Source organism: Odocoileus virginianus, chromosome 31 (genome assembly GCF_023699985.2).
Source record: "Odocoileus virginianus isolate 20LAN1187 ecotype Illinois chromosome 31, Ovbor_1.2, whole genome shotgun sequence".
NCBI classification, from domain to species: domain Eukaryota; kingdom Metazoa; phylum Chordata; class Mammalia; order Artiodactyla; family Cervidae; genus Odocoileus; species Odocoileus virginianus.
Window position 1 is genome coordinate 14073876 of NC_069704.1, and position 144179 is coordinate 14218054.

The following is a 144179-nucleotide window of genomic DNA, read 5'->3' on the forward strand; positions in this document are numbered from 1 at the left end:
TGTAGTCATGCTTTTAGCCATCTGCAGGAACCTTGTTCGCTAAACCATCAGGGTACAAGGACAAAGAGAGATCGTTATGTCACTGATTTCCATGTTCAATCCTGTCATAAACTGTTCAGTTATACTTCATAGAAAGAAAAAAATGTATTTGGTGAAGAATGGAGTCAAGTTAGAACAAGAAAAAGAGCATGTTCTGTTCTTTGGTGAATTTTCCTCTGCCAAGTGCAAAAGTTCCACAGTTTTTCAGGCTATATACAAGGCTAGGGGCTAACAGGGCCAAGAGCCGCACACAAGGCCACCCGGGGTAGACAAAGTCATGGGGTTGCTGGGGGTCAGGAGGTGGCATGGTGGCTGATTGTGGAGTGTAATTCAAAGAACACCTGAAGTTAGCTCTTCTGGGTTGAACAACTTTATGGCTCAAGGTTCCTTGTCCTCTCTGCCTGTGGCAATGATAGGAACAAGCAAGAGGCATCCAAGCAGAGCAGAGAGATCCCTGACTGAGGTGGGTTATCTGATTTCAGGGTCAGTTGTCAACCCTAACCCCTGTGAGACCTTGGCAAAGTCGCTTCAACTACCCAGGAGTTATTTTCTCCATCAGTAAAATAAGAAGGTTGGGTTAGAGCATCTCTAAGTTACCTTTTGCTCTGACAAATCTTTTGCTCTGTGAGGCCTCATCGATGACGTGTTACCAACAGCCAGTATGTGATAGTGAGGGCCTTGTGTCTTTCTCATTAAACAGGAGTGATACCACCTCCAGCACCAAGATGGCTTGAGGATCACATTTAAAATGAGATCGTGAGTGAAGTGATTAGCACTAAACCTGTCAAATAGTGGTTCTCAGTAAATCAGAGTGTCCTCTGTCAGGTATCCCATTCATTAAAATGTTTATTGAGCACCTACTGTGTACCAGGAAGTTTTCTAGGAGCTGGATGCATAATAATGAATAAAAGATAAATTTGCTGCCTCCATGGAGCTTTTAGGAAACAGACTGATAAATATACATGAGCACAGCATTTCTTCCCTTCCTTCCTCCCTGGCTCCCTCTTCTCCCCTCCTCTTTAACTCATTTGCTCTCAATTCCTGCTGCAGATCCTGTTTGGCTAGAATCTAGCCCCAGGAGTGATAGATATGAGGTCAGGTCTGGCATGTGAAGCCCAGTGTTTCCATTTGATGGCTAGGGCTTGGACAAATGAACATCAATTGGGACAAGAGTAGGAACAGAGTTAAACAAAGAAAAGGGACACTGGGACTTTAGGATTCCCTACATCTGAGAATGTTGGCAACACTGTACTGATTAGTTCTTTAGATGAAACACCTGGAAAGCCATACATATAGAAGAGTGTATAAAGAAAACCAAAACATTTATGGCTCTACAATCAACCTACGTTTACTCAACACCATCTGGAGCAGGCTGAACAAGGCATTGGCCTCCTGGAGGTGAATAATACTTAATTTCATACTTCAAGGAGCTCACATTTTCCTGAGGAAGGCAAACATGAATCTCAATATACTGTGCTAAGTGCTCTTAGAGATGTGTAAATCCAAGAAGCTACACAATGTATAGCAAAATATTTTGACCTCATCATTTTGACATTGCCGTTTTAATGCTATTGAGGTAAAATTAAAAGTTACCCTGAAATTTAACAGCCTCGAAAAACATTGATTTTATTTTTCCACCTGCAATGCAGGAGACCCCAGTTTAATTCCCAGGTCGGAAAGATCCTCTGGAGAAGAGATAGGTACCCACTCCAATATACTTGAGTTTCCCTTGTGGCTCAGCTGGTAAAGAATCCACCTGCAATGCAGGAGACCAGGGTTCGATCCCTGAGTTGGGAAGATGACCTGGAGAAGGGAAAGGCTACCACTCCAGTATTATGGCCTGGAGAATTCCATGGACTGTAGAGTCAGACACAACTGAGCAACTTTCATTTAATGAAATCACAACTAAATATTGCAGGTAGAGATAGTGAACACAGGTAATATTGATAACAACAAATATATGTAGAGTTAAATTTTATTGATTAAAAATTGACAAAAGATTCTATTACCTTAAAGAGATTATCTGAAAAATTTATCCAGATGAAGAAAAATGCACTTAATAGAAATAATAACAGTAACAACAACAACAAATCACCGTGCAGCAGGTATAATTTGAACATTTTAATACATTTGAACATTTTCACATCAGGGGAAAAAACCTGATAAATTGAAAAATGTCTTTGTTGTGATGTATAAAGAAAAGACTGTGTGGATCACAACAAACTGTGGAAAATTCTTAAAGAGATGGGAATGCCAGACCACCTTACCTGCCTCCTGAGAAATCTGTATGTAGGTCAAGAAGCAACAGTTAAAACCAGACATGGAACAACAGACTGGTTCCAAATTAGGAAAGGAGTACATCAAGGCTGTATATTGTCACCCTGCTTATTTAACTTATATGCAGAGTACATCATGCAAAATGCCAGGCTAGATGAAGCACAAGCTGGAATCAAGATTGCCAGGAGAAATATCAATAACCTGAGAATCAATAATCTGAGAAATATCAGGTATGTAGATAACACCACCCTTATGGCAGAAAGTAAAGAGGAACTAAAGGGCCTCTTGATGAAAGTGAAAGAGGAGAGTGATAAAGCTTGCTTAAAACTCAACATTCAAAAAACAAAGATCATAGCATCCAGTCCCATCACTTCATGGCAAATAGATGAGGAAACAGTGGAAACAGTGAGAGACTTTATTTTCTTGTGCTCCAAAATCACTGTGGAAGGTGACTGAAGCCATGAAATTAAAAGACACTTGCTCCTTAAAAAGAAAAAAAAAAAAAGACACTTGCTCCTTAGAAGAAAAGCTATGATCAACCTAGACAGCATATTAAAAAGCAGAGACGTTGCTTTGTCGATAAAGGTCCATCTAGCCAAAGCTGTGGTTTTTCCGGGAGTCATGTATGGATGTGAGAGGTGGATCATGAAGAAGGCTGAGTGCCAAAGAATTGATGCTTTTGAACTGTGGTGTTGAAGAAGACTCTTGAGAGTCCCTTGAACTACAAGGAGATCAAACTAGTCAATCCCAAAGGAACTCAATCCTGAATATTCATTGGAAGGACTGATGCTGAAGCTGAAACTCCAATAGTTTGGCCACCTGAAGCAAACAGCTGACTCATTAGAAAAGACCCTGATTTGGGGACTGATTGATGGCAGGAGGAGAAGGGAGCGATAGAGGATGAGATGGTTGGATGGCATCACCAACTCAGCGGACATGATTTTGAGTAAACTTCGGGAGATGGTGAAGGACAGGGAAGCCTGATGTGCTGGCAGTCCATGGGGTCACAAAGAGTTGGACACGACTGAGCAACTAAACAACAAAGGAGAAAACCATGTGGGCATAACTTAAGTAAATATTAAAATACACAAATACATGTGGTTTCACTGTGCTATAAAGATTACTGATCAAAGAATTCAAATGGCATAAGAAAGGTTTGCCTATACAAAACACATTTTGGAGGAAAGTTAATCAATGTTGACGTCAACTAAGAGTGCACTTTGTGGGTCACGGAGCAGAAGGAAAGGATAGATAATAGGTCTTGGCGGGGGGAGGACATATCTAGCATGTGTGCTGTCTCTCTAGTAAGTCAATAAAATTGACACAGGATTTTTTGCAGACTATTTTATCCAGTTCATCTTTGTATACCCCTGAGCAATTAATAGCACATCACAAATTGTGGTTACTTTGTAAAGATTTGCTGAGTGAATGGAGAATAAAACAAATGAAAATTAAACAGACAGAATACCACTGGCCCTCAAAGTATCACAATCTACCTTTGGACAATAGTACTTCCTATCACTTTGTACTGTAATCATCTATTTTCATGGTTATCACTCCTATCAGAGATTGATTTTCTGCAGGGCAAGAAAGATGTTTTTAATATATGTTTATATACAGGCATTCAGAGAATGTTTGCTAAATAAATGAATGACAAAATTTTATATTAAGGATCAGGTTACTTAGTCTAAGATTTCTCAGATGTTTCCCTCATATTTCATTTTCATCATAGGATGAGTTCAGATGAGAGCCAAGGGCACGTGGTTTAGGGGACTTCTAATCCCTGTAGAATCAAATCTGGTTGGGAAATGTACTTTGTAGAGGTAACACCTACACCATTTAGGGGAAAATATGAAATAAGAGGATATCTGCTGAGGGCTCTCCCTAGAGCTGGTTTCTACTCTACCCTTTCCCTGGAGACCCCTAGCTCAGTTTGCTCTGTTCTGAGCAAGTTTTTGGCCTCAGCCTTGACAGCAGCTTGGAGGCAGACAGGAACATTATTTCATGAAGTAATTTAGACATGATTTTTAAAAAATCTCATCTTGGCACAAGCCCCACAAGAGCTTGGATTTAACCTGTTATTATGACATTTCAAGGAATAATAAATAAGTTGCAAAATGGAAAACTGTAGAAGCTGGGGAAGAAAGAATTTACATTGCAATTTGCATACAAGCCACTCAACATGAAATAAAAGGGCATTCAAAGGAGCAAGGTATGCTAGTTAAGTAGTCTAAAGTTCTCATTTTTGCATATAATTACAGGAAAAACACTTGTGGAATTCCTTCTGTGCTCTGATTTTTAGACAGGATAGTTTCTTTGAATTTTACAACTATGGATAGAGTCTTTAGCCAAGGATGGTTGGAAATAGTTGATTTTAGGCCAGGAGTTTTAAGTGTCTAGTAATGCTATATAATTATAAAACCTCTTTAGAGCTTCCACCTTTGGTTTGGTCTCAGAGATCTACTTTATTATCTAGCTCAATCCCACCTTCTGAAAAAGCTAATACTTAAAGAGATGGGAGATACAGAATTTAGCTTTGCTGTAACACAGATGAAATATAAGAATTTGGGCAATCTATTCAACTTCTTTGAGCTGTTTCCTCAACTGTAAACGGAGATTGAAGGAGGAAAAGCATGTAAAGCCTGTAGCGCAGAACCAGGCACAAAGATAATAGGATTTGATTTTCCTTGGAAAGTTGAGAGCTTGTCCTGACTTTTCATGTACATTATTCATCGTTGCTCCTCAACTCAATTAAGTAAATCCAAGTGCATCTATTTTTCTAGCTGAAAAAACTGAGGCTCAGAAAGATGAATGACTTGCCCAAGATTACTCCGAGGACAGAGAGATGGCAGCACTGAGAGTAGAATCTAAGTTCACCCTCCAAAGTCTAGATACTTTCTTCAACCTTCTATCTCCTGCAGAGATGATGTGAAGACCCAGGCCCTTTATTCAGATTCATGAAACACTGGGAGTTGGGGCTTAAATAGGGCCCCAAACAACACAGAAGGGACTGTTAATCTTATGAAGGACATGTTGATGCCACACAACAGAAAGCGTACATATCAATTGGCTAGTACAAATGGTTAAGACTTAGTCAAATTTTCATCTCAGCAGAAGAGAAACTGGAAGGTCATAAACTTTTCTTCTCAAGATATTCTCAAAATTCATAAAAGAAGAAAATTGGGAAAGTATCAAGTCAGAAGAGAGATAAAACTTTAATAATTGATGGTTTAAAGTGACCTTGAGAAAAAAATTGGCTGATTGGGTGACAGGAGTCTGATGAAGTCTTCATATACTGAAGTTCTAAGACATTTTGCGGGGGTGATGAAAACTATACTGAATGGTGTATGAAATCACATAGTTTCTCAACCCGCTTTTCTGACCTTACAACTTTTACTTGTTTTTCTTTCTTCCTAGATTGCCCTTCCTCCCACTGGTCAGTGATGAACTCCTATTCATCCATCAAGACCCAGGTATGATCACATGCTCAGTGAGGCCCCTGTGTGCCCCAAAGAGTCCTCTGCTCCTCCCTCCTGTGAGTCTTCCCTCAACCTTGGCCATATTTCTAAGAAATGGGATGCAATAATAGCCAAATGTATTTGAAGTATTTGTATATATCTAACCAGTTAATGCTAGGTTCTTAAGGCAAGAGACCATGTCTTAGTCACCTCTTTACCCCAGGACCCACATAAATGCTGGCACACAGTGGACTGTCAAAGACTTTTGCAACAAACTGAAAAAACTCACCACTTGGGAAATTCTGTTAAACATATCTTATGTAACTGGAGGAAAACTCATATATATTTGCATATTGTCTCTAGGTTAGATGCACTGCTAAAAAGAAATAAATGTGAGCATTTAATGAAATTTCTCTGTCTATAGTCATGCTATGAAAAGAGAACATTGCCACTGCTTGTAGAATTTATTGACATCAAGATTACATGTTGCTTTTGGAATGCACACCATGGAATATAAAAGGGTTGGCTAGGAAAATGGGCTGAAATGTGAACATGTTGGTGAAAAAAAAAAATTTAATCTCTAAAATTATATTTGAGTATATTTTAATTCACACTGATGTTCATAAATTATGCATTCACCTAGGTGACAAGTGAATAGGTCCAAATGTAATTCTTGACTCTGCCACATGTTTCCTCTGTGAGCTCCCAAGCCTTTTGAACCTTGTTTATTTTTAGAAAATGTAAACTGTTATTAAAATTATTTTGGTGTGAAGAGGTTAATTATCCCTATATCGATCCATAAATTCAACCCTATCCCTATTCCAGTGGAATTTTTAGAATTTAATGAAATAATTTAATGAAATATTTTAATAATTAAAATAGTTTAATGAAATTTAAATTCATCTAGAATATAAGGGTAGACTGAGCCCAGAATACTTTGGAAAAGAGGACTGATGAAGGCATACTTACACCAAATGTATGAAAGCACATTATAAAAATCAGAATAAAGTGTTGGTGAAGGGATAGGACTGGATATACAGATAGTATCCTCGATTTTAGTAAATGATAAAAATAGGATTTCCATTAGGAATGAGAGCAGAGGTTATTTGGTGAATGGGTTGGCACAAGTGGCTAGTCACTTGGAAAAGTACAGTGTTATCACATTTTCATAAACTTACAATATAATCCTATTTTGTGGGGTAGGGGGAAAAACGCATATGGATACTTGTGTGTGTTAATGTACATATATATAAGAAAAAGCCTGAAATAGTGACATCAAAAATATCTCTGGGTAGTGTGGTTATGGATGATTTTTACCTTTTTTTAAAAAATTCCCTTATTGATTGTCAGAATTCCTGTATTTCTTCAATTATGAAGTGTTTAAGCCTTGAATTAAAGCCTTTTTTTTTCTTTCCAGTTCTACCAGCTTACTGCTACCAACCCATCTCCCTCCACCCTCATGCACGCATGCTCAGTCATGTAACCCTGTGGACTGTAGCCCACCAGGCTCCTCTGTCCATGGACTTTTCCAGGTAAGAATATTGGAGTGGGTTGCTATTTACTTCTCCTAAAGCCGTTTTTCATGAAATTAATAGAAGAGGAATATTCTCAGAGCACAATAAATTTATGTATTCCTAGATCAGAGTGATCTCTATGATGTTTTGATGGAAAGCTTATAGTAAAAAGCCAATGAGACCATGTAAGTTATTAATTGCTTCATTTAAATTTCACTGTGCTCTGAGAATATGACTTGTGCAATTCCTACATTTAGGAATTTATGTGGCTTTATTTTTGCATCCAAATATCTGATCTATATGTGTAGATGTTCCATAAGATCTTTGATGAAGGTATTTTCTCTTCCCCTGAAATTTAATATATATGTGTATATATATTAAGTTTAACTTTATTATTCATATCTTTTATATTCTTCCCTGGTTTTTATAAACTTGAATGGCTAAAGCTGGAGTGGTATTTCAGTCTCTAATAGTTGTGTTCCTGTATATTTTGCATAGTATTTCTAATAGATATGCATTTTTGTTCTTGAAATCTCTGCAGGCTGTGCTTTTCGTCAGTATGGAAGGATACTCCCTGTCCTGTTTAGTGCTACCTACTGCATATTCTTTTTTGTCTGAAATTAGTACTATGACTTCTCATTTCTTTCTGTTTGGGCCTCCTAAAATCAAAGTATGCCTTTCCCTGTCTTTGTGTTTTTAATTTTATAAAATAATTTAAAACTTTGGTTTTAGAGCTGTTAGAGACAGCTTTTGATTTCTGACCATTTATATTTATTGTCACAATTGATATATTTGGTTTCATTTCAATGATAGTCTTTCTGTTACACTTCCATACTGAATCCATACTGATTTTTTTTATTCTCCAAAGTAGGATGCATATACTTCAGCTGGTTTACGAAATCATTCATTTGAGACTCTGAAGAAAATCTTATTTTTTACTTAAAAATTAAGAAAGATATTAAGCTGTAATAATATTTAATATGAGTTAATACTGGTACTTTGTTCTGGTCCACATGTAAGGCAGACTTAGTCAGTTTAATCCTAATAATTGAGGTAGAGAGAGTGACTTTAAGAAGTCAGGATGAATAGCAGTGATACTTTAACATTTTGCGCACTTTTCTGGACTCACTGGAATTTTAGTGTACTCAGTTAAGTGAATTTAGGGTTGTTTTGTTTACTTTATCTAAACTATGTCACAGAATTGGCAAGGTTCTTAAAATGATTCCTGGTGGGGGGGGGGGGTGGGGGGAAGCAGGCTAAAAGTAATGTCCATTATGTAAAAGCAAACACAAGAGAATAATAACAACAGTCCTCTCCCTGCCTCCACAGAAGACCAGCCAAGCTCATACTTTCCCTTTTCCTGGCAGGAATTCACCATTAGCCACATTATGAGGTAAGAGAGAGCATTTTCAGAACGGATGTTTGGAAATGTTTCCCAGTGTGTTTCCACTGCTATCTGATACATTGCTGAAAACGATGTAGATGTTATACCTATAAAATATAATCTCTCATATCAACACACTTCAAAAACTTGAAATAGAATTTTTATTCTGTTTAAAGGTTTTGGAGAATTTTAAACCCATTTGTTGAAACATAAAAATATAACATAGACTAATTCCCTTTGCAAGAGCAGTTGATGTATAACAATGGAAGGTGGAAATTTACTACCACATTTCAACAATAACAATTACATAATTGGTGGAGGGAATAGGACATGAGCGTCATGATTATTAATTATAGACAATGACATACTTCTTCACTTTGAATTTGTCTGTTTGTGAAGGATTATTCAGCTGTTGATGTCACTAAAACCAAGTTTGAAATAAAAATGGACCCAGAATCACACCTTTGAATTGCCATATTGCGAGAGGTGGAACCAAGCTATTTAAAAACATTGAGAGGATATTAATCATTGACTCCCATTAAAAATTATTATTTTAGTGAAAGAAAAAAAGTTGCTTTGTTATTAATAAATACAATTAAATTTATTTTAAATGAGGATTAATTTCAAGTTTAGCTCATCCTTTTGATAATTCTATTAGCATCTATTCTATAATGCATACACATAAATAAGTACATATGATGGAACATGTGTCTCTATATAATTTATTAAGCAATCACTGAACTGGGGAAATATTACTCAAAGTCTCACTGATAAAAAAAATGTAATCTTTTTATTTGGCCTATAATTTTCCTTATAACTAAAAATATATTTGAATTTATTTTCTTTTATTATTGATGTTGAGATTTAAGCTATATTCATTTCCATTGCATAAGAAATTTAACACAGTTTTGTATATCTTTTCCCACACATCCTCATGTCCTATTTTTATTGATAATAATTTTTTACTTTAACCCAATTATTGTTATGTTCATCATACAGCTTCTCTTTTAAAAATTTTGGGCTTCCTGGTGGCCCAGTGGTTAAGGATCCCCCTGCCAATACAGGGGACACAACACTTGATCCCTGGCTTGGGAAGAGCCGCTGGGAAACAACGAAGCCCTAGAGCCTGTGCTCCGCAGCAAGAGCTGTTTTCCTGAGTTCTGTAAGGCATTTTAACAAATTATTGAACCCAAGGAGGCGGTCATGGGACTCCTTGATTTATAGCTGGTTAGTCACAAGCACCAGTGGTCATGTATGGATGTGAGAGTTGGATTGTGAAGAAAGCTGAGCACCGAAGAATTGATGCTTTTGAACTGTGGTGTTGGAGAAGACTCTTGAGAGTCCCTTGGACTGCAAGGAGATCCAACCAGTCCTTCCTAAAGGAGATCAGTCCTGGGTGTTCATTGGAAGGACTGATGCTGAAGCTGAAACTCCAATACTTTGGCCACCTCATGCGAAGAGTTGACTCATTGGAAAAGACCCTGATGCTGGGAGGGATTGGGGGCAGGAGGAGAAGGGGACGACAGAGGATGAGATGGCTGGATGGCATCACCGACTCGATGGACATGAGTTTGAGTAAACTGCAGGAGTTTGTGATGGACAGGGAGGCCTGACATGCCGTGATTCATGGGGTCGCAGAGTCGGACACGACTGAGTGACTGAACTGAACTGAACTGAGTCACAAGCACAAATGACAACCTGGACTGGTGATAGGCACCTCAAGTCGAGGCAGTCTTCTGGGGCTGAGCCCTTAACTTGTGGGACCTGATGCCAACTCTGGGTAGAGTTTCAGAATTTAACTGAATTATACCACACAGAGTTGGTGTCCACAGAGAATGAGAGAGTCGCTCTGTGTGGGAAACAACACACACATCTGGTGTCCGAAGCGAAGTACTGGTGTGAATGTAGTCGACTATGGAAAAACAGAGTTTTCTCTTAGTTGGTGAAGAGAATGTAGAGAGGAAATAGTTTTTCCTCTCTGAAGGCACAACGAGGTCATATTGTGGTACAGTGTGGATAACTGGAAAGGGAGGAATTTGCAGCCATTAAACCATCTCTCACACTAACAATCTCCGACATTCTATTTAACAGTAGAAAAGTATTTGTCCATCCTCTATGTGTTGGTTCTAGGTCCCAGATTCTTCCATCCTCCATCCCCTGAGTCCTCTGTTTCCAGCCAGACAATGTAGAAAGATTCAATAGAGAAGGCATACTGGCTTCTTAAAAGCCTAAACCCAGGGGAGACATTTCATTTCTGCTTATATTCCTTTACCAAAAACTATTCATATGGCTCTATCCCAATGTCAAGGGGCAGGTGCCTTCTGAGAATAAAGACGGAAGGGGGACTGAATATCTGATGATCAATCAGCTATCTGTCTCACATTCAACAACTATGTTTTTTACTTCCACTGCTGAGTTTGTTATCAGACACTCATTCAGAAACCCTCTAGTATCTTTCTGACACAAACTGGCATATCTGTGCTCTTATTTCATAGAGTAAATATTTGAAAAGAAGCATTTCATTTTTTCAGTGTGATTTTTTTTATTTGGACTTGCAGCGTGACCTCCCACTTGAAGGGGCTTCTTGCTTCTGTTGTGAGCATTTTCTTCTTTAGATGGCCTCTGGCTCAAAGAGAAAGCCTAGCAGCAGAACTAGCATTTTGATTATTGAACTTTCCTATCCTAAGGTCCCTTTTCACTCTTGCAAATTAGTTGGTCTCACAGGAATTGTCTGGGTCCCTCCACCTCCTTACTATCCCTTCTCTATTACAAGGACATTCATGACTAGAGCCTAAAAGGTACCCTTCCATTCATTACCACCAGTCTGTGTGAAATATACATCCTCTAAGGTGTTGGGCATGTACATGGCATCCTTCCTATTTTCCAGTGCTGATGCTGGTTTTTCCCTAATTTTATATCCATTGGTCATCCCATTTGACTGAGGGTGGAAGGTTGAGTGTTTGACGCTTGCACTTACATCATCATCAGCAGCAGAATTACACAGTCTCACGTTGAAATGCTTGTGGAAATTATATGGCCTGTGATATCAGTTTCTTTAAAACACCTTGTAAACTTTTACTTTTGCAGAACTGTCATAAATCTGTTTAATTCAACAGTTTATACTAAGTACTCCAGTATTCTACTTAGAAGTAAAGCATTTTTCAGCTTGATTGCAACTTTGTACCATTGGAAGTTGAGAATACCATTTGTTGTGCCAAATTTCTCCATATCTGATTATCAAAAATTTTGATAGCTCACCTGTGAATCCATTTAGTGAGTAGTTCTGAGGCTGCACAGCTGAGTCAGAAGTACTGCTGGGCAGTGGTGTGGTGGCATCAGGAGTGGCACTTCTGCCCTCAAGAGGCTCATAGTCATTGATGGCCAGATAGCGATTGAATTAGGTTTATGTTTTGGAAGATAAACCATCATACTTTCTTTTTCTCTTCTTCCTTGCATATGACCCTTTCTCAATGGTTTTCACACTAACTCTGGGGGAAGCAGGATTGAAAGGGTAAGAAACAGCAGATGGGGTAAGTTTTTCTTTTTCAACCTTCAGCATAGGTTTTTGAGACCCAAAACGGAAAAGGCAAGCTTGAGGGAAAGTGAAAGTGAAAGTCGCTCAGTTGTGTCTGACTCTTTGTAATCTATGGAATTCTCTAGACCAGAATACTGGAGTGGGTAGCCTTTCCTTTCTCCTGGGGATCTTCCCAACCCAGGGATTGAACCCAGATCTCCTGCATTGCTTGAGGGAAGCAGGGGGTAAACTGTATGCCAACACAGGAAAATTTGAAAGCATTCTCTGTGTCACTGGTGGCTAGATGTGCTTTGTGGAGAGGAAGAGCAATGACCTTCTGGAGCTGCCTGGCGTGAGATGGAGGGTCAGATCTGGGCATCCATGTGAAGGATGACAGTGTCCACACAGCAGTTCTCTACAACTTCTTCAGCCCAAGACCTTGTAAGGGGTGCCCTTTGCCATCTTTTCCATGGCTTTTGGACAGTGATATATCCTCTAAAACAATAAAGCAAATGAACAAACAACTCATCCCACACGCACACTCAAAACCAAACCAGGTTGAGAGTCATTGACACCTGAGAAGTAGTTGATGGATTGGCTTTAGGACAAGAGTGGGTAAGGGTGGAGCCTACTCCTTTTTCGCAGATAATTATAATGCAGGCTTCTGAAACAGATTTTTATGTAGACAGTTATTAAGCAGAGAGGAAAGGAAATGGTGCTGAGAGTTGCCAGCAAAATGGGACTTCACCAACTTGTGTCCTTTTGGTAAAGGCCAGCAAGAGGATATGTGATAATACAGTGGAAGTGAAGACAGTTGTGGGGTGTTGGCAATGTAGTTTTTGAACTCAGTATAAAGACACCATCTAGCAAAAGACTCTCAAATGTATTTATATTAAAAGATTTTTGAAGGCATATGAAGCAAATCATGTATAACCATATGTTTAATAAAAACCACATTAATTTAAAAAATAATTTCATAAAATTATCAGCATCCTGGAAAACCCTAATCCCCATGTGCAGAGTAGAGAAAATATTATGAGCATTCTAAAATTGAGCTTAAAATATATATTATATGTGTAATATATGAACATATTTCTACTCATAGGAAAATTATTGTAAGATTATGGGAGAGGTTTCCTTCTCATTTTTTCAAGTTTCAAATGAATATGTATTTTATAATTAGAAACAAGGTGATTATAATTCTTAATGAAGATATCTTCTGATGAATAAAGAATTTTTCTATAAAATTTTCTCCATAAATTATCTTGGCATATCTATCAAAATAATAACTAAGAAAACTTGATGTTAAGGTTGGTTTATATGCAAAACAGAAAAAGAGACACAGATGTATAGAACAGACTTTTGGACTCTGTGGGAGAAGGCGAGGGTGGGATGTTTCAAGAGAACAGCATCGAAACATGTATATTATCTAGGGTGAAACAGATCACCAGCCCAGGTTGGATGCATGAGACAAGTGCTCGGGCCTGGTGCACTGGGAAGACCCAGAGGGATCGGGTGGAGAGGGAGGTGGGAGGGGGGATCGGGATGGGGAATACATGTATATCCATTGCTAATTCATGTCAATGTATGACAAAAACCACTACAATATTGTAAAGTAATCAGCCTCCAGCTAATAAAAAATAAAAAAAATAAATAAAAATTATTTTGATAAATTTTATTTTAAAGAGGAAATTGTTTTTTATTTTGTCCAATGTCTATTGAACTTGCAACTCTACCTTAAAAATTTGGCATTTTCAACATGACTAATAAGTTCTAAATACAATTGCTTTGAAAAAAGAAAGAAAAAAAAGCAATTCTTTGTTCTTGAAACTAAAGACAAAGGGTTATATGGCCCAATTTCCTCTGACTTACTTCATTTGGTTTGACTTAACTTTGACATCTATTCCGTGTCCTGTTTCAGTAATAATCTGCTTGACATTGATCTCAACATTTCATTAGGAATTCATGCTGGAAAGAAATTACTCTGAACATTTGTACCTTGTTCTTACAGTAAATGAAGTGTCATTTGCGTTTCATATCTTTTTTTGCTAACCTGTAACCCCTTGAAGACTTTGGTACTTTTCCATTATTATCTCAAAGACATTTGTTATCATTTTCCCTCTTGATTTATCCTGAGACTTCAGTGATTGAGCCATGATTCTCAGGGTCATTATATAAAATTGCATAAGTGTTCCATGAACAACAAATTTTCTTTAAACTTCTTGACAACAAGCTGAAAGGAGTTGGTTTCTTAGCTTTCCCCTTTAAAAGGGACTTTGTTATTTTAATAGAACAGTTTTAGCTACTGTGGTTTGATTTTCTGGATGTGAAAAGGTACAAATTTAGATTTCAGAAAATGGCATTTTACAGTGAAAAGAACACCAGCTTTAGAAATGACAGACCTGAGCTCTCATCCAGTACTCAGATAATTACTTACCGTGTATTCTTGGACATATTATTTCACTTCTCCAGGCTTCTGTTTTCCCATCTTAAAGTGAGATTTAAACTCTGCCTCCCCAACTGTCTTTCATATTGTTATAAGGATGAAAAGTATAATGTCCCAAGTACCATGTCTGTAGTAAACGCTCAATAAATGGTAGTAATCATTCATATCTTTGCTTTCTCCTTTGTCAGTTTCTATGTTGGTGGAACAACTGGCACACAAATGATGCATTACCAACTGTGTCTCTGAGCTTGGGAATTTAATTTAGGAAGCTATGATGTGGGACACATGAGCCCTTATCTGTACAGAAGCCTTGAAAATTCAACTGCTTTCTTATTGTACAAACAGCAGGGTGCTCAGTCACACATCTGTAGTGACTATGTCCAACAGCTGTCATAATTGACATGTTAACTATTTTAAAATACAGCCAAAAACCTATGACTGATTAATGTTAACTGTGAAACCCATTGGTTTTTAAATTCAGTAACTATTCACTGAGCCATTACCAAGTTCTTGGATACAGAATGAAAAGGACAGGCAAGACCCCTAGTTGCATGGAAATGGCTTTCAAGGGAGGAGGGAGTTAAGAAAAAAGCAAATCTGTGAATAAATATAATAAGTAGAGCTTGTCCACAGTATTGGGGGACTCAGCTGGGGAGTAACAGAGAACTTATTGAGACAGAGTGATCCTACTTCTGGAAGGCCTAGGGCTGCGGCTGACATTTAAGCTTCAATGAGAAGCAGCAACTTCTGCAGAGCAGGGACAAGTCTGGTCCAGGAAGCCCGAAGAAAGTGTACAAAGCCCTAAGTCTAGAAACATGGACCATCTGATGGAGAGCCAGGTTGTTTTCAGGGCCATGATTAACCTTTTCTTCTATCATCCCAGTTGTTGAACAAGTATTGAAGTTAGGCTTGGGATAATTTGATACTTGTTATCCATATATTAGAACATTCTGGAATAAGATAGTCCAGAAGATTACATACAGGCAGGCATAATTTCTACTAAAATAGGTTTACAAGTCACTAAATAGAAGCTATTTAGCACTCTTGTTTTTATTTTAAATAATGATGATGATAGTAATAACACCACTGTTTCTGTATAGTGTACTCGTAGTCCTCAGAGAGCCATGGAAATATTAGAAAACTAAGCAAAACTGGGGAGTTTGGGTTGGTGTCTTTTTCCTCAGGCTCTCATGAACGTTATTGATGTTCTCATCCTCCAAGTCTACAGGCTGTCAAGTTCAGGTGGCTCTGGAACCTCCATCACAAACTTGACTCCAGATTTTTGCTTGTCTTGGGAGCCCCAGTGACTAGATGTTACTCAGAGGACCTCTGCCAACTCCAGCACCTTCCTTGCCGTAGGTAATCTCTGTCTTCTGTCCCTCTGTGTTCCCCTTTCTCTACTCAAAGGCATTCACTGCTCCGGTTTCCCCAGCAATATCCTCTCAAGGTCTCACTTTTGGAGGACAAGAGCCAGAACGGGAAGTTGACTGTGGGCAAGAGAATGACCTTGACTATCTTTTTTGAGTAGGTTGGAAAAAACACAGGTGAGAACCAGATCCTCATATTTGCCATCAGGAAGCACAGAATGTAATATATTTTCTGTTTTTTGAAATTGACTTTCTGTTTTATCAAAGCTATGCTGCTGCTGCTAAGTTGCTTCAGTCGTGTGCAACTCTGTGCGACCCCATAGACAGCAACCTACCAGGCTTTTCTGTCCCTGGGATTCTCCAGGCAAGAATACTGGAGTGGGTTGCCATTTCCTTCTCCAATGCATGCATGCATGCTAAGTCGCTTCAGCTGTGTCTGACTCTGTGCGACCCTATGGACAGCAGCCCACTTTCCTCCGTCTGAGAGATTCTCCAGGCAAGAATACTGGAGTGGGTTGCCATTTCCTTCTCCCTTATCAAAGCTATACATGCACATAATTCTATGAAAAATAGCACTTCTCTATATTTATATTCCTCTTCTTCTAGGCAACAACTTGCAACACTTCTAATAGTCTTTTAGCCTTTAGTTCTATATATTTAAACCAAGCTTATGTTGCTATTTCTTTGTAAAAACTACTTTAAGTACTAATATTATTTTAAATACTACACTATGGTAGATGCAGATTCATTGCTGTCCACATTTCTCATTTTTTCCTTCTCTCAATGTAATTGTATGACCATATAATGATGATTGGGGGACTGCAGTACACGGGGTTGCAAAGAGTCAGACGGGCTGAGCATAATGATGATTTATAGCTGGGCATGCAGTATTACGGGACTTCCCTGGTGGCTCAGCAGTAAAGAATCCGCCTGCTAATGCAGGAGATGTGGATTCAATTCCTGGTTTGGGAAGATCCCCTGGAGAAGGAAATGGCAACCCACTCCAGTATTCTTGCCTGGAGAATCCCATGGACAGAGAAGCCTGGCAGGCTGCAGTCCATGGGGTCTCAAAGAGTCGGACACAACTTAGCGACTCAACAACAACAAACTTGAAGTATTATATGATTAGTTTCTTGCACAATATTTTCTTGTCCTTGGAGTGAATCTTGTTATTACCCTTTGCTTAGATTTCTATGTACTGATCATTCATTCATTCATCCCCAAACTTAACACTCAGTTGTGTAAATTTAAAACATCTAAGGTAGTCTTATCAATTTCATCTCTTCAAAGAACTTTCTTCTGGACTATTTTAGCCTGCTCCAACTTGGGCAAGTAAGGTGGACACGGAGATGTGTTGCCTAGAAGCCCCTCCAGGGAAGAACCTTTAGTTCCAGCTGCTGGGAATGAGTCAGCAGACAGCCTCCAGCTGTCAGCATCTTCATCTTTTGTGTCAGCTGCAGTGAGCTGTCCCACCCAAGAGCATGCCTTTGGGTGGTCCATATCTAGTGACTGATAATGGAGAGGTTATAAAAATCACTTCAGCCCACTGAGGAGCAACTCAAATGGGCTCTAATGCTCCAGAACTCCCTAAGGGATTGGCCAAGACTTTATTGTATCTGCATCATAATTCAGCTTCTCCTTCTGCTCAGTTTTGTTTCTTCTCTCTCACTTTCCCCCAATTCCTGAGAAGTACTGATTTCTAATAAATTCTCTACATTCCAAACTCCTTCTCAGCCTCTGCTTCTGGAGAACCCAACCTGAACTAGTTACTCTCTTAAGGCTTCTGCCCAGGAGTTTTCTTACAGCATCCCTCACTGTCACCCTGGAGATTCCCTCTGGTGTATTGCTATGTTGGATTCTCTATTTCTTGGATCTGTTGCCTTTTTCTCTTTGGTTTACTCTCTTGTTTTGATGTGACACATTCTCTAGTAGTTTCCTGAGGAAAATACATGGAAGATCAAGTTTTTTAAACCATGCCTGTCCAAATATGGATTTATTTGCATCACATTTAATCACTAGCTTGGTTGGATATAATCTTCTGGGTAGGAAATAATTTCCCTTCAGAATTTTGAAAGCATTGCTCAATTTTCTTTTGGCTCCAGGATTTCTGTTTGAAACTATGATGCTAATATAATTCTTGAACTTTTATATGAAAGCTGTATTTCTTCTCTGCAAACTTGTAGGATCTCATTTGTTCTCTTTGTTTTAAAATCATTGCTTCCAGTTTAGGATTATGCTAAGTCTATTCCAACTGATCCAGTTACTTTCCAAATGTTCCAAAATTCTGTTGCTCTTACCTTCTTCCTATTTCTTTGTCTTTGTGTCTTTATATTTTAAAACAAACAGATATTCAGACAGACAAATAATAACAAAGCACTATAGTGCCTAATGGCATTTAGCGACACTTTTGGGAAAGAGAAAGCAGAGGTTAAATATGTGTGTTCAGCTTAGCATATTTAAGCAGAAGTAGAATTTGATTTTTTTGAGGAAAAGTTTATCTGGTGAAGCTGCTGTTTGTATCTTTCTTCCTTCGCTTCTCCTCCCTCCCCCACTTTTAAAATTTTTATTTTCTGGACTCTTTTCCAGTAGCACTACTGGCATAACTATACTACATCACCCCTCGTGTCTATAAAGTCATTGATTTGGTGCCTTTGACTCTACCTCTCCAAGATTAGGGTGAAGATCTCTGCTTTCTCCTGATTCCAATCCTGTGCAGACTGTGCTGAGCTTAACCAAGTTGCTGCTGACAGTGAGGAGTTCTGTTTATGCATTAGAATTAAGCTGGATAACTGTGAGTTTTCTTAGGACTCCAAGTCAGGAATGTCTGTCTTCAATAAGAGTAGAGAGTTACAGGTCCCTCTAGGAAACAGAAATAGTGGAATAGAACCTTAAGAATACTATTGAAGATTTCTAAGAACAGTCACTTTTTTGGTGGGAATGACTGACAAGGTGAAAACCAGAACCCCTTTATCTGAAATGAGTCAATAATTAATCCTGAGAGAAATGACAGAACATGGATTCTAATGAATCAGTTGCCTAATTCTTTATATCTTTTGGAATTAGATGTGATCTATATCTCAGATACAACTATTTAGCATTATGTGTCAAGTTATGTGAACTCATAGACCATAATTGTTATGGGGTTTAATTAGTTGTGAAAATGAGGAATAAAGCTGAAAGCTTTAACTTCTTGTTCTGTGTGTTATAGTGATAAAAGCAGTAGCAGAAGAACAGAAATCCCTGTTTTGTTTTTGTTTTAATTTCATCCCCTATGCTTTATAGCTTTATGACTTTGGGTAAGTTACTTTATCTAAGATTTATGTTTCTTAGTTGTAATTTGGAGAAAATATTAATTTCTCCAATAGGGTTGTTATTAATGAGTTAAAGTATGTAAAGCTATGAGCACAATGTCCGTATATGACAGATGTTTAGTCAATGGTAGTTTTCTTCCCTGTGCCATCTATATTTGGCCAAGAACAGGAATTTTTTGTGTGCAAGAAAATATTGGTGCCGCACTTCCTTCAAAGAATCCACAAGATAAAGAAGTTTCATCTGTATTAACTGAGTTGTGAATTCAGATACATCTTAAACTCCTCCATACACATTCAATCCTCAAATTAAGTCCAGTCAGTTTCAGGTGGCATGGAGGCCTCAGAATCAGGGAAGATTTCATAATTAGAGTTAACTGCAGCACAGAAAATTAGATCTGTAAATATGAATGGACAGCTAAAGCAAAGATAAATTTTAATGGCATGCATTAACAATATGCAGTTTGAGATTGGCAATGGAGAATTCTCCCTGAGAACTGGCATTAGGCAGTATGGGTCTTGACAGGGGAATTCACATGGGCAAGCGCATTTATTCAATACACCTTTTCTATCCCAGACATTAGAGTACTGAGAGACCCATAGTATCAGGGAAAGTGGCCTATTTATTCACATCTAATCATATGTACAGTCTGTTTCCATTTAATACAATTGTCAAGAGTAAAGACTCTCTTGGTATAACTTAGAAGTGACAGGGAAATTGGATGGAACTTTGTATGGTTGACTCTAGAAAAACAATGAAAGAGTGACTAGAAATCCTAAAGTTAAATGCTAATATCCATAAAGGCTGGGAGGGTTTGTGTCCACATAAACAGTGATGGTGGAAAGGAACCCAGTTATTTATTGAGGACTTTCACAGAATCCTTGTTTTGGGTTAGATTCTGGGCTAAAGAATGAAACCACTATAATCACCAGCTCTTCTTCATGATTGTGGATGGGGAAAAACCAAAGAGCAGAGAAATGCTGAGGTACCTAGATGTTTTAGAACATCTGCTTTAGAACTGTTCAACTAATGTTGATTCTCTGGGCAGGCCAGAAAAACATAACTTTTTTGTACTTCATTTGAAGAAATCCAGTTACAACTATATTTGTCCTTGCTAATGAGAATGTTAGAAAAGATAAATGAAAGTTATCTGAAAGTTTTAGAAAGGGGAATATGCAAAAATACAGTTTTCACATTTCAAACTATACATTTAAGTAATAAATTGGTCAAAATCTTATTTTATTAACTACACTTCCTTAGCTGAAAGATATTTTTTTCTAAGTTCATATTTTCTAAGAAAATGCAGTTCCCCATTTTTTGAGAGTTCTCTCTTATTCCTCTGTTAAACCAAGTATAGATTTTTGGTGTATAGAAAATTTTTTTTCTAATATCACATACCCTATATTTGGTATGTTTTTACAGAAAATGTAAATATGTGATTAGTGTTTATTGAATAGACAGGTATTTGATAGATGGACATAATCCTGAGAATCAAGGATGAGATGGGGATTTTTTTTTTTTTTTGGTGGAAGGGGAGGCTTTTCCCTGTAGAATTATGACAAGATTTGAGAAACCTATTCATGTTCTAGGAACTATCTGTAGATTGAATCAGTATCATGTATACACAGGGAATATTGGACTAGTCCAGGAAAAAGTTTCTTTCACTTTAAAATGTTGTCCTCGCATTTGAGGAATTTTATAGCCATTTTTTCTGTTCTGAATTTTCAATATAATCTGTCTGCCACCTCGTCTGGTGCATACAGTTGTGGATGGGAAACAGATACTAAGGTCTCCTTGGCCCAGAAAATGAAATTAAACTTACAAAGGGTCTGTAATGTGGTCAAGACCATGCAGCTGGTTAGCAATAGAGCCAGGTTTAAAGCCTGAATTGGTCTGATTTCAAAGCCCAAACTCTTTTTACTCTACCATGTTGCCTTTAAACTGAGCAGATTTGCTTTTTTATACCATGCTTTCAAAGATTCAGTTCCCATGAGAAGGCAGCAAGAATATATGTACACAGGGAGGCAGAACTTCGTTTCTGGTGTTGCTTTAAGTCTCGGTAATCAGCTATTTAATGCAATAAAGGAGAAGGTTAAGTGGTGCCCAGTGTGGAGGAGGAAGAGGAAATGACTCTGAACCACTAAGGAGCTCCTGCAAGCATGGAAGGAACTCTGCTTGGGGAGTCAAGGGGCCAGGCATCTTACTGCAAATCAGTCATCAAACTTACATGTGACCTGAGGGAAGTCCCTACCCTACCTGTCTTTTATTCTCCCATTTGTGTAATGGAAAGGTGAAACCAAGCCCCAGAAACAAACTCAGTATCTGTTCTGGTTTCCTAATCCAACTGTACAAGACAGCCACAGGCTATGGAACAAAATTAGACCCAAGACTTCATTGTTATCACTGATTGTATTTCTTGAGCAAGTAATTTAATCTATTTTTTCTCCCCAATTTATATTGATGAAGAAATCACGATATTCTCTCATTTACTTTCCCAAGAGGCAAGTAGCACTATAAACCCATTTTCTGATTGGATTAGCATGATATTAGTTTCACTGTTGAAAAACAACATGGGAAAATATACATAGAAAAATACAGAAACTTTCTTTGCAAATCAAAAGTATTATGAAATAGCCACGGGAAACATTGTATTATTGAATGGGTCCCAAGGACCCACTATGGACAATATTCACCATAGAAATATCCTGAATGAGATTTTCAAGGAGATTTATTAACAAATTAATATATATATATTTTATAAGCAAGCTATTAAAAATATCATATTAAGCTGATTAAGCACAACTGCACAAGTATAACTGGAACTCACTGATACTTGAGGCTGGTGAGGTATTCTTAGGTCTCCAGCTCTCAAGGGGTGGGTGGAGATTGAGGAGCCTGCCCTGGGGCAGACCTCAATTCCCAGGGCCTCCGTGGGGAATTTCTCCACAGACTTTCTCTAGTCCCCTGGCCCCTCCAGTATCAGAGTGTCTGGGAACCCAATCAGCTGTCCTCATTTTGAATTGTAGAGAAAAGGGGGTTATAGATATTATTTTTTTCCTGAATTATCTGAGAGTAGAAGCATTGCCCAACACTGAGAGAGAAACACATAATTTTGAATCTGAGCATTTTATAGTTAGAGAGGAGTCTTACGGTTATGAAGTTTTACAAACCATAGGAAAGAGATAAAGGCTGCAAGAGTGTGACTTTCTGACTTGTGCACTGAGTGGGAAAAAAAATCGGGCAGAAAGGAGGCAGACCAGTGTCAGATAGATGGTCAAATTTCATGTCAGTGTAAGGTCTTGGTAAATAAGCCAGAAAAACTAAAGTTTCAGTTAGAAATTGAGAGAGCCTGAGGTGATGATGACTGCCACCTCCACCAATCATTTAATAAGAATGACAACAATGACAAAAAGCAATAATAACAGTGACTCTTTTGCCCTTTTTAGACACACAGCATTGCCTTGAGAGGAATCTCCTCCCCAAAAAAAGAAAGAAAAAAGGAAATAGGAGTTCAGGAAGATGGTCTTGACTTGGATCCTGTTCCCATTATGCCTACATACAAAGGGGACCTTTCATCTTATAAATAAAATCCAAATTTAATGGAGTTCCTCTGCATTATGAAACTGCTTCCCTTCAGCACTTTGAAAGGGGAGAAAGAAATTTGGCTTAAAACTGCAGCATGTAAATGTGCAACAGTGGGAACCAGGGCCTCACTGTTCAACCCTACACGATTTTCATGGAGAAAACTGCTCTGCTTCTCAGGCAGTCTCCCTTCTAATTCTGGAAAAGCCACTCTTCATTACAATTCTTAAATGTCAGGTGAGCGGTTGTTGATATTATCTGCCTAAGCTGTCTGAAAGGATCATTAGGGGATAAAAGGAGACCAAGGGTGCTAGAAAACCCAATTAACTCTTGCTTTTCAGTACTTAAGCCAAAGAATCACTTCTGTACAAATGTGGTGGAGAGAATAATTGCTAAACTTGGTCAGTAATTTTCAAGGAAACAGGAAAAGAAGTGGAATGACAACCCCTCTGTTAAAACCAGGCTTAATTGAGGCTGACCGGTAATGAGGGGTGACAGGCCCCAGGCCATGATCCTTCATACCTTTCCTGGGGCCAATTCTACCCTTCTTAGAAGCCTAGCCTTCCAAACAGATTGAATGGTGATTCTCTGGCCAACATACCTGTTTCCTCTTGGTGCCAGCCAGCAGCTCCTTACCATGCAGATAGTCTGGGGAAATGGCTTTGACTAGTTTCTGGAGAACCAGGTTCTTGTTCAGGTGGTCCTGGTCTTGCCCAGGATCCATGTTGTGATTGGCCGTTACTGACCATTTGCATCTGGTAGTAGGTCTTGGTGAACCTGCAATCTGCCAAACCACTGAAAAATAAAAATCACCATTTTTTTGAGAATGAGGGCTCAAGACAAAGACCAAGGTCATTGGTAAACTCCTCCTGGTTGACCCCCACAGAAGCAAGAGTCCAGGGAGTCTCCTTTTCCGGGTAGTCTGCCTCAAGGAGAAAGCCTGCTGAAGGAATTGCCGTGAGTGGGAATTACTTGGAGCCCCCAGCACCACCTTCTGTCTCTGTCAGAGGGAGGAGATGCAGGAGATACTGCTGGACTGGGTGATGAAATGGTGGTTTCCCCAGTGAAGTGCTTCTTTACATCCCAAGGCAAAGCTTCATGTCTGCCTTTTGTGCAAGCACTATTTATCCAATTGTGATGTCCTGGGGTCTAAGCATCTTTCATATATCAAAGTTGAAATTTCAAACAATGGGAGAGAACAGAAGTGTTTCAGGGGCTATAAAATCTTTATCTAGGGATAAGCCATCTTAATAATTTTAAAATTTGCTGAATATTCATCTTTCTTCCAGCTACCGCTAGTTCATCTAGCTTCCCATCTAGCTTCTGTCAACTTCTAAAAACCATAATTATAAAAACCCCTGGAGTGGACAAATTGGTGGAAGAAAACCTGTGTGGTAAGGACATGGCATTTGGGTTTCCCAGCCAGCACTCAGAAGAGCTTCATCATGCCTCTCAGCCCTTCAGGCAGGTACAGGCCACTTGGCCCATCTCCTACCCCGTGTGAGGACATCCTAGCCTGGAGGAATATACACCACTGGTCCAGTAGTCAGCCCTCATGGGAAGCAGTGCAGCAATGCCTCTCCCCACATTAAAGTTTCTGAACCTTAGCCTTCCCATGTGTAAAATGAGTGCAGTAACAATAGCTTGTGAATCAAGCAAGATAATGTGTTTAGTTTCCCAGCACAGTGTCTAATTGATTCCATTCTTTTGCTTCATCTCTGCTCTTTTCATTTTTGAATTAGAACCAATCTAAAGTCGCTATGGAATCACCCTCCACACTCACAATCTTCTCATTCTCCTCTCTCTTGAGGAAGACAAGAAAAGTCTACACTTTTTCTCTCATAAAACTGGAGCTCTGAGCTCGGTGCTCTGTGATGACCTGGAGGGGTTGGGAGGGGTCTCCTGAGGGAGGGGATATTTGTGCACTTACAGCTGATTCATGTAGGTGTGCAGTAGAAACCAACGCAAGACTGTTAAGAAATCATACTCCAACTAAAAAAAAGAAGCTGGGCCTCTTTATGATCTGGTCTGGGTGATCTCTCCCCATCAACCTATCTCCCACGTCACTGTGCCCTCAGACCCTGAACTCCTGCCAGAATCACCTCTGCATTAATCGCCCCTTGCCCTGGGCCACATCTGACTGCTGCGCTCCTGTCACTGCAGGAATCATACGTTCTGTAATGTGCCACGTCTGCCCCCTCTTCTGTACTGCAAGCTCCTTGAGGGGAGCTAGATCTTGTTTGTATTTGATATCAAGTGCCTAGGAGGTAGCCAATACACTTAGGGTTAATAAAACATTCAAGCAGACTCTGGGGGGGTTGTAATAATGGCCTGAATATTTTAGAGGGATACTTTGATTTCTTTGAAGACTTCTTGCCAAATAAATACATATGATTTCATTTTAGAAGGAGGATAATTGATTTTTCTTTTTGAGCAAGGAAGACACTAGCTTTTTTTATCCTTGTTACTGATGTGTGGTGAAGGACATAAATTACACAGGAAACAGGACGCAGAGACATAAACCTGCTTAATCCAATTATATATTTCAATCAACAGACAGGGTCCCAAGAGAGGAGAGGATGATGTGCGGATGGAGACCACGGAAGGGGAGCTGGGAGGCTGTGTGCTTCAGTTTTCTTGAGAAAGAGAGAGAGAGAAAGAGAGGAGCCAAGAGAGGAAAAGGAGATGGAGCAGCTGTCATAGGAAGTGAGAATCCATGTTATTTGTTACACAATAGAAAACAAATCTTGAAGAGGATGTTCAGTCTTTGGAATGTTTAACAGTGAATACATAAATAATTTTCTGAAGACAAATGAAAAGAGTCAAGGAAAAAAAAAAGAAAAAAAAGCACACAAACAAAATAAAACAAACCGAAGTGAGGAGAACAAAAACCAGGCTTATAAAAGGAAAGACGGTCTAATTACAGCCATTTGACTGAGAAAAAGTGTGCTTGTCCCCTGATGCACACACTACACAACTTCACCTCTCGTTGCCGAGGCGGGGAGAGAGAGAACCCGAAGACCACTGGGGTCGGGGAGACAGAGGAGCAGTGCGGACACTGATCGTTGGTGAACACACAACCAGCCGTTTTCATTTCACACACTATGTCAACGCAGCAACTCTGTAAAGCTAGAGTTTGTTACTTGCATCTGCAAATAAACTGAGTCCCAACACTACTTCAAGGTCAAGGATGTCTGTGTGGCTAGTTCATGGCCTAGCTGAGATTGAGCCCATGTCTATTTGACACGCCTTCCACAATTCCTCCACTAACTGTCCAGTGCTCCTTCCACAATGGGACGTGACTTGTACCACCCTGTTCCCCTGGCGGCAGGCTGTTTGTACTGTTGGTTTTGAGTCCAGGACAGGGCCTCCCAGTTCCCCCTATGGTGTTACTGCTAACTGAGTGTTCTTTGCTTACTCTGTAGCAATGGAACCTCTCTCTTACGCATAACCTTTGCCCTTTTTTCCTTCAGCTGAACTCTTGGGTTCTTACCTGGGACCCAGATTAATAGAGCAGTCATCATAACAGAGACAAGAGTGCCCTGGAGAGTTTCAAACTCGTAATTATGTACCCCAGAAGTGACACTGCTTACCAGTTATTTGCAAGAGCCAGACTCATGGAAAGCTGAGCACAGGAAATACTTAGTGAACAGCATCAGTGACTGCTGCAGCATTTGTTGTCTTTAACATACGGTATAATATATGTATTTATCATGTTTATTATCCGTGTCTATGTCTAGAATGTCTGTTCTACAAGGACAGAGGTCTTTGTTTCATTCATGAATGCCACTTCGGTGTCCAGAACGGGGTTTGGCAAAAGCAGACTCTCAAGAGTTGGTCAAATGAATAGATAAATTATTGTCAGTTCTATCCTCACTTGCTAAACAGTCTTCGGCAAGTCTTTCATACTCTGAGCCTCCAAGTTTCCTTAGATAAGCAGGAAATTCATGAGATAAACAGGCTAAGGAGTAATACAAGACCTAGCCCATGAAAAGCTCTAGACAGATATTGGTTTCTTTTCACCTCCAGTGGCCAAAGTAGTAATCCAATTTTCAGGAAATTTATGTAGAGAAAGGAAGAGAAAGCGAGAGAGGGAGAGGAGAGAGAGAAGGAGAGAAAGAAAGAGAAACAGAGCAACTGTGTAGTTTGAATACATTCCATAACTTTTCTGTTTCTTGCCCAGTGTGCAAAACAATACTGATGTTCCTCCCAGAAATTTTTTCCCCTAATTGCTGGAAAACTCTGTATGTGGAGCAAGCTTTATAACTCAGGGTGGGAGTGAGGCTGGGTACAGCCACTGGCCAAGCCTTTCAAATACTATAACAAATGATGTGTGGGTATAGCCAGGGAAAATGCACACATTCTTCATGGGTCTGGAGAAATCATGTTTGGCTCCCAGGTGCACTTGACCTGTTAACAATATTTAGACAGATTTATCAGCTGTAAACTTTGCACCAAGCAAGGAAAAAAAAAAGAACACTAATTTTTTTTTTCCTTTTAAGCATAAAGCTGAAAGATTTGTTAGCAACAGGAGGAATTCAAACCAGCTAAGGAGAGGGCTTGATTCTCTCGCCTCAGTTGTCTGCTTAGGGCACAAGGACTCCAAGCATGAAATTCACAGAAACCTGGAGAATTTCCAGGTATAAGCATTTCAGCGAGGGCTGGTGAGCCCTAGTTATAAGAGCCTGGAGTGAGTATAAAAAAAGGACAGCACATTTTAATTAGCACCATAACAAAGAGGGAAAAAAGAAATCACATACAAAAAAAAAAAAAAGCATACAAAACTTTCCAGAACTTTTTGTGGTTCTATTCTTTATGTATTTTTATGAGATCATCTGCTTGGAAATGTATTGTTTGAAAAACTAGACGAAGTTCCTTTTAAAACGCCCTAGATCAAACTGATTGCAACGTCAGAATACCATAAGCCTTATATTTATGAAACATCTTTCATAATATGGGGGAAAGAGAATGGGATTTGAACTCAAGAAGTGAATCCATGCTCCACAATTTACTAGCTATGTGATTCTGGGTGAATCACTAACCCTCTAAACCTTAGTTTCCTCATTTATAATATCAGTTCAGTTCAGTTGCTCAGTCTCTGCGACCCCATGGACTGCAGCACGCCATGCTTCCCTGTCCATCACCAACTCCTGGAGCTTACTCAAACTCATGTCCATCGAGTCAGTGATGCCATCCAACCATTTCATCCTCTGTCATCCGCTTTTCCTCCTGCCTTCAATCTCTCCCAGCATCAGGGTCTTTTCCAATGAGTCAGTTCTTTGCATCAGGTAAAACCAAATTGAAGGAGCTATTGTGAGAATTTGATGAGCTAATGTTTGTGAAGTTGTGTTATCAATTTTCAAGTGCAATAGTGGCATTTATAAATTTTCTGGAGAATAATAGTAAAAAAATGTTTTCCTGTTTGTCCTTGGAGAGGAGGTAGACTCCATACCCACTTCTCCCTGAGCCAATCCACCCCATAGAGCAGTTAGTGTGTGTGTATGTATTATACATTATATATGTATTACAGTATAATTATATGCACACATTAATATTATTATATATCAGTATAGCATATATGCTAATTATCAATTAGTATATATGTATATATCTATGTAGAGAGCTGTATATCTTTATCTATATGTTTATTTGTATCTATGTCTTGCTATTGCTGTAGCAAGGACATCCTTTCTTTAGCATTTCCACTGTCACTCATAATCTCCTCCCTAGATGGTTGAAACAGCCAGATTGGCTGTCTTTGTACTGACCTCCTAATCTGAAATGACCTAAATTAAATGTATATCTGACCATGTCACCTAACCTTAGGCGTCTGTAGCCCAGTATAATGTTCAAGGTCCTCGATTTAGTCCATTGATTCTCAGCCAGGAGATTTTGCCCCTTCAGGGCCATTGACCATGTCTGGAGACATTTTTGTCTGTCACAGTGGAGAATGGGGTGTGCATGTGCTGCTGACACCTGGTGTGTGAAGGCCAGGGATGCTATTAAACATCCTGTAACACTTAGGATAGCCACCATAACACAAATCATTCTGCTCAACATGTCAGCAGTGCCGAGGTTGGAAACCTGAGTTCAGCCCATGGGATCTCCCTGACAAGCTTCTACTCACATCAGGGTCCAGCTTCATTGCTGCCCTCACATCTTGGCCTCTAGCCAAGCTGAATTACTGTCAGATCTCTTGGTCATTCAACAGATCCCAAACTGTGTGGCATCTCTAGGCCTTTGTCCTGGCTGGCCTTCCTGCCTTGAACATGCTTCCCTTGGCTTCTTCAGCTATGAGCTCACCTTCTCATTCTCTTGTGTATCCCCTTGAGTCTTACATTCCTTAGGAGGTCTTTCACCCCCTCGGGACCCCTTCTCTGCATGTCCACAGCCCTCTGCCTTCTTCTCTCACTTGACTTATCACACTGTAATGAGATGGATTTTCATCTACCATGACATCTTTTTGGACCTGACTCTCCCACCCTTCAAGTGAGTTCAGAAGTCTGGGACCATTCCTCCTACGTCTTTGTATCCCCAGATGCTTGGAGCTATCTGGGTACATAATCTTGGTAATTATGTGTTGATTGACAAAGAGAACAAATCCAGATCAATAGCCATATTATAACAGAAGCTATTGGACTCTTTTGCAATGTTATAAGGTGAACCACTTGAGCAAGGATTCTGTCCCATCATTCTTGTGGATGCTGTGTGCCCCAGATTGTCAGGATAGTCCAATTTCACTAATGGGAGTTAAAACATATTGATCCTTAGCTCCTCTAAGCCAGGAACATGCAAGGATTTAATATTGTTTAGAAAATTATTCAATGTAAAATTCTACTGAATCCCAACTCTTATACAACTTCTCATTATTTCAATTTTACAGATGTGGAAAATGAGGCTGGCAAGTTAAGAAAATAAGTTATACACAAGTGAGGAAGCCAGAGTTTAATCCAGGCATTCAGACCCCGGAGACCACCCTCTCAGCTGCTGTGTTGTACCCATTCTTTGTCAGATCCACTGTCCTGATTTGTGGTCCCCTGGAGACATGGTTTCAGTGGGTCTGCATTTTAGAGATGAAGAAATAGAGCTTGTAGGAAATAATTGTCAATGACACATCCCCGTATAACATCCAAACTAGAAATTGAAGTCTTTCCACACAACAATATCTCAAGGATCCAACTAAGCCTATATTTGTCAAAATTTGCCATCTGTTGAGGCAAAGAAGCCTGCATTTGCAGGTCTCACATGAGAACAGACCCTCAGAGTCTTACTGTCCATCTTGGGGATCTGCCACAAATAGATCTTTGGTAATTACTTAAGTCCCTAGAAATCTTTCCCAGATCTGAGACAGCTTTGATTCCTGTCTGGGACAAGTTCTACATCCTGGGAGGTCTTTGTGCTGAATCCCATTTGCTACAGATCTCTAAAAGCTTCCAGGCTGCTTAACTCTTCCCAAACTTTTTGGTTTAAAAATACATTTCTAATCAGTGGGTCTGGGTGCATTCTTTGTGCCTAGAGAATGCCGTTCCCTTCAACTTTGGAGCAGGCTAGTACACAGCACAGACCAAAAAATGTGACACTCTGTTTCCAGACTGAGTGGGCTAAAATCACAGTGTGGGCTGAGGGGTTTCCCACACAAATCTGAGAAGAGGGCTTTGCTTTTCCAGGGTGGTCCAGTGGCCTTGGATTGCAGTTGGCCCTATTTGCTGGGGTCCTTTGGGAAATCTCTTACTGCAGAAATTCTTACTTTTTCTTTCTTTACTCTATAGGGCATTTTTTCCATAGTGGAAAAATAGCCTACTTTCAAGACGTGCTGTAGATGTGCACTTTGCAAACACCCATCTTAACATCAGTAGCAGGAAGTTCAGTTCAGTTCAGTTTAGTTGCTCAGTTTTGTCCAACTCTTTGTGACCCCATGGACTGCAGCACGCAAGGCTTCCCTGTCCATCACCAACTCCCAGAGCTTACTCAAACTCATGTCCATTGAGTTGGTGATGCCATCCTATGATCTCATCCTCTGTTGTTCCCTTCTCCTCCTGCCTTCAGTCATCCCAGCATCAGGGTCTTTTCCATTGAGTCAGTTCTTCACGCCAGGTGGCCAAAGGATTGGAGTTTCAGCTTCAGCATCAGTCCTTCCAATGAATATTCAGGACTGATATCCTTTAGGATTGACTGGTTTGATCTCATTGTGTCCAAGGAACACTGAAGAGTCTTCTCCAATCCCACAGTTGAAAAGCATCAATTCTTCGACACTCAGCTTTCTTTATAGTCCAAATCTAACATCCATACAGGACAACTATAAAACCCATAGCTTTGATTAGATGGACCTTCGTTGGCAAAGTAATATCTCTCCTTTTTAATATGCTGTTTAGATTGGTCATAGCTTTTCTTCCAAGGAGCAAGTGTCTTTTAATTTCATTGCTGCAGTCACCATCCACAGTGATTCTGGAGCCCAAGAAAATAAAGTCTCTCACTGTTTTCATTGTTTCCTCATCTATTTGCCATGAAGTGATGGGACCAGATGCCATGATCTTAGTTTTCTGAATGCTGAGTTTTAAGCCAACTTTTTCACTCTCCTCTTTCACATTCATCAAGAGGCTCTTCAGTTCCTCTTTGCTTTCTGCCATAAGGGTGGTGTCATCTGCATATCTGAGGTTGTTGATATTTCTCCCAGCAATCTTGATTCCAGCTTGTGCTTCATCCAGCCTGGCATTTCACATGATGTACTCTGCATATAAATTAAATATACAGGGTGACAATATACAGCCTTGACATACTTCTTCCCAATTTGGAACCAGTCCTTTATTCCATGTTGGTTCTAACTGTTGCTTCTTGACCTGCATACAGATTTCTCAAGAGGCAGGTCAGGTGGTCTGGTATTTCCATCTCTTGAAGAATTTTCCAGTTTGTCATGATCTACACAGTCAAAGGCTTTGGCATAATCAATAAAGCAGAAATAGATGTTTTTCTGGAATTCTCTTACGTTTTCTATCATCCAACAGATGTAGGCAACTTGATCTCTGGTTTCTCTGCCTTTTGTGCATCCAGCTTGAACATCTGGAATTTCACAGTTTGAGTACTATTGAATCCTGACTTGGAGAATTTTGAGCATCACATTGCTAGTGTGTGAGATGAGTTCAATTGTGTGGTAGTTTGAACATTCTTTGTCATTGCCCTCCTTTGGAATTGGAATAAAAACTGACCTTTTCCAGTCCTGTGGCTACTGCTGAGTTTTCCAAATTTGCTGGCATATTGAGTGCAGCGCTTTCACAGCATTATGTTTTAGGATTTGAAATAGCTTAACTGGAATTCCATCACCTCTGCTAGCTTTGTTCATAGTGATGCTTCCAAAGGCCCACTTGACTTCACATTCCAGGCTGTCTGGCTCTAGGTAAGTGATCACACCATCACGGTTACCTGTGTCATGAAGATCTTTTTTTGTATAGTTCTTCTGTGTACTGTTCCCACCTCTTCTTAGTATCTTCTGCTTCTGTTAGGTCCATACCATTTCTGTCTTTTATTGTGCTCATCTTTGCATGAAATGTTCCCTTGGTATCTCTAATTTTCTTGAAGAGATCTCTAGTCTTTCCCATCCTATTGTTTTCCTCTATTTCTTTGCACTGATCACCAAGGAATGCTTTCTTATCTCTCCTTGCTATTCTTTGGAACTCTGCATTCAGATGGGTATATCTCTGCTTTTCTCCTTTGCCTTTAGCTTCTCTTCTTTTCTCAGCTATTTGTAAGACCTCCTCCAACAGCCATTTTGCTTTTTTGCATTTCTTTTTCTTGGGGATGGTCTTGATCACTGCCTCTTGTACAATGTCATGGACCTCTATCCATAGTTCTTTAGGCACTCTGTCTATCAGATCTAATCCCTTGAATCTGTCTGTCACTTCTACTGTATAATAGTAAGGGATTTGATTTAGGTCATACCTGAATGGTCTAGTGGTTTTCCCTACTTTCTTCACTTTAAGTCTGCATTTGGCAATAAGGAGTTCATGATCTGAGTGACAGTCAGCTCCTGGTCTTGTTTTTGCTGACTGTATAGAGCTTTTCCATCTTTGTCTGCAAGTAATATGATCAATCTGATTTCGGTATTGACCATCTCATTATGTCCATGTGTAGAGTCTTCTCTACACATGTTGTTTTGAAGAGGGTGTTTGCTATGACCAGTGAGTTCTCTTGGCAAACTCTGTTAGCCTTTGCCCTGCTTCATTCTGTACTTCAAGGCCAAATTTGCCAGTTATTCCAGGTGACTCTTGACTTCCTACTTTGCATTCCAGTCCCCTATGATGAAAAGGGCATCTTTTTTGGGTGTTAGTTCTAGAAGGTCTTGTAGGCCTTCATTAGAACTGTTCTGCTTCAGCTTCTTCAGCTTTACTGGTTGGGGCATAGACTTAGATTACTATGATATTGAATGGTTTGCCTTGGAAGTTGTCAGATATCATTCTGTCGCTTTTGAGATTGCACCCAAGTACTGTATTTTGGACTCTTTCATTGACTATGAGGGCTACTCCATTTCTTCTAAGATATTCTTGCACACAGTAGTAGTTATCTAAATTTGCCAGCTAAGATGAGGGAAACTCAAGAGGTAAAGTAGGTAAAGTAACTTATCCAAGCTTGCATGCCTATCAAAGCAAATACAGAGACATGATTTTAAACCAGTATCAGAGTCAGAATTTTCACACAGCATTCTGTAGCTTCAAACTCATTTTCACCAAATGTTAATACTCAACCCCAATATGTTGTAATAATCCCCTGTGGTTTGCTGTTTCTCTAATTTTTGTTCTTTAAAGAAAAGTGGGTGTGCATTTCTATTTACCAACATGAAACCTCCATCCCACAATGCTTTGCATCAAGGACGCTGTGGCTACAGATCTTCTACCAGAAACATCTTCTCATCCCAGGGTGTACTGCCTGCCTGGCCATGTTCAAGTCTCTATTACATCCGTGTTCAGCTTCCCAGGTGATCAGCACAGGTGCCTGGGTGAGCCTCCCTGTTCCCTCATAGAGTGATACCCCTCTTTTCTTTGGAGCTCACTGTCTATCTTCAGGAGGAGTGTTGACACCTACATGATCCTCGGATTGTAGAACACACCATCCTATTCTTGAAGTTCTTTTGAACTTACCTTAATCTTTTCCAAAGTACCACTCCCAGCCAGTTTGCATGGGTAAATTTAGTTGCCAAGAAGAAATATCTCCAGTTATCTCAAATATGGAGCCAATGTGGTGCTATGTATGCAGAAAGCTGTGCTTTGACTCTGGTCCCCAGCTTTGCCAAATAGCTGTTTGAACTTGAGCTAGTCCCTTAAGTTTGCTGAAGTTCATTGTCCTCATCTGTGTTTGGGGATCACAAGGCCTACCTCCCAAGATTGTTTTGAGAATTGCTTGGATAGAGCTTGTCGCAGTGCCACCTTATAAATAAATAGTGCTCATGATGCCCATTATTATTGTGAGCACCCCTTCCCTGAAAATCTAGGTGATGCTTCATCCTAAGCAGCTTTTATAATTCGTGTGCATGGTGTGTGTTGGGGGGGCGTGTGGGTTCTTGTCTCATTCCCTCCAAAATAGGTTGGAGTAAATCCTTTGTGCAAATGATACACTGGAGCTCATGAACAGACTGTGTGATTCTGTAATTTTTTTCACAAGTGAAGCTTGTATACATGCTTATTTCACATGGTGTTAAAGATTAATAAGATCAACTGAACATTGAAATGTCTTTGTAAACTGTAAAGTAGCATGTGTTTCTGTTTATGATTTTTATATTTTCAATCAAATTTTTTCCATTATAATTGACATAATACAATGCTTACATTTTAAGTTTACACTTTGATGAGTTTTGACGAATGTGTGGTACAAGGACAACTGCCCCCTCAATATGACACAAAATAGTTCCATCACTGCAGAAACTTCTCTCATGGCTCTGTGTAGGTTCCCGCCCTACCCCCATCCTTGCCTTATCAGATTTCTATTACAATTAATTAGCTTTGCAAGATCAAGAACTTCATGTAAATGAGATTATATTGGGTGTGTTCTATCATGTCTGGCCTCTTTCACTCCATGTTTGAAATTCATTCATGTTGTTGCATCTGTTAGTAGCTCATTCCTTTTTATTGCTGAGTAGTATTCCATTGTTTAAATATACTTCAGTTTGGTTATCTACTCACCAGCTGATAAACTTTTGGGTTATTTCTAGTTTGGGGCTATTATGAATAAAACTTACTTAAATATTCACATAAAATCATTTTGTGAATATATGTTTTCATTTCTTTTAGGCAGTTACCTATGACTGAAATTGCTGAGTTGTAAAATAAGTCTACGATTAACTTTGGAAGAAACCATGTAGTGGTTGCAACACTTTACTATACCAGTAGCAATGTGTGAGTTGCCATCTTGTCCTTGTCAATGCTTGGTATAATTATTGGTCTGTTAATTATAGCGATTTTTGTAGGTATATAATGGAGTCTGATCAATGATTAAAGATGTTTACTATCTTTATTCACTTACGGTCATTCGAATATTTTCTTTAATTAGTATCTCCTTAAATTTTTGGTATTTTCTTATTTTTATTTTTTCTCTTCTTATCAAGTTGGAGGAGTTCTTTTTATTTTCTAGTTGTTTGTCATCTATCTGTATTATGAATATTGTCTTCCAGTGGTTGGCATTTTCCATTTCTTAGTAGTGTCTTTTAAAGAACAGAGCATTTCAATTTTGATGATAAATTTATCATTTTTTTTCTTTTATGTCACATGCTTTTTGTGTCTTGTTTAAGGAATTTGCATTTCATTTGCCTACCCAAAGTTTGTAAAGGCTTTCTCCTTTGTTTTCTTCCAGAGTTCTTACAATTTTACCCTTTATGCTTATGTCTGTGACTCATTTTAAATTGACTTTGTGTATGGCATGAGGTAGGAATGGAGATTATGGGTTTTTATTGGGGGAGGAGTTTGGCACACAGATGTACGGTGGTTGCAGAACCCCATGTTGAAAATACTCTCATTTCACATTAAATTACACTGGTGTATTTTGCAAAAATCAGCTGGCCGTATATGTGTGAGTTTATATCTGGACTTTCTAGTCTTTCTTGTTGATCCATTGATGAATCTGTATCCTTAGTCAATAGGTGAGGTCTTGCTTAACAAAATTTATGGTAAATCTTTGCATTATGTTGTGTAACTCATCTAACCTTTGTCCTTTTTTACTACTACTTTTGCTATTTCTGGCCCTTTACATTTCCTTATATGTTTTTGAGTCATCTTGTCTTCTAGAATTTTGGCTAAGGTTGCGCTAGATCCATAAATCAATTTGTAGAGAATGGACATATTAACAATACTGAGCTTTCTGACCATAAACATAGACCTGTATATTTATTTAGATTTTTAAAAACCTGTTTCATAAAATTTGCTAGTGTTCAGTGTGGAGGTTTTGTACATCTTTCATTAATTTATTTTAAAAAACGTTATATTTTTCATGCTATTGCAAATGCTATTTTAAAATTTAATTTTCTCATTATTTGCTCTGAGTTTTAAAGTTTATAGAAGGAAAACTAGCTTGGTACCAGATACTCTATCATAAGCCAGAAGCAAGGTTTTATTTTTAATAATAAATAGGGGAACATTGAAGTATCTCCTCATGAACTGCTATTTTTCTTCTTTCTAAAACGCTTCCAGGACTCTCAACAAAATAGACATTTTTTTTGTCTCTGTTAGATTCCAAAGCATTAAACAGATGGGCAGATTGTGTGTGTGTGTGTGTGTGTGTGTGTGCATACACACACGTGTGTGCTCTTGATGCTACTACTTGAATTTCATAAATTCTCTTCTGGAGAAATTTACCAGTATCACTTTTTTGGGGGGCAGGGAAGGGCATCAGTAAACTAAGACCAATTTGTGAGCATAGTAGGTATAATATTATTTTTGGTTCATTCACAAGTCTGAGAAGCATCTCAAACCTCCCAATGCCCAGTTAGAAGCATTGCTGAAATGTTATGTAAATGGCCAAGCAAGCCCTGTGCCCCCCCTCCCCAAAAGGATAAATATTGACTTATTCAACAAAGTTGTTATATTTGAATTTGAGGCACTTTTGGAGACTTGATGAAGGTATTAAAAAAAAAAGAATAAGACTGAAAAATAGCCTATTCATGTAATTTCTTTATTGTTGTTTAATTGCTAAGTCCTGTCAGACTCTGCAGTCTCATGGGCTGTAGTACACCAGGTTCCTCTGTCCTCCACTGTCGCCTGGAGTTTGCTCAAATTCATGTCTGTTGAGTTGGTACCATCTCATCCTCTACCCCCTTCTCTTTTTGCTTTCAATCTTTCCCATTATTAGGATCTTTTCCAATGACCTGGCTCTTCACATCAGGTGGCCAGAGTATTGGAGCTTCAGCATCAGCATCAGTCCTTCTAATGAACATTCAGGGTTGATTTCCTTTAAAATTGACTATTTTGTTCTCCTTGCAGTCCAAGGGACTCTCAAGAGTCTTCTCCAGCCCCATAAATCAAAAGGATCGGTTCTTCAGCACTCAGACTTCTTTGTGGTCCAGCTCTCACATCCATACATGACTCCTGGAAAAACCATAACTTTGACTATAGGGACCTTTGTTGGCAAAATGATGTCTCTGCTTTTTAATATGTTGTCTAGGTTTGTCATAACTTTTCTTCCAAGGAACAAGTATCTTTTAATTTCCTGGCTGTTGTCACCATCCGCAGTAATTTTGGAGCCCAAGAAAATAAAGTCTATCACCGTTTTCATTGTTTCCCCAACTATTTGCCATGAAGTGATGGGACCGCATGCCATGATCTTCGTTTTTTGAATGTTGAGTTTTAAGCCAACTTTTTCACTCTCCTCTTTCACCTTCATCAAGAGGCTCTTTAGTTCCTCTTCACTTTCTGTCATAAGCATGGTGTCATCTGCACATCTGAGATTATTGATATTTCTCCTAGCAATCTTGATTCTAACTTGTGATTGATCCAAGTTGGCATTTCTAATTATGTGCTCTGCATATAAGTTAAATAAGCAGGGTGACAATATACAGCCTTGTCTCACTTCTTTCCCAATTTTGAACTGGTCAGGTGTTCCATGTCTGGTTCTAACTGTTTCTTCTTGACCCTCATACAGGTTTCTCATGGACGGTATCCCACCAGGCTCCTTCTGTCCATCGGATTTCCTACACAAGAATACAGGAGTAGGTTGCCATTTCATTCTCCAGGGATCTTCCTAATCCAGGGATTGAATCCATGTCCCCTACGTTGGCAGGTGGATTCTTTACTACTGAGCCACCAGGGAAGCCCACTTAAGTTCTTAGACAAAAGAACTTCACGTTATTGATAATGACATATTTTTGTGTCCTACCTTCTACTTTTTAAAACATTTTCACTTTCCACATTAAACATATGTTTCTATGTACATATATTTATTCTCTTCCATCTGCCTTGAGCACCACTCCTTTCTCTCTGAAGATTTAGTCATTCTCCAACAATAATCTAATTTGTTCCCAACCTCCCCACCTCTACCTCCATAACTTTATTACAACTCCTGTCATAATATTCCTCCTTCTGCCTTGGTCCACAACTTCTTGATGTCCCCGTGATACTTTTTACACTCAATCATATTATTAGCAAATATTACTTTTGCCTCAGTTTTGCTCAAAATACAGTGTCATTGAAACATCACAGGCATTTTCAAATACCTGAGGTAGCATTGTAGAGTTTTTCTTCCTTTCTATAAGTGTAATTCTGCAGCATTCAGAATTTGTTTTAGGTGTCTTCTTTTCCCACATTCGAAGAAGGGGAATCAATCCTCACTGCATGCAGACAGAGGTACGCAAGATATGCTGGAGGTCACATGATGATTTCTGAAAAAACTAATTCAGGGGCAGCACTGAGGGTGGGAGTAGAAGGAGTTCAAGGTCAAAGGTCCTGGGTGCTGGTTCTGACTTTATCAACAACAAACTCTGTGACCAGCCCAATGCTTGCCACACAAAAAAGTATTTATTGATGAGTAAATGAACTTAAAAAAAGTTGCTAACCTCTGTTTGCCCTATTTTCTACAACTCAAAATAAAGGAGTAGGAACTGATGGTCTCTAATGCCATTTAAACTTTGTAATTCATAAACTTCTTATGATCCTTTAGCACCTAAATCTGTCATTATAGTAAAACTTATTGTTTAGATAACAGGGAAAGGAGACTAGAAATGGCATTTATAAGAGTGCTTATTGTGTATTAGATATTTTTTGCTATCTTTGGGGATGTTTAAACATAAGAAATCATACTGATTCATCCCACCCTCTCATTTCTATGGGTTCTGTTAGATTTTCATTATCTTTCAAATTTCTCCAAGTCAACTTTCAAGTGAGCAAGGATTAAGAATCAATCTTCCAGGATGAGACAGAAAGGGAATGAACTGCTCTATGAAAAGGGATGAGTGCTTTAGACTTGGTACAGTCATTATTTACATGCAAATGTGTATTTCTAATGCGCTGGAAGCTGAGCTAAGTAAATATACCATTTCCTTGAAGTTGATTGATTGATTTCCTTAATTACCTCATTTCTACCTTCTATAAAGATAAATTTAGTATAATTCCTATCACAGAATTCAAGTAAGTGGAAGGTTTGAGTTAATGAACTCTTACTGTGTGTGTTTGTGTGCATGCTCAGTCATGTCTGACTCTTTGCAACCCCGTGGATTGTAGCCGGTAAGGCTCCTTTGTCCATGGGATTCTCCAGGCAAAAATACTGGACGGCATTTCCTTCTTCTGAATGAACTCTTACTTCATATGCTATATAAGGATGTCTGAGAGAATAGACATTTTCTTGGGCAGGATAATCTTTGGATTTGGGTTGCTCCGTGAAATATGACGGTGTTCCATGGCTGCCTACAAGAAATCCACCATGGTGCCCGGCCATTGTTCTTGTCTTTCACTGAGAGATTGATTACCTGAGGCTGTGCTCCTTCTGACGGGAAACTGGTCAGATCTCATCATGTCAAGTGACACACAGCACAGGGCTTTGTGCACTCTTTGATGCCGGGTTCTAGAATCAAGGTCTAGATCTATGTTATCTTCTGGATCACCCTACGTATGAGTTTGCTAGGGCTACCGTAACAAAATACCACAGAGTGGGTCACTTAAAGAGCGGAGATTTATTTTCTCAGAGTTCTGGAGGCTAGAAGTCCAAGATCAAAGTTCAGCAGGTGTGGTTTCTGTGCAGGCCTTTCTCCTCGGCTTGCAGATCTTGGCCATCTTCTCGCTGTCTGCTCACATGGCTCATTCTCTGGTGCCCACGTCCTGGTGCTTCTCCTCCTTCTTATAAGGACACCAGTCATATTGGATTAAGGCCCCACCATTATGGCCTCATCTGACTTTAATTACCTCTTTAAAGATCCTATCTCAAATACGGTCATATTCTAAGAGAACTCAGGATTAGGATTTCAGCATACAAATCTGGGGAAGGGACACAGTTCAGTCCATGACACACTCTGGGGACCTGAGTGTCTGCATTGATCTGATAGCACATCCATTCTCTCCTGCCTTCCTTAGGGAAGGTTCAGGCCGATTTTGTGTGGTTTATGTTAGATCCAGACCCCCTGGGTCACTGAGAAATAATATCCACTTCTCCTGTGAGAGGAAGCCTAGGGAAGAAGAACCATTCGCCTCTCTTTAGACCCTAACATGTCACAGAGGTGAAACACAGTGACCCTACTGAAAGAATTGTTTAAAAAAAGAAAGTAGCCTGGTTTCTGTGTTAAGTGACAGTTCTAGAACTTTAGAGGATGTACAACCTGCAAGAAAGAGACTCTCTCTCTGAAGGGAAGCAGTCCTGGGTCTATCAGGAGTGGTGCAATTCATAATTCACAGCCATACTGCTGTGTTTGTAAGCATATGCAAGACTTTGTCACAAGTCCTAGTTCTGTGGTGTGTGTGTATTTAACCATAGATTCATGATGCTTACACTGGAGGGCTGATCAGAGTCTAGTCCTAGGCCTGCTGCTGTTAGACATGGCATGGCAGGAAAACCCACTGGAACCTGGTGGGTCACATGCAGAAAGCTACAGCCGTACAACCAGAGGATAAGGTTAATAGAACCCTGTATCACAAGGACTTTCCAGGTAGTCCTAGTGGTAAAGAACCCGCCTGGCAATGCAAAAGACATAAAAGATACGGGTTTGATCCCTGGGTCGGGAAGATCCCCTGGAGAAGGGCATGGCAACCCATTCCAGTATTCTTGCCTGGAGAATCCCGTGGACAGAGGAGCCTGGCGGGCTATAGTCCACGGGGTTGCAGAGTTGGACACAACTGAAGTGACTTAGTGTGTAAACATATATTACTCACAGGTGAAGCTTGAGTGACTTTGTTCTCTGAGGCCTACCTATCATCAGACACAGGAAATCTGATGGATCTGGGAGGCTCCTTGCCCTGGCTCCACTTACAAGCCCTGTTTCATGCAGAGTGGTGCCAAAGACTGCGACTGTGCTCGAAGGCCTGAGGCCCATGCGATAGTAATGACAAGGATGTTGGATAGGGAGGACGGCTGGATTCTAGGACTAATTGCAATACTTTGAGCAGTTTACTTAATTCCCTGCAGGTCTCAGTTTACTCCTATAAAAAATAGAATAAAAGATCTCTGTGGCACATTCTAGCTCTAAAACGCACATTGTTCAGGCAGAAATTCTCTTAAAGCACCTGCAAATGTTAGAACAAGTGGATTTACCCAGGATTTACTCAGGATCTCAGAGTCATATGAACAGTCACTTTACTAGATGGGAGTTTATGTTTTTAAAGTACATAGGTCTGCAGGGCAGCAATGGAGACATAGACATAGAGAAAAGACTTGTGGATATAGGAGGGGAAGGAGAGGTTGGGACAAATTGAGAGAGTAACATGGAAACATATACACGAACATATGTGGAATTAGATGGCCTGTGGAAATTTTCTGTATGACTCAGGGAGCTCATATCTGGTGCTCTGTGATAAGCTAGATGGGTAGGATGGGGTGGGAGGTGGGAGGGAGGTTTAAGAGAGAGGGGATTATATGTGTACCTATGGCTGATTCATGTTGATGTATGGCAGAAACCAACTCAATTTTGTAAAGCAATTATTCTCCTATTAAAAATAAATACATTAAGAAATAACACTGATTTTTACAAATCTCTTAAGAAAATGAAACATAAGGTTTTTAAAAATATATCTTTAAGAATGTTCTCAAGTGGCTTTACGGGAAAAAAAATCATGCCTTTTAAAAAATGCTTACTTTTTAATAGGTCAGATTACTGGTACTGAGTGATCAAGGTGCTTACTCATATAGAAATTGTATCTACATATAGAAACATGTAGAAATTGTTTATGTAGTAGACATTCTTTGTGTCTGAAAAACAGATAAAGGAATTAGAAGATAGGAATTCCCTGGCAGCCCCGTGGTTAGGACTCAGTACTTTCACAGCCATGGTCAGGTTCAATGCCTGGTCAGGGAACTAAGGTCTCGCAAGTCGCCATAGCATGGCCAAAGAAGAAAAAAAAGAAATTAGAGGACTATCATATGGACACCTACGTTAATTATTTTTGCACTCTTTGTGGTAGAGAGGACAAAGCACCTGTCACCTTTAAGGAAAGGCTCCGGCTGAGTTTTCTTCTTTTTTGTGATCACTGAAAGCTGATCATTTCATTCAAGTATTTAAAGTATTTGTTGTTGTTTAGTCACTAAGTTTTGTTCAACTTTTTGCGACCCTATGGACTGCAGCAGGCCAGGCTCCTCTGTCCTCCACTATCTCCTGGAGTTTGCTCAAATTCATGTCCACTGAGTCAGTGATGCTGTCTAACCATCTCATCCTCTGCTGCCCCCTTCTCCTCCTGCCTTCAGTCCTTCCCAGCATTAGGGTCTTTTCTAATGAGTCAGCTCTTCATATCAGGTGGCCAAAGTATTGGAGCTTCAGCTTTAGCAACAGTCCTTCCAATGAACATTGAGGGATGATTTCCTTTAGGATTGACTGACTTGATCTCCTTGAAGTTCATGGGACACTCAAGAGTCTTCCTCAGCATCACAGTTCGAAAACATCAATTCTTCAGTGCTCAATCCTTTTTGTGGTCCAAGTCTCACCCCTGTACAGGATTACTGGAAAAACCATAGCTTTGACCATGTGGACTTTGGTCAGCAAAGTGATGTCTCTGTTTTTTAATATGCTGTCTAGGTTTGTCATAGCTTTCTTTCCAAGGAGCAAACATCTTTTAATTCCATGGTTGCAGTCACCATCTGCAGTGATTTTAGAGTCCAAGAAAAGAAAATCTGTTGCTGTCTCCACTTTTCTCCCTTCTATTTGTCATGAAGTGATGGGACCAGATGCCATGATCTTAGTTTTTTGAATGTTGAATTTTAAGCCAGCTTTTTTCACTCTCCTCTTTTACCCTCATTGAAAGACTCTAGTTCCTCTTTACTTTCTGCATATCTAATGTTTGCAGAAGGTATCGTCTGCATATCTGAGGTTGTTGCTATTTCTCTTGGCAGTGTTGATTCCAGCTTGTGGTTCATCCAGCCTGGCACTTGATGTCCTCTGCATAGAAGTTAGATAGGCAGGTGACAATATGACAATATATAGCCTGTCATATTCCTTTCCCAATTTGGAAAATATAGGTCATGAAAATAGTTTTCTACTATAATACTAATAAAAACAAATTAATAATACAGTCATATGTCACATCTTATGAATTTGTCATTAATAAAATGACAAAACTAAAAGCTATGATGCATTAATTTAATGAAGGTGATTGCTTCTTATCAGTGTAAATATTCTACATCTTGCCTTCAATTCAACAGATCAACGTGTCGTTGGGGTGAGAACGTCTTTTAAAATATCTAGCATGAGCTTCAATTTCAGATTTTCTGGTAGGTACAGTTCCTGCCCTCTCAGCCCAGATCAAGCTCACCTCCATGGTTTCCTCCTAGTCACTTAGTCTCAGGCTCATCACTCCCCGCCACCCATCATGCTTCCCTTTCTTCTCACCAGGTCGTACTGGCTCTGCCTAAATTCATCCTCTCTGCTACCGCACTGCTGTTGCCCTGCACTCAGCTTTCCTTAACATCACTCAAAATCTCTTGCCATTTGAATCTCTTGCCATTTACAGGTTGAACTGTCTAAAGAATAAGTCTGGTCATCTCATTGTGCTTCAAACCTTCAGTGACTCTCTAGGCATGTGGAGTAAAACCCATACTCCTCCATTTGTCAGCTCATCCCCATCTCCAGATCCTTCACTTAATTTATGTTTCATATATGTTTATATATCCGGGTTCGATTCCTGGGTCAGGAAGAGCCTCTGGAGAAGGAAATGGCAACCCTCTCCAGTACTCTTGCTTGGAAAATCCCGTGAATGGAGGAGCCTGGTAGGCTACAGTCCATGGGGTCGCGAAGAGTCGGACCCGACTGAGTGACTAAATTTTCTTATATTCACTGGTTCCAGGGACTAGGCATCTTTGGGAACTATCACTTAGACTACCTAAGTAGGGATTTTTTCAGGCCTCTCCCAGGTTTGTAATTCTATGGTGAGGCTTTTAGAGAGATGACTGAAATTACTGTATTAGATTCAGAAAGATTTAGGAGAGCAAGTGGAATAATTGACAGAAAAACTGACTCGGGACACTGGGTTAGCTGTAGATCTGCCACTGCATTACTCTGCATCCTGGGCATCCACGGGTGGGCCTTTTATTCTGGAGCAGCATCCTCAGGACTGTTGAATTTTGCATGACCTTTGAATTGTAGCACTGTAAGTTGTATAAATTAGAAGCAACTAAGTTGTGTTAAAGAGGTTAATGGGGGGCAATGTTTGTGCAGTATCCCAGGGCCAGACATACAATAAGCGTGTTTTAATAACTACAAGTCTTGGACGAAAGCATCACCTCAGCCTTAATTAATTAACTATTTAGTAAACATCCACTGTGTACAGGATGTTTCCTACATATCATGAATACCAATCTCGTAAATTAGGGCCAATCTGTACACTCTTCAAACAGTTTAAGTACTGTGTTCAAGGCTCCAGTTAGTAACAGAATTGTCGTATCCATTTGAATCCAAGTTTTGGCTTTATCTCTTAGGTCCCGCTGCCTGTGCGTACATGGTATAGACTTGATAGCAGCAGTGGAGTTGGACTATATACCTGACATTTCTAGAATAATTGGTAACATCACATCACTGGGGGTTTGGGCATTCTTGATGCAGTGAAATGGTTAGTTCTTCATGAACCTGCCTAGCAGGGTGGAGGAGAGCTCCATTTTTCTTGAAAGCAACAACTTTCCCTGCTCTGGACTGCACGGAGGGACCAAGGGAAATTTCTTCATTCCCTCTGGCTTCTTATGCTGGTGCTCGTGGTCAGGATATGCACGTGCGGCACTTACGTGGCCAGTCATTCGCCAAGTTCCCTTGCCTTATGGAAACCAGATGGGAGCTGGAGTTGAGGTTCTCGGCCACAGAAGCGAGACTGGGCTGCTTTCTGGACAGAATCGCCGAATGTAGGCGGCATAATCCTCTTTCCTCCTCCTCCTCTGCCCCACTTCTTCTTCTAAACCTAAGAGTCAATTTCAGAGATACAGCTTTTCTCTGTTGCCCAGATACTTTTTTTTAAATTTGTAATTGCAACTTTGTTTGTAGTAAAAGCTCTGTTTGGTTGTCATAATTGTAACCAAGAGGAATAATATCCACAAAACAGTCCATGCTAGCATATGCTTTGAATAGCCTAGATTGATAATGTGAGGTCTTACACAACTTTAGTAACTTCTACCAGCATTTTGGAAGAATTAAACAAATGCGCAATAAGACAACAAACAAAACCAAAAAAAAAAAAAGGAAGCTGGGAGAACAAGGAGGGAGGGAAAATTTCACAAATGTGTTGGTTACCAGTGAAACTCAATAAGATTGGTTCTGAGCCTTATCCTGGAGTTTTCAGGAAATCAGCAAGCATCTCAAAGAGTAGGAGTGATCTTAAAGCTCACCCAATAAATAAATATCTAGCTGTTCTCTATTGGAAAAGCCCAGGAGTAGTTATTTCTATCATGAAATATGATTGTTATATAATAACATCCTGCCTTCTAGTTATTAACTTTCATAGTAGTAGAAGGAGAAATGATAATTATAAAAGTAGAGCAGTTGTGGAATGTAAGATATGAAGGACTGAGGATTCCATCAATAGTCACATACTAGTTACTTGCCTTGGGGAAAGTCCAGTACAGTGGTGAGAGCAATAGAATATGAGTTGGAAAGGCACTGGGCTCTTACTTCTTGGCTGTGTGGCATTGAGGAAGTGTTTAACTTCTCTGAGTTTTCATTTTGGCATCAGAAATAAAGTTAGGATGAACTTAAAACATGACAACGCTCAGTCCTGGGAACATGATATGTGCTTTAAGAAGTGGTAGCTTCTGTGTTTGTTATCCTCATCCCATAAATTCTCTACAGGTAGTGTATCTACATCTGCCCTTCAGGTAAGCCTGCAGCAGAGACTATAGGGGAATTCATCTTTGGACACAAGCCCTCTCCTCCACCCAGAGCCCCTCTCCATTTCTAGAGGGTTTTGGTCCTCTGTGGAGGAGTCCCAGTATGGTACAAGTTGGTACCAGATAGCCTTGAACTTGGCCTTCCCAGGTGGTGCCGTGGTAAAGAATCCACCTGCCAGTGCAGGAGACGTGTGTTCGATCCCTGGGTCAGGAACATCCCCTGGAGTAGGAAGTGGCAGCCCACTCTAGTATTCTTACCTGGAAAATTCCATGGACAGAGAAGCCTGGTGGGCTACAGAAGGAGTCAACACAACCAAGCAACTAAGCACAGCATAGCACGGCACAGAGTCTGAGTAGTGTCTGGAGACTGGTCACTTAAAGCAGGCCCAGGCATACTGTGTAGACACTGCATAAATCTCAGCTGGATAAATGAATAAGGGAATGAGTTGCTTTTTTCTATCCTTGTTTACTTGGAAATTTTTTAGCTCCTTCTTTAAGGTCGCATTTACATTATGTCTCCTAGACTTCCCCCCAACTCCAAATACTGACATATATCACAGCACAGGTCACGGCCTGTGTTCTTCAGTGATAGATGAATGTGGTTTGCAATGTCAGGACTGTCACTTCGCGGTCTCTGAATGTAGCCTGGCTTCTGGAAATTGAGTTTTAAAGAAATTAACTAAAGAGTAAATGAAAGAAAGAAATCCTAAAGAGAGCATCCCAACCTCTCCTCTGCCCTCCCTTCTGGGTTACTTCTGTGGTTCCCAGCCTCAGGACCTTTACAGAGAATTGGTTACCTATTGCTTACTTCCTGCCCACTGTAAAGTCACCGTGATTTACTGCCAGTACTTAATGCTTATCTTGTCAGGAAGGGGGCCTAGAATATTAAAGTATTTCCTGAGCAGAAGCAGAAAGCCAAGGTGTGTCTCAGAGCTTAAAACAGATTGATTGATGAGGCAACCATGATTTTGGCTGAGTATTTTCAAGATCTTGGCCCACTGAAGAGATTGAGTCCATGAGCTGCTCCAACCCAAACAATTCTTTCTTCTTAATTTCTCTATTTCTTTTCAAGAAAGTGTTCTGCTCTCAGTCAACCCAAAGCCCATCTTCTCTTTCTTCCTCAGCACATTCAATCAGCTATCAGGTCTCATTAGTTCTACTTTGTTAACTTAGGTAGATTTGCAGTGTTGTTCCATGGCTTTTTTTTTTTAATTAAAAAAAAAATTTAGGGACTTCCTGGTGGGCCAGTGGGTAAGATTTTTGCCTTCTGAAGCAGGGGATATGGGTTCAATCCCTGGTCAGGGAGCTAAGACCCCACATGAAAGTGAAAGTGTTAGTTACTCGGTTGTGTCTGACTCTTTTTGATACCATGGACTGTAGCCCACTAGGTTCCTCTGTCCATGGGATTTCCCAGGCAAGAATACTGGAATGGGTTGCTGTTCCCTTCTCCAGGGGGTCTTCCCAACCCAGGGATCAAACCCAGATCTCCTGCTTTGTGGGTAGATTCTTTACCACCTAAACCACCAGGGAAGCTAAGATCTCACATGCCTTATGGACAACAAACCAAAACAAAACAGAAGCAATATTGTAACACATTCAGTAAAGACTTAAAAACATGGTCCACATCAAAAAATTTTATTTAATATCAGAGTAGAGTTGATTCACAGTGTTGTGTTAAGTTTCAGGTGTATCCAGTACTCATGAACTTTTGGATTTGGAATAAATCACTATATTCTCTGAGCCCTGGCATCTTCATAAGTAGAACAGGTTGATAATCCATTCAGCCTTCCTTACACGATTGTTGCCTCAATGAGATTTTATCATGGAAAGGAAAGAGCTTTGTCATTTGTGAAACACTGGCATCATTAGTGGTCACTGTTTCTATGATTTAATCTTCCGGTGTGACTGATGATCCCAGTTCGCCCTGGGCTGTTCAGTTTTATATCCTGAGCCTCAGCTCTGTGAAAACCAGGACGTTTGATCATCCTCCCCCTTCATCTCTGTTTCCTTTGCCTCTTCTCCAGTTCGCTTCCTTCCTATTGAGCATTTGAGACTTTCCAAGACCTCTCAGGCCTGTCTCCACCAATGTTACTCACCTGTTACCACTGGCATGATTTCTCTGGAGGAGTGTATAGATGGAAAGAGAGATGCTTCTGCACAGTAAAACAGAACAGTTTCATGGGGACAGAGAGAAGGAGGGAGACAATGTAGGTATGATCGAAATTGCTGCTTAGGCAGGAAAAATGGTGGATGTTCTCCAGGCAGCTGGTGCAGAGTTGTTCTGCCAGGTTCCTGCTGGTGCGAGGCTGACTGAAGCCCTCTGACCTCAGACTCACACTGTGCTGTGCTGGCCCCCAACCTTGTGGGACACTGCAGGAAGCAAAAACATTAAAGTCACTCTGGTCTGGGTTTGGGTCAGGGCCTGCTACATAACTGGCAGAGCCCGCAGAAAGGACATGGGCTATGGAAGGTGAAAATGAGAGGCTCCATGTGGGGAATTCGATCTCTGCTTCCCATAAGATCATGCCCTAAGGGACTGCAAGCTCTCTGCAGGGACATTCCTGGTACCTGTGTGGGGGTGTGCAAGAGGCCCCCCTCTGACTCACCTGCTGAATGTGTGTGGCACTGCTAGCCCATGGCAAGGACAGGCACTGCCTTGCCTTATCCAGAGATGCTGAATGGCACACACCTGGCATGAATTCTTCCCGTGCCCACAGGCCCACTGTAGGCAAAAGGCAGGCCCCTTCCTGCCAACAAGACCTCCTTGCTGGCCTGGGTGGAAGACCCAGTGTCTGTGGGTGGAGCGGGCAAGTCCAAGCAGCAGGCATCTGGGGTCAGGAAGCAGGAGGCCAAGAACCCATCCAGGGAGTCAGGGAGGTGGTGGAAAAGGAGAGTGCATATGAGCTGTGGGTTCCAAGCTCCAAGAATATGTGCCATTGGCCTATTAGACTTCATTTATAAAGCTCAACTTCAGAGATAAGGTTATTAAAACTTTCAAAATGGTGACAACTGGGACCCTTGACAGCACCAGGCACCATACGACTACATGGATTGCATACTCATGAAGCCAGCTGGTCCTAATTCTAGTTTGTCTACCTATTACCTAGAACAAGTCACATCTCCTTTCTGCCTCAGTCTCTTCACACGAGCACTGGACTGTCACACCTACTTCTCAGGGCTACTGTGGTAAATGGTATTTTATATATCATGCAGGACAGAAACTTCATATATAGTGCATTGACATACAGTTTAATAAGAACTCTAGCTTCTTGGTTCAAAATTGGGAAAGGAGTACAACAGGATTTTTTAACTTCAATGCAGAGTACATCATGCAAAATGTTGGGCTGGATGAATCACAAGCTGGAATCAAGATTGCCAGGAGAAATATTAGCAACCTTAGATATGCAGATTTCTCTAGTGGCAGAAGTGAGGAGGAACTAAAGAGCATCTTGATGAGGGTGAAAGAGGAGAGTGAAAATAGCTGGCTTGAAATTCAGCATTCAAAAAATTAAGATCATGGCTCTGGTCCCATCACTTCATGGCTAATAAAAACAGGGAAAGTGGAAGCACTTAAAGATTTTCTTTTCTTGGGCTCTGAAATCACTGGATGCTGACTGCAGCTATGAAATTAAAGACACTTGCTCATTGGAAGGAAAGCTATAACAAACCTACCAGCATATTAAAAAACAGAGGTACCACTTTGCTGACCAATGTCCGTATAGTCAAAGCTATGGTTTTTCCAGTGAAAGTGAAAGTCATCCAGTCATGTCTGACTCTTTGCAACCCCATGGACTATACAGTCTATGGAATTCTCCAGGCCAGAATACTAGAGTGGGTAGCCTTTCCCTTCTCCAGGGGATATGGTTTTTCCAGTAGTCATGTATGGATGTGAGAGCTGGACCATTCAGAAGGCTGAACCAGAAACTTCAGTTCAGTTCAGTTCAGTTCAGTCGCTCAGTCGTGTCTGACTCTTTGCAACCCCGTGAATCACAGCACGCCAGGCCTCCCTGTCCATCACCAACTCCCAGAGTTTGCTCAAACTCATGCCCATCGAGTCGGTGATGTCATCCAGCCATCTCATCCTCTGTCATCCCCTTCTCCTGCCCCCAATCCCTCCCAGCATCAGGGTCTTTTCCAATGAGTCAGCTCTTCGCATCAGGTGGCCAAAGTACTGGAGTTTCAGTTTCAGCATCAGTCCTTCCAATGAACACCCAGGACTGATCTCCTTTAGGATGGACTGGTTGGATCTCCTTGCAGTCCAGGGGACGCTCAAGAGTCTTCTCCAACACCACAGTTCAAAAGCATCAATTTTTCGGTGCTCATCTTTCTTCACAGTAAAAACTTGATCAGGGTCAAATAGCTAGGAGTGGCAAGGCTGGTGTTTAAACCTCATTTTTTTTTCAATTTTTCCAAAGCCAAACACCTTACTACTACATTCTTTTCCAAACTTCTTTGGTGCTTTGAATGTTATTTAGTACACTCTGCTTTGCTGTTTAGGTATGCGGGTTCTTATCTCTTTCTCCTTCTTACTTGGAAGCAATGTGTCTTTAGTGGCTGTGGTTTGCCTTGGATTCCCACAGAACCTCACAGGCAAGACGGGCTCAATAGGAACCACATGTGGGTTGAATGAATGCTTGAAAATGAATGAAGAGTGGCTCCACCTAACATGATGGTAAAGTTTATAGCCAATACCATCTCTCCTTTTTATTGTAGCTACCTCCTGGAAGGACTTGGCTATTCTGCCAGGCGTTTCGCTATGTGTGCTTCTCAAAGCAAAAGCAACCTTTTATTTTAAAAAGTGTTTTTAAATATCAAAACAGTGAACATTATTTTTCATTTTTTTAATTAAAGTTTTTGTTTTTGTATTGGAGCATAGACATTAACAATGTTGTGATATTTTAAAAAAATAAACATTAAACTGGAGGTCATGTGCTTAAAAGCCAAGGTTGTTCTCTTTTGTTTGACCCAAATAAACTTCAAAATGGATTAACAAGTGCTTTGGCTTCTGAGGCATTATGGTAGTTGGAAGAGATTTTTTGAAAATAATAATCTTGGTGTTCAGGTTGGTGGCCTTAAAAAGGTCTTACAGCTTTTGGGAGATGTGTATAGGATAGAATCAGAGCTTCTTTGAAACTAGAAATTACAGGAGTAAGATTCTAGTACATTCTAACCATACCATTCTTCTTATGAGCTTCTGCCAGTTGGTGCTAAGCTCACCAGATGAGCCATAATCATGGTATCTTTGGCCTAAAAATTGAACATACATGAAATAGTGTTTCATAAAATATATATTAGAAATTTGAGTGCATTTATTTCTTAGGGTATAAAGATTTCTTTTCCTTTTCCCCTTCTTTCATCCCTTTCTCTTTTAAAAGTTTTAAATGGACTCCTGTTGATTCTATGTGTTCCTCAAAGAAATGTGCCTAAACCAGCCAATCATGTTAAAGGTATTCATTGACTTCACTGTCTAATTGGAGGAAAAACAGTGCAGAGTGGGAAAATATTCTTTGTTTCTCTTGAGAGCAAGTTAGACTTTGCATGTGTGGAATTTCAGAATATTGATTTGCATAAAATAACTGCCACTTAGCTGTAACTAATAATTTTCCACTTGGTTGCATCTGACTGGATGGATCAAAGATGGATATCTAATCCAATCAGATTATTTCTGAATTGTTACCAAGGTATTAATTGTAGTCTGGAATATTTATTTAAATTTCTGTATTGTTACCCTGAAATTTCTGAATTGTTACCAATATGTTAATTGCAGTCTGGAATGTTTGTTTAAATTTAGATAATGAAATATTAGGAGCTCGGGAGAAAAGCGTTAGTCACTAAGTTGTGTCCAACTCTTTGTGACCCAATGGGTTATAGTCTGCCAGTCTTCTCTGTCCATGGAATTCTCCAGGCAAGAATACTGGAGCGGGTAGCCATTCCCTTCTCAGGAGAGGCAAAGAATAAGAGACACAAAGAAGGAATGAGAACATGAGAGACCCTGGGAGAAGTTATGTCTGAGGTCTTCTAGCCCATCCCAGGGAGTTTGGTTACTTTCAAAATGTGATTTTGAAAAAAAAAAATGTGATTTTGAATTTAATGCATTGTTTTCTCCTTCTGACAAATTTTCTATCTTTATTAAGCTGCTTCAAGTTGGTCACTTGCAAACCAAAGAAATTTGTGTATATATCCATCACTACTCTTATCATTTTGTTTTAAACTAGTCCATGGATCACTTTCCCCCATTAAATTGAGAGTTTCTCAAAGTTACAGACCTGTTTTTTTCCTATCCTTTGTACTTTGCATATGTCTGGCACAGAAAGAAATTCAGTGATTGATTGAAAAAGATAAGGAAAGGGTAGGGAAACAGATGGCGCCCTGTAAACTTAATTCATTCATTGAGAAGATCTCCCTGTTAGAACAGTATACATAGTTGTCTGTCATTTTTAGATGGTATGAGTATACTATGATTCATCTCAGCTATATATCAAGTCATAACAGTACGTACACACACATATGTCTCCAGGATTCTGGGAAGTCATTGGGGCAATAAAAAGGGGAAATCATATTTCAAAAGCAAACTGGTGTTAGAGAGAGAAACTTAGCATATTGAGATATATATCTAGAAGTATTGATTCTTAAAAGGGAGTGAGAACAGAGAAACTGGCATGGGGACAGATAAAAGAGGAATGACTTTAGGCTTGGGAAGGCTTTAGTTCCCAGAACTGGCTCTAAGAGGGCTCCAGAATCTTCAGCATTTAGTGTGTGATATTGGTAAGTCCCCAATACCCAAGTCGGGGGCTATATGCATAGGGAACATTTTGTGTGGTCACATGGTTCCCTTGGGAGAGATGGAGGGTTGTTAAGAGCTGATTACCATGCCCAGGCACACTCATATGAATCTGCCAAACTCAATAGCTAAAGAGGCCTTGACATGTTTCCATTTCTGATTCTGTCCTTATAAAATGTGTTGCTAATTAAAATAACTGCCAGCTCAGACTTCTGCAAGAAAACCCATCCACGTGCTCAGAGACTGTTGTTTTCCATGTTCCTAGCTTTTGTTAAATAAATAAAAACTACAGAACCCAGCAGCAGAACCCAACTCTCTGGGACAGCTCAAGTGGGGAGGCAGGGGGCGGGTGATGGTGGTAGTGGTGGCTGCCCCGCATCTAAGTAATCAAGCAATACAATCATTCAACCTTCCTTTCAATAGAGAAGGAAAGGGTTAACCAGCAGATCCTACTGCTTCTACACAGTGCTATAGGCATGTTTGATTTGGCAAGTGGAAAAAGAAGTACAGAAACACATGTCCTGACAAAGTCAAGAATTATCAAATTGAATTCAATACTGTTACTGAATTGAATTTGGAGTATGTCTTTCTTCTTCATTTGAGCTGTAGTTTGTGCAGTGGTTTAAAAATTCATATCTATTCATTTTACTCCTTGCTATACTGCCTTCACTGACTTCCCATCACACTTTGCATAAAGTTGAAAGTCTTTTAACATAGCTAGAGGACCTTTTGTGATCCAGACCTCACTTGCTTCACTGGCTTCTGGTCTTATTGCTCACTCTTTAGCCATGCTTACAGTGCCCTGAAAATGATTGTCTCTTCCCTCTGTTCCTTTCACATGCTGTTCCATATACCTGGAATGCCCATACCACCCATCCTTATTCCCCTGGTAAACTCAAACAATTCTATTAATAAACTCAGATCAGGAGTCTGTTCCTTTTGTATATCATCCCTGACACCTCCACTTCCCCTACACCAAATATGGAGAGATGTCTCCTTTGAACTTTCCTGGCTCCTGTCCTATCCCTATGATGCCTGTGTGTGCTCAGTTGTGATATTATGTCTGACTGTTCGTAACCCCATGGACTGTAGCCCACCAGGCTTCTCTGTCCATTGGATTCTCCAGGCAAGAATACTGGAATGAGTTGCCATTTCCTCCTCCAGGGAATCTTCTTGACCCAGGGATTGACCATCTCTCCTGCATCTCCTGCATTGGCAAGCAGATTCTTTACCAGTGTATCACCTGGGAAGCCCTCCTATTGTGTCTACCATGTTATAATGGATATGAATGAAGGAAAGAATTGCTCCAGAGCTATGTTTAGAGTCAAAATCTCAGGGCACCCAAGACCCTAATGTTGCAGACCTCCCAACTGTCAAATTAGGGATTGCAAAGCTGAAATTGTACAAGAGGACTGAGGACCAAAAGTACTAACCAGTTTTAGATGTGATGTTTGATTAGCTATGAAATGATAAATTTCATAAATTTCACTCATTCATAGTTTCAATTTTTTTAATTAAGAATTGCTTTGTGCTAGACCTACAGGGAATACTAGGGATTACAAATATGACTTTAACCGAGGTGGTTCCTTCTAGCCTGAAACTTACAACTTAGAAAGGCATATATATGTACATACATACAAGCAAAATTTTTAAACCACAAATTTAATTAAACCAACAAAGTAATAGCAAGGCATTAAATAAAGGCTATAATAGGAAAATCTAACCCGATCTGTGAGTCAAGGAATGCACCCCTGAAAAAGTGCTATTCAAGGTAAAATAGTAAGGATGCCATAGGAGTTCAGGGTAGGAGGGAAAGGACATCATAGAAAAGGAACAGCACCCGCAAAGACTCAAAAGCAGTCTTTGATGAGGGAGCAAGGAAAGACCAATGGAACAGAGCTACAGATACAAAGGGAAAAGATGAGCCTGCAGCAGTCAATGGGATGCGATCATGCAGAGCCTCATAAGATAGGGTAAGTCGCTTGAATTTTACCAAAGTATAAATAGAAATCACTGAAAGGATTTTAAGCCAATTTTAAATCCACTTTGCAGTGTTAAAAATTATTTTGGCAGCGTTGTAGAGAGATGATTGGAAGGTGTAAGAATGGAAGAGTAGACCAATTTAGAGGCAGTTACAGTATTTTCAGGAGAGACTGTGGCTCCCCCTAAAGCAGTTGAGGAAGTGATGCAGAAGAGTAGATACAGTCAAGAGATATTGAGGAACTAGAACCATTGGCCCCAGGAATTGATTAACAGTCAAGCAGGAGGAGGTATCACCACTTGCCACAAATAAGTTCATTCAATTAACAAATAGTTATTAACTGGCTCTTATGTGCCAGATAAGCTAGTTGAGGGTGCTTTTCATAAGCCTCTGACTGCCTTCTCTCAAACATTACAATACAAATCTGTTTATAAGAGAGCATTAAAAAGTTTATTTCTGGTGCCTAGTTGATTGTAATACAAACTTTTAAAGGAAGATTTCCCACTAAGCTTTTGTCAGGTCATATGTTGAACTAATCACAACTCATAACCCCATTCCCACCCACTGCCACTGAAGACAGTTAATTCTCTTTCCATAAGTATGCCTTGCAGTCTTGCTTTGATGCATCATCATACACTTCTAGTGGTCCACTTAGGATATTCTGAGACTCTGTCCATCAGCCCTCTCTCCCTGACTTTTATGGGCAGGTAACACACTGAATTATGCCTCAGTCTCTTACTAACTGCATATTAAGCATGTTACTAACCTCCCTAACTTCAGGGTTTTCCTCTCTAAATAGGGTCAATTTATTCGATGTCAATATTATTAATCTCCTTTATGGGCAGTACAATGTATTGTGCTTCCAAATGTGACATAATATGAAGTAGATCTACTCACCTATGATGTTTTCTTGTCACAGACTTTTAACTAGATTATAGTCAAACCTTTAGGTCCATCTCCCAGCCTGCTGGAAACAAAAGCTATAGACAGTATAAGTGAATAAGTCCAGATAGTGGACATTCTACATAACAACATAATTTAAAAGAATTAAGAAAAGAGACATAATAACCAAATACAGTTCATTTGGTTATTGTAAAATAACCAAATGTTGTATGTAAAACTCAGATAACGTATTGATGTTTGGATTTGTTAAAAAGTGGAAAGATCTTTGTCTACCTAGAAACCTGGTCCTCACATACAAGTTGTGATACTGGCTTAAACATAGTTCTGCAACTTGCATTCATAAAGAAGCTTTACTGGTGAGGTCAGATTGCCCACTAATTCAGGTTTCCTCCAAACAGAGGACATCTCTTAATAGCCTCCATCATTTTTCGTGCCTCTCATATCACGTGTCCATGGTATCAGTTCAGAAGGAATGTCATGAGCTAGATTTTAGGAAACCTTTCTTGTGTCCCCATCATCATGCTAGGCCCTTCACAAAGATTATAGTAGTTAGTCATCACAACAATGTCATGAAGCAAGGGTTCCTGTCTCTGGTCTATGGATGGGGATAGCCAGGGATGTTATGTAACTTGCTTAAAGCCACACAGCTAGGAGAGGAATGGAAAAGAGCACCTCCAATGTTTAGGGCAATTAAAACTTGACTATGCTGATTATAGCCCTATTCCCTACCCCTCCTAAAAAGTTGTCACAGACTGGAAATAAAAATAGACTCATGCAAATATTTGCATACCTACTCTGGGTGTAAAGTTCATGCAATAAAACATTGTTGGGGCAGCATGGGAAGAGAGATACTAAATGATGCACAGGTGGGTTTAGAAGAGAAAGCATATTCTCTTAAAAAATACCCTTCAGGGGATAACACGTCAAAATTGAAGTACCATGTTTGCAATAATGCCAAAAGCCATAAGACTGAGGAACCCCAGCAACAAAAAAAAACTGTCTCCTTAAACTTTCCCCAAGCCAAACACCTCTCCTGTGTCTTGTGCCCCTAACTCACCACAGTTAGGTCTTTCTGAGTGGAATAAGGAGGAGAATGAGATGGTTGTGATGATGATTTTCTGGAGAAGTAGCTGTCAGGTTTTTTTTTTTTTTTTTTTTGGTGCATTTTCTTTTGGAGAAGATGCATACTTTGGGGAATAAGGAGCGCAAATCTCAGTTGTATTCTAATGTGTGTAAACAGAGTCTCGGCCTTCACCTAGCACACCCACTGAGGTATGGCTGGGGCCTCTCATTTGGCCTCTTTGATTTCTTTCTTTCCTGGACAAACTCCTATTGTGTAGGAGCCCTGTGAAAACTTCAAAAAGCCCATTCAGGCTGAAATGTTTCTCAGTTCATTTTCACATTACTCACTCATCATTTCCAAAAGCCAGTAACTGGGGGAGCTCAAGTAATCTCAGTCACGTTTTCCCAACTGAAGCCCCACTTTCTATGACAGAGTTACAAACGTTTTTAGCTCCGCTTTGCATACATTCTAGAGAACTTCTTGGCAGGGTCTTTAAAGTGTGTTTTCATATTCTTTGGATTTCATCTTTGTAGCACAGCCTCATGGAAAAACATCACATTCCAAATGTGACTGGGAAGTTTCATTCACCACAGCGGTTGCCAATAACATGTGGGGAGTTTATTGTCCCTCTAGCGAGCTCATCAAATCCAAACAAAATGTGTGCACTGTAATTTTAGCTGATTCATTTCCATAAGATGCAAGTTGATGCTATTTACAAGATACCCCAAGATCAATTTAAGAGTCTAAACTATGGTGGAATTAAATATACAATAGTTTTTGACTCAGTATATATCATTAGAATCCTAGTAGGAAACAAATGGCATGCTCAAAAGGGTTTAGTGGAATATAGTTTTGTGAAAAGAGTATTTAAGAGGCATGGGCGTAGTTAAGGGAATCGACAAGGAATGGTGAGGCACTCAGCAATTGTCAGCATCAGGAAGCTCTTGCTGCCTCAGGCAGAAGGGGTAAGGGGCAGGGCTTGGAGGGTGAGTGCCTAGGAAGTACTCTGGAAGGTCCAACGGGACCTGTAGCTGAGGAATGCGGCATGGCTCAGTACAGCAAGGCTGGATGGAAACAGGAGAATAAATTCCCCACCCTCTCCACTGTATCCTTTAAACACTTGCTGATGCCACCCATTGACCAAGCCCAGCTAGAAGCCAGAGAGCAAGGGAGACTGGGAATCATTGAGGTCAGTCTCCTGGGGGTAAGGGCAGAAATTGTCTTGGGGTATCCCATACTAACTTATTTCAGATTTTACTATGACAGAGTGGCATAATAGTGTGAACATAGGTTTAGGTGTCAGAAAGATCTGGATTCAAATTCTACCTACTAATAATCAGATATTGGGATCTTTTCTGGAGAAAACCAGTTGAACTGCTTCATGAGAGTTTCAGCTTACCTTCTCTGAGTTTCAGTTTCTTCATCGAGTAAAATGGAGATTATAATAACTACTTACCCACCTAATTGAGGTATTGTGAATATTAAACAAGTTGCCTAAGTAAAAGAGCTTGACACAGTGCTTGACACATGGAATGTATTTAGTATTTGTTGATTTCCTTCAGTTAGCCCTCCACTAGTTATCCCTTACATGGTGAGATGTCTACCTTGTGAATGTTGAGGAACCGGTCTTTCTTTTCTCTTATTGAGTTCTTCCTGGACGTCCCCTGATGAGTCACAGCTGGAGTAATGGATGGGACTTGTTTATTGGGGTCTCCCTGTCTGGAGAGAATCCATCATTTAGCTGGTGTCACTTCTCTGAAGAAAACCTATTGGGACATCTTCAAGAGAATTCTGGTTTTCTGTCTCCACAGGGACACTAGTTCTTAGGGAACTATTCACTGCAATGCTATTCTTTTTTTTTTTTAAATTAACTTATTTATTGAAGGATAATTGCTTTACAGAATTTTGTTGTTTTCTGTGAAACCGCAACATGAATCAGCCGCAGGTATACATATATCCCCTCCCTTTTGAACCTCTCTCCCATGACCCTCCCTGTCCCACCCCTCTAGCTTGATACAGAACCCCTGTCTGAGTTCCCTGAGCCACACAGCAAATTTCCATTGGCCGTCTATTTTACATGTGGTAATGTAAGTTTCCATGCTACTCTCTCCATCCATCTCAACCTCTCCTCCCCTCTCCCCCCCTCTCCCCATGTCCATAAGTCTGTTCTCTACATCTGTTTCTCCATTGTTGTCCTGTAAATAAATTCTTCAGTACTACTTTTCTAGATTCCATATTTATGCACTAGAATATGGTATTTATCTTTCTTTTTCTGCCTTACTTCACTCTGTATAATAGGTTCTAGGTTCATCCACCTCATTAGAACTTCACCGTTTCTTCACCAAGTTTAATTCCCCATTCATAGGCTGATGCTCAAAAAACTTGTCCTTCCTCCTGGTGTCCACTAGCTGTTGATAAGGCATCAGCTGCTTTTCCAAGAACATGACCAATTCAGTTCCTGATAGTTAGGATTGTTTCTTTCTTACTTGAAGCTGCTAGGGGAGATTTTGGTTTATTGTTGTTTGTTGTTATTAACATTTGACAGTTTTGGAATATGTGGAAATGTTTGGTTAGTTGTGAATTTTGATTATACCCTTGGAAAAAGTACTGGTGACTGAAAAGCCAATTTCAACTGGTGATTGAAAATGAGGGTCACAAGAGTCACAATCATTGATTGCATTGGCTCAAACTAGAATTTATCTGCCCTGCATGATGCCTAATTCCCATAAACTTCCTGTAAGGTAGTCTTATCTTCATCTGAGAAAACAGAGGCTCAGATAGATGGAGTGACATGTCCAGCTGATAAGAGGTGAAGATGGACTAGAGATTGTAGCTCTATATGAATCAAAGCACAGAACTCTGTTTATCTCTGAGATGGTTACTGAGAGTCAACTGCAATAATTGTCATTCAGCTGTGGCCATTTAAAAATAAAAATTGTGAGACTGTGAGTTTCCTCATGACAAGGGGTAAGTCTAATTCATCTCTGTCTTTTCGCTGTTGACTACTTCGCCTCTGCCATAGAGTGGGTACCTGATGAAAGTTTGTTGAATGAAAAAATGAATGACTAAATGAACCATCCATACAAAGACATTTTTGTCTCTGTTGTATTTTTATAATGCATATTTATATTTCATTTGACAGTGTTTGCAAATTGCATAATATTACCCTTCAGCATAACTTGTAGCGTGGAAATGCTTCCATATGCTAGATGTTTCCCCTCATTTGACTGAGGGAGAAGAAAGACTAAGAAAAACATAACATAGTGGCTAGGCATCCATATAAACACAAATTACAGCATGTACTGTTCATGAACGGTGCATTTTAGAAGGGCGACTTTACGAAAATATTGAAGTAGGCATTAAATTTGGATTGATATTGGTTGGAAAAATGTTCCTGTGCAGCTAAATATAGTTTTATATTAATTCACTATGTTGTAGGAGGTATAAGATAGGGGAAAAGAATATGGGTCCTAGAGCAACTGCCTGTATTCATATCCAGGCTCGGCTATTTCATAGCTGTGTGACTTGGGCAACTTATTCAGTCTATTTGTGTCTTAGTTTAACCGCTTTGTAAAATGGAAATAAGAATGCTGTCTCCCTCATGAGAAGGTTGAACAAGCTAAATGAGTTAGTAAGGCTCAAAAAGTGTTATTGTCCCCAAGTCTTATGAAGTCTAGTTCAGAAAAGTCATATTTTTTTCATGTCTTCATTCCCATTGTTGTTGTTTAGTCACTAAGTCGTGTTTGATTCTTTTGCAACCTCATGGACTATAACCTGCCAGGCTCCACTGTATCCCCATTATCTCTGTCTTATTTCAAGAGCTCATCAAGTCTTGCCTGTCTTTCTTTACCTGCCCTCTCACGCTTCACATGGGGTCTAGAGTAAATCTTTGAAGACTCACATTGAACCAGACCCTTCACCTTCCTCAAGCAATATCATTATTCCCTGTCAACTTCATGACTAAGTACAAGCCTTTAGCATAATTTTCAAGGTCCTTCTTGAACTCATTCTTTTTTCCTCTCTTGGCCTCATCTCTCATCATTCCCACATGCACGCTATACTATAAGTATCAACAAATGCCCAGAGTGCAAAAAGTTATATTGGCTTGATGAGTAAGTAATATTTGAGTAAGAGGAGTGAGCGGCTGATTTTGCCCACGGGCTCATAGAACGCTTCAGAGAAGAGACATTTAAGTTGTATCTTGTAGAATAAGTTGATATTGGCCAAGCAAGGTAGAGTGGAATGTGATTGGGCAGATCATGTAGATTGAGGGAAGGATTTATGCACAGGAACAGAAAAACAAGGTATATTCATGGATTGAGAACTTATCTAATTCTGAGTGGAGAGGGAGCATCAAAAAAGGCCCTTAAGTTTGGTATGAATACCTGGACAAAATGGTGATGTTGTTAATAGAGATGAGGAATATACAAGAGAAGGTATGTGGGGGATGTGTGTGTGTGTGTATGTGTGTTTTGAACTGGAAATAATAGGTGTCTGTTTTGTACAAAACTCAACTGAGAATAGCCAGTTCTAAACTCCTGATCATGTCCTCAATCACAATCTCCAGACCTGTTTCCCAGCAAATTTCCCCACCTTAGCAAATGGCAACTCTGTTCTTTAGTCTTCCATGATTCCTCTCTCTTAAATCCTACTTTTGATCCTTCAGCAAATTCTGCTGGCTTTTTCTTCAAAGTATATAGAGTATATGACCATTTCTCACCATCTTCAAGGCTACCACTCTCAGCAAAACCATCATCATCTTTTATAAGATTATTGAAAGAGTCTCCTAAACTGCCTCCCTGTTTTCCACCTTCCCTCCTTCAGCCTGTTCTCAACTCAGCAGCCAGGATGGTCCTCTTAAAAAGAAGTCAGATCGTGACTCCTCTGTACTTAGCTTCTCAAAGGCATCTCCGTCTTACTTAGAGCGAAATCTCCAAGTATTTACAGTGGTGGTTTGCATGACTGAGCCTTCCCAGCCCCTGGCCCCATTGTTACTTAGACTTCTTCTTCTCCTACTTCAGCCCTCTTTGGTGTCACACTAGCACATTGGATCTCTTAGTGTTCCTCAGATATGCTTGGAGTGCTTCTGTTTATAAGACTTTCCGATGACTGGTCTCCTGCCTAGAATGGTTTCCTCAAATGTCCATCTAATAAGCTCCATCAAATGCACTTCCTTCAGGCCTTCACTCCAATGCCATCTGCTCAGCGAGGCCTCCTCTGGCTACCTTATCTAAACTGGCTCCTCCCTTTTACATTTGATCTTCCAATCCCTCTCCTACTTCTGTGTATTTTTTCTTTAGCATGTATCACCATCTATCATACTCTATATTTCACCTTTAGATTTTATCTATTATTTGTCTCCATCTGCCTCCCACCCCCACTCTTGCATCTACAGTTGCTTGGTAGATTTTTGTTGAATGAAAGAATAAATGCAGGTGGGGTATAGCAGCATGTTACTGTGAGAATCTAGTACTCATGAGATAGATCAGGGTTAAACATAGATTTGGTAATTCTTAGCAATGAGTGACAGATAGGTGGGAGGAGCTAAGACAGAACAAGAAAAAGACACTTAATGAGATTTTTTAAAAGACTAACATAAAAATTGGGAAAAGAAATAAAAACTGTCAGATAAATATCAGAGTTGAGAACAATGGCTTTGGGATTACAGACTTGACTTAAAATCTTTTTTCCACCAATTATGAACTTTGTGACTATGGGCAAGTGACTAGCTGATTCTTGGCCTTCGTGCTTTCAAGAGTAATTGAAAGAAAAAAGATTTCCACTTGAGAGGGCTAAGAGAATTGACCAATAAAATGCATAGAGATCAGTTAGCTGAAAATAAAGAATACAAGTGGTTGTTGTTGTTGATACTAGCACCATTATTATTTTCAAAATTCAGCAAAAAATTCTGAAAAATAGAAGGAGGAGAGCATAATGGAAGATAAGTGAGGAGAGGTCTTCAAGAAAGAATAAACTCTGCAGAGGCTGCTCTGTGGTCAAGGCCAGTTCTCCTCGGACTATATAAGATCCTGTGTGCATGCAGACAGAGTTGCTTAGTTGTGTCTGACTCTGCAATCCCGTGGACTGCAAATCTCCAAATCTCCTCTGGGATTTTCTGGGCAAGAATACTGGAATGGGAAGCCATTCCCTTCTCCAGGGGATCTTCCTGACCCAGGGATCGAACCTGGGTCTCCCTCATTGCAGGCAGATTCTTTACCATCTGAGCCACCGGGGAAGCCCATATAAGGCTGTGGGGTAGAGCTATTTGAGAGAACAATTTCACTTGAATCCAAAAGTCATAATCCCATATTATAAAATGAGCTAATGTTTCATGGAAAATAACAATTGTCCTAGAAAAAAAAAATCAAAAACAAAACAACATTGGACCCTCAATTGTGTCCAGCTGACAAATGTAGGAACATGGTGACCCAAAAATTTGCTCCTCTCTGGTCTTTGGGAGATTTACTTGCTCACTAGTCAGAACTAGTTTGCTGGTTTTATGAGGTTAAGCTATGGTGCAATACTGTTTAGCTGGCTCTGTGGGTGTTTATTTACAGATGGCTGCCATCTTGATTTATTGTCTGTCAAGTTATAATTATTAAGGATGAAGTTAATTGTCATTTCAACCATCTGGTAATTGCCCACTGTGCTTTCATGTGGTGACGAATCAGTCCTTTGGATCAAAACTGGAAGGTTCATAAGATATTTCATTTCCATGTTCATCTCCATTCATGTCTTGTTCAAAATAAGTGATTAGAGGAAATTATCAATACTTTTTAGTATAATTTGTGGGCCTCCAGTGAAAGAATTGCTGATTGTTGTAAATGTTTCTGAGTAGTAGGGCTGGTTTAACAAGAATCCAGTGATGTGAGCTATAGTAATTGAAATTAAAATAACGAGGCATGCTCTTTCAAAGGTTGGCCTAATAAAAAAAAAATTAACAATGTTCCAGTATATTCCATGGTGCCTCACTTGTAATGATGGTTTATAAGCCTCCTTATTTGTTTGCCCTATTGTTTATCAAAACCACTTTATCCGTATGCACTTCTGAACTTTTAGGACAGGAGGTAACAGAGATGGTGAAGTTACCTTGTCTTACAGAGCCTCAATTACTTTGATTCAGGGCTATGAATGGGATAGTCTGCTTGGTTCTTTTTTTAGGATAGAACCAATGGGAACAAAGAGGAAGGGACATGTGTATGTCATAGGTGCTACCTCCCTCCTTATTTTTGGTGTCTGGTCCCTTGTTTGTGAACTTTTCCTTTTTTTGGCTTTTCCTGGTGGGTATATTTTCACACATGATTTGCTAAATTGGTCAGCAGAGATCAAGCAGAAACTTGCCTGTGAAAGCACAGCCTTGTAATACTATTACGGTCTCATTATCTCTTTCGTCTCAGGAAACCTATATAGACCAAGGGTCTATAGAGGGAAGAAGCCTATATCCCCGACTCCTCAATATTTCCATGCAAAGTCACTTTCTAATTGACAGCTTAGTGTCCTTGGCACTTGTTCTACTGTGAGACTCAGTTCAGTTCAGTCAGTTGTTCAGTTGTGTCTGATTCTTTGTGACCCCATGGACTGCAGCACACCAGGTCTCCCTGTTCATCACCAACTCCCAGAGTTTACTCAAACTCATGTCCATTGAGTCGGTGATGCCCTCCGACCATCTCATCCTCTGTCGTCCCCTTCTCCTCCTGCCCTCAGTCTTTCCCAGCATCAGGGTCTTTTCAAATGAGTCAGCTCTTCCCATCAGGTGGCCGAAGTATTGGAGTTTCAGTTTCAGCATCAGTCCTTCCAATGAACACCCAGGATTGATCTCCTTTAGGATGGACGGGTTGGATCTCCTTGCAGTCCAGGGGACTCTCAAAGTCTTCTCCAACACCACCGTTCAAAAGCATCAATTCTTCTGCACTCAGCTTTCTTTATGGTCCAACTCTCACATCAATACATGACTACTGGAAAAACCATAGTCTTGACTAGATGGACATTTGTTGGCCAAGTAATGTCTCTGCTTTTTAATATGCTGTCTAGGTTGGTCATAACTTTCCTGAGCCTCAACCTGGGCCAATTTCTACTAATACCCCTTCCCAACTAGAGAGCCAGGCATCCATCGGGCCAGAGAAACATGTGAGGGACCTCTGCTTCCCTTCACTTTGTAGGATTATGAATCAGTTAGTTGAGGAAGGAAAGTTCAAGGGCCAGAGGTGGGTATCCAGGACACCTGCTGTTTGTCACTGGGCTCAGGCATTTCCTGATGCCTCCTCAAAGATGCTGACCTGCCCTATAGGGTTTCCACTTCCTGGGTAATTCTCTGCGGGCAAGTGCCCTGACAGGCTGCTCCTGCCCTCATTTCCTCACTTACTTCATGAGGCCACAGCAAAGATCTCTTCTTACCCATGAGATCTCTTTATCTCTAGTATCTGTCTCTTTCAATCCACCTTCCATATTGCTGCCTGAGAGAGTTCTCAAAATCCTCTTGGTGCTTCTTCTAAGAGTCCAAAATGTTCACCATGACATTCAGTGGCCTCTATCATCCTCTGCTTATACCTGCAATCTGATGTTTCTATGCTTTCCCTTGTTGGATGATATTTCAGTGCCTTTCCATTGAAGGTTCCAACTGTCCTTTTCCTTTTCCTGCCATTCATCTGGAGATCAGCAGTCACCTCCTCAGTGGAGTCTTCTGTGATCATCCCCACTTCCCTGGCAATTAATTCTTTTCTTTGCTGTATTATTTCTGTAACTCACATTTCTTTCTACTTTGCCATATCTTTTTTTTTGTCTACTTGTCTCCCTTCTGGGGTCCTCCAAAGTAGGATCTAGGATGGACATATTTCTGTCATCATAGAGCAGGAGCTCAATGATAGTTGATTACATTTTTGTTCAAGTCTTTGTACACCTCCCATTCTGTAGTGCAGTGCTGAGTGTGCAGGGGATACGAGATATATAGTTGCTGATAGATACTTATTAAACAGAGCTAAAATCCTGGCTAATGTTCTTGGTGCCAATGTTAGAGTACATAAGTGTCTTTATGGAAAAATAAGAACTGCCTTCATAGAGAAGAAGTTGACCCTTTATCCAAGACATACATGACAGCTGCTGATTGGAATAAAGGACAGATAATCATATCCAAATGGAAAGAAAAGAAGGCTTTGGTTTGGGTTAAGAGAAAACATTCTTTGCTAAATGTTAAGGAAATGGGATATGCATTTCTTTTTATGGTTAGTGTATATTTTTCTTTTATATGAGAGATTTCTGTGGGACTCAAAGGATGTTCTTTCCCCCCCCTTTCCCCCTCCTTTCATCTCTCCCACCCTCCATTCCCCCTTCCTTGCCTCCCTCCATCCCTCCCTCCCATCTTCTTTCCTTGCTACAAAGATAGGTAATCTTGGGCAAACATAGGGGGCTGCTAACTTCTATGCAGAAAAAATGGAGAATCTGTTCTCATGTTAGTACAATCCTTCTGATGGCAGACTAGGCCATCGCATCCCCAACCCAGGAATAGGACTGCAGTACACATTTGTGAGAAATTCTTTTCTTACCCTATGTCAACCTGAGGATCATTCGTCTTATTGGTCCTGCATGGAGATGGTTCCATGAATTTCTGGCAAACGGTCCCTCTTGGATGGAATCAAACCAGGAGTATATTTTTCTGAAATAAAGCTTCAAATGAAACTTGACTGGTTCTGTTTTGTTCTACTCTGATATCATCAGGAACCTTTTGAAACAAAGCAGACAGCTAGGTTCTAGAATGGTTTAAAAATTGTACTAATAGAGCAGACAATTCCTCACAGTCCTGTCATTCTCCCGGAACCATTAATTACTGTCCCAGTGGTTTATGTGTATAGATCTGTTATCTTCATATCAGAAAAGTACTGCTCGGTTTTCACTTCACAATCTTGTGAGAGTAGTTGCGGTCTATGCACCTCCAGCAGGAGGCAGTTGAGTGAGAAGGGTTCAGTTCAGGTGCAGGGACAGAAATGTGCTGGTCAGTTTGAGATTTGCCCTTTGACTTTCTGATATTGAACCCCATACTTCAGCACAGATCCTCTTTATTCTGTCTGTTCCAGGGTCAACACAGAAGTTAAAAAGAGAAGGGATGAATAGAACAGAAGGACATACTTAAATTTCTCATCAGAAAACAAGTGTATCACATTTCTTTTCCGTAAAGCACTGGGTCTGAAAAACTGGAGGAAGCAGCATTACTACACCTGGTGCTGTGTCCTGTGCTCAGTCATGACTGACTCTTTGCAAGCCCACGGGCTCTAGCCTGCCAGACTCCTCCGTCCATGGGATTTCCCAGGCCAGAATACTGGAATGGGTTGCCATTTCCCTCTCTAGGATATCTTCCCAACCCAGGGATCGAACCCATGTCTCCTGTATTGGCAGGCAGATTCTTTACCACTGAGCAACAGGGAAGCCCACACTACAACTGTTAGGGACATCTTATTTTTCAATTTGTCCACGGGATGGTGGGAAGAACGCTGGTTGGACAGTCATTGGACCTGGGGTCTAGTTTTTACTTGGCACTGGCTGATCATTTCATCTTGGATGACTCACTTCTTTTCCATAGGTTCAATTTCCTTCCTTGATATGATGAGATGATCACTAAGGCTTCTTCTGGGTCTGAATTTTCTGAGAAGTGGAAAGCTGAAGCAGAATGAGTGAATCACTTGGTGAACTGCTAAGTCCTGTGCATACACACTCAGTGGAGTGTCTGCTAGAAAGTCTCTTAATACCACTATTACAATCTACTCTCAGGGTTGTATAATTGTTTGTACTCATGGAATCAATAATTCCACCTCTGGGATCTCCTCATAAAGAAATAAACCTCTTAGGAAGGAGAGAATAGTTACATAACAACAACAACAACAACGAAAGTTGTCTGTTATATAATTCAAATTCTGATTTAAACTCAATGTCCAACAGTAGGAGAATGGATTGGAAAAGTTGGTAGGCTGTTTCAAAGTACCAAGAATTACATAGAAAATGCTTTTAAAGACACAAGAGAGCAAAATGTATTTGTCCTGTGGATTGCAAATATGCCATAAACTAGTAAAAGTAAGAGGAGTGAATGTCTGTGGTATACCTCTGTCGGTCAGGTACTATACTAGGCATTTGGCTATGTTAATTGTCTCACTTATTCTTTTAAATAGCTGTGGGGATAGGTACTATCATTACAAATTGACAGATTAGGAACCTAAGTTTCAGAAAATAACAGTCGTCACTTACTAGACCAAAGAGAGCTTAAATAAGAAGACAGACCATCACTTTACTCAACCCTACCTGGGAGTAACAGAAACAGTATGGACCTAACAGAAGCAGAAGGTATTAAGAAGAGGTGGCAAGAATACACAGAAGAACTATACAAAAAAGATCTTCAATGACCCAAATAACCACGATGGTGTGATCACTTACCTAGAGCCAGACATCCTAGAGTGTGAAGTTAAGTGGGCCTTAGGAAGCTGTCACTATGAACAAAGCTAGTGGAGATGATGGAATTCCAGTTGAGCTATTTCAAATCCTAAAAGATGATGCTGTGAAAATGCTGCACTCTATATACCAGAAAATTTGGAAAACTCAACAGTGGCCACAGGACTGGAAAAGGTCAGTTTTCATTCCAATCCCAAAGAAAGGCAATGCCAAAAAATGTTCAAACTACTGTACAGATGCCCTTTTTCACATGCTAGCAAAGTAATGGTCAACATTCTCCAAGCTAGGCTTCAACAGTACATGAACCAAAAACTCCCAGATGTTCAAGGTGGATTTAGAAAGACAGAGGAACTGTCCCACACTATCATATTATTCTGCTTTGAGCTGGAATTACCTATCCCATTGGAGGTATCAATTCTTTGGCATTCAGTCTTTTTTATGGTCCAACTCTCACATCTGTACATGACTATTGGTAAAACCATAGATTTGACTGAGCGCCGAAGAACTGATGCTTTTGAATTGTAGTGCTGGAGAAGACTCTTGAGAATTCCTTGGACAGCAAAGAAATCAAATCAGTCAACCCTAAAGGAAATCAACCATGAATATTCATTGGAAGGACTGATGCTGAAGCTGAAGCTCCAGTACTTTGGCCACCTGATTCAAATAGCCGACTCACTGGAAAAGACCCTGATATTGGGAAAGATTGAAGGCAGGAGGAGAAGGGGACAACAGAGGATGAGATGGTTGGATGGCATCACCAACTTGATGGATTTGAGCTCAAATCTATGAGTTTGAGCAAGCTCCAGGAGATGGACAAGCCTAGGGTGCCACAGTCCATGGGGTTGCAAAGAGTCAGAGAGACTGAACAACAGCAAAGATAGAATAGGTGCAACAGGCAACTCAAAATGTTCACTGCTCTGCACATGTCTGTGAATGACCATGAAACTGCCATGTGTATTGTTTGGGGGTTACAAATAAATTTTAGGAAGCAGGTAAATGCACAGACATGGAATCTATGCATAATGAGAACCAGCTCTACATTCATTCATTTGGCAAATATATATGTGTATCTATCATGCCTGACCCTGTTCCAGGCATTGGGGATTTAGAGGTGAACAAAACAAAGTTCCCAAGTCCATGGTTATAACTTCCTGGGGGAGGGTTAAATGCAGATAAATACATCATGGTCAGAGCGTGACTATGGCGATAGACTGGTTAAACTCAAGAGGGCATTGGGGACAGATAGGTGGAGGGATGGCTATTCACACAGGATAGTCAAGGGAAGCCTAAGAGCTAACATCTGAACACTCAAAGCCGTCAAGCCACATGGACATGTGGGGAAGAGCAATCCAGGAAGTGGGAGCAAGAAGTGTAAAGATGCTGAGCTGGGGGCCAGTGTCACTGGAGCCATGATGAGAGAGGATATTAGAGTGGGCCAAAAAATGATGCTGAACTCTCTTATTTCAAAACCTGGGCTCTTGGAAGGAACATGTTTCAAAGATGTTCTGGACCAGCACTGGACCTTTCCTAAGTAATCATGACGTTGGCAAAAGAAAACAGCCTTGTACATTTTCTCCTGAGAAGGGCTCAGGGAAGAGCCAAAGAGAGGATCTTTGCAGAGGGATGCAGGCTTTACCAAGCTCCCCCAGACTTCTGCTTCATCTCAGGTTGGGTTGCCTGGCTTCCGGAAGTGACCTAAAATTAGCCTGGACTCGGGTGTGATCTCTAGGAGACAACAAGCCCCAGGCCTGCAATATGGAGGATAATTTCATCAGCACTTGTAGACTATCCGAGGACAGTCACAACAAACAAAGCATCCCCAGGACAACAGGAGGAGTGGAGGTGGGACACGCGTCCACACAGTGAGAACAACTTGTGGAAAATGCTGCTCATCCACTGTCACATTCTGCTCACAGCACTTGTGAGAATAGTACTGTGGCCCAAGCTGGAGGCAGCTGGAAAAGCCGTCTGGAGTTAAAAGTCCGGAGACTCAACCCTCCCTGCTGTTGGGGAAACTGAAGCCCCGAGAGGGAAAAGGGGTGGACTTTCAAACAAAGATCCATGGAGTGGCTGATCCCGGACTAGAATTTAGCCTTGTTGCCAGACTGTCATTCTGGACAGTTAATACTAGAATTTAGGAGGAGAGATTTGACAGAATTCCCGTTTGTGGAAAAGCCATTCATTGTACCAGCTGCTGTGTTTGTGCTCAAACAAACACAGCACCAGTCTCTACAGTTCAGTTCAGTGAACGTTTCTTTGTTATTGTTGTTTGTTTCAGCAGGATCACTCAGCATCTGGCTCTGTGAGCACCCCATGGAAATTTATGTGGCTGTAGTGTGAATCAACCCCAAGAGAAATGTTCTCAGTAGCAAAGGTGGTCACTGTCAAAGCAACAGAGTCAGGGGAACTAAAATGCTATCCCATGCTCTTTAGATCTAACAGGAATGAATCCTTTTGTAGCTTTTGTCTGGACGTCTGTGGTTTGCTCTCTTTGGTTACAGATTTCCCCAATCCTCTGTGAATCAGGAAATCTCCAAAGAGGTTGAATGGGATTGGTCAGGACCAGGGTATGCTGGTAAACCAGGTCTCTAGAGGATGGGGAAGGGAAGCCCCGATCTGTTGTATTTGCCAGAATCTGTGTCACCATGGCAGATTTCAGGCTATCATTGACTTAAAAGCAACCTTGCAGAGTTCCTGAAAATTTAACAATCAGTTCTCCTGAGCCTGCTCAAGCCTCTCTAGCTCTCACTGCAAGCGGGCTGGGGGCGGGGCCGGGGAGAGTTGTGGTTGATCCTGTTTAGTTCTGTGAGGTCAGACCTCACCTGAGAGGGTGTGTCTGGTTTCAATTCTGAGGTTCTAAGAGCGACACTGACAAATTGAAAAAAAATTTTTTTCTGGGTGGGGGGGCGTCGGGTAGAGGGAGCGGGGAGCTTGGTTGGTGGTGAGCTAGAAGCAGTCTCATCTAGGAAAAAACTACTGGGGGGGAAGGTATTGCTGGGGTGAGAATCCAGAAGAAAAACACTGGGTGTTTGGGTCTTTGTTTCCAGATCTCTGTGGCGCAGTGACTGACTGGTCCTGGGCATGGGGGATGGTGTCCAGAAGTGGGAGGCTGATTGAAAGGCAGGGCTCTGCACACTGCGGGGAGCAGTTTCGCACCAGAGGAATCAAGACGTGGGGCAACCACTAGGTGGGGCTCAGGCGATGGGGACTCCAGGGCCCTTCCAAGTCCGTGGGGGCCGATCCTGCTGCCAAGTCCTCCCCCTTCTCCTCCCATTTAATTGGTTTCATCTTCTTACTTTTTGTTCCGTGTTTTCTCTTTTTCTTCTCCCCTGTCTCACTTTCTCAGTTGCCTTCGGCTTATTTACCTGGCTTAGCCCCCTCCTTGGACAATGAGCTCTACATCTTTCTGAAGAGAGAAGGCCAAGCCCTGGGCTTTCTCCCGACCTCTTCCATCCTAGGAAGAAAGCACAAGCTCCCCCCTCCACTCCCCATTTTCCTTTGATTTCTTTTCTCTCTTTCAACATTCTCAGCTCCACATTTGTGACTGAAGAAGCGCAAATAAACAAATTGAAACTGAAACTGTGCGCTGGCCATAAAGTGAGGACATCTGGGAGGCTTGCAAGGAAATTTACATGCTTGTCGGGTTTCAGGTTACATATTTTGTGTTGCTTGGTAACGGGCCCCACAGTTTCCTTTCATGCTTTATTCTCCCTATCCCTTGTTTATAGTGTAATTACCACTGTGACATCATAATCCCCCATTGAACAGCTGTCAGGGGGGCCCAACTGCTGAGTAAACAGGGCTTTACAATCTCTCCTCCCACAGGCGGGTTTACTAAATAGATCAATATTTGGTTTGTAGGCACAGGGCTTAGGAGGTGGAAGTGTCTTTTGAAAAAGCCCTCTCTCTTCCCAGGGCCTCCAGTGCACCTGAGAATGCTGGAAAGAAAAGCCAGGTTCACGGACAGAAAAAAAAAAAAAAAAAAATCACCCAAGTTGCTTTCACCTGCATTTCCCATGGAGCAGCTTGTCTGTAAGAAGTGAGACCTATTTGAGAATTAGTAATGTCTTAGGTTCTTTATTCTAGTGCTTAGAGATTTCCACTTTCTTCCCTCTTTCTTTGCCTCCCCCTTAGCTCCCCTTTTTCTGCCCTGGATCCCATTTGATTTAATCTTTCTAAATGGATATTATAGCCTCAGGGACGAAAAGACTGACACATGAATAAACAGGAACTGAGCTCCTGAAGATTTCCCCAGCTCCCCCACCATTCTCTCCCCCGGTTTTGGGATTAGAAGCTCCACAAAGAAAAAACAAAGTCAAACTAGAGAGCCCTGGTTGAGAGTTTGGGCAAGGATGATTTAGATCTTTCCTCTCCTGGGTCAGGAACGTTTGCCTCAGACACACATAGGAGTAGAGGACTTGGAACCCTGGCCTGAGTTAGAAGGAGATGTGTTGTAACCCTGACGCTGAACTTGCTCTAGTGACCTTGGACAAGTCCCCTGAGGATGCAACATTGAATTGGGCTGTAAGGATCTCTACAGCCTTTCCCAAGAGGTAAGGTGGAGTGTTAGGCTTGGCAGGGCTCAAAATCTGGTCCTGACACAAATCAACCGCAAAGCTCGCCAAACCACAGGAAGCTCCACGGAACTGCATCTGCTTAACTGTAAAGAAGGGGTGAGTTAACCCATCACTGAGAGGATTAAGTGAGAGAGTATTTGTGACACAGCTAGCTAAGAGCAGGCTTCTTGGTGGGTGTCCTTTTAAAGCTAACATTGTGTAATTCTGTAAAAGCCAACATGATAGTAAAGAAAGGCTTGGAGGTCATTAAAAGGAAGAGGGGAAATTAAAGAATAGTAATAACCCACACTTGTGCAGCCCATTCATAGCATACAAAATGCCTTCACACATGGTCTCAGGTAATCGTCACAAAGTCTTTGAAGAAGGAAAAATCACCCTGTTCATTGATCTCTTGAGAGTGGGCCAGTTGGTGTCCTGGCCTTTTCATAAGCATTACCTCCCTTGATCTTCATGAAAATGGCAGATTCTTATTTTCTCTATCTTGTAGATAACTGAGGTTCAGAGCACTGACATGATCTATCCAAGGTCACTCAGCAGATGAGTGTTGGACCCACTTGGATCCATCTGATTCTAAACATCTTGTATTTCCCCCTATGGCCATAGAAATGGCCAAATCAACACAGAAGGAGAGACAGCAAAACAATGAGGTTCTAAATGTTAATGACCTAAGTGAAGGAAAAGAATATTTACACAACGTCCAATGCTTCATCCACAGTCATCATACACCACCATAGTGCTGGGCTGGTTCACTTCTTCACAGATAATTACAGTTGGTGTATAAAAAATAGAACGTTGTGACTGACTGCTATCTGTTGGACTCTGGGTGACTTGGGCAATTTTAAAAGGCTTGTACATCTGTAAGTGTTCCCTGAAGGCTAAAAGTACCCAGAATGGAGGAGAAACTAGGCTGTGGTGAGGGTGGGGGAGAGGTCAACTTCAGACAATCTACAGAAACCTGGTTCCTGATTTTTCTGTGCAAGGAATAGCACAGGCATCCTGTGGCTCCTCTAATCTCTCTGGCTGGTGACTTTCTCTTTGGAAGACTGTATGATTTCAACTCAGTTTCATATAGATCTGTGTGTAGATCTGTACAGTGATAACATTCCTCTGTGCTAAGTCTGTCCAAGATAACTAACCTGTTTCCAAGATCTAATTTTGTACGTGGGAATCTTGCCTTGCCCTGATTTCCAGACCCATGGGCAGGCTAGGCAGGCTGGGGGAGGCAGCGTGCCTGCCCTGGTGCTCTGAGCAAGGCCTTCTCCCCTCTGCTGTTAGGCAGGACACCTGTCTGCTAGAGGGGGCCCTGGGTTTTTTTGTTGTTTTGTGGGGTATGTGGTTTTTTTTTTTTTTTAATGCTGGCAGGACCCAATCTCCCTGAAGGGGAAGTTCCTTAAGAATTAAGGCCCCTTGAATTTATCAAAACATGTTTATTTGCAGTAAATCAAGTGCACTGTCTAACAGTCCTTTCTTACATCAACCTCTGTGAATTATATCCTGAAAAAAAAAGAAAAAAGCTGCAGCATTCTGGGGACTGCCCATAAACTAGTGGTTCTCCAACTGTAGCATGCATCAGAATCACCTGATTTTAGAAATCAGTGAACTAAAATGGATGGAAATGGGCGGATTTAATTCAGATGTCCACCATATCTACTACTGTGGGCGAGAATCCCTTTGAAGAAATGAAGTAGCCCTCATAGTCAACAAGAGTCCGAAATGCAGTACTTGGGTGCAATCTCAAAAATTTCAAAAACGACAGAGTCACCTGGAGGACCTGTTAACAGACGGCTGAGCTGCACCTCAGTAGTTCTAAAGTGGGATCTGAGCCTGTGCACTTCTAAACAGTTCCCAGGCGATGCTGACACAGCTGGTTGGGGACCACACTTGGAGGCCCACTAGTCTAAACCATTCCGTCCAACTGCTTGAGGCCATGGAGCTGCTGGTGGCTGATTTTTTTTAAACTGTCTTTCATGTATTTCTTTCAGTTGTCCATTGTTTTGATACTTCCTTCCATTAAAGAGTCCTGGGAGGGGGATACCCTGGTGGTGCATGCTCCCATGCAGGGTACCCGGTTTTTATCCCTGGTAAGGGAACTAGATCTCACATGCCACAACTAAAGGTCCCACATCCTGAAACCGAAACCTGGCACGGCCAAATAAATTTTAAAAAGTCCTGGGAGTAGTAGCCCTCTGGGCTAGCAGCCTTCCCTGGCTCTGCATAGTGAATTCTGAATTGTGCATCAATATGGAGCTCATGGCACTGGCCTCTGTAGGGTTGTTCCTGAACAACCTACTTAATCAGAGAAGGTTTTCCTTCTCTTCATCTAATCTTACAGTGGCCCCTGCAAACTTGCATTGCAGCCCTTAGTACATTCTAATTTGGCAGGCTTCCCCTGCCCACTATTACTTCCCTCGTGATTCAGATGGTAAAGAGTTCACCTGAAATGCGGGAGACCCAGGTTTGATCCCTAGGTCAGGAAGATGCCCTGGAGAAGGGAATGGCAACCCACTCCAGCATTCTTGCCTGGAGAATTCCATGGACAGAGGAGCCTGGCGGGCTACTGTCCATGGGGTCGCATAGAGTCGGACCTGACTGAGTGACTAAGAATTTCACTTTCCTGCCTACTAGGAAAGGAGACTGACAGAGAACAGGAATGACCCCACTTGAGGTTCCCTGAGTAGCAAACATATGTCTCTCAACCCTAGCTACCCCTGAGAATCACTAGAGGAACTTGCAACAAATTCTGACGCTCTGGCCTTTTTGCAGACCAGTTAAATCAGAAATTCTGGGGAACCAAGCTATGATTCAGGCCTCCAGCCACCGGATTTCCTACAGAGCTGTAGCTCCATGCTGGCTTTGTGCTTTTGTAATCCAGTATCTTGTCTATGAGGCAGGTGGAAAAGACTTTACAGTTACCATTTTATAAGTGAGGAAAATGCTCTAAGAGAAGATCACTGATTGTTTCAGTAAATAATCAGTGCATTGTTTCATTCACTCATTCATTCTCCATTCATTCATTCAACAAATATTTTTGTAGGATCTACCATGTATCTCAGCTCAGTTTAGTCGCTCAGTCGTGTCTGACTCTTGGCAACCCCATGAACTGCAGTCCATCACCAACTCCTGGAGCCCACCCAAACCCATGTCCATTGTGTTGGTGATGCCATCCAACCATCTCATCCTCTTTCATCCCCTTCTTCTCCTGCCTTCAGTCTTTCCCAGCATCAGGGTCTTTTCACATGAGAAAGTTCTTCACATCAGGTGGCCAAAGTATTGGAGTTTCAGCTTCAACATCAGTCCTTCCAATGAACATTCAGGACTAATTTCTGTTAGGATGGACTGGTTGGATCTCCTTGCAGTCCAAGGGACTCTCAAGAGTCTCCTCCAACACCACAGTTCAAAAGCATCAATTCTTCAGCACTCAGCCTTCTTTATAGTTCAACTCTCACATCCATACATGACCACTGGAAAAACCATAGCCTTGACTAGACGGACCTTTGTTGGCAAAGTAATGTCTCTGCTTTTTAATATGCTGTCTAGGTTGGTCATAACTTTCCTTCCAAGGAGTAAACGTCTTTTAATTTCATGACTGCAATCACCATCTGCAGTGATTTTGGAGCCCCCCAAAATAAAGGCAGCCACTGTTTCCACTGTATCTAGACATTGGTAAATAATGACAGGCATTGCCTCTGTTCTCGTGAAACTTTCAGTCTAGTGAGAGAGAAAAAAACTGATCAATCATGCAAATAAATGTAAAATCACATACCTGATAAATGCCATGAAGGAGGGTGTTTTACTCAAGGGAGTGGAGCACAACTGATTTTGGAGTTTGTAATGTGGAGAGGGCTTAACCAAGTCTAAGAGGCTAAGGGTGATTGCCCTGGAAAAGATCAATTGACTGGAGAGGGGACGGATAAGAGCTCTAGAGCTCAAGAAAGCTCTTGTCGTTTTTGCAAGACCAGAGGAGGGATTGGGATTCCCTACAGCTCTTTTCCAAGCCTCTGGGTTTGCAATTGCCATGGTTGATAGCACATCAATTTTTCTTCAAACAAAACAAAACAACTCATCTTTAAATGGTGGGAAAAACCTGGCCTTTAAGTATTGCTATCAATAAGAGCCCGTGGACTCAAATACTTGTTTCTTAAAAACAGGTGTTAGGTAACATGGCATGTGTTTTACTTGTGTTATCTCAGGACATTTCCAGACAAAAATTGTAGAAGAAAACTGAAGTTCAGAGAAGTTAAATAACTACCCCGAGGTCAAACACCTAGTAAGTGAGATTCAAGTCCATCTGATTCTGAAACTTATATTTTCCAACATCACAATCCCTTGGGCCTCTGCAACTCTATTTTCTCACCTATAAAATGGGTGTAACAATGTTCATCCCTTTGTATACCTTTCAGGAGTTATGGAACAAAAACTGTTATTAGCAAGAATAGCTTCAGTTTGTATAGTACTTCAGTTTTCAAAGTGCTTTTGTATCGTGAATCTCTTTTGAACAAAAATGACCTTGTGACATAGGCATTATCAAACCCATCTTCCAGATGAGGAAACTAAAGCTCAGGGAGGTAAGGTGAGATTTTGCCTAAGGTCACAGCCCTGAATAGTAGCAGCACTGGAAAATTGATAGCAAGGTCAGTGCTTGGTCTTCCTAACATCAGCAGCCCTTTAATTACCAAGATAACTGTAGTAGGTTCAAGGTTCTCCTTGAGAAGGAAGGACTCATGGTATAATCTTATGTAAGGGGTTATTATTGTTGCCTTGCTTGTTACTGATTGGGTTGTTTTGTCCTCAGCAGATTACCTTCTCTCTTCTGCTAGTCAAACTGTCTCCTCCTTCATGTCTTGGTCCTTGAGACCACAGAGATCATTTCCCAAGCTGTTCATATGCTCACACGGCTCTTGGAAATTAAGAGTCTGAACTTGGTTAGGTGTTTGGCAGCTGTTCAAAGGCTTTCTTCTCCCTTGAGTGAACTGGAGGAAGTTGGGGTATTTAGGAGTTGAATTAATTCCATAGGTACATGAATAGTAGCTATAACCATTAAATTCACCTCTGATCCTCCAGGTAAACTGAATTACAATTAGGAATATTCTTGACCCTTGCATGCGTGTTCAGTTGCTTCAGTCATGTCCAACTCTTTGCCACCTTATGGACTGTAGCCTCCCAGGTTCCTCTGTCCATGGGGATTCTCCAGGCAAGAATAGTGGAGTGGGTTGCTGTGTCCCCCTCAAGGGTATCTTCCCTACTTGGGGATCAAACTCAGATCTCCTGTGTCTCCTGCATTGCGGTGGATTCGTTATCACTGAGTCACCAGTCAAGCCCCCTTGACTCTTGGGACTGGCCAAATGGATTGGTGAAGGCCATTAGGGGAAGTCCAAAGCAGTCACTCAAGAGGGAGGAATAAACTATTTACTGAATAAGAAAGAATCTCTTAGAGTTGCAGTGGATCACAAATTACGCATCAAACACAGTGTGGAGAAGGTTTTTCCACTGATGGAAAATTTTCTAAGTTTCTGAAAGTTGATCTTAGCCATGGGAGTTATTTCGGGGGATCTTTTGACTTAGAAAGTATGAAACTTAGCATCTAGGAATGAAGTGACAAAAGTAATGAATGGCCCTAAAAGGAACACATGGGGAAGAATTAAAGGAACTCTGGTATAGTGTAAATTAGGTTTGGCATAGAAGGTGACTATACACTTGATTATGTTCTGAAAGAAGAATGCATGAGATGTCAGGGGTCTTCTAGGGCAGGATACAAGCAGCAGAACAACCGGAACAGTGTCCCTTCTTCCCACATTTTCCTGTCAACCCATAACATGGGAATTTCTATCCACTTAAGAGTATAGCTGTGCCTCCTGGCTTCTGTCCCTGATTGGTGAGATAGCAGAAGTCTACTTCAGTTCAGTCGCTCAGTCATGTCCAACTCTTTGCGACCCCATGGACTGCAGCTTGCTAGGCTTCCCTGTCCAACACCAGCTCCCGGAGCTTACTCAAACTCAAGTTCATCGAGTCGGTGATGCCATCCAACCATCCCATCCTTTGTTGTCCCCTCCTCCTCCTGCCTTCAGTCTTTCTCAGCATCAGTGTCTTTTCCAAAGAATCAGTTCTTTGAATCAGGTGACCAAAGTATTGAGGCTTCAGCTTTAGCATCAGTCCTTCCAATGAGTATTCAGGACTGATTTCCTTTACAATTGACTGGTTTGATCTCCTTGCAGTCCAGGGGACTCTCAAGAGTCTTCTCCAACACCACAGTTCAAAAGCATCAATTCTTCAGCCCTCAGCTTTGTTTATGGTCCAACTCTTGCATCCATACATGACTATTAGAAAAACCATAGCTTTGACTAGACGGACCTTGGTCAGCAAAGTAATGTCTCTGAAGCCCACTTAGGTGAGCCTTTCTCTTTTGGATGGAAGAAACAATATTACTTATTAATGGCCTTAGTCTCTTGGACTCCCTACACTCAATAAAGCAAAGAATGATGCTCCTAGTGGCTGACGCTATCAGACCCAGCTTGCTTCAGGTGTGGTTCTCAAGATCTAAAACTTCGGGAAAAGGAATAGAAGCTCACGTAGGCTTCTCATCTCACGTTTTCTAATCCTGGTGTTTTTATTGTCAATGCTAATATTTAGACTTTTGCTTGGCTTCACTGTTTCTTTCTTTATAGATCCAGAACTCAAATGGGAGAGGTGTGATTAATTGGTCCCCTAAGTCACCCCAATAGAATGAGAAAGACTAGAGATTTTTTCAAGAAAATTAGAGGTACCAAGGGAACATTTCATACAAAGATGGACACAATAAAGGACAGAAATGGCATGTACCTAACAGAAGCAGAAGATATTAAGAAGAGGTGGCAACAATACACAGAAGAACTACAAAAAAATTCTTCATGACCCAGATGATCATGGTGGTGTGATCACTCACCATGAGCCAAACGTCCTGGAATGTGAAGTTAAGTGGGCCTTAGGAAGCATCACTATACACAAAGCTAGTGGAGGTAATGGAATTCCATTTGAGCTATTTCAAATCCTAAAAGATGATGCTGTGAAAGTGCTGCACTCAATATGCCAGCAAATTTGGAAAACTCAGCAGTGGCCACAGGACCAGAAAAGGTCAGTTTTCATTCCAATCCCAAAGAAAGGCAATGCCAAAAAATGTCCAAACTACTGCACAATTGCATTCATCTCACAAGCTAGTAAAGTGATGCTCAAAATTCTCCAAGCCAGGCATGTCAACAGTATGTGAACCATGAACTTCCAGATGTTCAAGCTGGATTTAGAAAAGGCAGAGGAACCAGAGATCAAATTGCCAACATCTGCTGAATCATCAAAAAAGCGAGGGTTCCAGAAAAACATCTACTTCTGCTTTATTGACTATGTCAAAGTCTTTGACTATGTGGACCACAACAAATTGTGGAAAATTCTGAAAGAGATGGGAATATCAGACCACCTGACTTGCCTCCTGAGAAATCTGTATGCAGGTCAAGAAGCAACAGTTAGAACTGGACATGGAACAACAGACTGGTTCCAAATAGGAAAAGGAGTGCATCAAGGCTGTATATTGTCACTCTGCTTATTTAACTTATGTGCAGAGTACATCATGAGAAACACTGGGCTGGATGAAGCACAAGCTGGAATCAAGATTGCTGGGAGAAATATCAATAACCTCAGATATGCAGATGACACCACCCTTGTGGGAGAAAGTGAAGAATAAATAAAGAGCCTCTTGATGAAAGTAAAAGAGGAGAGTGAAAAAGTTGGCTTAAAACTCAATATTCAGAAAACTAGATCATGGCATCTGGTCCCATCACTTCATGTCTAGTAGATGGGGAAATAATGGAAACCATGACAGACTTTATTTTTCTGGGCTCCAAAATCACTGCAGATGGTGACTGCAACCATGAAATTAAAAGATGCTTGCTCCTTGGAAGAAAAGTTATGACCAACCTAGACAGCATATTAAAAAGCAGAGACATTGCTTTGCCAACAAAGATCCATCTAATCAAAGCTATGGTTTTTCCTTTAGTCCATCATGGATGTGAAAGTTAGACTGTAAGGAAAGCTGAGCTCCAAAGAATTGATGCTTTTGAACTGTGGTGTTGGAGGGGACTCTTGAGAGTCCCTTGGACTGCAAGGAGATCCAACCAGTCCATCCTAACAGAAATTAGTCCTGAATGTTCATTGGAAGGACTGATGTTGAAGCTGAAACTCCAATACTTTGGCCACCTGATGTGAAGAACTTTCTCATGTGAAAAGACCCTGATGCTGGGAAAGACTGAAGGCAGGAGAAGAAGGGGACGAGAGAGGATGAGATGGTTGGATGACATCACCAACTCAGTGGACATGAGCTTGAGTAAGCTCTAGGAGTCAGTGATGGAAGGGAAGCCTGGTGTGCTACAGTCCATGGGGTCACAGAGTCAGACACTACTGAGCAACTGAACTGAATTGAAGTCACCCCAACAATATTCTATAAGCAGATTTATAGTTTAGTTTTGAAGAAATGCCTCTTTTCACAATTATGAGATACAGGTAGAAATAGACCACACAGGAAAAAAAGAACTTTCTATTGAGATGAAAACAGAAACAAATGTTGAAAGAAGTTTTAAACTCTTAGATGAGGATTAGACCCTCCCAAGGTCCTTTAAGATTCTGTTATTTGACAGATCATTAAACTAAAAGAAAGTCCAATGGAAAAATGAGTGTATGTGTCTTGCTTTCAGAACGGCTATAAGGAGTGAGTTTTCCTCATGTGGTCACAGAAATGTCTCGGATTAGCCATGCAATTCCAGATTTAGCACCCTCAGTGCTAAAGCAATGTGGAGGAACTCTCACTGGTCTGGGAATCTTATCTGTTGCCACTAAGGTGAGAGTGATGAAAATCACGTGTAGAGAAACCCACTATAGGGACAGTTGGATAATCAACTTCTCTTTCCCATTCTCTTACCCCTCCCCTGGCCCGAAAGCCCAATCAGATTGGTTATCATACCCTGAGAATGTGAGACATTTTTGCATCATAGAAAAGGGAAGGAGCAGACATGCCAGGCACTTACCTACATTATATTACTTATTTCTATGAGCATGTGGATCTCATCCTGGCCTTCAAAATGCAAAACCAAAGCTTACTATATGTAAGTTGCTCAAGACTACAGAATTTGTAAATGGTAGAGACTGGTTTAAATCTAAATCTGATTCTGAATTCCATTCACAAATATGCTGAAAGCCAAAAAGAATCTTCTCCCTGCTTCTGCTTATTGTTTTCTCTTTGCCTGAAAAGTCATCCATTAATTCAATAAATATTTGTAGAACACTTTGTGTGTGTGTGTGTGCCTGGGAATTGGTTTAGCTCTGGGAAAATAGATGAACAAGAATGTGCTGCTACTTCCCAGAAGCCTATCTGTCTCTCTAGGGAGAAACAGGTATGGGCAAGAAGAAAGAAACATAATGTGATAAATTCTGTGCATGAAAACTAGACAACACTCTTTGAAATCATAGGTAATTAGACAGTAAACTCCATTAGCAGACAGGAAGATGGGTAGAAGGAGATGGAGTAGATAGTGAACAGAGGATGCTTCAGAAGGCATTTTTGAGCTCAGGCAGTAAAGAATCTGCCTCCAGTGTGAGAGACTGCGGTTTCATCCCTGGGTCAGGAAGATCCCCCGGAGAAGGGAATGGCAACCCACTCCAGTATTCTTGCCTGGGAAATCACATGGACAGAGGAGTCTGGCAGGCTACTTTCCAGGGGGTAGCAAAGAGTTGGACATGAAACTAACACTTTCACTTTCATACATGAAAATGTTTACTATGGCGTCTGGAAAATAGCACACCAAAAATTTACTTGCTAGTTTTAAAAAATTAATCCAACAGATATTTACTGAGGCCTCTTTATGCCAGGTACCATTTCAGACATTGAAGATCAAGCAAGAATTGAAGTCGCCGGCCCCATGAAGCTTACATTTGAGTCGGAGAGTCAGATACAAGATAGTGAAAAGCTCTGAAACATTCGACTGGGTAGCGATACTGTCATGATGAAAAATAAAGCTGGCAAGGGAGTTGGAAGGGGGAGCAGCTGGGATTTCAGGTAGTCTCGTCCTTTGGGGAGAGAGGAGTGAGCTGTGTGACTTTCTGAGAGGAGAATGGCTTTGGCTGAGAAAACAGAGCAAGGCTCTGAAGCCTGGGCATGGTACCTGATATCGCAGGCATAGTAAGAAGGCCAGAGTGGCTGGACAGAACAAGAGAAGGGAAGACTGATGAGAGATATGAAGGGAGGTAGCCGGGAAGACCAAGAAGTAGGGCTTTGTAGGCTTGGGCAGCAACTGAACCTATTTATTTAGTTCCCATTTCTTATGTAAACCTTAGCTGGATGTCTTATCCAGAATAACAGGATATCATAGACTGGGTTGCTTATAAATGACAAATTTGTTTCTCACAGTTCCAGAGACTGGAGTCTGACGTGAGGGTGCTGACAGGGTCAGGTTTTGGTGAGAGCTGTCTTCTGGGTTGCAGAGGGCCATTTTCTTGCTGTGTCCTCACATGGCAGAGAGGGCAAGACAACTCTCTGGGGTCTCTTTCATAAGGGCGCTAATTCCAGAGTTCCACCTTCATGATCGAATCATCTCCCCAAAGCCCCTCCTCCTAATGCCATCACATTTGTATGTGAGTGTTAGTTGCTCAGTCGTGTCCCACTCTTTGTGACCTCATGGACTGTAGCCTGCCAAGCTCCTCTGTCCATGGAATTTTCCAGGCAAGAATGGAGTGGGTTGCCATTCCCTTCTCCAGGGGATCTTCCCCACCCAGGGATCGAACCCAGGTCTTCTTCATTGGAGGCAGATTCTTTACTATCTGAGCCACCAAGGAAGCCCTGGGCTTATAAATTTCAACATATAGAATTGAAGAGGAGGGACAGAAACATTCAATTCATAACACTGGTTGCAAAGTTGTTCAACAGATATTTAAAATACAATTACTTCTACAGATCTAATATAAAATAAAATGCATTTTAAGCATGTATTTTATTGTGCTGGCTCACCCATGCTCAATTTAATCAAAGTTGTTATAATCTCTGGTTGATATTGACTTTAGAGCCACTGAAAGGTGGGATGTCTATTATCTAAAAAATAGGAAAGTTGTCTTTTTAAAGTAAATGTGAAGTTGAGGAAATATGCAACAAAAACTTCATAGGAACCAAGTGGAAAACTTATGACATGGATCAAAACCAGAAACTGTCTTCAACTGATCATTTTAGTTTGGTTCCTTTTACAGGTTCACTCAGAAAAGCTGATAGCATTTTCAATGATATTCTGACCTTGAGGTTGGTTGTAGAAGTCTCGATCAGAAGGAAATGCCAGAAATTGAAGACGTTAGAGTCTGTCTTTCAAGTTCTGAAAGGTCTCGGTTTTAGCTGAGCCCCGTTTGTCTTGTTCTGAAGTGTTTCTAACTGGGCTTTCCTGGTGTGAACACAAACCATGGAGGCAGCTGCGAGGCCTCCTGTGGGCCTGGAGAGGCCTGATTTACAGCTCCCACAAAGCGGGTGGGCATCCGAGCCTGCTCTCCATCACGAGAACTAAGCATTGTTCCCAAGGTCTGGCTCTGCTCCCTAGCAATTCTTAAGCCCTGGACATCAAGAAGATCCTCAATTCCCTGCTGTTCCTGAGAAGACAAGCCAAAGGGAGGAGTGGGAGAGGCCGAAGCAGTCCTCCAAGATCTATTAAAGCAATCCTCAGCAAAATAGGAACCTGGGGGAGGAGATGGAAGGGAAATCCCGATTGACTTCCCACTGTACTTACTCCCCTAAAGAGCTCCCATGGAACATTTATTTCCTCAAACTCACACTTGACGATAACAACCTCCAAACTCCCACCTAGGTTCACGAGAATGTTTCTTCCTGAATTTGGAAGGTGATGAGTTTTGGGCCTTAAGAAACTTTCCATGGGTCAGATTCCTTTCCTTTGGTTCTTACTGAGGCTCTGGAGGTAGGAAGATGGGGCTCAGAGTAGGTCGGTCTCTTGGGACGAAGGGTGAGTTTAGACCTTCGCTGAGAGGTTCCAGCAGTGGTGGTCCCTCTCCTGAGGTCCCTGTCCAGAGGCCAGTGGGGTCATCCCCACAGCTGCAGGATGTCTTCCCCACTCACCAGGAACCCACCCAGTTCCCTGAGGACCCCTAGGTGTGTCAGCATTTTCCTCCTGTGGGGAACACCTCTTTTCTTTGCCCAGGAATAAGAATCCTTCTGACCTCAGGAGGCCTCCTTCCACCTCCACAGTCACCTTCAGTTTTCCCAGTGCTGAGAGTTTCTCCCATGTTTCATTAACACTCAGATGAAGCCCTACCATGTCCCTCACAGCATCGCCTCACTCCACCAGCACTGCTGAGGAAATTGAGGCTAGAAAGAGAAAATGGCTTGTTTGAAGTTGCAGACCTACTCTTTCCCCTACTTCTTGTTTGGAAAGGCTGTTGTACAGAGGAAGGCTACAAACCCACGTTCCCAGCTGTTTCCCCGCTAAACTCTATCAGGGGCTTGCAGTGCAGTAGCTTCCTCTAATTCATTCATGGATAGCAGACCCAGAGCACATGGCCTCTCACATCCCGTAATTACCCTTCTTAGGGGACCCCGCATTCCCTGAGGCTCTATTCCATGAAGAAACCCTTTAGCAAGCACCTGGAAATAGACATTTGAAAGTGAAAGTGTTAGTTGCTCAGGCATGTCCATCTCTTTGAGACCCCCTGGACTGTAGCCTGCCAGGCTACTCTGTCCCAGGGTTTCTTCAGGCAAGAATACTGGAGTGGGTTGCCATGCCCTCCTCCAGGGGATCTTCCCAACCCAGGGATAGAACCCAAGTCTCCCACATTGCAGGCAGATTCTTTACCATCTGGAAGGGAAGCCCTTTCAGGGCTTACAGCCCTTTCAAGCCCTTACAGGGAAGCCCTTAGGCAATGGGCATTTGGAGCTCTCAAAACAGGTGTTGAGATGTTTAGACTGCAAAGACAGTGTTTGGAAATGATCTTGCTAGGTTATCTTAACTCTGGGTTTTTATTAAAGTCTTTAGTTTAATTTTGGTCATGTAATCTTGGTAAGGGTTTTAAGTGGCTTCTGAGTAATTTCCTTAAAATCAGGCAAGTACACACACACACAGACACAGACACCCCGAAGGTGCTCACACATCTCCTGCTCATTCAACATCCTAGATTCAGTTTTATTTTTTCAGTGCCTGACCTTGTAATTAGAAGTACATTTTCTTTGAAGAGACAATTACATTTATAGATGGCAGTGAATGGGAAGCTCAGAGAATGTTCCCCAGTGTTAATCAGAGGCCATTTGAGTTAGCACTGAGAAATCTTGCTGAAGCTTCAAACTAATAAAGTGAAAATGCTTATAAAATTGCCAAGAACACTTCTCTGAAGGTGTAATTAATTATTCAAAGAACTGGTAGTCACTGCAAGAACGGATCTCTGGCTGCACTTCCACATCCACAGAGTATCTTAGGTATCTGTGTTACAACTCAGGAAGTATACATACTCATTTCACTGAACTTCCTCATTATACAAATCGAGTAGTCAAGAATTCAAGAAGGAAAATAACTTAACCAAGGTTGCATAGGGGTCTAGGTACAGAGTTTGACCAGGACCCACCCCATGGACTCAGTCCAGATTGTCCCATTCCTCTATAGGATAAGTTATTCCTAGGCAATCTGGGGTTAGAGGTAGTTTTCCAAAAAGCTGTTTTCTAAACCCAGTTAATCTAAATAGGGAGGGCCAGGCCATGGGACAAGTAGGTATAAACAAAGCTGGGCAAATCCAGAGGCAAGAATACTTCAGCCTGCTATTTAGGAGCAACGGCTGAAGGAACAGGTGATGTTCAAAAGAGCAGGTCTGGCCTTGAAGGCAGAGCACATGCTTATGTATTTGGTCACATATGGTATGCAAACTGGTGCCCAGATGTTGTTGCTTAGTCTCTAAGTTGTGTCTGACTCTTTTGTGACCCCATGGACTGTAGGCCACCAGGCTCTTCTGTTCATAGGATTCCCAGGCAAGAATACTGAAGTGGGTTGCAATTTCCTTCTCCAGGGAATCTTCCCAACCCAGGGATCAAACTGGCATCTCCTGCATTATAGGTAGGGTCTTTACCATCTGAGCTACCTGGGAAGCCCAATGCCTACATAAAGGAACTAACATTTAAGGAACCCCGATTATGCAACTGCTATCCGCAGTTGAGATGAGAAATTGAGGCTCAGGAAAAATTGTGCTGTGCAGAAATCACCTAGCCAGGAAACAGTGGGGCTATATAGCTTAAACCCAGGTCTTAACTGCTCCAAAGCTTATGTTCCTTCCATCTTACTCCAGTGTGGTTGAACTGGGGCAGAGGATAGAAATGGTGGAGGTAGATTTCAGTTAGATTAACTCAAGAAAGTAACAACCCAGATATCTAAAAATCAAGCTGGTTGCATTGGATAGTGGCAAGCTCCCTCCCTGTTTGTGAAAAGGTGTGAGAGGCAGCCTGTTACTCCTGTGACACGAGTGCTATGAAGAATCTATGCATGGGAGGAGATGCATAGCCAGTTGGATGGGGAATGGCTATTATTTCTGCTCCCCCAGGGCTTCCTTTTGGATTTGATATAAGCCAGCTTCCTGTATGGCTGGATTATCTGTAAATGTGTGTGAGATATAATGTGTGTGTGTGTGTGTGTGTGTGTGTGTGTGTGTTATATTCAGTGAAACTTTCTCTGGTTTCCATACAGGTCTTCTTGCTTGTCCTTTCATTACTCTACAGATCATTCTTGACACAGTGGCCAGAGTAAAATGAGTTTCCCAGCATTCTCAATCCCCTTTGCCTTGCTCTATTATTTTCCATAGCATTTATCACTGTCTAGTCAAATTATCTAATTTACTTATTATGCTTCTTATTTTTGTCTGTCTCCCCTCCCCTCCTCCTCCCCAAAAGAATTTGAGCTCCACCAGGAAAGGGTTTTGTTTTGTTTTGTTTACTGAAGTAACCAAGTACTTAAAACTATTGCTAGGCACCTATTAGACATTCACTAAGAATGTTGGTTGAATAAATGAATATGTGGATGCTCCTGTGATTTTTTAAGGTTGAAGCCATTTGCAGAAAGGGCTTTCCTATTTCTTGCTTCTAAGATTTTGACTGATGCCATCCTGCACTGACATCTCATAAGGATGTTTAAGACACAAAAACACATCACAAATATAAATGCTGGGACCTGGACTATGTCAGTGGCAACAGAAATTCCAAAAAGAAAATAAAGAATTTGAGCTTAAGTCTTGGGGCCTTGTGCTATTTTACATAAAAATGAAACAGTATTCTGGGGCATAAAAGATGCTAGACTGGGAATCAGAAGACTTGACCTAACTGCTACAAGTCCCTTTTCACATCTGTGTAAATATGTCATTCATTCTTTCATTGGTTAATTCACCATCCATCCATCCCTCCAAAAAATATTTTTTAAAAAATTACTATGCCTTAGGCATTACTTCAGGAGGTGGGAACATAGCTGTGAACATGATAGCAAAGGTCCAGCTTTCCTAGAACTTGTAATCTAGCAGGTGTGATAGAAAAGGAACCTAAAAGCATGAAAACTATATGATTTGAATTAATAATAAATACTCTGAAGAAAATAAAGCAAGGGAACTAATAGACATTGTTGAGTTGTATGATTTCAAAGTCCCCTGTCCATTTTGGCATTTGTAGATTCTATGAAGCTAATTCTTTCTTTAAGAAAACACCTAAAAAACCCACCCAAATCACACCAAATAGAATTCAGGAAACTTTACACCTCAAAGCTTTCCAAGTACCTTTTGAAAAAGTAATGTTTCTTAACTAGAATTTAATAATTATACTTTGGCATTTTAAGTCTAAATATTAATCTTATGTAATTGTAGGCATGTAATATAACTTAATTTTAAAACCTTCTTGTTTTGACTCAATAAACACTTATTGGGCACCTACTATGTGGTAGGTGGTATGCTAGGTGCTGGAATTACAAGAAGGAATAATAAGTTGCCCTTCCCCTTAAGAGACTGAATATTTCCTAGGACATATACACAAACAGTGACAGGACATCAAGCCAAGTGCTAAGAGCTTTCAAGATAACATTTGCATGAAGAGGAGAAAGTGACTAACTCTGTCTGACGGTGGGAGGGGAAAGTCAGGGAAAATTGCAAAGAAGACTTGACTTTTAAAGTTGAGTCTTAGGGAAGGAAAAGTTGCATGCATTTACCATTTATCTATATCTGAACTAAATCAAGATGATGCAGTGTGAACATTAATCACTCCATGAAGGCTCTTGCGATGGGAATAGGTTGGCCTACTTTGCAAAGAACAGTGTGGTCATTTCAGCACCAATAAGCTACAACATGAGAAGGAAACTTCAGCAGTTCTGAGAACATACAAAGAATGTGTGCAATTTAAGTTATCTAATAACAATTTAAAAAAAGAAAAGACAATTGAAATACATAAAAACTTTTAGGAAAAACCCCCAAAGTTTAACATTTAAAAAGAGCCTTGCAAAGTCCTCACTTCCTTTCATCTTTAGGAAAATTCGAAGAAACTCTGCCAGAGGTGATCTCTGGAGGCCTAGCTTCATCTGCTTTGATAAACCCTCTCTGGTTGTTCTAAAGAATGGGTCACAGGCCATCACGTAACCCAGCAGGCCTATAGTAAATAGAAAAAGGAAGCTGTCAGTAGGCCTTGGAGAGACACAAAGAGTACCTTCTGATCACCATAGCCCAGACCCAGAGTCAATAAGCTTGTGCCCCTAGTTCGCATTAGTATAGACATTAGATCATTTAGTCCTTACAGCGCCCTGTGAAGTAAGGCCATCTTTTCCATTTATGGACATGGAGCTGAGAGAAGGACAAGTGAAGCAATGTCCCATTTGTTGAGCTATTAAGTAGCTGAGCTAAGGTCCTAAATCAGGTCATCTGAAGATCAAAGGAGATTAGTTAGAAATTTCAGAAATGAAGCAAAAATGGGGAATTTTAAACATCAGTTTGCAACAATAAGGCAGAGTAGATATGCAGAGAAATAGTCTCAGTGGAGGGAACTTAGAGGGTTAGGTCAAGTTGTTTTGTAAAAGCATGACTGAGCTTGTGGTAAAGTGAGAAAAACACTTAGAGGAGACTAACATAAAGTATGTTTTCAGAGGTATAAATAAGTGTAGGTTGCTCTAATGAACTCTGCAGATCTTAAATTTTTAGTTTTAATGTGCTCAGAAGACAGAGCATAGGAGATAAACATGTCGCAGTAGGATGTGACCACAGAAATCTTTGCCACAAAATTGAGGTTCACCAAGATGTCCTCAGCATGTGACCTAAAATAAAGGCTGCCTTACAGAGGGAGAAAGCAGTGGGCTTGACCATTGTGGCCTTGGCTCATGGTAGCATAGCTGGGCAGGGAGTTGACAGACAGCAGGTGAGAATTTCTAAACACAAGCCTGTCTATACCCATGTTTAAAAAAATCTCCCTCCATTATTCCTTTCCAGACTCATCTTGGAGTCTGCCTTTTTGGACCACCTCCAGAATCGATTGTCTTAGACTGCTTTCCTAGAAATAGACTTTCAGGGAGAGTTGATTGGGGTGTGCTGTCAGTAGTTACCCCTCTGATCCTGGAGCGAAGCAGGCAGGATGGGGAAAAGGGGAGTTGCCCCTTAGCCTGGTTGCCAGAGATGCCTCAGCCGGTCCTATGAAAGCTCTGGGGTTAGGGTGGCTCCTTCAGAATTACTCCATAATGAGGCAGGGGGCTGGGTGTTTGGAGCTGTGCACTGGTGGCAGACCACCAATGGGAGAGGATGGCCCGGTGCCAGACAGTTCCCTGAAACTGAGAGCAATCCCCAGTGAAGGGTGCAACTGTTGTGAGTGGTGTTGCTCATAGCCCCATTGTCCATGGAATGATGCTTTGGCTCTGAAGAGTTAATGTGGGTAGAGCACCGTAACACCCATAGTACCACAGCACCTCTCTCTACAGATTCTATTTTTTAAAAAACAATTACTTGTTCATTTCCATCATGTTTCCCAGGATGTGTGGCAATTCCACAATTTCAGCTGTCTCTTTGTATGTTAATCTAGTCCTTTAAGGAGCAAACATTTTCTGTTGTTCCTTGTAGCTCTGTTTGGAATTTAGGATGAATCCCCATACCAGTCAGATTTTTGTTAAAGCAAGACTGAAACAGATTTGTAACAGGAATGTTTAGTGCTTAACAAGCCACAGAGTCCATGTGACATTTATTTGTAACATTTGTTAGTAGTAGATTTAGCACCTCAGTTTTGCAAATAGAGAAGTTATTTTATATGCACTGGGGGTGGGGATAACCATGATGTTTAAGAATATCAGAATTGTGGATTTTTCTTTTTTTACACAGGAATAGACCAGAGCAGGAAAAGATTTGCTCTGAAGCCGCTAAAGCTTAAGCTTCAATTCTACTCACTTACCCAAGCCTCTTTCACATGGTCATATAATTTTATGGTATTTACAAAAGAATATATTTATATTATTATTTCCTTTTTCATTCCAAATAAACCCTCCTTTTTATAATGTACATTGGATTCGTAACTTAGTGTTATTTTTTTTAAAGAGTTCCCTCACCACATGCTTGTATAAAGATAAAAACGAAATCTTCCCTGGACAAGAATAGGCAGAAAGTTGCTCCCAGCATAATTATAAATATTTGAGCTCCATTGAGAGACAGGCAAGTTGATGCTTATTGGCCTGATATAGCCAACGCTGTTTTTGAATATTGAAATGTTTTCAGGTTCTGACTTATTGTGCTTATATAATGGCTTGTCCTTTGAATTAAATTGTGTTATTAACTACTTACTTATGAACAGTATACATACCTACATCATTACAGTTTGAGTCTCTGGATAACTTACAAGTTAGGTATCACAGATGAGCTTCTTGCTGGCTCAGATGGTAAAGTGTCTGTCTGCAGTGAAGGAGACCCAGGTTCAATCCCGGGTTCAATCTCTGGAAAGATCCCCTGGAGAAGGAAATGGCAACCCACTCCAGCACTCTTGCCTGGAAAATTCCATAGATGGAGGAGCCTGGTAGGCTACAGTTTGTGGGGTTGCAAAGAGTGGGACACGACTGAGCGACTTTACTTTCACTTTCAACCCAGAATTAGAAAAGTTGCCAGATGTCACAGGGTTAGGAAATGGCAAGCTGTAACTCAATATCAGCGTCTGATACATCACCCATAGAGCTTGCTCCTCGGCCACAGTATCCTCTCTAGTAGAAAAGTTATCTAGATCTCCATGACAATGTTTTTCTTTCTTTTAAATATAAGGAAAAAATTTCCCAAACATATTCAAACACTTATATATTTCTATCTCAAGGCTTACTATTGGAATCAAATTATGTAGAGTCTACCTGATTAGGAAAGTTTCAGATGACGCTAGAAGAAGTGAATGTGGAGAAGATAAGGGAGATTTAGGAAGTGGAGTCTGTAGAATTTAGTAATGGCCTTGATGTGTGGAGGTGAAGGAAAAGTCAAAGATTACACAGGTTACTAGCCTGAACAACTAGATAAAAATACTGTAATTACTGAGAGAGCAAGCACAGATGGTATGGAAGACAGAATAATGTCTCCCCCAGAGATGTCCACGCCCTAATCCCCAAAACCTGTGTAGCTTACCTTACATAGCAAAGGGGACTTGGAAGATGTGGTAAATTAAAAACCTTGAGATGGGGAGACTATCCTGGCTTATATAGGTGGGCCCAACTTAATCACAAAGGTCTTTAGAAGAAGGAATCAGGAGGGTCAGAGTTAGAGAAGAAACCGTGATGACCGGAGTAGAACTCAGGGAGAGAGCAAGACGTTTGAGGACGAGTCAGTGCTGGCCCTTGAAGGTGGAAGAACGGAATTCTAGTACCCTCTGGAAGCTGAAGAGCAGGGAAACATTTTCTCCTAGAGCCTCTAGAACCCTGATGGCATCTTGATTTAAGGACTTCTGACCTTCACAACTTTAAGATAACTAATGTGTGTTGTTCTAAGCCCCTGAATTTATGGCCATTTGTTACAGTATCAATAGGAAGTTAATACAGTTGATAAAGCAGGTCTGGAATCAGGGGAAGAATGCAGAGTTAACTTTGGTTATGTTGAGTTTGAGACACCTGAACAATGTCCTGTTTGATATGTCTGATACGAAATTGGATATAAAGTAGGGACTTTTATGCAGATATAGATTTCATGATTATGGGCATGTGGTTAGGTAACAGCTAGGAAATGAGATGTCAACAGAGGAGAAAGGGAAGGGAGTCTTCTCCTTTGGGCTCTGGCACACACTATCCCTAAGGAATGGACAGAGGAGGAAAAGTTTGGGAAAAGCTAAGAAGGAATAACTCAAGGGGAAAGGAGACACATGGGAGAATGGTAGCATCAAAACCCACACTTGAGGTAGTTTCTAGGTGGAATTGGTGGTCAGCAGAGTCAAGCAAAAGCAGTTCCGAAGTGTGTGCGTGCTTGGCCGTTACTGCATATGAAGTATGGTGGCCTTGGTGAGCCTGTTTCAGGTGCCTGATGGCAATAAAAAGCCAGTCAGATTGAGGAGTGAATGAGAGGTCAGTATGGGGAGATGATGAGTGTAGATTATTCTTTCATGAGCACCTGCTGTGACACCATAGTGACAGAGGTGTCCAAGACTTGGAGAGGCTGTAATTTGCAGGGACGGAGTTGCAACTGAGCAGCAGGAAGTACCCTTACAGAGATGAAGGACTTAGAGGATCTGCCAGTAATCTCAGAAAAGAAGAAAGCTCACGCTTTGAAAGAAAGGAAGTTTGGCTGCTTTCGTCTGTTGCAGCTTCCTCACATTTATTTTTTATGACCAGCACTGCTGTCCTCATGTAACTGGCCACATTAAAGCAACACAACATTTCACGTTCTGCTCTAATTCAAAATTCACCTGTTCATTTTGCCTCTGTACCTTGGGTCTGTCTATAACTCTTTTGGGTGTATTTCTAGTTCTTAGCTTGACATCTCTACTTAGATGTCCCAGGAATACACAACCAGGTAGCAAGAAGTCAGGAGCCTATGGCTATTTACTATTGACATGTCATCTCATTGAATCTCCATTCATTGCATATGAAAAATGAGGAACATACTGAGCTCTGGATTTTTTTTAATGAGGATTAAATATAATTATATTTAAAACTTCCTTAGTGTATAGTGTTCAGCATATGATATGACTCCTTTCATCCTTCTGACTGTCAATATCCTCATCTACCAATGAGGATATGAATGCCAATTTCATAGAGTTGTTTAAATGATTGAACAAATCACATACAGAATGATTAAAACAAATACCATGCAAAAGTATTACAACATGGAGACTGACAAAATGATAGTAATCAGCAGTATCTCTTTCAGTCATTTATCCATTCAGTCAATATTATATAATTGGACCATTTTATTTACCCAAAGGCAGGTAAATTCTACTTTTGCCTTCTGGAAAAAAAAATCTTGCCTTCTAAGTTCCATGTAGCCTGGCATGATTGACGTGGGACTGAACAATCCTGTTCACCCCTCTCAGCTTTTCATAAATATCTTCAGAGCAACTGAACCTAGTTCAGATTCTCAGCACCCTCAGCCTGTTTATATTTTCCCTCTCTTCCCACAGCTGACGTTCTGAGCCTTCTCTTCTCCATTTTTGCAGCCTGGAAACAGTAACTCAGTTTTCAAAGGACAGTTTGTCCTCATCACAAACAGTTCTCCCTTATTCCCTTCTTAATCCAAAGAATTTACTAGCATAGGACTTGTGTAATTCTCGTCAGAATATTTGGACAAGGGTTTAGGGCTATGACAATTCTCTCTAGATTTAAAAAAGGAAAGAAAAAAGAGGGAAAGAAGATGTATTCATCTTTGATAACCCAAATGAGCAGCAGACCTTGCTAGGTTTTTGGCTCTGAAAGGCTGGTACAGCATTGATTTGGTGATTCAAACCCAGAACAATGGCTCTTAGTCTGAGGTTTCTGAGCCCCTAAGGGCTGACCTTCAGAATGAATGCCCGATATTGTGTGCTTTCCCATGATTAGGAGGAGAGTTTATCAACTCAGGAGTTCTGAGTTTTCTGTTCGTCATTAGTTAATAAGAGGAAGAAACATTTTTACAGGTTCTATTTTTCTTGGTAGATGAAATTATTCAAAGCATTACATTGGTATGGGGACAAGTGGAACCAATTCTTGGGAATGAGGAGCCATTAATGCAGGGGGAAGACTCACTCCCTGGGAAGCAGCGGAGTCTTGCACATGGTAGATGATTGGTACATGTTCATTAAATGAATGAATGTGACATTTTTTCTGAATCCTTGTCTACTCTTAAATACTTGATTATAGACAAGTCTCCTGCACCTGAAATTCAATATCCTCCTCAATAAACTGCAGGATAATAACAGAAGTGGCACATCCAAATATGCACAGTGTCAGATGGGTAACAGATGAGACAGGATGGCTTCCCTGGTAGCTCAGGAGGTAAAGAAACTGCCTGCAATATGGGAGACCTGGGTTCGATCCCTGGGTAGGGAAGATCCCCTGGAGAAGGGAATGGTTACCCACTCTGGTATTCTTGCCTGGAGAATTCCATGGACAGAGGAGCCTGGCAGGCTACAGTCCATGGGGCTGCAAAGAGTCTGACACGACTGAGCAACTAACACAGATGGGTAACAGATGAGACAGGGTGCAAAATAGTTGTCAACAAGGTGGCTTCAATAAAATGCTGCATGTGAAGTAACATAGTTACAGGTTCTGGCAATTAGGGCATAAGCATACTGGTGGGGAATAGGGGGAGTGGGCATTATTCTCCTGGCACCCCTGGGCAGCTAATATTTGGACAGTTCAGGCAAGTGCTGAGTTCTCAGCTCACTGAAGGCAGGGACTCTGTTCACATTAATTTTTCTGACCTGTATGTGGTTGATGTTCACTTAATGTTGATTTTTTTTTATTAGTTGGAGGCTAATTACTTTACAATATTGTAGTGGTTTTTGTCATACGTTGACATGAATTAGCCATGGATTTACATGTATTCCCCATCCGGATCCCCCCTCCCACCTCCCTCTCCACCCGATCCCTCTGGGTCTTCCCAGTGCACCAGGTCCGAGCACTTGTCTCATGCATCCAGCATGGGCTGATGATCTGTTTCACCCTGGATAATATACATGTTTCGATGCTGTTCTCTTGAAACATCCCACCCTCGCCTTCTCCCACAGAGTCCAAAAGTCTGTTCTATACATCTGTGTCTCTTTTTCTGTTTTGCATATAGGGTTATTGTTACCATCTTTCTAAATTCCATATATATGTGTTAGTATACTGTAATGGTCTTTATCTTTCTGGCTTACTTCACTCTGTATAATGGGCTCCAGTTTCATCTATCTCATTAGAACTGATTCAAATGAATTCTTTTTAATGGCTGAGTAATATTCCATGGTGAATTACTATAAATATAGGATGTCATAACAACAATGACCTTAGCTATCTCGTTGTTGTTGTTTAGTCTCTAAGTCATGTCCAACTCCTTTGCAACTCCTTAGACTGTAGCCCGCCAGACTCCTCTGTCCATTGGATTTCCCAGGCAAGAATATTGCAGTGTGTTGCCATTTCCTTATCTAGGGGATCTCCCTGACTCAGGGGTCAAACCTACATCTCCTGCATTGCAGGCAGATTCTTTATGCCGAGCCATCAGAGAAGCCCTAGCTATCTAGTACACTGCACTTACTTTACGGATGAGAAGACAGAGGTCTAGGGAGGAGGAGGTTTTTGAATAATCTGGATTCTCAGTCTATGGCCCTCTTTTCTATATCTAGGTTTTCTTAGACCATTAGCAACTGTAGCAATGTGCCTATGTAGTGAGGAAACAATCAATTGTGGTCATGTTTGGAAAAAAGTTGGAAAATAGCATCAGCAGGATACAGGGCAATAGTGAGGTGCCCTGAATGAAGTGGGAAAGAAGAGAGGCTCCTAGAAAGTTGAACTTTAAAATAAATATGCAGCATATTAGAATATAGCGGAGGTTGACAAATATTTTCTGTAAAGAGCCGGATAGTAAATATTTTAAACTTTGCAAGCCATATGGTCTCTGTTGCAGCTCCTCAGCTGTGATATTGTGGTGCAAGAAAAGCCATAGACAACGTATAACTTAATGAGTATGGCTGAGTTCCAATAATACTTTATTTATGAACATTGAAATTTGAATTTCATATAACTTTCATATGTCATGAAACACTGTTCTTTTGACTTTTAAGCCATCTATTAAAAGTAAGTACTATTCTTCATGGTCTGTATGAAACAAATAACCAAAGTTATAGTTTGCCAACCCCTGGAATAGAGGCACAGTCTCCAGGAAAAGATAAAATGTCTCTCAGGCCATAAAATTTATAATGATCTAGTTGAAGACATCGCCACTTCTGGAAACTGAATGTACCAATATGAAAGGAATCCTGTTAACCAATGAAACCACAGAAGAAAAGTCAAGGGGAAGTCATGGGGCAGTCAGGGATACTGCCCATTTTTAAGTGCAGGAAAAGGAGATCTTAGTCAATGCAGATCATGTATTAAAACTCAATTTTTTAAAGTTCATTTTGATCATTATGCAGTGTCCATCTTTGTCTCTTTTCACAGCCTTTATTTGAAAGTCTATTTTATCTGATATGAGTATTGAACTCCTGCTTTTTTTGGTCTCCGTTTGCGTGGAATATTTTTTTCCAGCCCTTCACTTTTAGTCTGTATGTGTCCCTTGTTTTGAGGTCAGTCTCTTGTAGACAGCATATATAGGAGTCTTGCTTTTGTATCCATTCAGCCAGCCTTTGTCTTTTGGTTGGGGCATTCAACCCATTTACATTTAAGGTAATTATTGATAGGTATGGTCCCGTTGCCATTTATTTTGTTGTTTGGGGTTCACGTTTATACCACCTTTCTGTGTTTCCTGTCTAGAGAAGATCCTTTAGTATTTGTTGAAGAGCTGGTTTGGTGGTGCTGAATTCTCTCAGCTTTTGCTTGTCTGTAAAGCTTTTGAGTTCTCCTTCATATCTGAATGAGATCCTTACTGGGTAGAGTAATCTAGGTTGTAGGTTATTCTCTTTCATTACTTGAAGTATGTCCTGCCATTCCCTTCTGGCCTGAAGGGTTTCTATTGATAGATCAGCTGTTATCCTTATGGGAATCCCTTTGTGTGTTATTTGTTGTTTCTCCCTTGCTGCTTTTAATACTTGTTCTTTGTGTTTGATCTTTGTTAATTTGATTAAAATGTGTCTTGGGGTGTTTCGCCTTGGGTTTATCCTGTTTGGGACTCTCTGGGTTTCTTGGACTTGGGTGGCTATTTCCTTCCCCATTTTAGGGAAGTTTTCAGCTATTATCTCCTCGAGTAACTTCTCATAGCCTTTCTTTTTGTCTTCTTCTTCTGGGACTCCAATGATTCGAATGTTGGGGCGTTTCACATTGTCCCAGAGGTCCCTGAGGTTGTCCTCATTTCTGTTGATTCTTTTTTCTTTTTTCTTCTCTGCTTCATTTATTTCCACCATTTTATCTTCTAACTCACTTATCCTATCTTCTGTCTCTGTTATTCTACTCTTGGTTCCCTCCAGAGTGTTTTTGATCTCATTTATTTCATTATTAATTTTTAATTGACTTTTTAAAAATTTCTTCTAGGTCCTTGTTAAACATTTCTTGCATCTTCTCAATCTTTGTCTCCAGGCTATTTATTTGTAACTCCATTTTGTTTTCAAGATTTTGGATCATTTTTATTATCCTTATTCTAAATTCTTTTTCAGGTAGATTCCCTATTTCCTCCTCTTTTGTTTGACTTGGTGGGCTTTTTTCATGTTCCTTTACCTGTTGGGTATTTCTCTGCCTTTTCATCTTGTTTAGATTGCTGTGTCTGGAGTGGGCTTTCTGTATTCTTGTGGTCTGTGGTTCCTTTTTATTGTGGAGGTTTCCCCCAGTGGGTGGGGTTGGATGATTGGTTTGTCAAGGTTTCCTGGTTAGGGAAGCTTGTGTCAGCGTTCTGGTGCGTGGAATTGGATTTCTTCTCTCTGGAGTGCAATGGAGTGTCCAGTAATGAGTTTTTTGATGGGTCTATGTGTTAGGTGTGACTTTGGACAGCCTGTATGTTGACACTCAGGTCTATGTTCCTGCGTTGCTAAAGAATTTGCGTGGTATGTCTTGTCCTGGAGCTTATTGGCTCTTGGGTGGTGGTTGGTTTTGGTGTAGGTATGGAGGCTTTTGGATGGTCTCTTATTCCTTAATGTTCCGTGTAGTCAGGAGTTTTCTGGTTTTCTCAGGTTTTGGGCTTAAGTCTCCTGCCTCTGGAGTTCAGTTTTATTCTTCCAGTAGTCTCAAGACTTCTCCAACTATACAGCACTGATAATAAAATTTATAGGTTAATGGTGAAAAGATTCTCCACTGTGAGAGACAACCAGAGAGGTTCACAGAGTTACATGAAGAATAGGAGAGGGAGGAAGGAATAGATCACATCCTGGGCCATAAATCTAGTCTTGGTAAATTCAAAAAAATTGAAATCATTCCAGTCATCTTTTCTGACCACAGTGCAGTAAGATTAGATCTCAATTACAGGAAAAAAATTATTAAAAATTCAAACATATGGAGGCTAAACAACACGCTTCTGAATAACCAACAAATCATAGAAGAAATAAAAAAAGAAGTCAAAATATGCATAGAAATGAATGAAAATGAAAACACAACAACCCAAAACCTATGGGACACTGTAAAAGCAGTGCTAAGGGGAAGATTCATAGCATTACAGGCCTACCTCAAGAAACAAGAAAAAAGTCAAATAAATAACCTAACTCTACACCTAAAGCAACTAGAGAAGGAAGAAATGAAGAACCCCAGGGTTAGTAGAAGGAAAGAAATCTTAAAAATTAGGTCAGAAATAAATGCAAAAGAAACTAAAGAGACCATAGCAAAAATCAACAAAGCTAAAAGCTGGTTTTTTGAAAAAATAAACAAAATTGACAAGCCATTAGCAAGACTCATTAAGAAACAAAGGGAGAAGAACCAAATTAACAAAATTAGAAACAAAAATGGAGAGATCACAACAGACAACACTGAAATACAAAGGATCATAAGAGACTACTACCAGCAGCTCTATACCAATAAAATGGACAACTTGGAAGAAATGGACAAGTTCTTAGAGAAGTATAACTTTCCAAAACTGAACCAGGAAGAAATAGAAGATCTTAACAAACCCATCACAAGCCAGGAAATCAAAACTGTAATCAGAAATCTTCCAGCAAACAAAAGCCCAGGACCAGATGGCTTCACAGTTGAATTCTACCAAAAACTTAGAGAAGAGCTAACACCTATCTTACTCAAACTCTTCCAGAAAATTGCAGAAGAAGGTAAACTTCCAAACTCATTCTATGAGGCCACCATCACCCTAATTCCAAAACCAGACAAAGATGCCACAAAAAAAGAAAACTACAGGCCAATATCACTGATGAACATAGATGCAAAAATCCTTAACAAAATCCTAGCAAACAGAATCCAACAACATATTAAAAAAATCATTCACCATGACCAAGTGGGCTTTATCCCAGGAATGCAAGGATTCTTTAATATCCGCAAATCAATCAATGTAATACACCACATTAACAAATTGAAAGATAAAAACCATATGATTATCTCAATAGATGCAGAAAAAGCCTTTGAGGAAATTCAACATCCATTTATGATTAAAACTCTCGAGAAAGCAGGAATAGAAGGAACATACCTCAACATAATAAAAGCTATATATGACAAACCCACAGCAAGCATCACCCTCAATGGTGAAAAATTGAAAGGATTTCCCCTGAAATCAGGAACTAGACAAGGGTGCCCACTCTCACCACTACTATTCAACATAGTTTTGGAAGTGTTGGCCACAGCAATCAGGGCAGAAAAAGAAGTAAAAGGAATCCAGATAGGAAAAGAAGAAGTGAAACTCTCTCTGTTTGCAGATGACATGATCCTCTACATAGAAAACCCTAAAGACTCTACCAGAAAATTACTAGAGCTAATCAACAAATACAGTAAAGTTGCAGGATATAAAATTAACACACAGAAATCTCTGGCATTCCTATACACTAACAATGAGAAAACAGAAAGAGAAATTAAGGAAACAATACCATTCACCATTGCAACAAAAAGAATAAAATACTTAGGAGTATATATACCTAAAGAAACAAAAGACCTATACATAGAAAACTATAAAACACTGATGAAAGAAATCAAAGAGGACACAAACAGATGGAGAAACATACCGTGTTCATGGATTGGAAGAATCAATATTGTCAAAATGGCTATACTACCCAAAGCAATCTATAGATTCAATGCAATCCCTATCAAACTACCAATGGTATTTTTCACAGAACTAGAACAAATAATTTCACAATTTGTATGGAAATACAAAAAACCTCGAATAGCCAAAGTAACCTTGAGAAAGAAGAATGGAACTGGAGGAATCAACCTGCCTGACTTCAGACTATACTACAAAGCCACAGTCATCAAGACAGTATGGTACTGGCACAAAGACAGAAATATAGATCAATGGAACAGAATAGAAAGCCCAGAGATAAATCCACGAACCTATGGTCACCTTATCTTCGACAAAGGAGGCAAGGATATGCAATGGAAAAAAGACAACCTCTTTAACAAGTGGTGCTGGGAAAACTGGTCAACCACTTGTAAAAGAATGAAACTAGAACACTTTCTAACACCATACACAAAAATAAACTCAAAATGGGTTAAAGACCTAAATGTAAGACCAGAAACTATAAAACTCCTAGAGGAGAACATAGGCAAAACACTCTCCGACATAAATCACAGCAGGATCCTCTATGACCCACATCCCAGAATTTTAGAAACAAAAGCAAAAATAAACAAATGGGACCTAATGAAACTTAAAAGCTTTTTCACAACAAAGGAAACTATAAGCAAGATGAAAAGACAGCCCTCAGATTGGGAGAAAATGATAGCAAATGAAACAACAGACAAAGGATTAATCTCAAAAATATACAAGCAACTCCTCCAGCTCAACTCCAGAAAAATAAATCACCCAAGCAAAAAATGGGCCAAAGAACTAAACAGACATTTCTCCTAGGAAGAAATACAGATGGCACAAAAACACATGAAAAGATGCTCAACATCACTCATTATCAGAGAAATGCAAATCAAAACCACAATGAGGTACCATTACACGCCAGTCAGGATGGCTGCTAACCAAAAGTCAAGCAATAAATGCTGGAGAGGGTGTGGAGAAAAGGGAACCCGCTTATACTGTTGGTGGGAATGCAAATTAGTAAAGCCACTATGGAAAACAGTGAGGAGATTTCTTAAAAAGCTGGAAATAGAACTGCCATATGACCCAGCAATCCCACTTCTGGGCATACACACCGAGGAAACCAGATCTGAAAGAGACACGTGTACCCCAGTGTTCATCACAGCACTGTTTATAATAGCCAGGACATGGAAGCAACCTAGATGCCCATCAGCAGATGAATGGATGAGGAAGCTCTAGTCCATATACACCATGGAATATTACTCAGCCATTAAAAAGAATTCATCTGAATCAGTTCTAATGAGATGGATGAAACTGGAGCCCATTTTACAGAGCAAAGTAAGCCAGAAAGATAAAGACCATTACAGTATACTAACACATATATATGGAATTTAGAAAGATGGTAACGATAACCCTATATGCAAAACAGAAAGAGAGACTCAGATGTATAGAACATACTTGTAGACTCTGTGGGAGAAGGCGAGGGTGGGATGTTTCAAGAGAACAGCATCGAAACATGTATATTATCTAGGGTGAAACAGATCACCGGCCTAGGTTGGATGCATGAGACAAGTGCTCAGACCTGGTGCACTGGTAAGACCCAGAGGGATCGGGTGGAGAGGGAGGTGGGAGGGGGGACCGGGATGGGGAATACATGTAAATCCATGGCTAATTCATTTCAATGTATGACAAAAACCACTGCAATGTTGTAAAGTAATTAGCTTCCAACTAATAAAAATAAATGGAAAAAAAATGAAAAAATAAAATTAAATTTAAAAAAATGAATAAATAAAGTTCATTTTATGAACTTTTTTCAAATAATGTTAGTTGATGCTCTCTTTTAAAATTAAAACTATATATGTGTGTATATTTCATTATATATATGTGCATACATACACATATATATGTATGTGTATATATATATATCCATGTATATGTGTGTCAGTTCAGCTCAGTCGCTCAGTTGTGTCTGACTCTTTGCTGCCCCATGGACTGCAGCATAGCAGGCTTCCCTGTCCATCACCAACTCTCAGAGCTTGCTCAGACTCATGTTCATCAAGCCAGTAATGCTATCAAGCCGGTGATGCCATCGAGTCAATATGTGTGCATAGATGTGTGTGTGTGTATATACACACACACACACACACACACACACACACACACATATATATATGTTATTATCTGGTTGATTCTTAGCCACTTTTTAGCTCTATCATCTTGGTTAAATTCCTTTACTGTGCTTTCTTCTCATCTGTAAAGTGAAGATATAACAGTGCCCTTGTTAATGGGTTATTTTGAGAAGTAAGATAATGCATGTGAAATATCTAGCATATAGGAAGTCCTTCCCATAAAAAGTGCTGTATAATAACTATTATTATTTTTGATATCTACATTATATAAAAATATAATACTTTCATAAATATACATAAATGATATATAGTGTATATATACATATATATATATATCATGTATCTGCACATACACATACACTAAGGAAATATATTTCACACTAAGGGCCCTTCTATACATGCTGTTTTGAAATTTGCATTTTTCTTTTAATATGTCATTACTAGCCAAGAGATAATATAGCGGTGGAGTTAAGAGCTTGGTATCCTTTAATCTGACTGCTTGGGCATGAGTCCTGGTTCCATATTGTGAGAACTTAGTTATTTCTGTTTTCTAGCCCATGGCATTTCTTGTATGATGATGATAAGAATAGCACCTACCATACACAGAGATGTTGCAAGTATTAAATAAGAAAATATATATACAATTTTTAACACACCTGACATCCAAATAAATAAAGTTATTAGCACAAAGCTAACTTATAGTAAATATTGTAACTATATATTATTCTTTAAAAAATAAAAGTTTAGTATTTAAGAAAATGTTATAATGACCTGGAATATGTATTTAGCCCTCTCAAAAATTCTTGGCATGGCAACAATAGAAGACATGTGGGAAAAATCAGTTTGAGGGAAAAAAATAATGATTAAATTTGCTTCCTGCAGCAAGGACAAGAGAACATCCACAAAATGAAGCTGTCAGGATAATGTTTTGCATTTATGCAGCATGATAAAGTAGTTTTCAGAAGTAGCACTTTTTCAAAGGCATTGCTACCAAGCATGAGCCTGAGTCATCTCCAGATTACTGTGATAATTAGGTGATGAATACATTTTTAAAAGGCGACTCAAAATCTATTTTAACCATAAATTATTCACTTTGAAAATGATCTTTCTGATACATGGAAATTTCTTCAAGACAAGTCTCTAACTTTCTAGGTGATTTATGGAATCCTCCTTGAAGTATGAGATTTGGTGGGTTAATTTATTGCAGTTTTCAATTTTACTGTAGTTTAACTTGTGCATAGAGCAATATGAGTTAATTCCAGAAAATGTGTGTGTCTAGAGGTGCAATGAAAGGAAATGTGTCAATGTCACCTAAAAGATTTGTCGAAAAGTAAAAATTTGAATCACATTTTTATATGTGTCTGCAACAGTGGGGAGTGATTGCTGTCAGATTTGTCTAAATAAATTAAACAGCTAATGCTGCAGAGATAATACATGAGGTGACAGGCAACTTCCTCAGTGTGGATGCTGGATTAATGTAGCAGTTTGTTTATCAGTTACTGAGAGTTTGCCATGTACCACAGCCTCCAGTTGCTGCCTTGTTTAATTGAAACCTACACAACCCTATGAGTGTAGCGGAATTTTCATTTTACAAATAAGGGCATTGAAACTCACAAGAGTGTCTTTCAGAGATAACACAAACTGAAATGGATTCCTTGGGTTCTGCTCTTTTCTTCATGAGTCATCTTCCTTCTTACTTTTTTAAAAACTTTTTCTCCCTCTCACCCTTCCTATCTGTTCCTTCCCTTTTCCTCCTTCCCTCTTTCTTCTCTCTGTCCCTCTTTCTTCCCCTTCTCCTCCCTCGCTCCCTCCCTCCTTTTCCCCCTCATCCTTCCTTTCCCTCTTTTCTTCTTTCCTTCCTCCCTCCTTCCTTGCCTGCCTTCCTTCTTTCCTTCAGCAACTGAACCATGCTACTATGGATAAAATGCAAATTTGGTTTTTTAACATTGTAGTGTATGCTGGAGAATTCCATAGACAGATGAGTCTGGTGGGCCAATCCATGGGGTTGCAAAGAGTTGGACACGACTGAAGCGTCTTAGCACATACATGTACTGTGTTCATGCTTTTGTATGGAGGTATGTGTTCTTTCTCAGTGAAAACACCACACCTATAATAAGACTGATGAGTGAATTAATCTTCATTAAAAGTATTTTGAAACACTCTTCTTCTTCAAAGAGAAATTATGAGAGGGAATTCCATGTAAACTTCATTAAATGGCATGTTTATTCTGTCAAAGATGTTTTCCAAATTGTAATGCCCATCAGAGTCTGCCATAGTTACTTATTCATGCATCTTTCCTTGAACGAGGAGTGAGCTCCTAAATGCCAAAAACCCTCCCTAAATCCCTTTGTACCAATTTCAGTGTTAAGTTGAAATGAAAGGAACTTTGAAAATATGATAAGCTTATTGATAATTCACTAAGTTCCAACACCAACTAATACATTAGTTTTGCATTTCTCTGCAGATGTATAGTCTTCTCAGCCTTGCTAAGATTGCAGAAAACACTGAGATGGTGGAAAACATGCTTCTTCCATGAGAAGGTAGTGTGAACATATGGGGTGGAAATTGTTGAGGGAGAAAGGCTATTTACATGAAATAGAGAATAGTTTCTCATAAGTTTGAGGCAATAGAAAGCACTATTCTGAAGCTAGGAGCACTAGGTCTAAGATCAATTCTTTTGCTATTTAGTCATTAGAACTTTAGACTAATCAGTTAACCTTGCTGGGTTTTGATATTATTATTTGTGAAACAAAGTACTGAGTTCCCATACCGTAGCTGACTGCATCTGCTTACTCAGACATCAAGATTCAGAATACATAGTCTTTTCTCTACCTTCCTAATCACCAGGGGGAAGATAACCAAAGAAAACATAGTCCATTATTAACAGATTAGTAGCAAATCAAATAAACACTAACATCACAGACTCTTTTAAAAAATGGCCAAATGAGAGCTAAGATATTTTATAAGAATAAACATAAAAGGGACAAAATTCCCTCTTAAGTAACACAGATTTTTCGGATTGGATCCCCCCTTCTCAACTAAAGCTTTTGATATTTAAAAGAAACACAACTGAATCAAATAATGCAGATCAATAAAGATTAAAAGATGAGTAAAGATAATAGAAGGAAAATAAAATTAAAAGGAAAGCATGAATTGTAATAGCAACAGAGAGAAAGCCCAACATTTAGAAAAAAATGAACTCAAGGAGAAGGGGATAAATAGATCAATAATCAGGAAAGAAATTTTTAAAAGTTGTGAAGTTATTAGACTAAAATCTTCTCTTGCAGACATTTTATGTAAGTGATTCCAAACTCTTAATAAATTCTATGAAACCTGTTCTGAAACCTAGAGAAAGAGAAAACTTAACTTTATAAGCTAGCATAATTATAATATTGAAACCCTGACAAAAATTTAGACCTATCTCATATATAGTGAGCTTTTAAAAAACACTTTATATGACACGAGTAAAATAAATTTCTTTTTGTTGTTCAGTCACTTAGTCACATCCAACTCTTTGTGATCCCATGAATTGCAGCACACCAGGATTCCCTTTCCTTCACCATCTCATAGAGTTTTCTCAAACTCATGTCCATTGATGCCATTCAAGCATCTCATCCTCTGCCAACCCCTTCTCTTCCTGCCCTCAATCTTATCCAGCATCAGGGTCTTTTCCAGTGAGTTGGCTCTTCGCATCAGGTGGCCAAGGTATTGGAGCTTCAGCTTCAGCATCAGTTCTTCCGATGAACATTCAGGGCTGATTTCCTTTATGATGGACTGATTTGATCTCCTTGCAGTCCAAGGGACTCCCAGGAGTCTTCTCCAACACCACAGTTCTAAACCATAAATTCTTTGGTGTCCAGCCTTCTTTATGATCCAGCTCTCACTTCTGTACATGACTACTGGAAAAACCATAGCTTTGACTATGTGGACCTTTGTTGGCAAAGTGATGTCTCTGTTTTTTAATATGTTGTGTGGGTTGATCATAGATTTTCTTCCAAGGAACAAGCATCTTTTAATTTCATGGCTGCACTCTCTATCCTCACACTTATTTTGGAGCCCAAGAAAATAAAGTCTGTCACTATTTCCACATTTTCCCCATCTATTTGCCATGAAGTGATGGGACCAGATGTCGTGATCGTCGTTGTTTTTCAAATGTTGAGTTTTAAGCCAGCTTTTTCACTCTTCTTTCACCCTCATCAAGAGGCTCTTTATTTCCTTTTTGCTTTCTGTCATTAGGGTGGTGTCATCTGCATATATGAGGTTATGGATATTTTTCCCAGAAATCTTGATTTCAGCTTGTGCATCATCCAGCCTGGCATTTCACATGATGTACTCTGCATATAACTTAAATAAACAGGGTGACAATATACAGCCTTGATGTACTCCTTTCAGAATTTGGCACCAGTCCATGTTCTATGTCCAGTTCTAACTGTTGCTTCTCCTTCTAACAGGCTTCTCAGGAAGTAGGTAAGGTGTTCTGGTACTCCCAACTCTTTCAAGATGTTCCAGTTTGTTGTGATCCACACAAAGGTGTTAGCATAGTAAATGAAGCAGAAGTAGATTTTTTTTCTTGATTTCTTTGCTTTTTCTATGGTCCAACAGATGTTGGCAATTTGATCTCTGGTTCCTCTGTCTTAGCAGAATATTAAAGGAACCCTACTTTATGTCTAGGTTGCATTTTTGAAAGGAATATAGTAATAGTTTCATATTAGGGAAACTGTTGCTACTAAATATTACAGGACTTCACTGGTGACCCAGTGATTAAGAATCTGCTTTGCAATGCAGGGGATGTGGGTTCGATCCCTGATAGGGCAGCTAAGCCTCAGAGTTGCATCTACTGAAGCTGGTGAACTCTGGGGCCTGTGTACCACAACTGGAGTCCATGTGCCACAATGAAAAATCCTGCATGATGCAGTGAGAATCCCACGTGTGGCAACTACTACCCAGTGGAGCCAAATAAATAAATCCCATCCTGCAACCAAAGGGAGAAACGGACATGCCATTGTCAGAACCTTCATATGTCCCCAAAATTCACATGTTGGAATCCTACAGCCCAATGCCCTACCAACACCCCGATTTTAGACATTCAGCCTCCAGAATGGTGAGAGAATGAATGTCAATTGTTTTAAGTCACTCAGTTTGTGATCCTTTGCTACGGCAGCCCTAGGAATTGTGATTTATAAACTTTAAACCTACTTTTATAACATTTATCCAAAGAAATATTTTAATAGAAACCTAATTAAAGTTGGCTTAAAACTCAACATTCAGAAAACTATGATCATGGCATCTAGTCCAATCACTTCATGGCAGATAGATGGGGAAACAATGGAAATAGTGACATATTTTATTTTGGAGGGCTCCAAAATCACTGCAGATGGTGACTGCAGCCATGAAATTAAAAGACGCTTACTCCTTGGAAAGAAAGTTATGACCAACCTAGATAGCATATTAAAAAGCAGAGACATTACTTTGCCAACAAAGGTCCGTCTAGTCAAGGCTATGGTTTTTCCAGTGGTCATGTATGGATGTGAGAGTTGGACTGTGAAGAAAGCTAAGCGCCAAAGAATTGATGCTTTTGAACTGTGGTGTTGAAGACTCTTGAAAGTCCCTTGGACTGCAAGGAGATCCAACTAGTCAGTCCTAAAGGAAATCAGTCCTGAATGTTCATTGGAAGCACTGACGCCGAAGCTGAAACTTCAATACTTTGGCTACCTGATGTGAAGAACTAACTCGTTCGAAAAGAACCTGATGCTGGGAAAGATTGAAGGTGGGAGGAGAGAGGGACAACAGAGGATGAGATGGTTGGATGGCATCACCGACTTGATGGACATGAGTTTGAGTAAACTCCGGGAGTTGGTGATGGACAGGGGAGCCTGGCCTGCTGCAGTCCGTGGGGTCACAAAGAGTCAGACACAACTGAGTGACTGAACTGACTGAATTTTAAATATTTTTTTCAAAAAAGTGTCAACCCATAAGTCATTTTCCGCTTTAGGGAAATATTTGTTGCAAAAGCAAGCCTTGGAAGGATACTGTATGCTAAAAAGGTGGGGAACCATAGTTAATTGCTTTAAAAATTCTGAAAATTGACTCTGAGTCCTAGTAGCAGTACCTAATATAACAATATACACATCTAATAATAGCATGTGTTTAAATTATTTTTATTTTTTCATAGACCAAATAAATAATTTTCTGAGCTTTTATTAAGTTCTTGGCACCTAAAGAACCAAGCAAAGATCCTGCTTTGGAGGAATTTGCAGTCTTTTAGGGAAGTAAAGATATTCAGCTGAAAGCTATTTTGTATGATACAGAAAAGGAAGAGGAGCACAGGATAATGTTCATCGCAGCACTGTTTATCATAGCCAGGACATGCAAGCAACCTAGATGCCCATCAGCAGACAAATGGATAAGAAAGCTGTGGTACATACACACAATGGAATATTACTCAGCCATTAAAAACAATACATTTGAATCAGTTCTAATGAGGTGGACGAAACTGGAGCCTATTATACAGAGTGAAGTAAGCAGAAAGATAAACACCAATATAGTATATTAACGCATATATATGAAATTTAAAAAGATGGTAATGACAACCCTATATGCGAGACAGCAAAAGAGACACAGATGTATAGAATAGTCTTTTGGACTCTGTGGGAGAAGGTGAGGGTGGGATGATCTGAGAGAAGATATTGAAACATGTATATTATCAAGTGTGAAACAGATCGCCAGTTCAGGTTGGATGCGTGAGACAAGTGCTCAGGGCTGGTGCACTGGGAAGACCCAGAGGGATGGGGTGGGGAGGGAGCCGGGAGGAGGGTTCAGGATGGGGAATACATGTATACCCATGGCTGATTCATGGCAATGTATGGCAAAAACCACTACTATATTGTAAAGTAATTAGCCTCCAACTAAAATAAATTAATTAAAAAAAAAGACAACCTCAAAAAAAAAAGGAAATTTAAATGAAAGAAGTCATTTTAAATAGGACTGAGTGTGGACAGCATAGCAGAAAAGTAAGCTGGTCCTTGAGAAACTTGGACACAAAAGGAAGACCATCCCAGTTCAAGATACACATAAACTAAAAGACAGAATTGGTGATCATAGTGATTACTTGAAGAACAGCAAGTAGGACTGCTCATAAAATGTTTGTAGCTACTCTGTTCCATTAACATTCATTACAACCAAGAAAAATCAGTGAATTGGCTAGAAAGCTCACATAGAGTAAAACAATCATCCAGAATTAGATAATGTGAACAAATGAATCAGCTATTGGCTAAGATTAGGGTGGGCTCTTTTTTTTTTTCTTGGTTTTCTGAGTTTTTATTTATTTATTTGGTTTGTTTTTTTGCTTTATCCTACTTACTGAAAAGAAAAAAATCAGCAACAATCTAAGTAAAGTGGAAGGTTAGGAGAGGGTCCTTTTTATTTATTTATTTTTTTACCTCTTGGGCAACAAGCAAGCAAATGAAACCTTGAAAGTCAAAGATGAAGAAGCACAAAAGTGTAGTCTGCAAATTGCAATTCTGATTAGTCATTTTCATGAGTGAACTTTTGTAGTATTCTATTTTCTAAAACAATGGATTTGCTTTCTTAAAATGATCAGATAGTTAATCAACCTATAGATATAAGTATGACATAATTCAGTCTATTTTACTATTTTTTGCATCACTTAGTCTTTGCGACTAGGCAAAAAGTGACCCACAAAAAGAGATTTTGAAAGAAAGATTCCTTGTTACTATTCATGACTTGAGAAGCAGGGATAACACCGATTTTAGCCAATATTCTTTTTAAATGAAAAAACATAAATCATTCTGCATCTACCGTTGTTTCAAAATATAAGATAAAACTTGGAACAAAATTTAAAGACGTGCCAACAGGTTCAAATCAAAACTCTTTCACTAAGTTTAACTGCTGTAAGAAAGCCTTTGGGATTTTCTTTTACCTCTGGGGACACTTGCAAGTCCCAGTGTTCCTGAGTGTGTGAAAATCAGAGGACCAGTGTAGCAGTGTTCCTTCATGAACTATTTGCGGTTTGGCATAGAGAATCCTCACAATTGTGCCTCTGTCACTCTAGCATTCTCCACAGTCTGGCTTCCTTATGCTAGCATTCAGCTCTGGTTAGTTAGCTTGTCCCACTGCTGCCTACATTTGTGCACATGTGAGCGTCTGTATGCATTTAGGACAGGAGGTGGGAGTGTGTGTATTAGTCACTCCGTTGTGTCCGACTCTGTGCGACCCCATGGACTGCAGCCCACCAGGCTCCTCTGTCCATGGGATTCTCCAGGCAGGAATACTGGAGTGGGTTGCTGTTTCCTTCTCCAGGAGGTGGGAGGGGGCAAGGCAAAACAGTTGTCTTGTATATCATATTACTTAATTAATAGAAGAATCAGACTGAGTTTTGAATTTATGATTTTTTCTAGTCTGTATACTGTAGGCCTAGAAAGTGTTAATTTTTAATAAAGGAAAAGTTACCTTTAAGAATTAAGCTCCTTGGTAATTTTACTTTGTCATAAAAAACGAATGGCTTCTTTACTAAGTCTTGAGTGCATGTATGTGCTCAGTCTTGGCCAACTCTTTGTGACCCCGAGGACTATAGCCCACTAGGCTCCTTTGTCCCTAGAATTTTCCAGGCAAGATACTGGAGTGGGTTGCCATTTCCTTCTCCAGGGGATCTTCCTGACCCAGGGATCAACCTCACATTTCTTGTTATCTCCTGCGTTAGCAGGTGGATTCTTTACCAGTGTGCCTTCTTATGAAGTATCACAGTTGAATAAATGACTCTGGCAGATCAAGCTATTTCTTAAAGGCATGACTTTTTTAGTTTTTTCCTTTCATTTTTTAAAAAATATTTTTTTCGATTTCTTACTCTTTTTTTTTTTTTGCCAGACCTCATGGCTTGTAGAATCTCAGTTCCCCATCCGGGGATTGACCTGGGATTCTGGCAGTAAAAGCCCAGCATCCTAACCACTGGGCCACCAGGGAACACCTCTTGTTTCTTTTAAGCCTCGGGTATTAGATACATGCATGGCCAGGGTGCCAGCACTATGATCACAGACTATGACCATCAGACATTAAGAGTGGATCATCATACTCTTTACTCTCTGAGCCTGCATCTAGTCTCACACCTTTCTGAGCAAGAAACTCTAGAAAGTCACTAACGACTGATCAATATTAAATGCAACTTGTAAAGTTTTCTATCCCTGCTTTAATTTTTGTCAGTATTTGAAGCTAGTTTTTCGATTTGCAGATTCTTTTCCTCTATTTTTGCTGACACCTTTTATTTTGAAGTTTTCCTTCCCAGGCTATTAGAATTGTTAAGGAAAACCAGATTTTGGTAATACCTACTGGTATAATCAGTGTAGGTGGACTTTAAATGCCAAAGAGCTAAATTTTGCTCATTTCCTTTAATGGATGATTGTTGAGCATGTGTTACAAAGCAGCTTATTCTTTATACAGAAAGTAAAAGACAGAGTTCCTGCCTTGAAAAACTGTATATTTTAAACAGGGAAAGATCTTTTAGGGAACCATCCATCCTGTTTCCAAGAGGATCATTTGGGCTGTCACAGTGCTTTCACAAACTCTTCTGGATAAGCAACAGTCTCAGATACAAACTCTATGCAGCATTCTCCTGAAACAGTCCAGCTAGTTGACAGTATCTGTGATCAACCCCAACTGCTCTGAATTTTTTGGAGAAAGGCATGAGCCTGTGTATGCTGTGTATGATACAGGAATGCCACCGAAATCCAACTTAATCCATTAGCTCATAAAACAGATTCAATGTTTGTTTAGCGCTTGGCAATACATTTTCTCCAATTTCAAAACTCATTGGAAATCCCACCCACGTTTGAACATATTTTTTCCTTCTTAAATTCTTCAAAGTAATCTTTGCACAATAGGAACACCAGAATGATCATGTAAGTAGGATTGAAATTCCTGTCATCACCTGACAACTTGGCACAGTGGAAAGAACATGGTCTTTGAAGTCTAGAAAGACCTTCCAGTCCTTTTCATGTGAGCCTTGGCGAATCAGGGGACATCTCTGAAACTCATTGCTTCATCTCTTGAGTAGGGGTACTATCTACCTGCCAGGACCATTATAAAGATTAAAGGAACAATGCATATTAAAATCTTGACACCTACTAGGCAGCTAATAAAAATTAGCTGTTGCTATCATTATTATTATCGGTAGTAATAGTGTAAAGAATCTCAGTTGAGCTTATGTTTATCACTTATTTATTCATTTACTAGTGAAGAACTGATTCATTGGAAAAGACCCAACACTGGGAAAGTTTGAAGGCAGGAGGAGAAGGGAACAACAGAAGATGAGATGGTTGGATGGCATCACGAAATCGATGGACATGAGTTGAGCAAACTCCGGGAGTTGGTGATGGACTGGTGTGCTGCAGTCCATGGGGTCACAAAGAGTCGGACACGACAGAGTGACTGAACTGGCTGATTAAACAATGTCTATTGTGCATAGGGCCCTGTTCTGGGTGCTACGTGGCAGTGGTCCCCAACCATTTTGGCACAAGGACCAGTTTCATGGAAGATGCTTTTTCCACAGAGCTGGGGGAGAGAGGGATGGTCTTGGGATGATTCAAGTGCATTCCATTTATTGTGCATTTTATTTCTACTATTTGAGTTGTGATATATAATGATATGATTATACAACTCGTCACAATGCAGAATCAAATCATCAGGCATTAGACTCTTATAAGGACTGGACCACCTAGATCCCTCACAGGCACAATTTAAAAGTAAGGTTGGGACTCCTGTGAGAATCCAATGCTGCTGCTGCTCTGACAGGAGGTGTTCAGGCTGGAATGTGAGTGATGGGGGATGGCTATAAATACAGATGACTCTTCGCTTGCTTGTGCTCCGCTCATCCCGTTGTGTGGCTCGGGTCCTAACAGACCACGGACCCACTGGTATCGGTCCATGGCCTGGGCTTTGGGGAACCCTGGTAGAGAGTATGGGTGGGCATAATGCAAACACATACATTTGCCTTCAATAATCTTATTTTCTAGTTGGAAAATAAGGTGTGATGAGAAGAGGGAGTTTCCAGGAGAGGCACAGCCTATGGTGCAGGGATCAGCAGGAGGGAAGAGTCTGACTCGATTAGGAACGGAGGTGGGAGAGGAAATAGGGAAAGGCTTCCTGGAGCAAATGCAACTCTGTTCTCCCTCTGCGCTGGGTAAACGGGTCCTTTCAGGTCAATGAGTTCACAGAAGAACTACCCCCACCTCCTCTGAAGTCTCTGGCATTCTTTTTTTATGTTTCCAGTTGCTGTTAGCAGTCTCTTCTAGAGGTCTTGCATTGTCCTAGCAGATCTGAAAGGGACGTTAAAGATCAACTCCTTCATTCCCTTGAAGGATCTCATTAAAAAACAAATGAAAAAAAACCCCTCTATTTTAAAAGGTCACTGTTTTCTTTTTTTGTGAGGTGTGAAGAAACTGTGGGGCCTTCCTGGTGGCTCAGGGGTAAAGAATCCACCTGCCAGTGCAGAAGACATGGGTTCGATCCCTGGGTCAGGAAGATCCTCTGGAGCAGGAAATGGCAGCTCGCTGTAGTATTCTTGCCAGGGAAATCCCATGGACAGAGGCACCTGTGGGTTACAGTCCATGGGGTCACAAAAGACTTAGTGACTAAACAACAGCAACAAATGAAGCAATTGTATATCCATCTCTTATCTGCCTATGGACATCTTTAGTTCAGTTTCACATTTGGGCAATGAGATTCCAGGTTTTCCATGTAATTACCTGATCTTTGTTCAGTTTCATGGCAGTTAGTTTGCTCTTCTTAAGCAGTTTGTAGTCATCATTCATTTTTAAAAAATACATTGAAGTTGTTTTTATAGTTTATGGCTGAACTTGAGATTTTGGAGATGTGTCTTTACAGAATCAAACATTTGTCCTTCCCTGTTAAAGGCATTGGATACAATATAACTAACATGATTCCTCTATTTTTATTAAGAAACTCCCTGTAAAATGCAAAACCTAGCTGTAAGAATTACTTTTTGTAAGTACCATAATGGATACTAAAATAAAACAACTTTTATTGATTGTTCCTTGTTAAAAGTCTAGGAGGAACAGATTTAAGATGCTACTTTTCATATAATAAACATACATTTGCATACTCATTCACATGCACACATACAAGCACACATTTCACACACAATGCCATTTCTTTAAAATCAGACACAAGTCAAGCACATCTGTTATCCCCATTATTACTTAACACTGTTTTTTTGAAAAATCAGCCATGCAAATAGTTTAGAAAATAAAGATATATAAATACAGAAAAAAATTTAAATTTCCAACTTCATAAAAAGTCAAGAAACCAAGTAAAAACTCATAGATATATAAAGAGAAGCCAGTCAGGTAGCAGGTTAAAAATTGAATGTATAGAACTCAAAAAAGTTCTTATCTAACAAGAAGGGATCAGGTAAGAAATACAATGGTGAACATTCTGATACAAAATATAGCTTAATACGTGAAAATATAAGATTAAACAAAAAATAAAAGTTCAGCACTTATCTGAAGAAAACTATAAAACTATCAAAAATCACAGAAAAAGAAGGATAAATAAAGAACTACAGTTGTTCTTGTATGAATACTCACTCTAGTTATGCCATTATTCACTGAACAGACCTTTGTATGGAACAAAATTTTGATAATTTTTTATTAAGTTACTTTAAAGTTCATCTAAAAATATAAATTAGTACAGTAAAAAAATTTCTGAAGAGAAAGCAACTGAGGAAGGCCCTGAGCTGCCAAATATTCAAATACAATAAATGCAGGATGGCCAATAAACATTTGAATAGATGCAGACCACACCACACAATCAAAGTCATTATCATGAATATTAATAATCAAAGAAATAAAAATTAAAATAAAAATGGAGTTTCATTTTTGCTGTTTTGGCAAATGTTAAAAATAATAAAGATATTCAGGGCTCATAAATATAGGCATCAGGTTTCATAAACTGCTAATGTAAGTGGGTAAAATTTTCCTGAGAGAGATTTGGCAATGTATTTCAAAATTTTTTTTTTTTTGTATTTCAAATTTTTAAATGTGCACACTCTTAAGGTTGTGCACCAAAGTATGTAGGCATTAATGATGTAATGAATCAGCTTTTTCATCTGGGAATTTTTCCTATGTAAATAAGTAGATGAGTGCCTCAAGATATATGAACAAGGATATTGATTATAGCTTTATTTATAAGCAAAAGGATACAGATAAATAAAAAGAAGAAACAGACAAAGACTTTATTTATGAAGAATTGATATGATCATTTATGTGATCATCTTCTTAGTGCAAGAGCAAGAATCTTTAACATTTAGTTGAAAAAGCAGGCTATAGCACAGAAGTATGATGTACCATGTTAAAATGTGTATGAACACATATATATATACGTGCATATGTATATATACATACATATATATACACACAAAGTTGGCTCTCCTTATCCAGGAGTTCCCCATCCATGGATTCAACCAAACTGCTGATCAAAAGTATTTTTTAAAAATTCAGAAATTTTCAACAAGTAAAGCTTGGATTTGCCATGTGCCTGCAGCTATTTATGTAGCATTTACATTGTATTATGTGTTACAGCGTAAACAAAAAATCTACTTTTGCTTCATGGTCTATTCTAAAGTTTTTGATTGTGTGGATCACAAGAACTGTGGAAAATTCTTAAAGAGATGGAAATACCAGACCATCTTACTCGTGAGATACCTGTATGCAGTCAAGAAACAACAGTTAGAACTGGATATAGAACAACGGACTGGCTCAAAATTGGGAAAGGAGTACATCAAGGCTATCTATTGTCACCCTGCTTATTTAACTTCTATGCAGAGTACATCATGCAAAATGCCAGCTGGATCAATCATAAGCTGGAATCAAAACTGCTGGGAGAAATATCAACAACCTCAGATATGCAGGTGATACCACCCGAACGGCAGAAAGCAAAGAGGAACTAAAGCCTCTTGATGAGGGTCAAGGAAGAGAGTGAAAAAGCTGGCTTAAAACTCAACATTCCAAAAACTAAGCTCATGGCATCTGGGCTCATCACTTTATGGCAAATAGATGGGGAAAAATTGGAAATAGTGGTAGACTTTATTTTCTAAGGCTTCAAAATCACTACATGGTGACTGCAGCCATGAAATGAAAAGACACTTGCTCCTTGGAAGGAAAGCCATGACAGACCTTGACAGCATGTTAAAAAGCAGAGACATCACTTTGCCTACAAAGGTCCATATAGTCAAAGCTATGGTTTTTTCAGTAGTCATGTATTGATGTGAGAGTTGGACCATAAAGAAGGGTGAGTGCAGAAGAATTGATGCTTTCAAACTATGGTGTTGGAGAAGACTCTTGAGAGTCCCTTGAATAGCAAGGACATCCAACCAGTCAATTCTAAAGAAAATCAACTGTGAATATTCATCAGAAAAGCTGATGCTGAAGCTGAAGCTCAGTACTTTGGCCACCTGATATGAAGAGCTGACTCACTGGAAAGACCCTGATGATGGGAAAGACTGAGGGTAAGAGGAGAAGGGGGCAACGGAGGATGAGATGGTTGGATGGCATCAGTGACTCAATGGACATGAGTTTGAGCATACTCTGGGAGTTGGTGAAGGATGGGGATGCCTGGCGTGCTGCAGTCCATGGGTCACAAAGGGTCAGACATGACTTAGCGACTAAACAACAAGATATTACATAAACAACACCAGAGATGATTTAGAGTATACAGGAGGATATGCATAGGTTATATGCAAGTACTATGCCCTTTTAAATGAGGAACTTGAGCAACCACAGATTTTGGTATCCATGAAGGTCCTGGAACCAATTCCCCACAGACACTGAGGGATGACTGCACACGTATAAATAGAGAGAACACAGAAGCGAGCATACATTTGGTGGAGTATTCACCAAAATGTTAATAATTTTAATCTCTGGGTGGAATTATTTTTAATAACCTTTGTTATTTTCTTTCTTTGAATCTGGATATTTAAAAATAAATGCTTAATCTTTCAGTTCTCTGTGACTCTTGCTGTAACTGTTGTTACTCAACCTCCTTTTGTGTGAACCTTGAGCAGACATCTCTGCTCTCTCAGGCCAACAACCATCTTCTTTCTTCTTATCAGTAGATTCCCATTACCTCTGGCTTCCTTGATGACTATGAAGCCACAAGAAGGAATTGCTTTTTCATCACAAGGGCTGGAATCCTCTCTGAGAATGCTGATACCTGAGTTGTTATCTGATGTTTCCAAAGCTGCTGCTATGGTGGGGATGGATTCTCTGGAGTCTATTAACTATTCACCAGACTGATTCTTTTCCTTTGTGAATACTTGGCAGTACTAAATTTCCACAGCAGTCCTTTATGTTCTTTTCTTCATCTGGCTAGGTGTTCATACTTGAGATGACCTTGAAAACCATTTTGAAGGTGACAGAGCATGACTCTTTGAATGACTTGTGATCAGAGTCACTCTGGCAACATAGAATTGCTGTGGACTATTTATGAGTGTGCACTGCGCGCACACACACACACACACACACACACACAAGCAAAACACAAACAAAGCCAAAAGCAAACAAATAACAAAAAAAGTTATGTGCTTGAGCCATTATACTTTGTTAGTCTATTTGTTATTGCAGATAATTGACTCTAATTCCCAAACTGTCATTTTGTAATGCAAGTGCTAGGCCAGTGTCCTGTCTCCCACTCTGCCTTACATTTCGTGCCCTGGCCAGCCCAGCTTGTACCCACGTATCAGAGTCCTTTATGAGTACAGCTCCTTCAGATGGTGCCCCAGTCTCATCCTCCACATGGCTTGCCTGTGAGTTTGTGTGGCCCAGCAGGCAGCATTCTTAGATACCTTCACTGTAGTATTCTTCCTTCCTCTTCTGCCTTCTCCTTAGATGTGCATATTGAACTTTCTTTTAGCTGAAACTGTCATGGGGCTTGATTCATAGAGAAGACTCTTAATGCTTGTTCTTCCCAGTTGATTGTCTGTGCTGAGATAGCTTGAGGCTAAACAAGGACTCCCATTATACCTGCAAGAAACTGTCTTTTTTCATGGGATGTTTGTAAGCTGCTAAGTCTAAACTAAATGAACCAAAAACCTCAGGTATCATGGTCATAAATGAGAAAGTGGGGTTTAGTGGGAAACACATCAGAGGGACCTGGACTTGAGTCCTGAATCTTGCCTGTCAAGATGACATTCTCTCTGACTCTCAATTTCCTCGGCAGCCAAATGGAGGGCTGGGGTGATGGGTGGAGAATTTCTACATGATAAGTGCATTCTGAAATATAAATGGGATGGTCTTTATAATTTGCTTGGCACTTAATGTCACAATACCTGACAGTTAAATTTGATAAGAAGGAGAATAACGACAATGATAGAAAAAAATGACCAAAAAGCCCATTGGGTTGAAAATCTATGGGAGGAAAGGAGAGGGATTGAAAGAAAGTGAGAAACTTGAATACTCAAAGGGTAGACACCGACCCTGAAAAAATTAAATTACAGCCAATGGTATTTTAATATTCTTCGTGACTCACAGTTATTAAATACAGCTTCAGAGCTCGCATGGCAACTTCGTCTGCCATGTCTGTGGTGCTCATTCCTTCACCTCCTCAAAATTTTCATTATTCTCTTCTGACATATTTTATGTGAATGGAGATATTTTCGGCAGGTTATTATGTCCCATTGCAATATTAGCACCTTCTAGAGTACTTCATGATTTCATCTCCTTAGTATGTATTCCCATGGAAACAGAATATAGTATAACACAACTGAGAAGGGGCCCCATACGCCTTTCCTGTGTATATCTTCAAGAACGACATTAACTAGGGGAATGAGGCTGGCAATATGGGGTTTATTGTGAATTTTCATAGTCATTCCCTTTGCATCTCTCAAAGAGTTCTGTTTTTAATAAACTTTACTAGAAATGTAACATTACCAAAAAGTATAATCAAATGCATTGTATATGTATGAATCATAATAAATGGGGATTAGATAATGTTTTTGCTTACATAAATAGGCTGTTTTACAGTTGATATTTATTTTTTAGTGGAAAAATTTGTTTGGGTGAAGCAAGAGAAAGGTTGTAGAATAGGGTTGACTTATATTCAAATAAAATTTATGAATACACATGAAGTCAACCACAGCATACTCTCTACCCAGTGCTTTGCTCAAGCCTGGGCTCAATTGGTGAGTTCTGTGGGCTCTAAAGATTGCAGTCATCTGAATTCTCATAAGGGATTAACTTCATGGTATTTCTTAAATTTGTTACCTTGAACACCTAATTTCTCTTAGTCCTGATTTTTCTCATTTGTAAAACACAGCTACTAAAAGTGGTGAACCTAGCACATGTGACAGATGAAAGTGTATCATTTTGAGCACCCCCCTCCTCTAAGTGACAAAATGATTTTCAGTAAGAATAACAATAAAATGAATGAACAATAATAGTGGCAAGGAAAAAATACAGACAGTAAAATTTTTCTATGAATGTATGTATAATCATGCCAATAGAAAATTACATTATAAAAAAGAAAAAATGGAAGGGATTATTGTTTTTAATTACATTAATGTATTTTATGAGGCAAAAGAGCTTACACATACTTTTACATAATAGTATTATAGTTTCTGATTTTTTGCTTTGTGCAGATGGGTCAATGATGTTGTCAAATTTGGTCTTCTTTGCCTATTTATGTTCAATAAATAGTATATCCAGACTTGTTAGTCTATCTTCCCTTATAGTTGATAAAAATTATTGGCTTTAATTAATTAAGTAATATTCTAGTTTGAGAGATATAATTGGCATACAACACTATATAAATTTAAGGTATACAGCATAATGGTTTGACATATATATCATGAAATGATTATTATAATAAGTTAGTAAATATCCATCATGTCATATAAATACAAAATAAAAGAAATAGGAAAAAAATTTTCCTCATGATTAAAACTCTTAAGATTTACTCTTAACAACTGTCATATACAACATGCAGTAGTTTTAATTATATTTATCATGCTGTACATTACATCCCTAGTATTATGTATCATGTAAGTGAAAGTTCAAACCTCTTGACGACCTTCGTCTAATCTCCCCTCCCTTCACTGCCTGCCCTGGTAAACACAAATCTGATCTCTGTTTCTATGAATTTGTTTGTTTTTCAAGTATAATTGACCTATCTTCTCTCATAGTTGATTACAAACTCTTTCATTTTGTTAATTTTAATTAAAAGTTTTTATTTTGCAAGAATTGATTGACACACACATAGTTAAGAAAAATATTATACATAGAATAAGTTTGGTGAATTCATAAAACCCTACTTTGCAATAAATGCCAGAAATTATTATATAGGCTATGTATTGGTCTTTGAGATTAATTCTACTGCTTTCAAATGTCTTTGAAATTTAAAAAACTAACTAAAATAACTTTATCAGAAAATTTATCAAAATGTTTCATATTTTTTTTTAATGTTTCGCAAAAATCAAGGGAAAGACTATATGACAAAAATACTAACATTATTTGATCAATTGCTTTAGAAAAAGTGTCCAGTTTCTTGAAAAAATGATTGAGGGAGTTCACCATTCTTTTGTACTTTTGTTTTCTAACGATATAAGGCAAGCATCTTTTGTTGCTTCTTCTTCATTCTCTTAATCTTTTTTCCTAGACAAAATATCCATTTTCTTACATCATGTTGTTGTACAGTTAATGACTTTTTGCACAATTTCTAAATGCTGAATGTCAGAAAATATAGTATTTCAAGGTACATTGATTAAGCTGATTCTGGGTTTTTGTAAGTAGTGCTTTCATATAAAAATTCACAGTATAAAAATTCAAGTTCACTTATGAGCTAAAATTTGCGCTTAGCCAGTCAGGAACATAATACCTTGTACTTTTGCTTTTTTAAGTTTTAGATGCAAACCAGTTTTCCAAGAGGTCATTCAGAATGTCAAAAATGAAATCTCTGTTTCTGTTTCTTCACCTTTTTCAATTGCTGTGTTGTTGATGTTCATTCAGAATCACCCAATTAAATATAGCGATAGGTAAGACCACAAATGCTAGGGATGTGAACTACACTTAGTACAAGCTGCAATAGTTCCAAGGAGAAGGCAATGGCACCCCACTCCAGCACTCTTGCCTGGAAAATCCCGTGGACGGAGGAGCCTGGTAGGCTGCAGCCCATGGGGTCGCGAAGAGTCGGACACGACTGAGTGACTTCAGTTTCACTTTTCACTTTCATGCATTGGAGAAGGACAGGCAACCCACCCCAGTGTTCTTGCCTGGAGAATCCCAGGGATGGGGGAGCCTGGTGGGCTGCCGTCTATGGGGTCTCACAGAGTCGGACACGACTGAAGTGACTTAGCAGCAGCAATGGTGCTAAGGTTTATAAGGTTTATTAAGGATTAAATAGCAAAAAAGGATGAATTTAAAGTTCACATATATATTATCAAAACTCAGTGGTAACCACAAAAATTGCTTAGAATTTAGACTAAGAAAATTTTTCTCAGGGAGGAATAGTTATCACAGGTGTTTAGAATCTCTGGCTCAAGGTGATAACGAAGAGCAGAATAACTTTTCAGTCTGTTTTCAGTATTGCTTTATAAGCCTTTTGGATAATAGACCCCTCACTGCCTGCACCCATCATAACATGTGATGATGTAACCAATCACATCATTCTGCCTTTGATACCACACTAGTTTGAGAAATTCACTAGGACAAGGGCTTGCTGGTGTTAGGTTCTCTACAAAGACTAATTTTCAAGTTTAGTCACATCCACCCCAGACTTTACTCTGAGAGGTATTTGTCTACAGAAGTGTACAGGTAAAAGATAACTTTAAAAATAATTTTTATAATTATTATTTATTTAGCTGCACCATGGCATGTGGGATCTTCATTAGCCAATCAGGAATTGAACCTGCACCCCATGCAGTGGAAGCGTGGTGTCTTAACCACTGAGCCAAGAGCAAAGTCCCTCAAATATGCTTTAGACATTTTCTGAACATCCATACAATATCAGACACTGACCTGACCCTTGGAAATACAAGAATGAAAGGCCTGGCAGTCTCTGCATTTGAGGAACATACTAACCCATTAATGAATAAATTATTTTTCAAAGTCTCAGCCATTATTGGAAATTTTCTTTATGTATCTTCAAAATAAGGACAGCGGCAAGTCACAGTATGAATGGCTTAAACTGTAAGGTCATTTGCTATTGGATTCACATTCTGTGTAGAAGTAAAGAATGGACAAGACAAAGATCTCCATGGAGCTGTGTCTATCTTCTCAAGGAGAAAGTTTGCTACAAGTCATGTTCAAAAGACATGTCAAGATATATCCTCTTAAGTACCTAAGGACACTTCAAGGTACTTGAGAGGTGAGTTTTGCTCAAAAGATATGAGTGATTCTTAGCATTGATCTGTTCTTATAGGTTTTCCCAATACAATGTAGCAGAGAAAAAAAAATAGAATTGAACATTCCTGGTTTAAATGCTCCCTTTCATTATTTACTATCTGTGTTATATAGGCATGGTATTAAACCCTCTTCAAGGCTCTGTCCTGAATCTTTGAGATGGCTGACTCTACCTCCCAAAATGAAGGCATAGCATCAAGATACAAGGAATGTAATTGGGAGGACTAAGCCTGCCATTAACTGTGTAGTCTTAGTGAAGTCCCTTCCCCTGTCTGAATTTAAGGTCCATATATGTACAATGAGGAACTGCACCCAGATCAGGTATTTTGTAACTCAATGTAGCAGTTATTATATAAATGATCACAAGAGAAGGCCACCTATCAAAGAAGAAAGAAATCAAAGAAAGCCTAAGGATGAAGCTGCACTAAGCCAGTTTTAGGGACTATTAGGAAAGTAATCACTTCATGGGAAATAGATGGGGAAACAGTGGAAGCAGTGTCAGACTTTATTTTGGGGGGCTCCAGAATCACTGCAGATGGTGACTGCAGCCATGAAATTAAAAGATGCTTACTCCTTGGAAGGAAAGTTCTGACCAACCTAGATAGCATATTAAAAAGCAGAGGCATTACTTTGCCAGCAAAGATCCATCTAGTCAAGGCTATAGTTTTACCAGTGGTCATGTATGGATGTGAGAGTTGGACTGTGAAGAAAGCTGAGCACCAAAAAATTGATGGTTTTGAACTGTGGTGTTGGAGAAGACTTGAGAGTTCCTTGGACTGCAAGGAGATCCAACCAGTCCATCCTAAAGGAGATCAGTCCTGGGTGTTCATTGGAAGGACTGATGCTGAAGCTGAAACTCCAATACTTTTGCCACCTCATGTGAAGAGTTGACTCACTTGAAAAGACTGTGATTCTGGGAGGGATTGGGGGCAGGAGGAGAAGGGGACGACAGAGGATGAGATGGCTGGATGACATCACCGACTCGATGGACATGAGTTTGAGTAAACTCCAGGAGTTGGTGATGGACAGGGTGGCCTGGCATGCTGCAATTCATGGGATCGCAAAGAGTCGGACACAACTGAGTGACTGAACTGAACTGAACTGAGGAGAGTCAGTGAGGGTGTCTAAGGACAAAACAGTGGAGTAGAATGACCTGAGCTTACTCCCTCTCAAGAAAACACCAAAATGGCAACTAACTGCTGAACAACTATCAACAAAAAAGACTAGAACCAACAATAACAACAACAACAAAAAAAGTATTTTACTTGCAATGACAAAGAAGCCAAAATGAAATGGTAAGAAGGGCATGTTGATGATACAATCAAATCCCACATCTACCAGGTGAGTTACTCACAAACTGGAAAATAATTATATCACAGAGGTTCTCCTAAAAGAACGAGAGCTCTGAGCCCCATGTCAGATTCCTCAGTATGGTTGTCTTGCATTAGGGGAGGAACTCCCAGAGCATTTGAAGGCCAGTGGGACTTGATCACAGAAACTCCACTCTTGGAGTGTTTGAATGCACTCTTGGAGGGTGCATTCAAGGTCTTGTGAGCACTTGGGCAAGGGGGGAAACAGTGACTTCATAGGAGCCTGGGACAGACCTACCTGCTGGTCTTGGAGGGTCTTCTGGAGAGGTCGGGGGCAGCTGTGGCTCACTTTGAAGATAAGGACACAGGTGGCAGAGGTACTGGGGAGAATGCATTGGCGTGAGCTGTCCTAGAGGCTGCCATTTTGATGTCAAGACCTGCTCCACCCCGATGCTGTACATCTGAAACTAACACAACAAAAAAGTAAAAAAAAAAAATTAATATTCATTATTCTATGGCAGTTTTAGGACAACTGTTGGACAGATTTGGAACCATCAAGAGCATAAATTATTCTATCTTGACTTTTCAGTTTTTGAAGATTCCCTTTAATCATCACAAACTAGGTCCTATAGTCAGTCAGTGATCTTACTGTACAACATGAGTGACTACATGGCAGCAACTTTAAGGGTCATCTTATTTATTCTTCACCACCCTTTCCATCACAAAATTAGGAGGACAAGGGGATGTAGAGTGATAGAGGGTGGCTTCTAGAATTCTGTGGTTGAATTCTGCTTACTTCCTGCATCCTGCTTCAACATGCTGCCTATAGAGTGAAGAGGAAGTTTCCCAAGAGACGCTGCCTTTCCTAGACACTCATGCCTTCACGCTGACTGCCTCCTTTGCTACCTGCTCAACTGTCCTCTCTGATTTCCCAGAGTATACCAACCAGTCTGGCTTTGAGTGACAGTCAACGTGATGGGGACAAAATTCTGGTTCTCACCATTGTGGAGCATTCCCAAGTCATTTTTCATATGGCACATTAGGAAAAATATTTACTTCTTTATTGACCTGATGCATTCCATTATCTCTTCATTAGGTTTTCTTATACCTTTGTCATTGACTCTCTGTCCTGTTGCCCCTAATTTTATACATATCTCTGTCACACTGCATCCTAATGATCTGTTTACTGGTCTTCACCTCAACAGGCTTTGAGTTCTTTGATGACAAGACCTGTGTCTGACCATCCTTACTGCCTGGTGCCTGGTATAGGACATGGCAGAAAGAGAAAGTGTTGGACTCAGTGACAGCTGAATGGATATGTAGTCTGTGAGTCTGACCCCGCTTGTTGACTGATGCTGAGCCAAGCGCTTTGACAGCTGAAGAATTTTGTACTCTCCACAGGCCCCAGTTTTGGAACTCTGGTCAAGTTTGTAAGGAAACACTTTCCCCATTAGATAGAAATCCCCATCTGGACCACATTCCATTGCCTCAAAGGTCAATAAATAATTCAGGAGGCAATAAGCTAACTTTTTGGACATGGGCTCAAGTTGAGAAATCTCAAAGCAAATAGAAGATGAGATACTGTTTCAAGCTGTAGTGTCAACACACATCAACACACATAGAACCATATCCATCCAAATTCAAATCTCAGTGAAGCAACCCATAGAGTGCCACCAAAAGAACAAAGGTCCGTCTAGTCAAAGCTATGGTTTTTCCAGTGGTCATGTATGGATGTGAGAGTTGGACTATAAAGAAAGCTGAGCGCCAAAGAATTGATGCTTTTGAACTGTGGTGTTGGAGAAGACTTGAGAGTCCCTGGGTTACAAGAAGATTCAACCAGTCAATCCTAAATGAAATCAGTTCTAAAGGAAATCAGTCCTGAATATTCATTGGAAGGACTAATGCTGAAACTAAAACTCTATTACTTTGGCCACTTGATGTGAAGAACTGACTCATTTGAAAAGAGCCTGATGCTGGGAAAGATTGAGGGTGGGAGGAGAAGGGGATGACAGAGGATGAGATGGTTGGAGGGCATCACCAACTCGATGGACATGATGGACATGTAAGCTCCTAGAGTTGGTGATGGACAGGGAAGTCTGGAGTGCTGCAGTCCATGGGGTTGCAAAGTGTCGGGCATGACTGAGTGTCTGAACTGAACTGAACTGAACTAATTGATGGGACAGGAAGCTGACTCTTAGGCAAAGGAAGACCTAGCAAGTTTCATGGGTTAGAGGAGGAAAAAGACATTCCTTCACACCCTTGTGGTTCTAAAAATTGAAGTGATTCAGCCTCATAGCACAAGAGGTTAGACTTAAGATGAATTGATAAGTTAACTGAACCCCCAAACAATACTCAATAAATACCCATTCTGCCTTCATTTCTGAGGTTTTTGAAATGAAAAAGAGCTTATGGTATTGGGAGGGACGGCTAGTTAGAGTACTGGATGGTGAGAGCTGTAGTAAAGAGAAGTTCATGGCATCTTATGGGTGATCTAACACTGCCTGGAGAGTAAGGGAAAAAAGAGGTATGGTATGGGCTGAATGTTGAGGAATGAACAAGTGATAATCAGATGAAGTGGAGTGGAAAGAGCTCTGTGTGGGAGGTCAGCTTAGATAAAGATGCGGAGACCAGAAAGTCCAGCAAATTGGAAGAACGGTAAATTATTCTGTATTGCAGAGAGAGACAGAAGATAGAAAAAATGGTAGGCGAGGAGACCAATCATGGCAGAAGGTAAGGACGGAGAGTTGGGTAGGAGCCAAATTATAAAATGTCTTGGAAATCATGATAAGTAACTTTCAGTCCTTCTTCCTGGAAGGCCCTAAGGAGTCACAGGGAAGATCTTTTGGTATGATGTCGTTTGTCTGGATGGCAGAAGCATGTTTGTTAATGTTACTTTTCTTCCAGGGCAGCTCAGGGCAACGAAGGGGCAGATGGACCTATACCGTCCAAGGCAAGTGTCAACTAGACAAATGGTTTATGGAAGGAACTCAGGCCTCACAGTTACATATTGTATTTTGTATCAGAGAATTAGGAGAAAAGCAGCCAAGGACTGGGATTGAAACATCCCTTACACCCACCATCCCCTATTCATCTGTAGATCAGTAGAAACTGAATCACCAAAGGGAGAACTGCAGAGTTTGAAAGGCATAAGAAGAGATCATAGGAATGGGTCCATTTCATCACATTCTAAGGGAGGGGGTTGGAAGAAGCAGCATATAGAGAAGATTATGAAGGGCAAGAACGAAGTCAGAGGGAAGAGGGGGAAGTAGAGACAAGAGAGAACCCTTGTGGAGCACCCTGTCATGGCCCTCAGAGCAAGGACTTGCTCTTATGAGGTATAGGAGGTAAAGGGAAGTAACTCAGTCATTACTCAGTAATTTAACTTAAGCACGGCTTTTGGCTATTTGTTAGAATCATTCAATAAATAACTGGTCGGGACTTCCCTGGTGGTTCAGTGGTTAAGAATACACCTGCCAACCCAGGGGACACGAGCTCGATCTCTGGTTCAGGAAGATTCCACATGCCGTGGAGTAACTAAGCCTGTGCACCTCCGCTGCTGGGCCTACACGGCCCTCGAGCCTGTGCTCTGCAACAAGAAGGGTCACGGCAATGAGAAGCCCGTGTCCACAGCTAGAGGGCAGCTCCCACTCTGCAATCAGAGAAAGCCCACGCATAGCAACGAAGACTCAGGGCAGCACCCCCCGCCCTGCCTCCGATTATCACTCATTCATTCCTCAACATTCAGCCCATTCCTTATCTCTTTTTTCCCTGACTCTCCAGCCAGTGTTAGAGCTCCCATATCATGCCATATATATATAACTGGTCAAACTTCTCTTGGTTTAGAATGGTGAAGGGAGGTCAGTGGTTTCTGATAGTGACAGGTACATACCCTATATGGAGTACAAAACAATTGAGAATATTAATCAGTAGAAACTACAAACTGGAGAGCCAGAGACTCACTCTGCTAACTTTCCTCTCTTTTGATCATATCTAGAGATATTTTCTGAAGGGTAAAAATGATGAGATTGGATTCATGAATCTGCCATAGGGATTACTTACTGTTTATTGGGGACATACGTGTCAGGGGCTGAGCTAACTGCTTTATGTATATGATTTCATTTAATTCCTACGGCACTTCTGTGTTACGTGTACTTTTTATCTCTATCTTCCTTTTAGAGATAGTATAAAGAAACTTGTAAACTATGTTAAGAGTCAGTATGGTAAGTTGGATATCCTTATGCTACGAAATCCATAGAACTTGGAAGGAATGTTGAAGGAAGCAGGTGAACATTCCTTTAAGTTGGTGAATTAGTACTTTTGAAACTTCAGGCCCTGTCCTACCGATGTGTGTGAAAAACAGTTTAATGAGTTGTGACTTGCATTTAAAAAATGAAATGGAATGGACTGGAATGGAATAGAGTGGAATGGAATGGAGTAGAGTGGAGTGGAATGGAGTAGAGTAGAGAAGAAAAGGAAAAATAAAATAAAATATCAATGTGTAGTGTGGATAGTAAGGGTAAATTTTGTTCCATGAATGATAAGTTTTTGTGTATGCTGGGTTACAACGTAAAATATGTATCATTGTGTGAGTCACTCACAGAATTTGAAATCCACTGTTTAAATACATAGCAGAGCTGGTTGGAAAATCAGGCAAATCTTTAGAAGACCAAACGGAGCAAGATCCCCGACTCTAGAGGTGTGACATGGATTTGCTGGGTAAAACACTGGCTGAAAGAATGCATCCTTTTAAACTGAAGTTTTTAAATGTAATGGTAATTTTTGCCATGGTTGAAAAATATGAACAAGCAAGCATAAAGTGCATATAAGCTAGAATTTTTATAGGAGATAAATGGCTACCAGTGGATGTTAGAACATTCTTTTTTATCCAACATTCTTTAAAGAGTTATTTTACCATTAAAATACTTGAGTACATGTATTAGGGCAATGGGATACAATAATTGGCAAATTATAGAGGAAGATTTCATTTCAAAGTTAGTTTTGCAAATATATATTATCAAAATGATACTCGCAAACCGATGAAGAGAGAACTCCAGTGTTAGATTTTCCTCTTGAGACAACTTCTGAGGAGCAGCATTTCCTCGTCTCTAGTTCCATAGAAGGCATCGCTCTCATTTCTGTGATTCCATCTAACATCTCAGAACAACGCACCGAGGTTACATGCTGAGTAGTTGGCAGTCAGGCTTAGCATCTCAGGGAGGAAATTTATTACCATTTCAGGACTTCATACAACCGCTGTCCAAATCACAGTGAACATGATAAACCCTAACTTAAACTGACCTCCTGCTGATATGCCTGGAACACCATCAAAATCCTATTTCCAAATATCATGGAAGGGGCTATGTGGAATCCTCTGACTTCAGGAGCATTCAATTGAATGGGGAACCTGTTTTTTATTATGGTTGGGATAAAAAAATAATGTTTAACTATTGCATGACTCTAATGGAACACAGATTTGGTTTGTCTTGGAAATGACTGTTGGGCATCATAATTACAATTTTCTTTCTGCCTCAGTGAAGGCACACAGTGGAGTTGGCTTCCAAATCACAGAGGGCAAAGAAGTGAGAGCTTAAGCACTAAGATACGTATGTGCATACACATGTGTGCACACACACATGTGTACATATACATCACTTGCTGTTTCATTTGCAATTCATGAAACTTTGAATTGAGAGGATTTTTTTTTAAAGGCATATCCTTTTGCTGACAAACTCATAAATCATTTTATTTCTCTGCTATAAAGCAAAAATCATTTTTAAACCATTGAAATCTTTGAGTGTCTGTTCATTTGGCAAATGTACCTCGTACTGAAATAAACCTGCTGTCAAGCTTGACTGGAAGCTCATATTCCCTGAATGTGTGTGTTTTGCAGTGTTCATCTAGAGGCCCACCAGTTTGGATTTTGCTCTCATTGAAGTTGCCTTGCCAGAGTGCTGCTCTCAGCATTTACGCTCATCTTTTGGGGGCTTTGCCAGGGTAGCCCTTTCTCTACTTTTGAGGGCTTTTACGTTTCACCCAAAGTCTATGTGTGATAGTAGAGTCTGGAGAGAATCCAAATGGGGCAGCAGAATGAAGTGGATTTAAACTAATAAGATTCTGCGAGCATCGTGTGTTAATTCTGGGGCTTTCACTGCTTTTCCCTAGAAACTATAACCCTAGGCTGAGTTAATGTTAGAGGAGGGATGGAGCTGATGGCTGTTAATTATTCAGTGTCCCATGTTTCATCAGCTGTGTCTTTGTGCTTACTATTCTCTCTCCCTGAAATGTGCATTCTCTGTCTTTGCATGGCCAACTCCTCATCCTTTAGGTCTCAGTTCATTTAACTCTGTTTATTATTCATTGAGTTCCGTGTTACTATCACCTCTTGAAAGATAAACAAACTGGGGCTCCAAGTTTAGGTAGTTCGTCAATGGACTTAATACCTATAGAGACAGGATTCCATCTCCATTGTTCTGAATTCACAGATCATTTTCTTAAAGATTATAGTATGCTGCTTAGTTCTCTGCTCTAAAACGGCTCTCAGACTAGTATAGAGGGAGTTAATTTTTACTAACCAGTTCCAGAATGGAGGTGCTTGTGTGATGCTGCAAAAAGTCTGGGGTTTCATTGAAGAATCCTGAAGGAAGAGTTGAGTGTTGGAGGACTTGAAGAGGAAAAGATGTTTTATGTAGAGGAACATCAGACAAAATGGAAGACAGTATGGAGATTCCTTAAAATCCAGGAATAAAACCGCCATATGACCCAGGAATCCCAATCCTAGGCATATACCCTGAGAAAACCAAAATTGAAAAAGACACATGTTTCCCACTGTTCATTGCAGCATGTTTACAATAGCTAGAACATGGAAGAAACCTAGATGTCCACTGACAGATGAATGGATAAAGAAGTTGTGGTACATATACACAATGGAATATTACTCGGCCATAAAAAGAAACACATTTGAACCAGTTCTCATGAGGTGGATGAACCTAAAGCCTATTATGCAGAGTGAAGGAAGTCAGAAAGAGAAAGAGGAATATCATATACTAACACATATATACAGAATCTAGAAAGATGGTACTGAAGAATTTATTTGCAGGGCAGTAATGGAGAAACAGACATAGAGAGCAGACTTATGGACATGAGGAGAGGGGAGGAGAGGATGAGATATATGGAGAGAGTAACATGGAAACTTACATCACCATGTGTAAAACAGATAGCCAATGGGAATTTGCTGTCTCAGGAAACTCATACAGGGGGTCTGTATCAACCTAGAGGGATGGGATGGGGAGGGAGACGGGAGAGAGATGGGAGGGAGTTTCAAGAGGGAGATGATATTGTATACCTATGGCTGATTCATGTTGAGGTTTGCCAGAAACAATAAAATTCTATGAAGCAATTATATTTCAATTAAAAAATAAGTAAGTGAAAAAAAAGAAGATTCCTGACATACTAAAGTTACAGAATAGTAAAGTGATGTATAATGTTGACATCATGATGATAGTTATAATATAGATCATGTATCATTCTTCTTGGATATAATTTTCCATGTACCATATATTTTAGTGAAATAAAGAGGAAATGGATACGTGGTAAATATATATATATATATATATATAGGAAAGTGTGTTAAAGTTCTTAGACAGACCCACGTGGTACAACCATGTTTATGGAGTCTCTAGAACAAGAGGAACTCACAGGAGAGGCTTGCAGTCTGAATGAGGCAGGTTCCAAGAGAACTTCTTCACCTCTGTAACCTGTGGCTGCCTTGTCTTTATAAAATAAGGAACAACTTCTCTTTGGGGATGAAAAATAGTATTCAGAAGGACCTGCAAAATTATTGTAAACCTGTCATTTGTCTGAGTGTGCTGAGGCTAGGTGATCCTAAATAGAGGGCAGAAAAGTATTCTGGAAGTTAAAATTGCTCTTGAAGGAGTGTACATTTTTAATATCCTTTTATTAGCAAATTCCAGGAATTGGAGTTTAAATACATGAACATTTTGAATGTTCTGTTTATTATTATTTTTTAATAAATCCAGCTCTACATTTTTATGGCAGTCACTTTCACAAAGCTCTGGCCCTTAATTGTGACAGTATGCTCAATGTTAAACAGAAAATGGGGTAGGAGGGAAAAGAATGATTTTCATTATTAATCATTCAAAAGTTTGATTTATGTAATTATTTTCTAATTAGACTTCATTTGCGGCCAGCCATTCCCATTCTTATTGAGATTTAACAAACTTTTAATGTATCCCTGCTATCTGCCTGCAGCTATGCTAGGCGTTTTGATGTGCAATGTTTCCTTTAAACCTCACAACAGGGCCAGAGTGAGGTCAAAATGATTTTGTCCATTTTACAGATGATGAAATTAAGGCTCTTAGAAGTAAAGTGATTTGTTAAAGTTTGTTCAGCCAATTAGGGGAGGCCAGGGATTTGAATGTGTGCATGTATACACACACACAAACACCACAGATACTTTAAATTTTAAGTGTAGAGTTTTCCTTTTTCCCCTTTAATATAACTGCTGTTTCTAATTCTAAAATGTGGTTCACATCTTGCTGATCTTTCTAACTGAATAAATTTTTTCTCTTTTCTTTAACTCTTGAGCACACTAGTCCCGCTGAACAAATGTATAAAAGCAGGGAGAATAAGTGAATCTGTGACCTTTATAAGATAACCATTCCTGTATCATCTCTCCAAACTGTGTTGGTCTACATATTTGATCATTTTGATCACTGGTCTAAAGGAAGTCAATGGGTAGTGTATATAATTCAGTATCAATGATTTTCCCATCAACTTCTTTGAAACTAGAGGATTAGGTGATCCATATAAACTCATAGGGCTGTTTGGTGTCAGATTAACTACATGACATATACATATTTAAATATATCCAAATTTCCTTTCTTTAAAAACAAGCATGCCTTCAGAGAGGTAGTCCTTTATGGCTGCAGAAAAGAATCTGTGCTAGCAGTCTTGAGTGGGTTTAGTTTCTAAGTAAACTCCCCCACATAGCTCGACAAAATATACATACTTGCTGTTACTGCAGTTTGGTTTTTTTCTTTTATTTCATTTCATAGGAAACTGAGTGGATACTGACTCTATATTTGAGATGGAAATTTTTCTGTTTTTCAATCAGTAGATTTGTCAGGATGTAAGAGCAGATCATGGGGGGAACAAAGGAAGTGAAATTGCTGCAATCATCTAGTACATCAACAAATTCTATACATGAAGATTTTTCATGAACACAATGAATTTTAGAAAATCAAATGACAATTGTCCAGGAAGGATCAAAAGCCACTCTGTTTGTTCCGTTCGTTCATAAATTCAGCAAACGTTCATTGAGTACCTACCCTAAGCTGGGACCTCTGCTAGACACTGGAGCCACGAATGGGTACGGTTTCTGCTATTGCTCTCCAAGATATTAACTGGGTCACTGTGAGAGCCTACTGTGTTCCATATATATGGAGGCATCGGAAGTGGCTATAGATATTTGCAACAGCCCAGATATCTGATGGTTAATCTCTCAGAAGATTCCCCGAGGAAGAAATTGAACACTTAATTTAGATGGAGGCTTTCTCTGTTTTTGTTGTTCTTTTTGGGCGTAACTATTAGTGGAGAAGCCCTGCTATGAGATCTGATAAATAGAGAAGGAAAAAGAGGTTGAAATGGAGAATCAAAGTGTGTATATTTGAATTTACCTGATACTTTCAAGAACTGTAAAATATGATGAGAGTTGCTAAAAAGGCCTCAGTCTAGAAACTTCCTTTTCACCTGTGCCAAGTCCCTAAAATGCCATCACTGTTAGCAAAAATATTTAATACTAACTAGAAAGATAATGTAAAATTTGTTAGAATCTATTGAGTGTCTATTGTTTGCTTGGTCTTATGCCAGTTATTCCACACACATGATCTCATTTTATCCTCAGAACATTCCTTGGGGTGGGGGGTGTGCATTATTATCATTGCACCCATGAACAGCATATCATAGATGTGAAATGACTGCACCCAGGTTATGTAACTATTGTGCTTCCCACATTTGTGCTTCCCTTGATTGGTGTTCAGTTGCTTAGTTGTGTCTGACTCTTTGTGACCCCACAGACTGCAGCAAGCTAGGCTTCCCTGCCCTTCACTGTCTCCCAGAGTTTGCTCAAACTCATATCCATTGAGTCGGTGATGCCATCCAACCATCTCATCCTTTCTCCTCCTGCCCTCAGTCTTTCCCAGCATCAGGATCTTTTCCAATGAGTCAGCTCTTCGCATCAGGTGGCCAAAGTATTGGAGTTTCAGCTTCAGCATCACTCCTTCCAACGAATATTCAGGGTTGACTTCCTTTAGGATTGATTAGTTTGAACTCCATGCCGTCCAAGGGACTCTCAAGAGTCTAATTCCCTTGATGCCAACATGTAAAATCTATATTGTTAAGTACTTTATTATTCAAGTTCCCCACCATCACATACTGCCTGACACTGGTAAGACATTCTCCTGTGGTAACATTTCACTTGTTTCTCTTTTTTCATATTTTAACTGACAGATAAGCCAATGACATGGCATTTATTATCTCTATACATGTGGTGTGGACATCATCACTATTTTATTCATACACTGAAAGAATTTCAGAGAGTCTGGGTAATTTGCCCAGGGTCATGTGGCTTTTAAGGTATCAGTTAACCAGGAAAAAGAAACTTGTTCTTTGGAGTGATTTCCTACCCTCACCTCTGTTTCTTATCACCTGTGTTCATTATCTATTGTGTGTAACAAGTTCCCTCAAAGCTTAATAGTTTGAAATAACACATTTATTAGCTCACAGTTTCTATGGGTCAGGAATCTGGGCTGGGTTTAGCTGGGTCTTCTGGCTCGGGGGGTGTCACAAGGTAACAACCAAGGGTATCGCCAGACAGTAGCCATCTTGAGGTTCAACTAGGGTGAGACCCACTTCCAGCCTCACACAGTGGTTGTTGGCATGAGTTAGTGCTTTATGGAATGTGGGATTGTGGATCTGGCTGTTGGCCAGAAGCGACCCTCAGTTCCTTACCATGTAAGTCTCTCTGTAGTACCGTTTACAACATGGCAACTGGCTCCACCAAAATGAAAAAGTGAAAGAGAGGGAACAAACAAGAGAAGGCAAGTCTCTTAAAATTTAATTGTGGAAGTGGCAGTCCATGCTGTATTTTATTTACTAGTGGAAAATCACTAGAACAAACCCACACATATGGGGCAAAATTACATAAGGATGTGTGTACTAGTAGGCATGGGTCATTGAGAGTCATTTTGTAAGTTGCCTACCACACTACCTGTCTGAGTTGGTGAAGTTTACTTAGCCATTGAGCCTTGGTTTCCCCATGTTTAGAATAAGAATAATATTCACTGTTGATATGAGAATTAAATGAAATAGGCTATATAAGGTCCCTGCCCAGAATAGTTGCTCAGTAAATTATACTGATTGTTATTATTTTGTTGATATTTTGTAAGTAGCCAAGCCAGAATTTGAAGTGAATTATGTGTGATTCTAGTCCATGCTGCCTCCTCATCACCTCCCACACAAGTTGGCTTTTGGCTTGAGGTCATTTATTCTGAGATAGGTCCTCCTTTTCTAAGATAACTTGCTTAAAATAGTTCAAGAAGAGCCATCTATCCCAGTGTCATGTACAAAGGGAGAGGTAAGGTGGATTTTTTTTTTTCCTTTAACAACTATAAAATATGAGGATGCCTACAAGAGATTTTCTTTGCTTGAGTCTTTAGCTAGTTTCATAAGGCATTTTAATGTTAATAGGCTTCCCAGAGGGATAATATAATTGATACAATACTCTTCCAAAACTGTCTAAACATCGCAGTCACTGGAGCACAGTAATATATCTTCTCAATGTCAGAAATACTGAGTGGTTACTGAATTCCAACATGCTCGACTCTGGGATGGTTTCTTTGAAAAAGAATCTTATTGGGGAGGCTCTCTTTGGAGCCATGGGAGCAAGCCTGATGATTGTACTGGAAGTGCTGCAGTGGCCTTTCAAATGCCTGAATGTCACTGAAGGAAATACACATGCTAAAGAGAATTAATGTGATAAGCAAGTGCTGTTGGTGAAGCATCTAAAAATCACAGACTGGATTTTATCAAAAGCACATAATATGGAGGAAAGATCATGGGCTTTAGAGTCATCCTGACAGAGCTGGGTTTGAGTTCAAATTTTGCCCTTTCTAGTTGGAACAAATAATTTAACATCTTTAACACTCTCAGCTGCTTACCCTCAAAGTTGGGTAACAATATCTATCACAAGGTTGCATGGGTATCAAGGACCACAGTAAAGGTTATAGATAAGTTTCAGCTCTCATCTTCCTCTAAAAGCTTCTGTGAATCCAGTAGAGGTAATACTTAACAGTGGGCTCTCAAGGGGTAGGAGCCAAGCCCTGATCTGTAGCATTTGCCTATATCTGTGGTGAAAAAGTTCTACCATGTCAACATCTAGCTACTAAGCTGGTCACCGAGCATGGCGTTAGGAAGAGATATGTGAAGTTGATTCTTAGGAGTTTCTGTCCCTCTGCCTCTGTCCAGTTTTCACTCTCTTTTATCCTGACTTATGCCTTTTGTTGGGGCTATGACCCATTTTTGCAAAATTAAAAAGAAAAAAGATGGCTCTGTCTTCTTCTATCCCCTCCGAATAGACCAACCCTCACTGAGTAGACCACACCCCATCAAGGATAAGGCTTGGTTAGCAGATGGCACCTTTGTCCAAAGAAAAAGGCACCCCCTTCCCCCTTTCTCTGGAAGTATATAACCCTAAGTCAAGGCATATGGCTTTGTAAGAAGAACATGGGCTGGATTTCACTGTCCTCTCACTCCCTTGGCTGAGTACCCTTGTACAGGATACAACCTCTCCAGTTTATCAGGTGGTCTTGCTTTTTGTGGTTTCCATTTGTAAAGTCTAATCCCTCCCCTTCCCTGCTGACAAAGTAACTGCTCACCAGTAGGCTATGACTGCCATGATAAACACATAAACTTCCACCCCCCATTTTTGATTCCTTTCTGAACAAGAAAGAAAGAGAATCATTGTTGTCTCTCAATACCTGGTTCTGTGCAGAAATAAGTGTGTAGATATGAGCATGTGTAGGACTCAAAAGATTGGAGGAGGGAAATCAAAAAAGATGTGTGTGAAATTTTCCTAGTTATTAAAATACTTCCTTGGGAATCAGTTATTTGCTTAATCACTGAGATTCTTTTTAGATCATAGAAAATGCTCACTTAATAAATAGAAACGTTATCTCATTTGGAACTCATCTTGTGAGGTCAGTAGTATAATTATCTTTTTTATTGGATGAGCAGACTAAGACTCAGAGAAGTTTATGTCATAGAAAGCTAAAAGTGGGCCTCAAACCAAGGTTTTCTGGCTGTGGGTTTCTGGCTTTCTTGACTGCATTATCTCTGTTCTCTGTTATCAACTCATCCTTCTAGGCAGTCTTTCTTGATTGGGATTTCCCATCTGAACCAAGGAATACAGAAAATGATCAGAATGGCCATTATCTGAATTCTCCCAAGGATGCATCTAGTGCATCCTAGGTGAATAGGCAGAAGTTCAGTCACTATGGACAATGGATGCCTTAGGGCAATAGGACTTAGTCCTCTTGCCCAGAAACATATAATCCATAACTAAATGCTTCAGGACACCACATCACCAACAAAACCTGCAGTGACCCATTCAGGGCTATACTCAGAGACATTTTCCATCCAGTTCCACTGCTACATTTCACTTCTTGCGAGCCAACATCCAACTCCCTTCTAGGACAAATGAGATATTTCAAAACAAAATAAAACACAACTGTGCTCTTAGAAAATGTCCTGGGTTATACATGCAAAACTGGTCACCTGGCCCTCCATGTTATATTAGCAGATCACCACATCTCTGGGCCTAGGCTTTTCATCTGTCTAAAAACTTCTACTTAAATCCACAGTCAGAAGATAGCATGAGCACTCGAGAGCAACACCACCAAGCAAGGCATGCTGGCGTTTGTCTACTGTGCAACAGGACGAGAATCTAGAGACAAAGCATGCTCTCAGCCTAGTAAAGAAACTGGAATGTAAACAACTGTAATAAAAGAGGGAACCCAGAGGGCAAGCCTGGGGGAAGGGGAGGGGAGTGAGGATTGGATGAGACTTAAAAAAGAGAGAGGATTTTTGAATTAAGTGCTCAAGTAGGAGTATGGGTTTACCAGGGAAGGATAAGACATGGGGAGCAGAGGATGGATCAATAGACTCAATGAGTAAATGATATGCCACAACCCAGGGTGAAAGCTCTGACCCAGCGGGAAAAGAGGCTGAGAGTGTTGGCTAAGGTCACATTGTAAAAAGACTTGAATGCAATTTTGAGTGGCTTGGACTTTATCTTGAAGACTGGGAGCTCTCAAGACAGAGGAGGAAGAGTAGAGTCGAGTTTATCCTGCATCAGATTCATTTAGAGCTTTGTATTCAAATGTTTGCCAAGTTTACGTAGTTAAATATATTAGTCTTTGCCAGAATAATTTGTGCTTTTGGTATTATGCTTTTAAAAGCCCCATTTGTGGGATTATTTGCTACATCTTTTTTCTAGTACTTTGTTATTTGTATTTTTTAAATGTTTAAAGATATAATCCATCTGGAATTTATTTGCCATATGGTATTAGATAAGACTAATTTCCCCCTAAATTGTGAATCAATCACTAAAGCTCAATTTGTCGAATAATGCATCTTTTCCTTACTTTTATTATAGAGTTTTTAATCATTTTCTTACCTGTTATTCTCTCTGATTCACCTAATTGGTATTAATTCTACATTGTTTTAATTGTTGTCACTCTTTTTTTTTCCTGGCATACTTAGCATCAGTGAGTGTTCCGCTTTGCTATTTTTAAGTTTTTAATGTATTTTGGCAAGATTTCTAAATTTTAGAATAAATGTGTCAAGTTACAGTAAAATCTTTCAATTTTAATTGGCAGGTTATTAGATCTTTATATTATTTTGGGAAGGATTGACATATTTCCAGTATTGCATCTTCCCATCCAAAAGCAAGAGTTCTCTTCATTTAACCCAGCATTCTTTTATTATTCTCACTAAAGTGTTACTTTTAATTTAAGTAATGCATATTTTCTTGGGCTCCAGAATCACTGAGGATGGTGACTGCAGCCATGAAATTAAAGGACACTTGCTCCTTGGAAGAAAAGGTATGACAAACCTAGACAGCATATTAAAAAGCAGAGATGCCACTTTGCCAAGAAAGGTCAAAGTTATGGTTTTCCAGTAGTTAGGTATGGATGTGAGGGTTGGATCATAAAGAAGGCTGAGCACCAAAGAATTGATGTTTTAGAATTGTGTTGCTGGAGAAGACTCTTAAGAGTTCCTTGGACAGCAAGGTGATCAAACCTGTCAATCCTAAAGGAAATCAACCTTGAACATTCTTTGCAAGGACTGATGGTGACTGAAGATCCAATACTTTGGCTACCTGATGTGAAGAGCTGACTCATTATTAGAAAAGATCCTGATGCTGGGAAAGATTGAAGGCACAAGGAGCTGTAGGCAACAGGTGGGATGTTTGGATGGCATCAGTGACTCAATGGACACAAGTTTGAGCACACTCTGGGAGATGGTGAAGGACAGGGAAGGCTGACAGTCCATAGGGACACATAGAGTCAGACATGACTGAGTGACTGAACATCATCTGCATATTTATTATTATTTCTAAGTATTTTATTTTTTGCACTATTACTTGAATTATTTCTTATTATGCATTATATATGTATATATAATATGCATGTACATGTATTCTGTATGAATACTTAGTATTGACATAATAGGTATATATTTATGAGCTATATATGTGTATGTAAATATAGTTGCATTCAAGAAAGCCATCAGTTCAATCAGTTCAGTTGCTCAGTCATGTCCAACTCTTTGCAATCCCATGGAATGCAACACACCAGGCTTCCCTGTCCATCACCATCTCCAGGAGTTTGCTCAAACTCATGTCCATCTAGTCAGCGGTGCCATCCAACCATCTCATCCTCTGTCGTCCCATTCTCCTCCTGCTCTCAATCTTTCCCAGCATCAGGGTCTTTTCAAATGAGTCAGTGCTTCGCATCAGGTGGCCAAAGTATTGGAGCTTCAGCCTCAACATAAGTCCTTCCAATGAGTATTTAGGACTGATTTCCTTTAGGATTGACTGGTTGGATCTCTTTGTAGTCCAATGGACTCTCAAGAGTCTTCTCTAACCTCACAGTTCAAAAGCATCAATTCTTTGGCACTCAGCTTTCTTTATGGTCCAACTCTCACATCCATCCATGACAACTGAAAAAAACATAATTTTCACTATGCAGACCTTTGTCAGCAAGAAAGTTATAGTTTGTTTAACTAAAATTCAGTCCTGGGCTTCTCTGGTAGTCTAGTGGTTGCGAATCCATATGCCAAGGCAGGGGACACGAGTTTGATCCCTGGTCAGGGCAAGTCCCACATGCTGGGGAGCAACTAAGTTCATGTGCCACAACTACGGAGCCCATGCACCAGAGCCTGTGCTCTACAACAAGAAGAGCCACCGTATTAAGAAGCCTGGGCACTGCAATGAAGAGTGGCCCCTGTTCTCCGCAACTAGAGAAAGCGCTCACACAGCAACAGAGACTCAGCAGAGCCATAAAAATAAATAAATAACTTAGTCCTTTTTTTTTTTTTCTTGCTAGAATCTATCAGTTGATTTGGAGTAAGGGTTTTAGGTAGACAATAAGAATAATTTTCTTTCCTTCTCAAAATTTAAAAGTCTCAAATCTTTAGTTTGTCTTATTTCTTCCATTGGCTAGGTCTTTCACAATAAGGTTAAACTGCAGGTAAATAACAACTGAGATATCATCCTTTGAAACACTGTGCTCATGTGTAGTCGTTCAGTCGTATCTGACTCTCTGCGACCCCATGGAGTATAGCCCACCAGGCTCCTCTGTCCATGGACTTCTCCAAGCAAGAATACTGGCGTGGGTTGCCATCTCCTCCTCCAGGGGATCTTTCTGACCCAGGGATTGAACCCACATCTGTGTCTCCTGCATTGGAGGCAGATCCCACTTAGTCATTGCACAAGCCGCTGTGAAACTGACTGCTGTGGGCTAAATGGTATCCCCCACCCCTCCAAATTCATATGCCTAACTCCCGTTTTGTTAATATTTGCAGTTAGGCCTTCAGGAGATAATTAGGTTTGGGTGAGGTCATGAGGGTAGGGCCGTCATGGTGAAATTAGTGCCCTTACTGGAAAAGATAGCAGAGCACTCGCTAGCTCTCTCTCTCCCCAGCCATGTGAGGGCACAGAAGGAAGGTGGCTGTCTACAGGCCAGGAAGAAAGCTCTCATCAGAAATGGATCGTGCTAACACCTTGATCTTAGATGTCTAGTCTCCAGGACAGCTTGAAAATACATTTCTGTTGTTTAAGCCACACAGCCTGTGACATTTTGTTACGGTAGCCTGAGCTGGGTGAGATACTGGCAAAAATAAAAAACTGGATAATACCAACTGGAGCAGAAACATTGGATTTCAGACTATCTCATGAAGAAATGTATTGGCAGCCAGACTAGGGTGCAGGCTGGCACTACTCACTTAAATGATGTATGACCCAGGAGTTTCTCCTCTTAGTAATCTCCCAAAGACAATGACATGTAAAAGGATGATGGTTGCTTCATTAGGTGTAGTGGCATCAAGTTGAAGGCTACCAGGGTCTCTATCTCTGAGGAAGAATATAGGCAAATAGCGATGAATACACATCATGGAGTATTATGCAGTGCTTCAAAGTTATGGTTTAGATGTTCAGTATCAGAGTAAATCGATCTTAAAACATGTTTCTGAGTTCAAAATAGAAACATTTACATCATTTGAAATAAGTAACATTAAAGGACAGTGAACATTTTATAAGATTATTACAATCAAAAATGTATACATTAAATGTATTAGAAATGTATGCTTCTTCCTGTGATAGAAAAACAGGAACTCTGGTTACTTTCCAGCCCTAAATAGTTAGAAAAGTAAACAAAATATATGAAAGAATAGTTTTAAGACATTGAACAGTGACTAATAGGCAGCCTAGAACAGTGACTCCTGAGAGAAGGACAGTAAGTTCCAGAACATTTATGGGAGGAGGTTGAGGTCATAGGATAGGGGGAAGGATCCTAATCAGAGCCCACTGGACTCCTTCAGTTCAAGAGGAAGACTTCAGAACTTAGGGAGGCTGAGAGAACTAGAATTTTCAGAACAGAAAATCTAAGAGGAAAAACTGCATGCAGAGAAAACTCTGAATGTCTATGGAGGGCTCCCTTTGAATCCTCAGTCAAGTATTGGTCTATTCATGTATGTGAGAAATGATCTGATGCTGGGGAAAGAGTCGCTGGAACAGAGTAGATGACCCACACAGGGCTAGAAATAGTTAATTTCTCACCTGCTAGAACAGGAAGAAATTCTTATGTGTAAGGCACAAAGATCTCCATGCTCTCTTGTATTGGGAGGAAAATGGATCGGCATCTAGCAGTATAAGATCTAGGCACATTTGCCCTTTGACTTGTTTTATGAGATTATCCTTCATAGTATTCTGAGAGCTGCCCCTTGTTCAGATGCAGACAGTTTAGAAAGTTGGATGGGGTTTCTGTTGACAGTATTAACTTGGCGTTAGATGCCTCATTACATATCCAAGCATTGGAAGATGATTTTATGACTAACATTTGGGTTAAATCTGTAAACAGTGTTTATCTTTGACATTATTTCCTTTAAAAAGGCAATAACAGAAACATTTTTCCCTCCTGTCATTTTGGCCTGCATGAGGATTAGGAAGGCAATGATGACAAGAGGTTGAGATGCTATCCCTCCTTACATCTTCCAGTTTTGCTGGTAGAGTCGAAAAATGTTGACATGACATAGAAGGTCTTGCCTCAGGGAGTCCCGTGAGTGAAAATTGATGGATGCTCACTACCAAATCCCTTTCTGCATGGGATGTTA

At 40.1% G+C, this 144179-nt stretch overlaps 2 long non-coding RNA genes across 2 annotated transcripts; one reads left to right on the forward strand and one right to left on the reverse strand.

Annotated features, from left to right (window-relative positions):
- The first annotated feature begins 5731 nt into the window (after window positions 1-5731).
- LOC139032354 (uncharacterized) lies at window positions 5732-9187 on the forward strand. The gene is made up of 3 exons (XR_011484858.1): window positions 5732-5789; window positions 7192-7306; window positions 8618-9187. It is a non-coding gene; the product is annotated as an uncharacterized lncRNA (long non-coding RNA).
- A 49439-nt stretch (window positions 9188-58626) lies between these two features.
- On the reverse strand, window positions 58627-83703 carry LOC110147094 (uncharacterized). Its single transcript, XR_011484944.1, has 3 exons — window positions 83616-83703; window positions 66624-66799; window positions 58627-58803 (listed from the first exon to the last, which is right to left on the reverse strand). It is a non-coding gene; the product is annotated as an uncharacterized lncRNA (long non-coding RNA).
- Between the last annotated feature and the right edge of the window lie 60476 nt (window positions 83704-144179).